Raw genomic sequence first — 144,179 nt, 5'->3', positions numbered from 1 at the left:
TTTAGAAGGACTGAGCATCTGCAGCTGCACTTATCTGAACTTCTCCTCTCCTAAATCCGTTGCCAACTTTGATTGAATGGGTGCTGTGGATGTGATTATATAATACTGCCATTTCCAAGCAGTGTTTTTGGTAGGTTTTAATAAACAGACTTTTCAAAAAGACGGCAATATAGAATTGTTAGATCCGTTGTTGATCTAAAAAAAAATTTGCTTTATATTTTCATTAAATGACTTCTTTTAATATTTTATTCAGAATACCTATGAACTGCTGCAAAACGGTAATTTATTTTTTCCCCAGATCTTGTATTACGTGTTTTTTTCAGACGAGCACAAATCAAAATGAAATGAAAATATGGACAGTTGTTAGGTAATAAGGGTATCTTTTGATGTGATAATTTGATTGTAATTTAATTTGAGTAGTGATTCCGTAAGAGCTGATTGAGAAAATAAATTTGTTAGAATGAAATAGTCTGTGTCTGATGCATAAACATGTCAAAAAAAAAAAAAAAAAAGGTTCTCTGAAGGGATATACTGCTGAAGGGAGAGAAATACCGAGGGTCCGATCTGCCGGCCGCACGGCCCTGTGCTCGCCGGCAGTGCCCCCATCGCACCCCTGCAGCTGCCGGCCCGGCGCGGGGCTCACCCCCTGCCCGCCCCTCCTCCGAGCCCGTGTCCGCGGCCCCTTCCATCAACCCGGGGACCCTGTGTCTCCGGGAAGGACGGCGAGACTAGAGATCACCAAAGGCCACCTTCTCCCACAAAGGGCTGTGTCGGCTCAGTTTAGGCTGGCACTTGGGCGCGGGTGATACCTGAGCGTGTCCTCTGGTCCCGCGTGGCCGGTGCTGAGAGGGATGTTTCGAAAAGTTCAGTCTGGTTTCCTCGTTTTCCAAACTGAGGCTTGGGGGGGCAAAGAAGGGGAAGGGGGGCTAAGCTATAATTTATTTTTATGCATTTTATGTATGTATTAATATTTGTATTTAATTTATCTTTATAATTTAAGGAAAAGGTACGTTCATTTTTTTTTCTGACTGAATATATAGAACAATACTTTCAATATCCTACGTGCTGTCTGCCTAGTTCACCATTTCTGTTGTTGCTGTTGCTGTGGCTGTTGTTGTTGTTTTAGGGTTTTTCTATGGGGTGTGAAGTGGTGTAGCCTAGTTTTCTCCTCCACTCTGCCATAGCGCTGCCATGCCATCTTTGCAAACACACGTGTCAGTAATGTCGGAGATGCCAATAGATGCACTAGCTGACCTCTCATACTTACCCACTATAATTTATTGCAATATAGAGACAAGTGAATGACCGTCTCAACTCTCTTCATTTTGCAACGGGGAGGTTATGGGAAGTAGAGAGCTGCATCTAATGCATCTACCTGCCCCCACTGATAGTCTGCTGGAGAATAAGGTTTTCTTTTATGATCCAGCTCGCCCCTGGGCTCCTTCCTCACCTTCCTCTTCCTCCCCTCCTCCGCACCCCCTCCCTCGCCTTGCTTCTCTGAGTGCTGTTAAGGCCGGGGTTAAACCCCCAGAAAACTGCTGCAGGAACAACAAGCATTTCTTCCTTTCAGATAGGCCTTGTGTCACTCCATAAATCAAAGCCAACCTGAGAGCCGGGCACCGGGATGCGTTATTTTAACACCAGCTCGTAGTAAATATCACCGTCGGTTTGATTTGTGAAATCCAAAAGGCCCTACTGACACGGAGGAAAAAAAGCGGGGTGGGGAGAAGCCAAACCAACAAAGGGAAAGAGAACCCGAAAGGGTAAAGGACGCTCTTTCTTTTGTTCGTTTTAGCAGAAGCTGCTGGCTGATTTTGCTGCTGGGTAGGGAAAAAGGGTCGGGCGGGGGCTGGCGGGCAGGCGGGCCGGCCGGGCCCCCCTCGGGGGGCCGGGTACCACCGACACGTCAGGTGGGATCCTGTTTTCACACACGAAGGGGAGCGATTTTATTAGCCGCGGAGAACGTCTATTTAAATTTCGGAGCGGTATTTGGTTACTCGATTTGGATGGCAACAAAGAGCTAACGTTAGGCTTCACGCTGGTTTCTATTAAAAGGCAACCTTTGCGGGTTGCTGCCTCCGAAAAGCTAGGGGTTAGGCTGGAGGAGTAACGTGTGGTCGAAGGGACTGGCAAAATGTGCCCGTTCCGTGGACTTGTTATGCACAAAAAGTGAAGCCATGGGCGCTACCCCCCCCCCCCCCCCCCCCCCCCCCCCCCCGCCCCCGAGAAACTGAATCCTTTGAATGTATTTAGGAATTTCAGGGTTGTGAGTCTCTGAGATAGCAAGAGGTAGATAATAAATGAGAGGGTTTGCGCTAAGGGTTATATTGTTACACGTGTAAATAATGAAAATATTGTTATATATCGCCAGATCTCTTAATGAATTTAGTAATTGTATTCATTTATAATATCAGTGTTCTGTGCTTGGTAACGGAGTCGGCATCATTTTCCTTAGTCTTTTTTTTTTTCTACCTAAAGGAAAGCCAAATGTTTTACAAAGTTATGTTTGCTCAGACTGGGTAATTCCGAGATGTGATTATTTATAGTTTACATTTTCATATTCTGTGATCCTTTACTACGCCCCAGTCTTCTCACATCCTATCCTTCCCCCGTCGAGTCTGTACACAATAAATCATTTTCAGGTGTATTCAAAATAGTCATCTCACTGCTGTTGGTCTGTGTATTTTCCGAAATTTAGCAAAGACCTCTACTTTGATTTTAAAATGCAGCGGTTCCTATCAGAAAGTGATCTTTACAGAACCCTTTGCTTTACTGTAGTGACTCGTGTTTGCACATTACAATGCTCATAATTTGTTTTGTATGAATGGTTTTAAATGGAACGTTTAGAGAATAATTGGTTCTAATATGAAATGCAGTATATACTATTGATAATTTTATCAATAAGTGTACTATTTTAAATAATTTTAACAATTAAATTTGTTTTTTTAAATTATATATTTGTAAAATATTTATCCTGTTGAAAGCAACAATATATTGTTGTATTTATTCGTTTATTTTTGTAATAAATGATCAACATCTTCAAGCTACAGCAAAATCGATACTTCTATATATTTATACAGGGATACCTTTCTGAGGTGCAGAGATGCTCGTTCCGATTTGGAAGCGAGTGTAAAAATTACCTCTGTAACTGGCAGGCTGCAGGACCAAACTGTAGGCGTGAGCTTCTTCCCCACATGTACTTTAGTTTGCTTGTGTTCCAGGGTAACTAATACAACTCTAAAAGGGATGCAACAAGTCCCGGCCTCGGAGGCAGGCGTGGGGCAAACGCTTGAGGACAGGGACCCATTTTGCTAAAGCCAGGGTCGGCGAGGAGCTTGGTCGCCCGTGGCGAGAGGGATGGATGGATGGATGGAGCAAGTGGAGGAGATGCAGGGAGGTGATTATTGCCCCATCGGTGTTTTCAGTTGCAGTTTGGCACAATGGAGCGGGCGCAGCGCTCAATAGGCGGCGGGAGCGAGAGGAGAGGAGGGCGAGCGGCCCCGCAGTGTCAATGACACAGCAGTAGGGAGTTCTTTGGTTGAGAGGCTTTGGCGACACAAAAAGCTGAGGGGTGAAGGCCGAGCGGGGGAAGGTTCGCCGCCCATCCCGTCCTCCCCGACACCAAAGGAGCAGCCAGGTCCGCGGAGGTGCCCACGTGGCCTCGCCCCCGGGGCCGCGCTGGGACCTGCCTCGTCCCCACCCCTCTCGAACCGGGAGGCTGCGGCCGGGCCCGGGCCGCGCCACGCGCGGGGAAACGCTGGCGCCGCGTTTCCCTACCCGTGGGAGGCCGGTCTGGGGCAGCGCCGACGGGGCGGCCGCCGGTGCTCGACTGCGCTCCCTCCCCGCGGGCCGTCCCGGGGCGGCGGGCGGCCCGGGGGAGCCGGCGGGCGGGCGGCGCGGTGGCGCGGCGGCAGCTGCCGCGGGTCCCACAAGTTGTTTTCCTCGTGGCGACCATTCAGCAAAACGCAGGATCCTTTCTCCAAGATTTAAATTTCGCGGATGAATTACCATACAGCGGTTGCTTAGCAACTAAATTCAAGCCGGGCTAAGAATATGCAAGCTTTTTGTATTCTCATTAATAAAAATGCCACTCTGACACAGCAACCTGACTTTGGATCACTGCAACTTCTGTAAAAGCCATAGGAGAATACAAACGGGCTCCTCCATTTAATTACAGATCAGAGTGGCTTGAAATGTGATGTTTTGTTAATCTATCTTCCTAAAAGCGATGTAAAAAATAACGGCTTTTCAAGAGCAGTGGAAAACTACTTTTTTAATGGAGCTGTCTCCTGGTGCTACTGATGGCTGTAAAGCGAAACCTTTTTTTTTGAGTCACACTTTCAAGTAGCATCCCTCCTTCCGTTTTGAGTTTCCTGAAATCAAAAACATTAAGACATTTGGAGCCACGGGGGAAAAAATAAAATAAATAAGCTGCAGCAAATTAGCGCATTAGAGAGGAGAGCATCGCTCGGGAAAGGGAAGAGGAGATTAAAATTGTCAAGGTGCAGCCCCAGCCAGGCAGAGATCCACGACGCGGGGTGCAGCCTGTCCTTGCTCTGAAGCAGGAGTCCCTTGCTCCGAAATGGCTCTCTTTGGCATAAAGTGCATGGGTACATCGGCTGGGGAGGGCGGGGGAAAAGGCTTCAGGGACACCTTGTTGAATGTTTCTCTCCAAAATTTATTTCCCCTTCTGCTAACATTTACTTTAGATTGCTTTCAGATCGCCAGAGATAAGATCTTGGGAGTTAAATTCTGGCACCATGCACCCAGTCTCGTATATATGGGAGAATGACCTCATCAGGGGAGGACTGTGTGTATAGATAGAATAATTTAAACATAGACTAGACACCTACATATAAATCTATATATAAAGATGTGTGTGTATGATATAGATAGATCTATGTGTATGTGTGTGTATATATGCCTTTAGCAGTACCAAAAACTTCCCTGCCAGCCCCGCAGATCCCAGGAGGGGCTGCCTTCCCCCACAATGTTCGGAGGGAGTGCTGCCCCCTCCGTGGGGCAGGGGGGGGAGCTCCGGGGCTCGGCTGCACCCAAGGTGCTTGGTTGTCAGGGCTGGGGCTGCCTCTCCCTGCCGGCCATCGGCGTTGTGTGGCGGGGAGGGCCGCCTCGGGACCGGGCACCGACTGCCAGTGACGCTGTTCGCTTTTGCTAATGGCTGGGGGTTTGGTTGTGGTGGGGTTTTTAGCAACAAAGAGTTAAATCCAAACTTTCTTTTCCCTTTTTGTTTCTTTTGTTGTTTTTGGTGTTTGTTGGGGTTTTTTTCCCCCCTTTCGAGATTTCTGAAATGGAGCCAGAATTGTATAAACCCCAAGCCACGGTAAAAGTTCAGGCATGGGGTTTTTTCTCCTACGGGACTTGTCTGGCAGAGGCGAAGGGGAACTTGTAGGTCTGTCCGAGCTGTGCAGATCACTGAGGAATCAGGGGTTCCCCCGTCCTCCCCACTCCCACTTCTCTCTTTCTCTTTTAAAGTTTTCTTTTCTGCCCTGAAAAGGGAAGGATGATTTGAAGGGGGGCAGTCAAAAGGGGAAGGCATTTTCCAAACGTGAGTCTGTGGTGGAGGGAGCTCACTCTCTCAGCAGGATTTAGTCTCTACTCACTTTAAAACGTGGAACAGCAGAAAAAAAATCCCACATAACAAATACTAAGGGAAGAAAGGCAGTGAAGTAAGAACCTGTGAAGACTAGAGTCCTCTTGAAAGTCAGGTTCACCCAAAGCTTTAGCAAACTGTTTTGCTTCTCTCTCCAACAGTTATAGGATATGTATCACAAGGCTACAGCATAAATAATCAGATTCCATTCCATTTTGCATCTCTCTCTAACAGAGTTGAGATTAAAAGCCAAAATTTGAGCACAGCCCTTGCAGATCAGTTGAATAGTGCCAGTGCATATGTTTCCAACTCACATGTTGAAAACTGTACCTTCAAACTTAGGCTTGTTTCTGATAGCTTGCATTTCTTCAACTACAAGGAGAAAAAAGATAAACATAACTTTTCTGAACTTTTCCTATTGCTCCCATCTGTGGAGGGAAAAGATGGTATTACATCAGCTCTATACCTTCAACACAAGCAGGGAAGGTTTAGCAAGGAAAGCTCACTGGTATACCACAGTGGAAATCTTTATTTTAGACTTGGGACAGTTCAAACCAATTTGACACCAGCACTGAGCACCACAAAGTATTTGGTTTGGGAACAAACTCCTCTGCGGTAGTGTGAAGTGAATTGTTGCTTGATGCCAGATGCATGGTTACTCCAAATGTCAGCTCGCTGCCTTTCTTGCAAGCCTCATGGTACACAGGAGAGTTTCTACCCACAGAGACAGTGCTTTTATATCAGACCACTGTGCCATGCTCCCCAAAGTCCAGACCTGGGGGCTCAGCAGAACTATTTTTTCTCAAAAGGAAAAGGGGGAAAATGCATTAGAAAAGGGGAACCGGCTGGGGACTGTTACCCTCACTGGTAGTAGGCCTGCTCTTAAAAAACAATGTCAAGGCACTGTAATAGCATGTGAAATGACAAAGATAGATGCTATTTCTTCCTGAGGTCCACACTGAGTGGAGAAAGCCAAAGGGCTGTTGACTGTCTTGAGTATGGGGCCATTCTTTCAAATTGAAATGAATTGATTTAAAAAAGCGGGGACTGGCTAATGGGGAACCTGGTATGGCTGCTATATTTATGTGCATCAAACTGAAATTTAAACAACTTGAGGGAACATGAGCTGTATAAACATTTTATATATAGTAACATTTTGTTAGTAGTTTTGGAAATGCTTGGTGCTACTTCCCTGTCACCGCTCCATATAGCTGACTATACAGCATTCAGTTCATGCTACAGTTGAGCAGGAACTGTTTGCTCAACAACTCCAGGCTCCACTTTCAACTGGAGTACTAATGTACACCCTGAGCTGGCCACAAAAAAACAGGTAACCTGATGTTTTTAGACCACTTCACCAAGCAGGCAGATAAAATACAAAAAGTAAGTACATAGCTGTAAGGGAGCTGTGGATTAGAGGGTCTTCTGAAAGGTTTGTTTGCTTGTTTGGATTTTTCCTGCCTCTGTGTGAGTGCAGTGAGGATCTTCTGAAGCTGAGTTTGGGCTCATCTCTTCACCTCCCCTCCACGTTCAAGACATTGCAAATATTTACTAAGTACAAAAGATATGAGAAGTGCTGGGCATTGATCATTATTATATCCCTTCCCTGACAGGAAATGGACCCAGAATAGCAGAGCTGAAATTAATCTTTCTAAAAAAAACCGAGTTGGTAAAGAATTGTTCTGGAGTAACATACATTTCGTTCATCTCCTGGAACCCTCATTCAAAACAGAGTTCTGTCTGCCCAAGTGGGGCATTTCTCAGAGAACTGTAATAGATATTTGTTCCAGCACCCACACTAAAGCTACAGACCACATGTAAGGTGCAAAGCTCTAGATTTGTTTCTCTCGCACACATATATGCATCCTCACAAACATGCAAATCTACACTCCTTTCTCTTCCTAAAATAACAAAACACCTTCTCTCCAGTTCTGCTCCCCTCTCTATTTTATGCAGATCCATAATCAGATGTGTACCAAAATTTTTAACTCAGTTTGCTGAAATTGCTAGATTGTCGAGGAAATTAAACTAAACAAGGAGATGTGTGAAATGTTGAACTTTAAATACCATCCACTACCTCGAGAAGAAGAAAAATTAGTCAATAAACACTCAGGTTTCTGCTACTTTTAGATAATCATGATTAAAAGAATAATTTTGTTAGATTTTTTTATTTTAATTTTTTTATCATGATGAGAATCCCCTCATGCTGTAATAGTGGGTATTATGCCCTTTCCCTTTTGATTTGGGACTGAAAAACAGGGTTACGGTGTCTCCCCTTGGTGTTAATGATGGATACAGATACGTTTAATCTTTCAAACGGTATGTGTATTTCTGTGAATACTAGGCGAGATGACAATATCATTGTCGGCAGCTCAGAAGAGGCATGTTTTACCTGAAGAACTGGTCTTGGGCTGGATGCTGCTGCTGTTCTGGGTTTGGGGTTTGTTTTTTAATTGCCCTGCCTATTCTCTCAAGTCCATATTAATGCCATACGGCACGGCTGAGGCCAGGGCTGAGTGAGCCCCGTCATTAACAATAGCATAAACAAAGGAAGGGGACCAGTTACCTTGACATTCGATGCCCGCTTTGTTCCCGAGCTTCCAACTGCATCCTGAAGCTCATATAGGGAAGTATCGCCTACGGGAATGCATAATCCACTCCAGCTATTGTCCCAATCTCCTGGAAAACAAAACAACAGAACCAAAACAAAGATGACAACACACCCCCTATCCGCAAGAAGCCTGCGAATGGTTTCATCCCCTCCTGCTTTTCCCTGCGCTTTTCCTGGCCACTCGTGTTACTGACCCGCTCCCCACAAGCGGTGCCCGTTGTAGCCCAGAGGCGTATCCCAGTTTGCGCAAGCACCCCCAGCCTCCTATTCCCCAGTTTCTAGAGGGAATGGGGTTGGAAACACCCCCTCTGTGCTCTGCAGGGGAGTAAGTGGGATGAGCGCTCCTGTGCTTGCGCAGCCCAGCCGTGTCCCTCCAGAGACCGGGCCGCACTCGGGGGACTCCGCGTTAGACAGAGCGGCCCGGCGGGGTGAGCTGCCCTCCGACCGCCCCAGCCCTGCCCGCCCCCCCTGGCCTGTCAGCAGGCGGGAGGGTTTCACCCCCTCCCGGTGGCGCGGCGTGGCCAAGGGGCAGCGCGACATCCCCATGCACCGCCGCGGGGATGCGAGGGAGGCGGAGGGCGAACGTCTCCCTGTGTGTGTGTGTGTGTGTCTGTGTGTCTTCATTGTCCTTCCAGCTTCGCCCTACCGGAACGGTTTTCCCCGCGGAGGGGCCCTCCCGGCCTTGCCCTCCCTGACTAGCAGCTCCTGCTCTGTAGCCCCCTGTTTTGGCAGAAAAGCCCGGAACAGCCCCCTTGCTCACGCGCAGCCGAAGAAGCCTGCCTGGAGCGGGAACATCTCTTTCCTCTGCCAAAATAATTAAGTTCCCCAAACCGAGTTTCATCTTCCCCTTTCTCCTACAGTCCTATGCTGGCCGTCGGAGCAGAGGGACGGAGAGACACCCTCCCTCCCAAGTATGCAGGGGTTGGTTTGGCCCCATCCTTTCCCGCTTCAGGGGCAGCTTTTGCTCCCGCTGCACTCAGAGGGCAAGTTCAAGCCCTGGGAACCCTACACCTTCACCTGTGTCTTCGGGAGAAGATGGAGACCTAGTGGCATAGCCTGAGGTAGAGGGGAGGCCTGAGGAGGCATATCCCAGATGCCGCCAAATCCTCGCAATGTGCCTGTATGTGGGGAGAGGGGAGGCTTACAGGGGTACTGAAGGAGGTAGTTTGAACCTAAAGCCTTTGCTTCAAAGGTTAAGAGCTCCCTCGTCAAAGGCTGCCAAACATTACTGGGCCGAAGAGAGGGGAGAAGGGGGGTGGGGGAAGAACATCGACATTACTGCAATTTTCAAAGCACTGAAAATAGCTCTGGGAAATCCCGAGGATCCGCCACCGATTCTTTTTTTCCCGGGACATATGCATTAGGGAAAAGCTTTTCCCGGATGTGTTTGTGATCAAGGCCAGCGGGAGCTGCGGCTGCCTTTGGGGTGGAGGGGAGGGGAGCTGCGGGTCGGGGCTGCCCCCGACTCCCCCCCATCCCCCGCACCTGCAGCCTCTGGCTGCGCTGGGGACCCTGCTGCTGCCGGCTCTGTGACCACCCCCCAGGCCGTGTTGGGAGCAAACCCACTCCCAAATCCTCCCCTCACCCCGGCCCCCGGCCGTGCTCCCGCCGGGAGCCACGGCGGCCGGGCAGGGGCCAACCCCGGCAGCCCTTTATGCGCAGCGGTCAGCAGCCGGCTTGTGGGTTTGCAGCTGCATGCAAATAAATCCCTGGCAATAATCTAACGTGCGTGTACTGCCCCGACGACAAAGTGCCGACACAAACGCAAGTGCTTTTGTTTGTTTTTGACCATCTAGGTCCCGCAACCAAGAGAAACAAATAAAACTAGGGAGGGAGAGGGAGAAAGTTGATTAATACGTATGTTTCATCCAACGCATCGTGCTTTTGTGATACACGAGAGCCGAGGATTTGTCTCCTGCACCTCTACGAGATCTGCACAAGCACCCATCCCAGCTGAAGGAAACGATTCCACGCGTGATGAGCAGGAACGACGTGTCCTGCCTACCCGACCGCCCATTGCACCTTAGTTACTATGTTCCCACTTGGAAAACACATCTCTTCCCTCAATTTTCAATTAATTACAGCTGTATTCGATACGGGACCGGTGTGTGCGTGTGCGTGTGTCTGAAAATTTGTACCCTCTCTTCTGTTGCAGGTAGAAGTTTTTTGTTTGTTTTAATTCTCTCCAAGAAAGGTCTGTTTGCATGTATAGGGGTTGAGTTGTTTGGTTTTTTCCTTGTCCTTTTGTCTTAAGCGAAAGCTGAGCTTTTGGGATGGGATGAAGGGAGAAAAAAAGAGAGAGAGAAAGGAAGGGCATCTTTGAGAAGGAGTTGGAGTAGGAAAAGAAAAGGAAAAAAAAAATCAAACAGCAAAAAAAATCCCAGCAACCCAACTCCAGAGAGAAAGAGTGGGCATAGAGATTTTCCAATTGCCATTCTGCGGACTGGCATTAAAAACAAACAAAGAAACAAAACAAAATAAAATACACATTGAAGGCTGGATCGGGGGAGAGCTTTACTTTTGTGAAGTGTAAGTTTCTGAGGACAAGAAATCCTTGGTGACGTCTAGTGTCCCCCGGGACAGGCTCGTCCCCCCGGGGCCGCCGGAGACCGAGGGGCAGGCAAGGTGCGAGTGCGGCGCCCAACCTGGGAAGAACTGCTGGCTCTCCCTCTCTTCTGCCCCTAACTTTGTGAAAGAGGATCGTTATCGTTGTGGAAAAGATCGTTTCCCTGGCAAGAGAGGGGCAGCTGGGCTCCAGCCCCTCCCTGCTACCAGCTCCCACTGAGGGTGTGAGCAGTCGGTGCGAGTACCCCAGCTCCGGCGGGTCGACCCCCGTCTTTGCCCGGTCTACCTGAGCCAGTCCCACTCCACTTTCGCATTCCACCCCTCGTGGAGGGGATACTCCCCTGCAGCCGCCGCACTGGGCAAACAGGGGCAGCCCTGCGACCAGCTGGCCAAACGGCGGCCCTGGGGCCTCCCCCCTGCACATTGCCCGCGGGGTCTTTCCCAGACTTTGCCCTACTCTCTCAACTCCTCTCCCTGGCCTTACTTTTCCCCAGCTTTCCCAGCCGCCGCCCCGCTGAGCCCGGCACTCCTACCACCTAGGTCTCGCCGGCGGCGGGGCAGCCGGAGAGTGGCAGGGCAGGAGATGACCATCCCCTTTGGCATCTCTCTCGGCTGCCTGCCTGCCCGTCCTGTTTTTTCCTGCCCTCAGTCTTGCGGCCGCCCCTCTGGCCTCCCTGGCACGCATAGAGCCCGGCCAGCTGCCTCTTGTCCCGTCGGGGGCCTTTTTTCTTCTTTCCCCCCATACTTTCCCGGGCACGGGTTGCAGCCACCCCCCCCCACGAGAGGGCTCTGCGGAGCCCTTCAGCCTCGCTGCCCACCGCTGCCTCCTCGTCTCCGTCGGCAACACAAAAGCCCTGAGCAAAGCGGCCAAGTAAAGATGGTACAGCAAAGCCGGTGCCCTCCCTGCAATGCTAATTCCAAAGAGGAAACTTCCCTCCGGGGCTGCGCTCCTAAGCCCGGGACTCCCTTAACCTTTGCAGTTTTCGGTGGGAGAAGGAGGTGTTTGTCACCCAAGTTTCCTCTCGTACCTTTGTGTCACGCGAGGCGGGACAACGTTGCGCCTGTTTCGCAAGCCAAAAGGAAACTTCAGAGCGATGGGCTCGGTGCCATGGGCTGGGAAGGGTCTCCGGATCACGCCCCTGTCCTACACCCCATACATAGCCTCCTCGCCTCTCTCTTTGAAACTGTGTTTAAAATAACAGCTGAAACACAATTAACTGTAACTGATTAACATGGATTAGTTTGGCCTTCAAAGCACTTTAAGTCAATTCAGCGGCCATAATAATAATTAATTAATTAATAAGTACTATTGGTGCTTCACCACTAACGCCAAGAAAAGTTTCCCTGAGAAGTACAGGTGGCAGAGAGTGCTAAAATGAAAACATTCGCATGCAACTTTTTAACCAGAAGGGAAAGCACTTTGGTTATATTTGGAGACATGTGTCTCACACATTTCCCCCGTTTTTTGTAAACTATGTAAGAATAAACATTACAGCTCTGGGCTTTTAATTTCTCCAGATGGAACCATAAAGTACCTAGTAGATTTTTTTATATATATATACTATACAATTGAGGACACATGTCTGCTTTTCCCGATGAGGACCGAGAAGCAACTTAATTTGAAGGCATAACTGCTGAACCACATTTTGAATAGCACACTCGAACAAGTTCACTTTAAAAGGCAGGAAACCGCTAAGAGCACAGCACTGAAAGTTGCTCCTTCCCACTTGAGCTCGCCCGCCTGACCTTCACATACACTTTGTCGTTTCGCACACACTTACAGAAGTACACACGCGCGGAGGTGGCAGGGTGCCTAGCCATGGAGGGGACTTTTCCAAGGCGGTCGCATCCCCGAGAGGCTCCCCCAGCTCGCTGCAGGCTGAAGAGGCCGCTCGGGATCCCACCTTCGGCGCGACGGAGGAGCCCTCTGATCCTCGGGTGACGTGAGAGGTCTCCTCCTGCCCACCCCGGCTGAAGTAAGGGATTCACTTACCCTCTCGGTGCTCCTCTCCGCTCCTCACACACACACTTGTGCGCCCAGAAAAGCGCTCTCGTGAAGGGCAAAAGGAGGGAGGGAGCCTCGAACCCCCACCGCCCGGCTACCTTAGGGTTACAGGCGTGCTGAGGGGGAGGCAGGAACCCCTAGGCTGGACGACAAATAATAATAATAAAAAAGTATTTAATAAGTCCAAGGATAAGATTTCTTGCTTAATTGTTTATTTTTTGTTTGGTTGGTTTTGGGAGCGGACGTTGGTGATTGGAATGACCAAAATACCTTACACATCTCCCTAAAACTAGACTTAGCCTCCCTCCTCCTTCTCCCAGCCACCCAACCCCCTCCCCCCCATTCTGACTTACAGCAATGGCAAGGAGCTCCCAACTGGAGCCCTGGCAGAGGGTGCGTTTAAACTAGGATGATTTAGTCCCCGAGAGCTCGGGTCCTGACTGTGAGCCTCCAGCCCCGCGTCAGCTGGGCGCTGCAGACAAACAGTCTTAAATATGCATAAGGAACAGTTCGCTTTCTTAAAGGAGAACTTACTCCACCGGAAAGTTCATGGCCTGACGGCAGGCACGGGAGTGGGGTGCGGGGGTGACCTTTGCGCTGGGACAGCCCTAACCCCTTCTTAAGGTGGTCTCCTTACATGCTCAGCGACAGGGCTGAGGGCACCCGGCCGCCTTTCGGTTGGGGACTGGGGGAAGAAGCGTTGGCGGGTCGGTCATGGGCTTAGTGAGTTGCGGACCAGCGGCTTCACACACCGCCCCAGTCCCTCCTGTCCTCTGTGTGCGAGGGGCCGAGCCGCGCATTTGGAGCAGCCCCGCTCCGGCGGACCCCGCAGCAGCCACAGACTGGCTGCCCGAAAACTTGCGGGGGTTCTACAAAGGGGGGAAACGCGGGACTCCAAACAAGAATAAAAAGTGTCTGGGGGGGAAGGAGAGGGACTGATTAAACACCCAGCCAGTAGAGCCCAGGCAGGCTGCGGAGATTCCACGAGCGGCTTTTTGGAAAGGAGAAATAACGCGGGGGAGGGACGAGAGACTGCCTGTGGATTTCGCCCAGCTTCCCCGTTGGAAACCGGCCCGCTCCCTCTCCCCAGCCCTTGCAGGATCTTCTCCCGGCAGGAGGGACGGCTACGCCAGGCCCTCGCTAGCCCACTTGCCCCTGGTTTTGCCCTGGGGGGCCCCCAGGGGCCGAGCCCCGACAGCCGCCGTGAGGGTGCAGGCGGCTCAGGGCGCTACCCACGGGAAAGGGGCATCCGTCTGCGGTGCCGGCTCCCCCCGTTTCGGACAATAAGAGTGGTTTTTTTAAATTACTGTTCTTTTTTCCTCCCCTCCACACACGTGGTTGTAAAGTCTGTAGCGCCATCTAACGGGAGGCGGAGGCCGGGCCGTGCCGCTCCTCCCAGGGCAGGGGAGAGAGGGGCTGGGGCGGGATCGCTCTTGGGAAGTGCCCCTGGCATGAGGAAGGGCACTGATCCCGTGCTTAAAACCTGCCCGAAAGGTGCTTTGTAACCCGACCAGGGCATTATCCTTCAGGAGCTTCCCCCAGCTTCTGCGGTGTTATTTTTATTTATTATGTCGTCGTAGCTGTGAAGAACTGGTAGAGAAACTGGGTTTTTTTGGGAGGGGGGCAGGGTAGGGAGGAGGAATGAATAAATCCCATAAGAGCCTGACAGAGTTGGGGATGGAAAGGAGGAGGCCCTCTCAACCCAGCACATTTGACTCTTTCCCTTTTTTGGGAGGTCAGAGAGGGCCCCAGACAGCTGCTGCATCTTACAGGCCCCAAATTTCTGCTGCTTCTTTAGTATCCCAGAAAGCTTTCTGTTTCCAAAATTTTTGAGCACATGTTAGATTTCATGGTTAAATTATGATGCTGCTCTTTTGGCAGAGCACTTCAGCCATGCCTCTGTCCTTATCCAGATGGGAGGCTTCTGACGTGATCACCCCAGTTTTGTTTAAGCACCGCATTAGTTGCCCAGATAGGAGCCTGCTCACCCCAGGCCCATGGCATGAGCAACCAAAAGAAACAGAGACTCTCCTCGACATTTGGGCTCATATAAGATCACAACTAATCTCTACAGGCGCCTGCCTTGCTACAGCTCTTGCCACTGTAAGGACTCAAGTTAGAATTAGAGAATATAGGTACTTTTGCTGAAGAGAATAGAAATTTTTCTTTAGTTTAGAAATTTTTCTTTAGGTTTGAAATTTTTCTTTATTCTGCTTCTGTAATTCTGTTACAGGTACAGAATACAAGCTAAGTCTTCAAATACACATACCATTTTACTGTATTTACTTAGGTCTTCTGTACATACATGTCGGCAGGGAGTCCCAAAGAAGCACAGAAATCTTTCTGTCCATACTTGAAGTCATGAAATGGTAGTGTAGCCTTCGGCTAGAAACAACTGTATTTTCATGGACCACTCAAACTGGATGTATCTTTCAGCCCAGGTTGTCCAATGCCCTTGGATGTCACTTCTGCATGTGACAAATCCTGTGTGACTTAGATGGCCAGGTTACATCTGCCCAAGGGATTTTGGCAGATTAAATATCTGAGTGCCACTGACATCCATTCACATTATAAAAATTAAACAGAATACCATCAGTGAACTGGTTTTATAGAATAGAAATGCTGATGTGCATATCCACAGAGAGGAACAGACTTTCCTTTTTGAGTCTGGAAATGCTCCTCTTATTCAATGATTGAGAGGAAGGGCAATTTCTGTCTACATTGAAAAGAAAATGCATTTTTGGGTTCATGGGCTGTAGAAAACCTCTAATAGTCAGGCTAGGATATCTCAGAGTAGGCACGAAAAATGAGACACAGTCCAGTTCATTAGCTATCTATGAAGAGTTAGGCTACAGAGGTTTATGGATAGTTCCAGTGAAGGATTTACATGTCTTAAAAGTTAGTTGTCTCAGTACTTAACTTTCAAGTGCCTTTCCCTAAGATTGGCATCCTTGATGTTGTGTTTGGCAATACTGTGAATTGAGAAGGTGCGTATAGACAAATCTTTTGTGCCTTATCCAAAACCATACTGTCCAGCAAAGGACAGGAACAGCAGAGAAGCCCAGGCTTGTGGTTGCATTGGGAAATAGAAATTACTGGTCTTAGCTGAGAGAATTTTTTAAACTAAGAAAGGAAAAGCTTTTTCTCCACTTTTACATGAAGAGTAGTGGAAGGACAGCTGCGCAGCGTCTTTCAGATGGAAGATTCCTCATGCTTGCTCACTCCACAAGGAGTGCAAATCCAGAAGGACAGCAGATGGCACATTTTGCTGTCACTACTTCCAGTTTAGGAAAGATCCTCCTGACATTGGTGAGGGAGACTTACTTTGAGCTCTGCAGTAACAGGTATTAATTTGTTTCTATTGGGATGGGACATAAAGATCGTAATTCAGCCTAAAATATGACACCTATTTTCTCTTACTATATAATCTAGAGTACCTTGGGGTTCTCTTTGTTATTCAAAGGAGTTAAGCTTTGGTTTTGAAATTACTTCAGTGTTGTGAGTTTTCTCAAACTTGAAATATGAGAATAGTTCCTTGAGCTAACTCAAGGCAATGCATTTCTCAGGTCAGCCCCAGGCAGGATCAGCTATGGCATGTCAAAGGTACCTTTCACTGTGCAACTTATGTGGGTGAGCCTATCACAAGCTTTTAATTCTGAACTTGCTGAAGTTGTGGTGGAAGGTTTCTGTTTCTTCAAAATTCTTTTGATGAGCCATTGGTGAATTATGTGATAGGCCTATTTGGTGTTTTTTTCTGTTTGTTTGTTTGTTTGCTGCTTGTTTTTGTTTTGTTTTGTTTTCTAGAGAGTTAGTTCTGATCCAACTGAAAAAACTCTCTGTCAGCATCAAAGGCATCTCTCAGTGTTCTTCCCATCTCAGTGTAGAAAGATAAGGGGCCAAAACCTTTTGAGGTTCTTCTAGTAAAGCAAGTAGCACATGTATTCCTTTGTACAAAATTGGAACATTCATCCACATGAAGGTATTTAATTAAAACTGGAGTAGTTTTCAGAAGTGCTAGGGAATAAGTAGACTCAGTGGGTGCTCAGTCCCTCCGTAATTCACAATCCCTTAATGTAGATGCCAATGTTTTGACTTGGCTGACTATCCTTAATATTTGGGTTTCAAACTTTTGGCCCACATGTTCTGTTTCCTCAGGGCCCTCTAATCTTTAACTTTTACCATAGAAAAATCTTAATGTTTTCAAGGTTCCACCTTGCTAGCAATATGGTTTGAATCAGAAACACTGCACAGAGACTATTTTGATTTTAAAAAAGAATAACCTTCTGGTTTTATTTCTGCAGGTATGAATAAAAATCTGAGAGATCTTGTGTTTCGAGCTTAGAGCTTGCCTTCTCTTGATAGCAGACAGCATGGACACCGTGATAAGGATCAGTGATACAACATGTTTTCCTTCATTAGAAACACAACCCTGACATTAAAAACAGCCTGCTGAAGAATCATATTCATTTAGTAATCATGTTATTTCACAATCAAGGGGTTACTATCCCTCCCCCTGCTCCAGCCCCCCTTTAGAACTGCCCATTTATGGACAACATCTGATATCAATAAGTTTATGATACCTATTTCTAAAAGCAATGCCTGCATTTCAAATGGGGTTTTAGCTGTTGAGTTATCAGATCCAGCACTAACTGCAGATGGGATTTATCTTCACTAACTTTAACCATATACTGGTTAATGCGTAGGCCAAATCTGGGCTCCTTCTGTATTCAGTGGAGAAAGATGGAGAGCTATTCATGCCAGGCAGCTTAGGCACCTATTAAAGCGAGGGATGAGTCACCTTTTGAAGTTGCCTGCATTGTTCAGTCGATTTTAGCAGGCAGACAGGCAGTTAGCTTCGTTATCGCATACCTGACCAGATGGCTGAAGTTAGGGTAGGTGGGTCCTGTCCTACCTCTCTGTAGGCATTGCAGACAAGAACATGCTTCGTTCAGCAGTGGCTCAGGGCTCAGGACTAGTCAAGAGGAGCTGTTATTTCTGAGTGTGAATGTGTTTTGCCCATAATAAACATATATCTCTCAGACAGGTTCAGAAAAACTGCCCCGGGCCTACAGCTCGTTTGATCAATTTACAGTGATGCCGACTGAAATGCATTTTTACTTTTGCACCCCTTTATTGGCTATCCAGACCGGAGCGCTTCTCTGAAGTATGAGGTCTTATAGTTTTTTCATGACAGGATGAATTGAACCTTCCCTTTTTTTTCCAAATACTTTCTACATAACCACATGAGTCTAGGAGACAGGCATTAAACAAAACAAGGACCTCTAAAACTCAAACCAAAACCAGGCAAAAGTCAATATACGAATACCCTTTAAATGTGGTTGCACTGTGCTGAAATACACTCCTTTACCCATGGCTGGCATACACTGCTTGCAGAGAGTTAGATCTACACCATAATAAACTCAATTTTTTTCTCTCACTTTCCAGTTAGTGAGACCCCATGACCTGGGAGGTATGAAGGCAAGGGAGCTGCTGGGCTGGGCAGTTGTGGAAGAGGCATACGTACCCCAAAGCTGGAGCCAGGTGGTGGTGGGATGAGTCACACTTAGCTTCAGGTTAGCTTAGGCTGAGTCAGCCTGCAGCACTGGGATGGAAACCAGCAAGTTGCCAGAGTCATGGTGCAAGATGCAGACCAGACAGGTGAGTCTCAGGAGTAAAAAATGACACAGGGAACGACTGATTAGCAGTGGCAGAAGCAGAAGAATAACCAAGCACCATTTCCTTCAGAAGAACATATCTAGGGGAAAAGAGCAGTGGGGCTGCCACTTTTATTGAAAATGTCACTCCAAGGACCTCACTGGAGAAGCAGCAGAAGCAGATGGACCCTGTGGACAGAGATGAAAATATCCACCTGCTCAGCTATAAGAACTCTTATTTATGATCCCAGTGAAGCCAATGGGTAATATTCTATGGCCTCTTGTAAGAAGTCTTTAGCTCTGCTGGTAGGTTTACCTTCAAACTGGCAAAGAGCAACACCGCATACACGAAATGGGAATAGAGAAATATCCTAGGCCACTTTGCTTTCATTTTTGATGATGTTTGGCTAGCACGTAGATAGTGAATGGGGCTTTATGTCTGTTTAGGACATACAGAGTTTGAATATTTCAGATGGTAAAGTTCAGCTGAGTAGTCAGACAAGTCTGAGAAAAATGCTTTAAATTTTCCATGGAAACCAACGTTCTTCCTTTTACATGACTCGGGCTTCAGAATATTGCTCCAGCTTGAAAAGTTTTTTCAAGATTTGTGTCTTTCTGTTTAATCTCATGTTTTGCAAACTAGCAATAGTTTTGAATTGAGAAGCTGAGAAAAGATTTACCAAACGCTGGAGACCCGCAGTCTTCTTTCACACACAAATCTCTGCTTTTAGCCTCTCCCTCAGATATTCAGCCACAGTTAGGCCCACCAAACTAAAAGAGACTTCTCAGACTAGCAGGAACTCCTCTTATCACAAACACATGGATTTGCTTTCAACAGTGTGTCAGGTTCAATCTTAAGTGCTGTTAGACTCTTTCTGCTCACTTTCCACCACAGCAAGACCGGTGACTCCAACAGCTAGGAAATGTTTTCTGCTTTTGCTGATTTCTTGTGGCTGGCTTGCATCTTCTCAGACTTCCACCTTTTTTTTTTTTTTTTTTTTTTTAATTTTCCCAGCTTAACAAACCAGGTTATTCAGGCCTCTTCTCATTTCCTTTTGGTCAAGTTCCATATTAGGAAAAGGTTTTTCATCAAGAGGGTGACTGGGTACTGGAACAGGCTCCCAAGGGAAGTGGTCACAGCACCAAATCTGACAGAGTTCAAGAAAGATTTGGACAACACTCTCAGGCACATGGTATGATTCTTGGGGCTGTACTGTGCAGGGCCAGGGGTTGGACTTCAATGATCCTTGTGGGTTCCTTCCAACTTAGGATAATCTATGACTCTGTGATGATCATATGATTCTAAGTTATATCATTCACAAAATATTCTGAGTTGGAAGGGACCCACGAGGATCATTGAGTCTAACTCTAACATGAATCTTCCGTATGGGGATCAAACATGCAACCTTGGTATAATCTTGCTTCTGTATAGCTGAAATTGAGCTTTCCATGGGTGCCCAGAGCTGCACACAAGGTTTTATCAGGTTTTGTGCTAAAGTATTAACACTTTCCAATCTCTATCTAACTGGATTTTAGTTACCTGATTTGATATCTGCGTCATACTGTAGCATAACAATCATTTTGCATAACATGATCAGGTATTTCTGCTCACTTATAAGCTTGGACCATCTAGGGGAAATTATACTGTTAGTCCTAACTTTGCATTTACATTTTTTTGTTTAATCTTTACTGGTGTTCAGAGTCCTGATATGCTTTTAGTTGCATTAATGACACCTCTCAATGCTGCATCAAAATTTAGAAGTCTGTACTACTATCATGAACATTTATGAAAATATTAAAGAAGATCTGTCCCAGCACTTAGCTTGATATGCCTTCCTAGTTACTTCTATCCAGTCTTGTAAGGCTTTTTTTTTCAGTGGTGTCTGTAAACTATGAGCCAGATCATTGTTACACACACAGTTTTTCTGCAGAAAGACTCCAGCTGACAAATATCTTCTGCACTCCTGAGCCAAAAACTGTAGTGAAACACAAGTAGAAAATATTACACTGTTGTCTCTGTGTAGGATATGCTCTTGTCCAAGAAAGGTTAGGAAGACTTTGATATGATCTTTCCTGTCACATTTAAGTCCATTCCCCATTTAGGAACTGGTCTTTCTTTTAAAAGACATAAGATAATGAACTAGTATGTCTCTTGATGTGGTTACACAACCAGGTTTTTTCTTTTGACTGGTATGCAGATTCCCTAGACTTTTAGTTGCTCAGACCTGTAGAAGCTCCTGGCCTCTTTCACGTTTTAGTGCCAGGACTCTGCAATCCATCTGACTTTACTAATAAATTCCACAAGTTTACCAATCTTTGCCTTTTTGAAATAAAAAATCTTATCAACTGACTAGTTTATCTGTTCCATTTAATTAGGAAGTGTCAGTCCCTGATCACTTGAGCCAAAGTCCTTTTTTTTTGCTGCAGTCATCAGTTACCAAAACAAAGTCTCGATCAGCATCACTTTTTACTGGTTCTGTGAGAATTTTATTAAGACATTTGCTGACTACTACATCCATAAGTATCTGGATTATTTCATTATTAGTGGTGTTTGTTCTTTTGTTCATATTTGGGAATGTAAAAATTTCCCTGAATCGTACAAACTCAGTAGAACTTGTCTCTCTATTGCCATTACTGACGAACATAACCAGAGAGAAATCAGTGCGATCGCACTGTTCAAGTACTCTCCTTTTCCAGCTTTCCACAAAGTGGTTTTAACTAGAACAAATTCTGCAATTTGCATGCTATCCCTTCTGCACATCCTTCTTTGTATCGTTTTGTATCATTAATGTGAAGTTCTCTGCCACCACCTTCACCTTTATCTCTGCCTTTCTGAATAATACATGTCCTTCGAGACCAGTGTTCCAGCTGTGATTGCTATTCTGTTCTGTTACCAGTGTATACCTGTCCTGCCTAATGCCCTGCCAGCTTAGTTTATGCTCTTCCCTTTTTTGGTGCATGTTTCTGTACCCCATAACCACAGTTTTGTCAGGACCCACACCTGACACAGTGAGTGTCAGGTAAATCACTGGATTTCCATCTTGGAAGCAGTTCTCTTCACAGTTTTCACTTTCTTTCTTCTTATTCCATGCCATTCTCATCACATAAATTTCTTTATCCTTTGGCATACCCTCAATGTACCTAGGCTTTCTCCTCTGGTGTGCTATGGGCATGGGGAGATTATTCAAGTCTTTGACTCTGTACCCTTCATTTCTCAGTTCAAAGCTCTGCTTATCAGTTCTGCCAGATTTGCTTCCAGAAGGCTGTTTCCACAGTTGCTCAGGCAGAGTCTGTCCTTCAAAAAGGGTGTTCTTCCAGTAAATACATTCCAACGGTCAAACATTGCCAGTCCTTTGGCTATGTGTTGATCTTCCTTAAAGCACTCTTTTTTTTTGGGCCTACTTTTTATTTCCTATAGCACCAGTAAATGCCAGACCCTGGTGCTCTCTTTAAATGAGCAATATTAGGAAGTGAAAATTAAAAAATATAATGGCATCTACCCGAAATCTCCAGTAATCAGTTCTAAAAGCAAACTCCTTCATGCAAGAAGCCAGCCCAGAGAGATAACTGAGCTACCACCACAACCAGCAGTGAATATTCTGTTCCACACCCCTCAGGATTTCTTGTCTACACAGAGAGTTTTGCCATCCTTGCTGTGTCAGTCAGAAGCATGAAAACAATTTCCTGAGGTAGACAGAACAATATCAGGGAAAACCAGAAAAGGTCTTTTTTCTGGTTTATGATTTTGTTCATAAAAAAGGTTCCACTGAGGTGCTTCTGTTGGCATTGTATCGGTGTAGGTTTGTTGGAAAACTCTTTCACATGTAGTGGACAAGGTTTAATGGAATAGCAGAGAACAGGGACTATTCCATGTCTGTTCTGCTTTGGAAGGTGATTCAGCGGGGTTGGCTTTAGAACCACATCAGTTTTGTGTAGATATTAATGTGATGTGAGAAAGGGCAGAAACAGCCCCCATAGAATTAAAAAAAGCTACAGGGCATGAATGTCTTCTGCTCACAGAATTTCTTCAGATGTCAGTGTTTTTGAGCCATAGGCTCAACGCAAGCTCAGCAGCCACTTCTGACAAGCTAACATTTTGGTCATGTTAGACTATAAAAAAACCTGCTTAGAATATGACTGATTTCGTAACAATGACAAATATGTAAGAAAACAAAAAACATAATTGTAAGGGAACCTGAAGAAGTAAGATAACCACTTGACTCGGGCAGACAAAACACACCCAAGGTTTGCTTCCCCTTGCCATTCTTCCTTGTCTTCTTTCCTTCTTCCTTTCTACACTTTCCTTTTCCTCGCTGTCCCCCTTTCCCCCTTTCCCCCTTTTCCTTCCCCTCCTCTCCCCTCCCCTAAAAGGTCCATATTTCTGTGCAATGTGAGATTATATGGTTGATCAAAACTCATGGTGAAATTTGATTGAATGAAGTGCAAAAATGTATTGGCACTATAAACAGCTTTGTATTGTAATGAATTTAGAACTGATGTGTGAATTCTGAAAAAAACCAATGTATTTCTGGAAATGCCAGCCCATATTTTTTTTTTTAATGTAACAATTCCTGTTAGTTAAAATGCCACTTAAAGAGTCAAAACAATGTAATATTATAGATGATCACCACCATACACACATACTATAAATATTGAATAAAGTTCTGTGAGTAAACAGGCCTTTTGGTATATGGATCTCTGGGTTATACCTCTAGATGTAACAGCAAATTAGATGAAGGAACATGCTGGCTAGCCATTGAAAAAAGAGTCAGGAGTGAGTAGTCTCTATACCTGGTCCAGTTACCAGTTCACTCTGAACTTCAGACAAGTAATTTCAACTCTGTCTCACTTTTGGTATCTGTAAAATCAGAAAAATGTTAACATTTATATGTCCTTCTACACCTGGAGAGAGCTCCTTGACAAGTCCACAATACACTGGCAAAGGTGTAAAGCAGAGTTGTTGAATAACTCTGATCAGCATGGGAACGCACCTGGAAAGACTTGAAGTAAGTTGGCCATTAACCACATTTGAGTCAACTATGTACTCAGAGACCACCTTGCTTAAAGGTGTTTGAAGACCACATTTCAACCAGGGTGTTGATTCCCAGGGCTACAACTGGGGGGCTGTATGGTCAACCAGGTGATGTGCTGGTCTTCTCTCTTCCCTCTTCCTTCCTGACTGAAGGGAGGCTCTGGACAGCTGCAGTCTTCTTCCATCCCTGTCCCCCACTCTGTTCCACCCCCCTGCTTTCTGCTGCCCAACAACTGTATGGTTAAGCTCAAGAGTGAGCATGAAAAGTTCAAATCAGAGTTTGAGTCTCTCTTCCCTTAACTTAGGCTTAGACATACTCCTGCAGCTTGATGAAGTTCATTTCCTATGGGTGTCTCCAAAAGTTTCCAGCTGTAGGATTTCCCCTTGATAAAACATAATCTACCTATTTCTACCTTTAAATGCTGATGGGGGAGAATCTCAGCAGAAAAAAAATAAATCCATCTGTCTATATTAACTATAAAAATACCACCTCTGGCTCAGTTTGTTCTCTACCTGCTAATCACTAGAAGCTAGGAGGGTGTATTGGAGAACAATGATTGCATTTTTTGGCTTTGTAATTTTTCCTAAACATCTGCTATTAGTCACCATCAGAGGCAGGGGTCTACAGTGATGTTGGTATGATCCAGTATTACAATTCTTACATTTTGATATTTTATTCTGATAATTCAGCCCTACACAGCCTCAGGAAGACAAGGCAGGGTAATGTCTGGGTGAAAGGGCACTGATCAAACATTGCTGTCAAAGCTCCTTCACTAATATTTTGGAATAAGCACATAATAAAAATAATGAAGAATCCACCCTTCAGCTTGGCTGTTTGCAGCAAATATTATAAGAGTATTAAACTAAACAATGGCTCGTACTCATCTGGCTCTCCAGATGTTTTCTATGACTCTTATTTTCTATCAATCAGTTAACCACGGTTTTTGCTTTCCTTAGCAACGTATTTCCAAATCACAATCAAAGAAACTAACGGCAAATAATAAGGGCTAGATTGTATTTGATTGCTGCTAGCTGCTCATGGGAAAGGAAACTGCAAGAAACACTGCCAATCCTTCACACTGGCAGACCAGCTAGGATCACTTCCAGCTCCCCTGACTGCCCCCCCAGCGTGCTCCATGCCAAAGGGGCTGTGCAGCGGTCACGTCTGACAGGGAGACCCTGTGTCTAGAAACGGAGGGAGACATGTGCCTGATTGCTACATGGGACACAAGATACGGAATAATGTATTTCTCTTTCCACTCAGTCCTTTATTACAGCCTCCCCAGCTCACTCAGAGACACATCAGGCTTCAGTCATTTAGAGTATATCAGTGGGTGTTTTTAGCCTGGCTCCACAAGGAAGTGCAGCTCATATAATTGCAGTGTGTGTGAGTGTGTGTGTGTGCATGGGCACAGTTGCCTAAAAACTTTTGTGCTTTTGTACCCATTGGGCAATTAAAGCTGAACCTGGCAGAAAGGTAGAGGTTTCAGAGATAATCAAGTTGGTAAGTTTTTGTGAATATAGAAAGCTGAAGAGTTTTTCTACTGATGGAAAGACTGCAGCCCACGCTCGGTTCTCATTTGACACGGAGAGAATCCACCTGGGAAAGAGACTGGCTGTACGTGAAGGAAAGCTTCAGTTAGAACTTATACCTTATTAGATATAAGGGAATCCACTCCGCAGCCAAGGCTTCTCTCCCTTATGGATTCTCCAGTGTCTGATAAGGGCAGAATTCACACTGCAGTAATAGTATAATTCATTTAAAATGTCAGTCAGCCATGAAACTCTAAGTCCATTGGAAACTAGGCTTCCGGAATAATTCTGATATTCATGGAAATACGTGTTCCCTCACATACTGCAAAGCTCCAGGAGGAATTATGGGTGTTTCTCCATTGCTTCCAGTCTCCAAGCTAGCTCTCTCAGAACTATCTGCCCAACAGTACACTGTGTCTTTCTAGCACCCACAACCTCTGGAGGTTTCAGAGGGGAAAGTTGTACTTCACTTCTTTCCTCGGAGCCGGGCTCATCAGGCATAACTTGTCTGAAGAACCTGATTCACAAAAGAACTCTCCATTCCCTTTTAGGTACTGAATAAAAAAAAATAAAAAAAAGGCCAGCTTTCTGAATGGCTTCCTGGTCAGAAAGAATTGCTAGCTGCTGAGCACTTGTGGAAAAATGCTCTATTGAGAAGTGTAAATGAGAATGGAATCTTTCTGAAAATCTGGATCCAACTGGGGACTATTGGCACTTGAAAATTTGGCCCTCATTTCTTTTGAAATATGTAGTTTTTAAATGAGCAAAATCAGAAGTGACTTTTCAAAAGCCTCCTGCCTTCATTCCCCCTTATTCCCAGGTAGCATTGAAAATACTTGTGGTATTGATATCAGGCATTATGTTCAAACCAGGAAAAAAGAAAAGGACACATTTCAGTTGGCTGAGTGCTCAGGTTTCCTCTAGATACTATTTTAATAACAGACTCATTAGGAAATTTTCAATTATTTGTATTGTCTTCCCATGTTAAAAGACAGAATGTTACTTCTTAATTTCAATATTATTACTGAATAGGGATAGCTATTCCCTGCAGAATGAATAGATTATTCCAGTCCACTTGGGGATCAGCATTATTTCTGGCTGCTACATTTCCCTGGGAATGAATACTAATATCATGACAGGTATTTGACAGTGGTATTAAAAAGGAAAAAAAAAGAGAGAGACATATCAAGTAATTCGATTACTGATAAAGAGGGAGCGGGAGATCAACACATAGAGACACATGTGAATTCTCCTGTCAGAGAGAATCCCATGTAAAACGTAACAATTCTGATTCATGATCTTGGTGGAATTTAAGTCAGTGCTGATTTGCCACAGATCTGAATGGGAGCAGGGCCCCAGTGAAAAAGGAAGCAAAATTTATTTCCCATATAGCTACACAGTGCTATTTGACTTCAATAGGTGTTGCAAATACGCGCTGGGAGTTAGACTCTGGCTCTGTTAAGAGTCAGGGTTGAAGGCGATCACGCTGAGATCGTAGACAGGACAGATCAGATATTACACAAGCAAGAAGGAAATACAAACCTCACAGAATTAACATATATTGTCACATTCTATTAAGGTTTTCTGTAGGGCTAGATCAGATTAAATGCATTGAAACCCAGTCATCTTACAGCATAGCAAAATATTGTCATGGATAGAATTTTTCATTAGTGAATAAAATGCAGAATAATGAACTGTAGACAAAAAAGAGAGAAGATGTAAAGCCAATCAAAGGAAGGGCAGATGTTTAAAAAGTCTTTTGCTATTCAGGATTGTGATCCAACAAAAGCAATTATGTTTCTGCTTTCTCAATTTCAAAACAGCAGAAAAGAGCTTTGAGGTTTTTCCAGTGCTTATGGCCTATCTGCACACCGTTAACTGAACAGAAGGTATCATAATACCAAACATAGCCAAAGGCAACTGATTCCATGCAAAGCTTATAATTTGGGACATCCAGTGAGTTAAAGGGGATTGTAATCAAGAAAGAGATAGATACATATATTCAAAAATTGCCAAAGAAATCTATAAGAAGCCTAATTAAATTCTCCTACAAATCTGGAAAAGGAATCATAAAAAGAAAACTAAATCAGTGCCTACCGGTGGAAATTACACTTGGTAACTGCCCTCTGAACCCATGAAAAAGTAACGTGTGGAATTTTGTCGAGGAATGGCTGGCATGTGACTGCAGAAAAAAATAGTCTCTTTTGACAAAGTAGTGAATATTATTTTTGCTTAAAAATATATTGTGTTATTTTTGAAAGGATAAATATCAGAGCTGTGATTATAAATACAGTCTACCACACTCCTTCTTCAGTATCCCTAGCCATGCACCTAAACAAAAGTCATTGGGGCTAAATATGGGAATATTCAATGAATGTATCATATACATGGCCCAAAACGCAATAGAACAGAGAGGAACATGGTAGAATAGCAAGGGAAAAGATTCAATGCCAGTCAGTCTACATTGTGAGAGAAATACTTTCTTAATAATACAATACGCTTCCTGTATTACCTGATGCCCAAGTTCTGATGTAAAGAGTTGCTGCTTCTACTCAGTTGTGCCATAATAAAAATGGCGAAGGTCACATTCCACCCTTTGTAGTAGTCATACAACTTACTAAGACTGTGCCATTGAAAAGGGTCTGCGGTCAGACACAAGGACATGCAACCATAGAATAGAAGGCTGTTGAATTCAGTGTAATTTTTGCCAGAGACTTCAGTGGGGCTGAGATTTTGCCCACATAGTTTGCCTTCTCTTTCTCTGACTCTTGTTCTGCTGTGCTATTCAGACATAGAGGATACTTCCCTCTTCCACGGTTCCCCCACTGAGGGAGGAGGAGGAGGAGGAGGAGGAGACATAAAGTCTCCTTTTAGCAGGTAAGCAGGCAGAACTTTTTCAAGGCACCATGAGATGGACATGGACATGATCCTAAATTGCCTTTTATGTGCCTAAAATACAACTTAGGCAGAATGTAGGTGCATACTGAAGGTTACACAAAAAATCCCATCAAGCTTGATTAGGCATCTCCCAGGCATATATATTGCTGGATGACACTTCCTTAGCTGCCCAGTACAGTCCTACTATATGTGTCCCACCACTCCCACTCACAACCAGCTCAGGTAAAAAGGAGTGTAGTGTTCCTGCAGGCTGAGGATTTGGAGACTGTTTTGCTGTGCAGCAGAGAGTGCTAAGCTACAGTGAGAGCAAGGACAGAGCCTGGGCCAAGACAAGGAGGTTCAGAAAAGCAAGAGTCTTGGTCCTACCAGAAAAATAAAGAATCAGAGGCATCAGTTGTTTCTCCAAGATGCAGCCTTCTGCCTCATTTTCCTGGTCATTGTCTGAAACAAAGTAGTGCTATTGCTTTCTGATCGGTTTGGTTTGGGCTTGGTATTTTTTTTGCAACATGAGGCAGAAAAAACAACTGGCTACTTGTTTTACATATCGAACTGGCCCTGCCACAGGGCTACATAGCTGAACCATTCCTATTTCCTTCCACAAGCTGGGTACTCCCTACTTCATACCCTGTCAGAAACAAAAAGGTTTGCCCCAAAGGTCTACAGGACCATAACGTAGGACTACTCTGACTTTTGACAGCAATTGAGAGTTCTCCTGCTTGTTTTCTGGCCACATGGTGCTAACTAGAAGCTTTTTAACACTAAGCCATGTAGTTTCATTACTCAGGATCAGCTTACAGTAAAGCAGTTCCCCAGCTGGCTTGGAAAAAGGACAAAACAGGCTCTCACCTCCATCTGCAAAAGACCATGTCAGCCTAGTCTTATACACTCTTGCTTTCAGCATTCTCAGCCACTTCCTTTCAAATGTGACAACTGCTGTCTACCCTTTGTGCAATTACTTGGCAGCTGGAACACTTTGGGAAATTAAAGTTTCCAGCTCTTTTTAAGCTAAGGCATGGGTTTGAAGATCCCTTAAGGAGATTCTCATTGAGAGAGAAGAGTAGTGGAGGAGAGGACCACATCCTACTTTGCACTGAAGCAAGTGCAGTCAAGGAGTCGGGAGTTGCAGAGCTAAATAGAGCAAAGCTGAGGCACTGCTTTTGCGTTGCATGTAGAAAGGCATGAGCCCAACCCCAGGGTTCAGAGCTTCCCATTCTCAGTGAGAATACTCATTACCTGTGCCACTCACGGCACTCCTTTCTGCTACCTCTGGCTCTGTGTTCTGTGCTTTCTGCTGAATACTGACCCAGCTAGCACAGAGAAAACAGAGGCACTCTTTCATCAGTATTCCCACTCTCATTTATATCCTTCCGATAAAACCACATTCTCTACATTATTGTAAGTCTGCTGAGACAGGGCTGGAGTCCCATTTCTGGTGCACATATTCAACTAACTATTTGCTAAAAGCAGTATCACCATGAGCCTCATCCCAAAGGAGAAAAGAGACAAGCCACCAGTTTCCAAATATGCATCTAAGGTAGATAAACACAGGACAGGCCAGTTCAGAAGCTGACATTCAAAGGCACACGCTTAGCTGCAGTTCTGATGGGTGGCAAAACTCCTCTCACTGGGATTTCATATTGGCTTTGGTGGCACACTTACCTTTCTGTACCCATGCTTAGGATATATTTATATGTATGAGTACAGACTGACATGTCTGCTCCATCCATGATCCAGGCCAAATGAATATATGGCATTCTGTTCCAGGAGATAAGTCTTGTGAGCTTAGGTCCAGAGTTGTAGCTGTATGGGTACCCAGAGGAGCAGGCAGAGGTCTCACTTTACCTATCTTTACATGGTTACTTTCTAAGTGCTAGTTTTCCCCCGTCAGTGTCAAGGGAATTTAAGCTTCATCTTATCTGCATGTTGCCTATACCTTAGCCTATGCTTGTGACCTAACTCAGGAATTTACTCACTGCTGATCTCTAAAGCCAGAATGCCACTCACTATGCTGGATCTTCAAACTGCTGGATCAGTGGAGAGGCAGGACGTGTGGAGACATTTGAGCTCTGTTGAGGGCCAGGTGTTAGCACAAGCAAAGTGAGAGCAGTGCCTAGACTGACCTTTGCCTGGGTTATAACGGGCTATTATAATACCATTTGACTGGTGTCCTGTGTCCTTGAAAGCCAGGATGTCTGATGACACAAGTGAGAGGTCAGAGTATGCACTCGGGAACTGGCTGCTCCTCCCAGGATCAGCAGTCATCCCCCCAGTTACCCAGTGACAGCACCATCCATGTATGGTTCTGACACGTTTCACTTCTTCCCCTCCCCTCCTATAGCCTGAGAAGACCTGGGTAGTTGCTCTGCTTTCTCTCCCTTGGGTCATCAAAGCTGCATTCTGGGATGCAGCAAGGCACCCCAGTTTGTCCCATGCACAGTGTGCTATGCTGTTACACTCCAAATGTGCCAGTCACTCAGAAGCTTGCTTTGAGAGACAGAACAATTTATCTGAATGGTGGCAGTAAAAAAAATACAAAGAAACAGCATGTCAAGGCTGCCCCTCAGCACACAGTCACCACCTCATTGCTGAGATGAGTTGACTGTGTGGACTCTGTGGCTGTTTCACTCCAGGCAAGAGGGCACCCCATCAGTCTGTCTGACAGTGTAACAAGCAGCAGCAGTTGAGAAGTTGTTTAAAAAGCCATCCCTTACTGCCTCTAGCTAATAGTTGGTGCCTTCGAGTGGAGAAACCTGCCAGAGTATGTGCCATTTGGATCACAGCATCAGGAGGGTCACAAAGCTCATCAGGACAAATCCATAGGCAAACATCCAGTGTACACAGAGCTTTAGGTGTCTTATTCAGCACTGTGAATTTTGATTCAAGTGCTAAGCACCCCTTTCCAGATATCACACAGCTGGTGTGATAGCACTGAGGACTGCCATTAGGTGAGCTCTTCTGACTTCTGCTGATCAGGGGTAAGATGTGGATGCACTCAGTCATGTCCAGAAGTTTGTCCCCTTTCCCTCTTTCCCCAGTTTTTACTTCCCCATCAGTTTTGCAATTTAACTCTTTGATTGTTTCTTGACTTACAGAAAGTGATTCAGGTTAAAAGAGAAGAGCCTTTGGAGCTGATCTAATTTACATGGCTTCTTGGATTATCCCAGCCAAAATGCACTGGGTACAGCTCAGAGGGAGAGCTGCAGACCTCATTTCCTGGGATTCATGCTGCACTTTAACAGCACATGCCTACATGAGGGTCTTGGAAAGGAGGAGGGAAAATACAGAAATACCTCAATTGCACTCCTGCTCTGCCCTCACTAGGTTCCTCTAAATGGGTTCTGCAGGAACAGATGGCATAGGAATTGGCTCTGTCAGCTTCGTATGAGCTAGGAACTCCCTTGTGCCAAGGGAATCCTCAAATGGGGAGATTCAGTAGCTCCTCAGCTCTTCCGAACTGGGTCGAAATGATTTAAGAATCTGGCCCATTGCAGCCTCGTTTTCCTCTGTAAATCGAACCAAATTGAAGGAATGATGGAGTGGTGAAAAGACAGAGAATAAAATTTCAAAGAGGATCAAAATATACCATTTTAGCTTCTGCATGTCATGGCTAGGCTTCGCGAACAAAGATTTGGAAAAAGCTCTAACCACATTTGTTATAAGCATGCTGGTGGCTAATAAGGCCAATACGAGATAGACACATCTGATTGCAAAAGGCACAGCAGAAAGAGTCCTTAGGTGGTATATTCTGCAAGACACGATTCTTTCTGCGTTGTCTTTTCTCCTTGAGAGTGATCCTGTGTGCGTTCTCAAAGGAAGCTTCTGTATGTATAAACATGCATAATATGACATTTTGTTTAGACAGTTATTTAAAAAGAAACTTGCAATCTTTTTAATTAACATGAATGCAAAGGAATAAGCTATAAAAATATGAACACAGGAAGGTAGGAGTTGACAGCACAGAACCTTTCAGACAATCTTTTTTTCAATTGTTATGGGGTATAATAAAATTTTGTTTTCCTTTGCAATTTTTCCCATAATGTTTATGTTTGTTTTAGGTAACAGATTAACTGTAGGTAACTTTTTTTCCCCCCCCATATATCATGTCATGTGTCAGAAGCCCTCATCTTACAGCTAGAGTGGGAACAGTTAGTGAGACTATAAAAGAAAAGAGAAAGAAAGTAAGATGGTCATGTGGGCAGATTATACCTGAATGATGGATCTGATATACTGTGTTATGCTGCTTGTACACTCATGCTGCTTTGCTGTTAAAACATTGCTAGCTCCAAGTCTCATTACCTTACCTTACCTCTGCCATTCCCCTGCTGCCCACTTTGCTTTACCTCCACTGCCTGTCCGCCTGACTCATGAAATGCTAGACAAGTTTTGATATTTACCTGTTTATGATCAAATTGCAAAATGATCTGCTTAGTTCTGTTCTAAATTAAGGTCTGCATTAAATGTCATAGCATTTATCTTTCATAAAATGAGACAGCGAGGACACTAATTTCCCAGGCACTCAATCACTGCCCAGTGCCACCAGAGAGAGCGGCTGGGGAGGTGCGTGCCCACCGTTCACAGCCGGCTTGACAGCGCCCAGGCGGAATCATAAAAGTCAATTAATCATTAAAAGCTGTTACCAGCCCGTATTGAACCGCTCTGGCACAAAATGTTAATCAGTCCCACATCAATACTATAAATTCCTGCAAATTGGAGTGGTCGATAGTGCCGAGGCCCAGCAGGTCGATGGGAGGGCACAAGACCTCTCCACCAACATGGCGGCTGGGCAGCTGCCACGTCCTGTCCCAGCCTGCTGGGACTGAGTAGACGCTGATGCATCACTGCCCCTGATGGGTCTGTCAATAACACCGAGCAGGGGAGGCAGCCCTCCCAGTTTAATCGCTCGAGGCACCGTGTGCTGCTGCATACGTGGTGGGTTATAAGCAGGGCTGGGTCAGCTGCTGCCCGGGGATGGGACAGGTTGGCTGGCGCCGTGTGCCATTAACCAAGGCACTGCTGTGAGAGGAGTCACCCAGAGCTCCCCGGGTTAGGAAACTGTTCCCTGTCGAGCTGTAATATGTTACTCATGAACAGTTGTGGAGTTGTTCATTAATCCCCTCCAGGCCCAGGACAGTGTTTTGCTGCAGCCTCTGGTGTGTTGCTGCCAGGTACTCAAGAAATGGGGCACTTGGAGTTGGGGGAGAGCGGAAGGTTGCTTCTGCCTTGGCACCTAAGTAATGCTTTTCCCCACAAAACCATTGCTGCCACTGGGAGCATGAGCAGTACAAGTGAGCTGGCACTTAGCACCTTTCCTTCTCACAGTGACCCTATGCTTTTTGGCATCAGCTGTGGCAAGGCCCCAGGTTTCTTCCTTGTCGCCCTCATCCCCAGGGCCAAGGAAGACTTGTGGCCTTCCCACTGAGACGTGCAGGCCAGACTGGGATGAGTGGAAGAGCCTACAGCAGAGAATCAGTGCCACAAGGACTGTGTCCCAAGAGAGAAGTACTAGGCTGTCTTGGCAATGCCCCTGCTGCCTTCTGCTGTTTCTTCTCCCGGGGGGCAGAGATCTCTACCTCCCATCTACAGGGCTGCCGAAGGCTCAGCTGAGCCCAATCCATTTATCTCCTCTTACCGTTATTAAATCTGACCTGCAGCGGGGGAAAAATAGCATTTTTAGGATTGCAGGATATTAAGAAGCCTCTTTAGAGATGAAAGAAATGCCGGATACTGTTACTCTAGGGAAGGTTTGTGTTCTACCGGTTTCATTGTCATTTAACGTTGAACATAAAGGTTAATGCTGAATAAAATAATACCCATGTTGATTATTTTAATAGTCTCAAAGCATAACTTTTTCCCTGGTCTGCAGTTATGTAATCCATGTGCTATACATGCACTGCCAGTATTTTGTACTTTTCCACAGCACTGATATGAAGGTTCCATTAAGTTCAGTGCTGAGGAGCTATTGTGTGTATCTCTAATACAATCGTTCCATACTCTATGGAAAATGGAAAATGTATGGATCTGCAGTCATGCTAATTCCAAAGATTTGTACATTTTTAAAGATTAATATAAAACTCCATCTTATTATTATCCAAGTTACAGGAAACATCAAAATAAATTAGGAATCGTACTGCAAAGAAAGCCCCTATTAAACATATGGAGGCAGGATGATATGAGCCTTCAGACAAAGGTAATACAGTGCCTCTATTTAATTGCCCTGACACCTTGTTCAGTTCCTTCAGCTATACGCTGAGAGCTAAAAAACCCCCTCTCATTGTTATTAATTGTATTCCTTTTTAAATGTAATGTCATATTGCTGCAGGCTGAGCTAATGAAACATATCCATATTACCAAAATAGGCATATTTCTTTTTATACAACACATTCTATCAAAACTGTCTGCTAAAGACATCATGTTAAAGACCTTTCATAGAGTAATATAAAGAATATCTCAGCTACTCCAACATTTCTATTACATGATTATTAAAATGCCCAGGAGAACTAAACAATATAGTGTGGATCCAGTTATCATATAAGACTTTAGAAATATTGTTAATTCTTTCCACTGATATGTTAATACTAATGCTAGATTACATGTTATGGCTACTAAACAGCTACTGCATACCAATTCACACAAAGACTGTCCCCATCCTCTCTATCCAAGCTTCACTCTTCTGTTATAATGAGAACCTGAATTATTTATCTCTCTTTATCCTACAATAGTTCACTTGATCACAATCAATTTTCCCCCCCTGTATCTACTGCACATCAGTGCATGTAAACATGACACAAAAACAACTACTTTCCTTGCCTATTTCAGCCACATGAGATCAGTCAGAGGATGGAAGCAAAAAGTGTTGCACATTCCTGAGCAGGAACGGGATATGAGGTTGCCTAAATGCTGAAATAGCCTTCCCTAAGTTGTCTTCAGTATATTTAAATACAGGTCCAGTGTAAATCACAAACTGAGCAATACAGAAGACTTCCTTGCTGATGGTTTCTGGTGCTGGCAGCTTGTCTCAGGTGCCCACTGCTTTTTGCAGCTTTAGATGGGTGTGAACAGCTCCTCCGCAGCACGTGCACAGATTCTGCTCTCTCTGAATGGGAGTCCAGGAAAAGCCAGCAGCGTGGGTAGGATGAAATACTAGTCCATTTTGGATGTTTATGTAAGAAAGCAATCTTCATTTCTATTTTCTTCCTAATCAAGAACAAGGATGTGGCCAAAGCTCTTCTACATGAAGGGTGATTACTGCATCCAAAATGTTATAGAGGAGTCTGTGGCATGTCTGTGAAAACATTTTTAACCTGTCTATAACACAAGTGCTGCAGTCATTAGTGCTGAGATTATGTATTATTTGTCAGAATGCATTTTGCCCCCTTCGTATGTGGCACATATGAGTTCAATTCCCCATGTGATATTCGTATGCTGCAGTCCCACTGCTTGCTGTCTCACTCTGTACTTTGGCTGGCCTTGGCTCATCCAGAGGGTAGAAATACAGCCCCACCGAATCAGTTCTGACGATCCTGCTAGAGAGGTCCTTGAGGAGGGTCAGTTTTCCTATTTTGAAAATAAAGTTCACACTACATCTAGGACACTATTTGAGCAGTAGGATACCAACACATCTCACCAGTCTTCATGCCTTCTGCAAGGACAGTGAAAAGCAGGATGTTCTTGGTCATGGCAGCAATCCTACAAGTGTCCATGTGGAGGCATGCAGATTCCCACTGCCTACTTACTACTCTGTGACCCAGGCTCTAAACAGAGTTCACAGCTGCATGTGTTTCTTTCTGTAAGGGGTTCCAGAATGACATTTTACCTGGTGGTAGGACAGGTATGAACCTGATTTGAGCTGCTAAGGTCCCATAACGGCAACAGAGAAGCATGTTGTAAGTGGAGGATGATCAGCTATGGAAAGAGATTAAAAAAACCTTCATGGAAATTTGAACCACATCTCAGATGGTGAGGAAGATGACTATCACAATTCTCAGGAAGTGCTGAGGAAAGGTTTGCAAACATTATTTAGAAATTTCCAACCCAATTTAATTTGCTAGACATTTTGAAATGGGAATAATAGAAAACAGAAAGACTGCTCACAAGATGGCATGTGCCATTTGGAAGACTCTGGTGCTCTGCTACCTATAGGTATTGGATGCATAAAGCTTGAACTCTGTCAGGGACACCAGAGGACCTATATCACAGTTTTCTGTATTCTTGACCTCTCGCTTATGAATTAGTTGAAAGGTATATTTTCACACTGTGCTTTTAACTGTTGCTGTTCACCACACCATTTCACTGTCAGTGCCACCCAGCTAACAGGACATCCCATGACAGGTTTATCCACAGCCCTTGCTTGTCCAGGGCTCTGCAGATATCTTAGTTTCCTGGCAGATAAACCTATCAAGGTCAACAGAACCATCATGTTATCCACTACCCATCTTATCTTAATGATCCTTTCACTGCCAATTTCAGCCACCATCTACAGCACTGAAGTTTTTCACCAGAAAAAAGAGCCATAGTGTGTAAAAAGAAGGGTGAGTTTTTTTCAACACCCCTTCCACACTACTTCCTTTAAAAGGATTGAATAGGCAGAATAATTTGTGAGTAAGTATGACTGTGTGGAAGTTTGAAGCCACAAAAATGAGTACATGTGTGCTATTAAAAGCCAGAGTCATTGGAAGGACTTGAATCTCAACAGGAACACTTTTGGTGAGCTCTGAAATGCTTCCTTTGCTGGAAAAATGAGAGGTGAACATGGCCTTTGCTGTTGGGCCACAGGAAAGGGAACCTCAGAGTCCAGCTGTAGAATATGAAGATGAAGACTGTTGGACAGTGCTGCTTACCCACACTATCTTCACTTCTTCCTGCATCTGGTTTGCTTTGTACACATTTACTTGACAAGCTGGTGATGTCTGCTGGCTAATGACCTGCAGACTCCTGAGACTGGAAGGGAGGGGAGCAGGGCATCTCTGACAGAGGAGTAGAAATGAGTGTAGAGGGAAGAGCAGAAGTGGCCCAGGATCAGTGTGGGTACCCCAGGGCCTGTTTGCATGGGGACACCTCGGAAGTGATGCTGACCATGCACTCTGAACAGTGTGGGTACCCCAGGGCCTGTTTGCATGGGGACATCTCAGAAATGATACTGACTATGCACTCTGAACCACCTCTGGTCTGAAGAGGTGATCCAGTTGAATGGTGTGATATTGAGCCACCACACCTGGCCAACAAAAACTCTCTTTTGCTCAACCAAGGAGGCCTAGCCCTGCACTATTCATTGATGTTATTGATATGGTGCCTCAGAGGTCGACCCTGAATTCCAATTAGTTATAATAATTAGTAAAGTTCAGTACCCCAAAGATGGCATTTTAATTCAGGAAAACAGAAGGTCAGATTTTATGAATTATAAATTAATCTAACTCTAAACCCTTCAGTACTACTGTACAATTTCTGTTATTTGACATACTGGTTTTGGTTCCAGTGGTTGTCATGACAAACCATTTTTCTTTTGGGACCAGAAGTCTAGAGGTAGACTTTAACCTTCATTATGTCAGTCTAAACCTATAGTATTTCTGCTGAATTTGAAGGACTTACATCAGGTTGACAGTGTAAGAAATGAGGTCAGAATCAAGTTGTAAAGCAATGCCATTTAGCATCTATCAGAGTTGATTAGTGCTTACCTTGTAATATTTAAAACCATGGGTATTTTAGTCAGATAGGGAAATGCACTTTCAGAGTCCAATTTAACAAAGTCTAATTTCAAAAACTGAAGCTCAGTTCTCCTAATCTGAGTGACTTTAGATACAAATGGGAATATCAAAACATGATTGCCCTGAAACTCAATCTTCTTCTTTTTAATTAAAGAAAGAATCCTATCTTAGTCACCTGAGAATCTGAAAGATAGTCTAAGTGTTTGACACTCAGAAAAACTTTTAACAGATAAATTATGATGACAAGAGACAAAAGCTACCATCAACAGTAAAAGCAAATTTAAAATAAAACTAAAGATGCTCTAAAAATTTAGAAAAAAAAAGCTAGTCAATCCTGATCTTCAAATTCTTCCTTCAAGCCAAAAATAAATGTGTTGCAGGAATTAATTTAAGTTATGAAACATTGTGACTAGATCTTCAACTGTCGTGAATCCCAAAGTTCCACTGATTTCAGTGGAGCTGCACTAAGGTAGTCTAGATGATAATTTGACCCTGAACTGCTTTGTAATTTTTTTCATAATCGATAAACAAAATATTTGTTTTAAGTTAACATAGAATCATGGAGTCATAGAATCGTTTGGGTTGGAAGGGACCCTTGAAGGTCATCTAGTACAACCCCCCTGCAATGAAAATGGACATCTTCAATCAGCTCAGATTGCCCAGAGCCCCGTTCAACCTGACCTTGAATGTTTCCAGGGATGGGACGTCTATAAATCTGTTGCAGTGTTTCACCGCCCATGTCATACAAAATATCTTCCTTATATCTATTCTGAATATACCCTCCTTGTGTTGAAAACCATTACCCTTTGCCCTATTGCAGCAGACCCTGCTAAAAAGTATGTCCTCAGCTCTCTTATAAGCCTGCTTTAAGTACTGAAAGTCTGAAATAAGATCTTCCTGGAGCCTTCTCTTCTCCAGGCTGCACAACCATGGCTCTCATTCTTTCTTCACAGAAGAGGTACTCCAGCCCTCTGTTCATTTTTTGGTGCAGGATCTCATCAGAGCGGAGTAGAGAGGCAGAATCACCTCCCTTGACCTGCTGGTCACATTCCTTTTGATGCAGACCAGGATACAGTTGGTGTTCTGAGGTGCAAGCACCCCTTGCTGGCTCATGTCCAGCTTTCATCTACAAAACATCTGTCTGAAGCCCTTGTTGTTCCTCAGTCATAAGTCAGTGTTTCTTTTGTAATAGTTCTCTCAATTTCTCTGCTCTAACAGTTTTAAAAGTAAAACAAATCATAGAATCACAGAAACTTTTTTGTTAAATCAAGTTGTGCAACCTTGATAAAGTACATGTCTTAAGCTACACACAGCACTACCTTCTCCTGACTTTGGAAGAAGAACTAGACTATGCTAAAGGATTAATCTCCTTCTGGCATAATTTCTCTGGTGTCATTCAGGCTAACACACATAAGAGTGCACGTGCAGTCGCATGTCCTATATTGTTTGACCGGCTTTTGTTGGAAAAGTTTTACTAGGTACATCTTCATTTTCCATTTTTATAGTGTGCTCATCCCCAAGAACATTGTATTGAAAATGTAGAAATAAAATGCAACTGAGATAAATAGATTACACTAACACAACACTCCTCTGATCCTTGCAGGCAAAAGCTGAAAAAGCAGTGCAGGCTGCAGGCTGATGCTGTGAGTGCTGTGCAGAGACTCGTGCTTCCACCGAGCAATGACTGGTGTAGACTGTCGTTCCTCAAGTGGTCCTTTAGTGCTAGGGCTGAAATCCTGGGCAGTGCTGGCACAGCTGCCTCCACAGCCAAACAGTGAACTACGTGGGGGATGCAAGATCTGATTTTCCTACCAGATGAATTCCCTGAACTGTTGTATTTCATGGCCACATAAACACCTGGCTAAGCAAAGTGTTGCGATGATGTGGGGCTGGAAATGAGTAGTCGAGGGGCTGGAGGGTCAAGAGCCACCTAAGGCCATCTAAATAACACCAAATTTGTCACCAAATAAGAAGCCACACAATCTGCTACGCAATCTGCCACACCATACCACACTAAACTTTCAAGAGCCGTTCTACAGCCTGAATTACAGACGAGAAGCAAACAGGAAGTGTAGACAAATGGTGGAGCTCTTGAAGCCTATGCCAAACCAATTAAGCAGTCAGGCCCATCGGTAAAATTGTCTGGAAAGAAAACAGCTTTGTGCCCTTCCTAACTACAGCACAAAGAGAACTGGGAATGTTGTGGGGCTGGAAGGAGACCCAAGCCAACCAGCAAATTGTAGTGTGCTGGTTACACTGAGTTCTGTCCCATCAGTCCTCTTAGTTTTACAGCTGTAGGGGTCCCTGAATCACTTCCTCATAACTTTTCACTGTGTGCTATGAAAATGAAAACCATGTAGTTTTTCTCTTGTTGATATTGAAGCTTTTAAGACTTGGGCATCCAGATATACAATCCTATTTCGGGTTGTATTCTTTTCCACTTGCAAGTCTGGTTTATGGTCGTAGCAATAGTATAAGGATAGAATGTCCCTTATCTTTTAACCATCAGGCTGCCATTATGAGCATTAAATGGCATCCTGACTACTTCAAAATAAAAAGCACCAGCAAATATTTAATGCTATACAATAATTAGAAAAGTCTGGGATTGTCTCTCATTCGTTAACCTTAATCATATCAACCTGTTCGCACACATTAGTGTATCAAATGCCAAAAGCCTGCTGGGAACCTATCCCTTTGCCAGCTGGTATGTACTGTATTCAATCAGGACTCCTTTTTGTATGGGAAACAATAGAAGAACATCTACAGCGGCTTGAAAAAAACATAAAAACTGGCAAACACAACTGGAAGTTTCTGAGAACAAGCATACACACTGTGTGTTCATTTATTTTCCCACAAACAAGGAGATGGACAGGAGGATACAACCTGTGAAAGCCACATTTATCTAGGACAATATCGCTGGGGCATCATATTATATTACTGCAGAAAAAGCACATGTACTTCCAGTTTTTCACCAGGAAGACTGTTAGTTTGAGTACATGGAGTGAGCCACATAGATTGACAAAGAATTTTGCTACCAAATCTTCACCCCTTGAACAAGTTATGTGCTTTGCTGCACAGCGGTATAATTTTTTTTTCCCGCAGAAAGTGGAAAGAAATTCAGTAAAGTAAAGGAACAGATCAGCAAGCAAAGGGCTCAGAGTTATGCCCACAGATGGCCTCTGCGGCCCTTGAGAGGGGAGAGGGAAAGGGGGCCTGTTATTGCTGCCTGGCTCCTTATATATGCTCTGGGTCACCCTGTTGAATACATTTTCTTCCTGTAGCTGAATCATTTTGCGACTGAAAATGGAGTAAATTCTACATTAGAAATTTTCTCACAAAATACAACATTAGTGAAAGACAAGTTGGATGCCACACAATATTATTATTTCCTTTATTCTGGGGTTAAATTTAAACACATGTGCTTACATTTTCTTCTTCTCATCCTACTGGTCCTCCCTCTTTTAGCCTCGCCTGCTGGTTTTGCTCCTGACCAATACACCAGCAGCTATTTCCCTTCTATTGCTTCTTTTCCCTGGGTAGGTGAAGTGAGGTCTCTCTTAGCACTGAATTCTGCACTAAATAAAACTGTCTTTTTAATAATGAATCTTTTGCCTTGTCTCAGGGGCCATGTACACAATTAAGAACAATATGAAATTTAATTAACACAGGATAATAATAAGGGTGTGAATGTCACAGTGAACTCCGAGTGAAACAGACCCCCCACAGCAAATGGTTTGGGAACTAGTCTGAAAGCCAGCTGCTAACACTCGGGTCCCAGGTACCCAAATGTCATTTCAACATCTGACCTCAAGTATCAAGGTACTGGAAGGAGAGGAAAGATGACTGCCAAGCAATGAGGACCCAAGGGCCATGGGTCTTTATAGGGTAATGCTATAACAGGGACTTATACCCGTAAGTGGTGATAGAGGGACTAGAGTCTGGGTGCTAAGTGCTCTGAATGCCTGCAGCCTGCCCAAGGCATCACTTGTAGGGCACTACAGATCACATACAAGGGACATTGCTCAAAGGGCACTACCGTGCTAGTCACTATGTTGGCCAGAAGCATGTCCTGTTAAACTGCAAAACCCACTTCTGGTCACATAAGGCGTCTGTCTTGCCATGTCTGTCTATGTCCAGAGTGTACTCTGCAGTCCTGAAGCATCTTCAGACCTTGTTTGGGAACCCCAAAGGCTACATATTAGGTAGCATCACAAGTATAATTTGTATTACAAAAACAAAAAGGCTACTACAAAATAAAAAAGTAGTAGGCATAGAAAGGAAAGAAAGATCTGACTGCAGACAGCTTTTCCATTAAGGGAAAACACTCACTTGCTAAGATTTAGATAAATCTTCATTACAAAATCCAAGCACAAAGGTAGACATCTGAAGTGTGGATAAAGTATTTCCATCCTCTTGCTTCTCCTGCCTTTTCCCCTCTCCTCAAGGAGCCAACACAGCTCTGGCAGTTCACACTGGCTGAGAAATGGGCTTTTATTCCTTAGACTGCAGTCATGTGCGTGCGTCTTCTCATTTAAGCTCTTCCATTCTGTTTCTTTCAGAGGCTGAGAAATCTGCTTTTGGGGAGAAGAAGAAAAAAAAAGGAGTGGGGAAGCTCATTAGCAATTTGTTTAGAATTTGAATGTCAGCATAGTCACTTACGTCTAAGTGACTAAAAACTGTATGTGAGTACTCTGACTTTCAGCAAGAGATACAGCGTTCTAACATCAGAATGAACAATATAATTACTGTGTGTATGAAGACATATTGGTCTCTGTATAATGAGGTATTCAAATCTGCTCCATTTGAATCAGATCACAGAGATATATTAAACACACATGGCGAAAGAATTCAGTGTAAGGGTAACCATGTGTTCTGCCAAGTCTTTCTATGCATGAATGGGCTGCCAGGGCACCATAGGCTACAGACAAAGTACAGGAGAGCTGTGTTCAGAGGTAGGGAAGTGAGGTTGCAAAGGTATTTCCTCTTCATTCCCTTGAACATCTGAGTGTCTCCCATTTCTCTTCCTCTTTCACAGGCTGGTGCACCTCAAAAGCAATTCCACCAGAATTCACTGTAACATTACTATATCATGGTTCCTTGGTACGGTTTATTACTGTGTATTTATAACACCCAAGAGTGAGCTAGCTGCCTGAGAGGGGTAGCATTGCAAAGGCTATTCTCAGTTTTGGTTTCAGAGTTGTTTTCACAAGTTCACAACATTCTGGAAAACATGCCTCCTCTTCCAGCGTTGCTGCAGCTATTTCCAAATGGAGGTGCTTGAACTTGCTGGCTAGTGGCAGCGTGCGTGCGTGCGTGCCTGATAGGTGCTGAGGATTGATTGACACATCAGGAAGCTGAGGCTTGGGCCTCTTGCTGTGCCTGAGATCATATATTACTGAGTACGATCAGGAGCAACCATTGTCAAAGCATAAGACGTCAATTTTTTGGCAGTGTTATTTCAACATCTAGGTACTATGAAAAACATGGTAAGATGAAAACAGTAGCTGTTTTGCTTACTCCTAGAATTGTTTAAGCGTGGATACCATAGCAGATTGAGTTACACCCAGCTGCCAAAACAGACACAGAGAATGTTTCTGTGGGTCACAGAAAAGTCTGAGCATGCCGTTCCTTGAATGGTTGAGCTGTTGCAGAGACCCAGTGTGATAGATCAGAAAAAAACAAATGGATCAAGGCCATGATTTTAGTCTCTGCCACTCACAAATGAGCTTGCGGTTAGATAGATGGACAAGTCTCTCTGCTGAGAGTGTTGACTGATTTTAAAGGAAATTTTGTCTTGCTTTTTGTTCCCAGGGCATGTGTGATATCCATGATGTACTAAACATGCTTTTCTCTGGGTACAGCTGCTCATATGCCTGTTGGGTACATGGGCATTATCAGAGGATGCTTCTGTTTTCCATATGTCGATGGAGGCAGAATTTCAGGGTGACAGGAGCAAGCTGGGATAGCAGGAGGAGTCCAGTCCTTGTTCCTCTCTTGGCAGACACCGTGGCAGCATTCTGCTGAACACTTATCAAAACGAGGATGGCAACTCACACAGAACATAGATTCTGGGAAGAAAACACCACTTCATGTGGCTGCCAGTGATACAAACCTGGTAAGAGATTTATCAGGAGAAGCCTGGCCATTTTTAGGAAGTGAGAATTCACTGTTTTGAAGCAGAAAAGAGAGTGAGACCTATCTATCTCTTCAGGGAACCACAGCTGCCAGAAGGAAAGGTGTCAGATGTGGTTGCTGAACTCAATCTTTTTTAGAGGCTTCATTGGTAACTAGGGAAGGGGAGAAGGAGTGGAAAAGATTTAATGGGAATAGCATATGCACAACATCTCTTAGAATAGAGCTCAGGTCTTGTATTTTATTTCAATTAGAGATGTACCATAGAGTTATTTATGCAGAATCAGTGAGGTAAAGCTGCAATTTTAGAAAAACCAAACCATGTATGGTTCCTACCCTCTTTTGTTTCATACAACTCTTTGAAGTCTATGTGAGGTTTCAAATACTAAACCAGGATTCAGATGCTGAGCTCAGTTTTTAGTGCACATTTGAATTAATAGTTCAAATATGTAGAGCTAGACTACTGAAAGCTTTTTTTCAGTATATTCAGTATATTCAGATATTCTAATTTCGAGATCAGCTATAACTCTATACTGCAGTTTCAGTGAAATGAAAACCTACACTGTGTTTTAGTCTGAAAAAAGACATGTTCTGTTTTTTCTAAAGCAAATGTATTAACGTTTATTTAGCGTGATGCTAGATTTCTTCTTTCCAGGGCACGAGGTTGCCTTTTAGTTTCACGAATTCTATCATTAAAGGGTATGGAAAATCAAAAAGAGACTAATAAGCAGATAGTCAAGCTGGATGGATATACTGACTTCATCAGACAATGTTTGTCTGGCTAAAAACTCCCTTTCATCATTATGAGAGTCAGTTCATATCCTCACCCTGTGGAAGTGGTTAGCTCTTAATTCATTCAAGAGATGCTATCAAAAAAGAGGGAGGTATTTTTTACAATCCCAACCCCAAAATAATACTGCTAAACAATACAAATTCATATCACTTCAGAATTCTAAATGTGGTCAGAAATAAATAGCAGCACAGGCATTTAAGAGCTATTCTCATTGAAAAATATATTTATTTGGTGTTATGCACAAAATATTTCTTTGAGGGGAGAGCAGCGTTGCTTTAATTACAAGTAATTGTTCTCAAAATCATGCAGCTCATAAGTTTTGGAGACAGTGTTTATGCATCAATACACTAATCTATCACCTTCATTATTTTAGTCATCTGGGTGTGATTATCAAACTTTGGAGTGTAACCCAGACAAGAAACCAGACACATCTCATGCTTAGGTTCTTTCCAAATTGGTTTGTTTTAGGAGTTTGCACTAGTCGTGCAAATTTCAATGCTTTTGTTTCAAATGAAGAGAGTAAAGTAAATTAAATTCCCCTTTGTATATTATTAGATGATGACAATGGAAAGGATATTTTTGTGAGTGCACAATGGCCTGGAGGGCATTCAGGAGATCCCAATATTTCTGCATTCTCTCACAGACTGTCCTTGTAGACAGGAGATTTCGCTTCTTGCATTTTGTTCAGACTGCCCAGTGAGCATACCGGGAATCTGCTACTGGAGAGACCAAGCAGACTAACCAGCTCATTGCTCTCCTCATCTTAGATACCACAGTGGTGTGATCCACTGGCCATCTTTAGGTGCTCTACAGGGAAGAATGATCCAAACCACGTCCCAGCTTGGGAATGGAGGGAAACTTAAACCAGTAGTATTTGTGCAGCTTACTATTTGATCTATTTAAATGAAAGTAGCTACCTAATTGCAAATTACTGTTGTTACTATTACTGTTATTATCATTACTAGATGAATGCAGAGCTGAGTCTGTTATTAATAGAGGCAGCGCTCATCGCAGTCTTTAGTCATCCCTACCCAAGGATACCACATAAGCACCCATGTAAATCAAAGTTAAGTAGAGGATTAAGTGCTGTCCTGCATAAAGATGGTTTAAGTACATGTTTCCCAAATCCGGGCATAAGCTGTTATTTTACTACTGTCTCTGCAGTACCGCTTTTTCTACCTCATTAGAATGAGAGGATGCTTGCATAAATTCCTCATATTGACACACAAGACTATGCCTGTCTCCCTGAGAATTTGGAGATTTCTTTCCTTTTCCCCCAAATTAATAAGTGCTGTCACCTGCATCGCTAAACACCAATTTGCTGCTTACCGCTAACAAGACCTCCACGTAATGTAGCTAACAGTAGTATTTCAAAAATAAAGCTCTCCTGTTCCTTGCATGTCTGACAAGAATACATTAGAGGCACCTGTCCCTGGCACTGGTATTTTGTTTTCTCTTTCTGTAAATGGGAAGAAAGAAATCTAAAGCGCTGAAATTTGCCTTAAAAGCAAAACAAATTTGAGCACTAGAATCTGTTTTCCCATCCTGCTCCTCCTCTTTCTGTCCTGTCCAACCATATGGAAATTTTCAAAAGTAAGTAAACATTAAAATCATATCCATTTGGGTAAAAACCTAAAATTATTTCTTTCTTAATAATTTTCATTTAAAAACCATCAAGTAGCAGGAAATCTTTTAATTATGTTTGAAACTATGAGACTGGCTCTGTGCTCACCAGGTCAAAGACATAAATACTGCCTTATATCGCAAATATACTGCTGATATCATCAATCTTAAACCAAGTCCATCATACCCGTTATTTGTTTGGGTCAAGATCAATAACAGTGGTACAGCAGAAACTCAGGACTAGTAAAATCTAGATATTCCTCACCTCAAATGATGTGAAATGGTACAATATGATTCTGTATCCTTTGAATTGCAAGAGTGGTTCTTGTCCAGGTTTCAGCTGGGATAGAGTTCCTACCTTCCTTCCTTCCTAGTAGCTAGTATGGCAGATCGTGGGATAGGCTCCTTCAATCCTTAGCTTCAGACATGTATCCTGTATACTTTGATATCTCCACATTGTCCTTATGATTTATTTGATATTTCAAGTAGGATCTTTTGTTTAGTGTTTCTTCTTATCCTAACCCTATGTTCAAATAATGACCATTTGTAAAAAGAAGCAGAAAAATATAGCAAACCTTCCAAAAAGACTGTTTAACACTTGGTGCAATTGATTGTTATTTTATTATACAAGTCTCTGCTCAGCTTTCTGGTAGGATTTCCATACCCTGGCTTTCAAGCACCTGGCAGTCCTAAGACACTGCACAAACTTCACAGATGTAGCTCAGATAAATCTTTGTAAGGTAAATGTGTAACAGAATGACTTCAGACTGAAGTCTCCTTCTTGCCTGTTTTCTTGAGCAAGAATCTAAATGCTGTTTGAAAAAGCTGCCTCTTTTTAATGAGGAGTTCACTTTATAAATAATAAGGTTGTATCCATTTTCTTTTACCAAGTTAGTCATCTTTTGACTATTTCATCTGCTCCTAGATCATGTAGTAATAAGGAATAAAGACACTTTATGGACCTGATTTTCCAAACACTTACCTCACTGTGCACCAGAAGTAACTCCCTTGTAGTCATTAGGTCTGATTTCTCTCATACTTCATTCTTGCCTGGCTTCCAAAAAACACGGGGCATGCGAAGGGGGGGACCTGGGCTGGGCAGCTCTACTGTCCCTCTCCTTCTCAAGCTGCTTTAAGCTGTGGCTTACAACAGTGTTGCCATCCTCTGGACTTAGACCAGTGGAAAATGGCACCAAGCATTAAGGAGCCCCAAGCCTTGGAGAATCCCATTTTAAATTTTTATACATGTTTTACGATTTTCTGTAGTCTCATGGGGAAGAAAAGAACCCCGCACATTGAAATTGACACTATTTCTGTCCATAAAAATCTGTGTTCACAGTTGTTAAAGAAAAGAGGTTGAGTCTTCAAATGCTAGTTTGCCGGGAAAAGAAAAAGCCACAGTGAAGTGACACTTTAATTATAATTAAAAACTTTTCAGTTGATTTAACAGTTCACTTTAGGCATTTTTTTGAGCTGTGGAAATTGTAGCGCTTTTAAGATAATGAACATTGTATGATTGTTAATGAAATCCACATATACACACATATATATATACATGTATATAATATATACATGCAATCTTTATGCTATACATTTATCAATCTACTATATATGTGCTCCTCTTAAGTTTACTTAAAAAGAAATCAAATGGGAGGGAAAGCACATTTTTCAAATGTGGTTCTAATTGTCTTTTGTGAATGTTCCGTAGATCATTACAGACTGTTTACAAACCTGGTATGGAATGGCTTTACAGCAATAGAGAGGGTAACATACCTTCATTGTTTATAAAATGACAGCTCCTAATGGACCATATTAGCTTTAACACAAACTATTAAATCCTTTTCATTAAATTATTCTGAGTTCTATTTTGGAATCTTGTTAGCTCTGGAAAGTAGGTGCAAACTCCTAAGGAAACATGAGCACACATTGAGACTATTATAGATAATGTTTATTAAATAAGCCTCTGAGGATGTTTTTCTTGGGTTGCTCTCAAGCATTTTGAAGGAGTCATGTTCCATGTTTGAGGTCCCATGTTTCTTCCTCTTAAACTATGAGCAGCTGTAGCACATGACCTACTTCTGTAGAACCCTGTAATGATTTCCTTCCTTCAGTGGCTTCAGGAGTCCCTCTTCTGCCCTGTGAAAAAAGGGACAAATATTTTAATCCAAGCAAAATGCTAAAGCAGGTTTTGTTGGTTTCAGGGAAGAAACTCAATACAGCTACATCACCGAGCGTAGGCCTCAAATTGGAACCATCTGGCCTGCAGAAGCACCATGAGATCTTTGGGAAAGGCATGGATATTTTTGCCTTGGGCTGTAACACATACACCTGCAGAATGGGTAGACATGTTGGCAGACAAACTGGACTCGTATAGCAATACAAGCCTTCTCTCACAGTGCTGTGGCAGTGATGGAGTTTGGAAATTACCCTGACGCATTTAATAAATGCAATCACTGTACTGCATGCTCTTCAGATAGCAAATATTCAGCTGCACTCACCGTTAAGTTAATTCAGACAAGCCTGCACTCCAAGGCCCATGTCTTTTCACCCTTCTTGCACAAACAGCTTCTTTGAAGGCGAAATAAGGACAAAGGAAGGAAGACGGTAAGCACAAAATCATGCACTACATCTTAAGGCTGCCTCTTGCAGGAGGTAGCCTCATGTGATATTCATGTGAACTGGATTAGATTGAGAAGAGATTCTTGTTGGTAAATATTACAGCTCTTGGGGAACATAGAAAGGTAAAAGAATGCAGGTGTCAGTGTAATTCGTCCCCCTTGGTGGGAGGTTTGTAAAATCTCTAGACTGGATGCAGAAGGAACAAGAAGCCACATGCAGACTCTAAAGGTCACGACTCGAGAAACTGCCAGAAAGAGGCAGTGTCTGAGCCCATTCATAAAATGAAAATGCACATCACGGAAGCAGGAGGACATATGTCCTTTGACTGGAGTGTTATCAAACAATTAGCATCACAGGTTTTACCAGAGTTCTGCACAGTGTCCAGTTTTCTGCCTGCAGCCTAGAGGATAACAGAGCAAAAGACCACAACACGGCATTTGAACCTTTGTGATCTGAAGTTGCAAATGCTATTTCACATATGCAAATTTGTGCCTGGCCCCTATGGGCACTCTTTGGATGAAACTCCCTGTGGTCCCTTGGGGCTAAAAGGTTAAGGCCTGCAATAGCTGGACATCAATATCATGTTATTCTCCTTTCAGCAATATAACATACACAGTATCTGAGGCAGAATTTCTGGTGCTGGCTTAGAAAGCATTGCTGCTCACATTATGCAGTAGATACACAGGTTTACCCCAGCTTTGTCTCTCCACCTAGAAATCACCCTGACTATCAAACTTTCAATGGGGAAAGTTTACACCTTGAATCTCAATCTGTACTTTCCCATACTCCTGAAGAAGTCCAAAAAGAACATTTTGGCTCAGTTCTGCTTTCAGTGTACTCTATATTGCTAGTATCTGGAATCATGTATGTGGGCTATCCCAGCCCTGAGCCAGGGAATAAAAGAGACAGAATGTGTGCAAGATTGCAATCTAGTCCTCTGAGATGCAGTATTCTGAGTATTCTGAGCACTGCTGGCTCCTGTTGTCTTCTCTTTAGGAGACACTGAAATGTTTTCAGAGCCAGATCCTTAAGGCGACTTTTTAATTGTTTCACTGAGATCTAGAATGGAATAAGGATAAAGGAAGACTATGTCCAGTGTGTAAAAATCATATGCAAAGTCTCTCCTGCGTTCCACTGTAAACGTGAAGCAGCTCTACAGAAGCAAAACAGTGCCAGGGTAAAACAGATGATGCAAAGAGCAAAATATTTTTTCTGAGAGCTATGGAGATATTACGGAGATTTTGTGGGCAGTCAATAAAATATAACAGGAATACAGGATAGTGCTCTGAAATGGCTTCCTTAGTTCCCAACTCACTCCTGTCTGATTTTGGAAAGGAAATCTGATGTTAGGTACTGACACATAAGAAAGATGGGATACAGTATGTATTGGCAGAGATAAACTACCTTCTGGAGTCATATTTGATTTCCTTTTGCTTTTCACCATACCTTGGTTCACCTCCCATCACAGCAGCTTCTCACTGCTGTCCAGGCAGCCAAGGCAGCTTTGCCTAATACACGCCTCTGACAGTTTCCAGCACTGTTTCAGCAACAAGATGAGAGTTAATGAGGCTCAACACACTTCCTACCATACTTTATGGGGAAAACCCCTTGAGTGAGAGCAGGAAATCCATCTTGTAAGAATTACAATGTGGTCTCAGTTCCTCAACTAGAAGCTGAAGAGAATATTGACATTTTTCAAAATATCAAACACTAAATGTGGGGGTTCCCCAGCCAAATATCCCTTTGGTTCAATAGAGCAATTTTTCATTTCAGCATCATTTAGATTTCTGAAATAATTTATTATATACTTGAAGAATATTGAAAATTTCTGTAAGCCAGATTCTGCTACCTCTATTTATGCAGGCTGTGTATAGGCAATACCACTGCTGATAGGGAAAAGAGGGGCTGTTTGCTGTGAGGGAGAGTGGCCAGAATAAAACCCTTAAAAGCCTTCTGAAAGACTGGGAAAAGCTAAAGTGTCCAGGTTTCAACAACTGCATTTTGACAGATAACTAAACTGCTTTGTGATCTCAACCAGTAAACTAGGGCACCTTACCACAGCCTTGCTGAATGCCTTTAACAAACAGAAATTCCTCAGTCACATTCTGGGAATAACAACAACAACAAAGGAAATATTTATGAGAGGAAAGCAAATGCAGCTGTGAACTTGGGACAGGTAAAAGGATATGAACATATCCAGGTAAAAGGATATGCAAGAATATAAAGAGAAAAGTACTTTCCCTTAGCAAGTTTTTCAGCCATCTGGCTGTTCCCACTCTCTATGCCCCAGTCCTGGGGGTGATGGTCCTTGCAGCACACTGTTCCAGACACACACCAAACCTGACACATGGGCTGCAGCCGCAAGCCAAATGTCTGCTTCCAGATGTGCCTGCTGGCCCCAGCGGAGCTGCTCCCCCATCATACAAACCACGACCCCAGGCTGGCAGCTAAACTTTCCCGGAGTACCCAGCAAATAAATGACTGCCCAAATCCTGATCCTTCCGTAGCTCTGTGCCTGCTCTGGTTTCAAACAAACATGGGAGAGGTATTCCCTGCCTATCTCCATTATGTTTCAGAGTGCTTACTGTCCCTTCTCTGTCCAGAAGCAGGCATTTTCTTCCTGTGGGAACCACAGTACAGGACAGGAGAAGGAGGATCCATTTTAGAGACAGGTCCCATCCCTGCACACAGCCAGATGTTGCCAAAATGTGCATCTGAATCCAGAATCCAGTGAGCAGTTGTGGGCCCATGATTTAGATTTTGTTCAAGTGCTGTTAGAAGAGTCATGTTTATGTAGTTTACAGAAATGAAGCTTTTTTATGAGATACTTTTCCCTTTCCATCAGTAAAGGCAATAGAGCTCTTTCTCCTATGGAGCTTCAGGCTGTGGAGTTCATTTTGAAATGCACACAGTCTTTCGAGGTTGATAGAGTTTCAGCTATCGATTTTCTTGACTTGTTCATAAGTTAATATTTACTATAAACATCTCATTGAGAAAATTAAAAGAAAAAACACATTTTTGAAACAGCAGAAGCTGGTGAGATAATGAACCAGACACAACTTTAAACAAGATATTTTAAAAAGCATTAAACCTTCCTTCCCTTTTTTTAATTAGTGGAAAAAACTAAAAATGAAAAAAAAGCACCCCCAAACCATAAGGGTGATAAGCAGTTTTTATTGTTGAGTTCATTACTGTGGTTATTTTGGGAGAGAAAACATTTTTCTCTTAATTCATGAGCCAGAAATGAGCTCTTTGGAGGCTATAGTAAAAAGATCTCCTTAAAAATGACTGTGAAAAGATGACTTTGCTAGAAAATTCCAACTGGTTCAGCCATATCCAGATGCCTAAGAAGCTTGATTATAGCTTGACTAACTCTCGCCTACCCTCATCAAAGCACAGCCAAGACCAGGATTTCCCAGGAGCCAGCATCCCACCAGCAGCGGCACAGCAAGTGAAGCATGTGATGGGCTGGGGCAAGCAAAGGCAATGAGTTTGGCTGTGACAAAGGGCTGTGTCGCAGCAGCTCGGCCGGTTCTTAACACGGGGTACTGGCTTGCTCTCCTACAACCTGCAGAAACCAGGGTACAGCTTGCAGCCCCAATGCAGGCTTTGCTAGTCTGATGGTCTGGGGTCCTGCAGTCGTTTGTCACCACACTGCTCTAGAAATGGCAGAAATCCTCACTCTCCCCCTTCCTTTCTCCCCAGTCCCTTGCTGGGGAGAGCTGCCAACAACTTCACCAACAGCGAAGGGCAACGCATGAAAGAAAACACAGAGCCGACAGAAAAACGAAACGCACATGGTGGGGAATAATATTTTATTTGTGCAGTAGTGGCCCTGTTCAAGCAGTGTAAATAAAGCAGGTTACTGAGACGTGAATATACCACTGTTTATAAATACTAGCCCTTCTGCCCGGAGACGTGCGTGAGGAGAGCTGGACACTCGTGAGGTCACCCCGCCACATTTTATGATTTACATAAATCATGTCAACACCGCTAGCAGGAACAGTGGGCAAGTGGGGCCGCATGAAGTGAGCCATTCAGCCTCCTGTCACAGGTCTTAAAACAGGTAGAAGCTGTTAACAGGCCCACCAAATCTCTTAAAATGCAGAGAGGATGAGGGATAATCCAGCCAAGGAAGCAAGGCATGTACCCACCCCATGTCCTTCAGCCAACAGAGGCCTTCCCGAGCTCTGAGGAGCAGAAAGCCAGCCAAAAATAGGGTGCTGGCAAAGCCCAGGAGCTAAACCTGTGATTAATATTCACCTTCACAAAGGATAGTGTGTCCCACCAAGCAACCACTCTTATGAAGAACATGCCTTCGCGCCTGGTGAAAGTGAAGAAAATGCCCCATGTTTTGCTGCGTGTGGGACCCTTCCTCCCCTTATTTACCAAGCACATCAAAAATGTGATTTTTCTGCCAGAGGAATCAATATTCTGTGACTAAACGGAAGCCCCTCAGCAGGTTTGCCTTGCATCCAAGTGCCTGTGGTTTGGGGGCCGGAGGGGAAGGCAGAGCGGGGACAGATGTAGGAAAGCAGTGTGCAGCTTCCCATGAATTTTGTTCAACTCCCTGTGAGCGCTGTGTCTAACTGGGATCACGTGATACAAGGCCAAAGCTGCAGCTAAGGATAAAAGCAGCAGTGACAAACAATTTCCTTTTCCTTGCCATCTTGCAGCCATGTTTCACTATGGGGTAGTCCTAATTTTGGAGGGCAGTAGTCCCTTTTGGTCCAATTTGCCTATCTCAGGAAACAGATGATGCCATCAGGGTGGGTGTCTGAAAAATTGAGGATCTGGCTTGCAGTCTTTAACTCTGCCCAAATTTCAGCTCTAATAACATGTAATTATGTAAAATAATTGTAAAAATTACAATCACACATGAATCATGTATAATTATGCAAAAGAAATGTAAAAAATATAAAAGCAGAACAAAGTCCTTATGATACATTGCTGGTATATGGACATGTGCTATTCACTACTCTTAAATACAAGTTGATTTAAAAATATTACTTTGACCATAAATCAACCGTGTTCTGTTTGATTCCTGCTGATCTACAGCTGTGACACGTTCTAAGAGAAGAACAGATGTAAATATTAGAGAAAACTGGGAAGTGTTCTGGGAAATGTTTTTCACTGGAAAATGTGAATTTGTCAAAATCAAAGCCTTAGGCAGGAGATGGGATTTTTAAAAATGAAAATGCCATATTAAAATACAATTGGAAAATGGTTTTGAAAATTATCAGAATACCCTCTATCTATACTTTCAAAAAAAAAGATGTAATTTTTAGACTGAAAGTAAGCTTCTGATTTAAAAAATAAGTAAGATTACACGAAAAACACCAGGAAAAAGTACTTAAGTCAAAACACTTTAAGGCTTATCAAAGACCAATATTTCAGAAATAAATTCTTTTTGATCTGATCTAATTTTATATTTTATTATTTATATTAATTTTTTTTCAAGATTTGAACTTTTGGAGACAATCTGAGTTCCTGCAGTCATGCAAAAAATGATAAGTACAGAAAACCATTTTCTTTCACCTCTGCAGATTTATAGTAGACCACAGACAGATCACTTAAGCTTTAGTATCTCCTCTAGAGAAGTTTCACCAGACTGGAAGGCAGGAGGGATATCTCAGTCCTTCATCCCTGGGGGACCAGGAAATAATCCTTACTCTGCTTCTCCCATCTTGTTCTGAACTCCAAGGAAGGCTTTCTTCCCTAAGGAGAAATGCAGAGGTGCCTTGCAGCTGGTGCCTTCCACCCCTACATAGAGGTGGCACCTCAGTGGAGTCCTTTCTTGTACAGAGGGTGGGTGACTTCTGCGTCCTAGTCTGGTCAACATCACATCTTGGAGAAGCAGGTACCTGCTACCCAAAATGAAGCCCTCACTGAAAACCTAAAGATTTGGGTTTTGATACTGTGCCTTCCTAACAGTGACTTCTTTTCAGGGGCAATTAAATGCTAAGCATTGGTCCGTTAAATTTAGTGGCAATTTCAGTTGAAGGTAGCATCAAGTCAAGGACAATTTCAATTTCAGGGCAGCTTTTATTTCACGTTTTGAAACTGAGAGTGCTTTCTATTCAAGAACAGCTTTTGTTTGAAATAATATAGCCTAGCTGTTTCTCTGTGATCCTGATCCCACATCTCAGAAAGGACCTCACTTACAGCCAGAATCCTACTGAAAATCAGGTATTTTCAGCAGGAAGACTGAAGTGCTAGGGCCTTTTGCGTATGTCTGTCTTGGTCTGGGGAGGGTTTTAAGATCCGGGGGGTTTCTTTCTCTAAGGCCTCCAACCCAGATCTGATGGGAAGTCCCTTTGGGAAAAGAGTCATCTGCAGGATTCAACTTTGAGTGCAGACCCAGATCAGAGATCCAGCAGTTTGCAAAGGTATTTTATTCAGGTATGTCATTCAGTTCCCTGTGGGAGAGAGTGTGCACACCCTTTCGTTCATGTCTGCATAGCCATATTTTATCTGTCTACTCCCTGAGTTGCCTTCCTTAAGACTCAGGTTTTATATTACCAGGTAAATTTCCTTTCAGTTTTATTTGCGTGGAGCAAGAGTGACATTCTGTGGTGAGTTAGATTTATGGCAGCGTTCTCTCACTCTTTTTCTCCTCCCATAAATACCTCAGGGTATAAACCATCCTCTGACAGTCTTTTGTTTTTTTTGTGGCTTCTATCATGGTTTGTGAGAAACAAAAATAGAGGAATTCTCAAACATATTCTGTGGCATATAATCCTTAGGGACTGCTTTACCAGGGATTCCTGCAAATTCGGATGTCTGTGTACTGATTACTATTTTATGAGAGCAATGCCTGATCATAATGTAAGTATCCAGAAGCATGAAGAGACTATGACATGTTCCTCGGACTCCACTCTAGCTGGCTCAGCCTGTTGTACTTGGAAAGGATGAGGAAACCATGTTCCAAAACCCCATAAAAAAATAAAGCAGAGCACTGTTTAAAACAAAGCAGTGGGCTTTTTTGGCACTTATGTGCTTCAGATAATACACCAATGACACTAAATTGAACTCATTTAGCTGTAAACATGATATTACATTTGACAGTTTCCAGTGGTAAAATACCAGACAGTCCCTGCCGAGGAGAAAAGAAACAATACGGAAGGAGTAAAGCTCATCAAAAAGTAGCCACAAAAGGGCCAACAGGGGAAAAAAAATACCCAATAAAACCCCAGCATTTTTCAGTGGTTTTGAGTCATAACTCAGCACAGACACACATGGTACCAAAAGCAACCTGCCCAGTTTAAACAGCAGAGAGCAGGCACTGGAGTTTATGTTGTTCCCTTGTTTATTAAAAACGGATGGGAGCACTTGACAGAAAAATCAAACTTCTGGTCATGGCTCATTAATCTCTGTTGTATCTGTCAGATATGTGTGTCTAGAGTTTCAACAAGGCTCTAGAATCAAGATTATTGCTGAGCTCTGTTATTTTCTCTAATTTTGAATGAGGGGAAAAGCTGCCAATCACCCTAGATGAGAGAGGAGCACAGGGCCATGGCTGCAACCCTTTGCAGTGGGCATCTCCCTGCCCCGTGGTTTGAGTCTGATTTCAGAGGCTGTGACCCCTCTTTCCCCTCCTCACCAGAACCTGAATTTTGGCTGACTGCCTCTCATCTCTCTCCCCTGAAAACCAGACTCATTGCCTGCCACCAAAGCACATCCCTGTCAGTGTTAAGGGGATGATGAGGTTGATCTATGGCAGTGGTGGATGCTCCTTCATCCCTGGATTTTGGTCTTGCGCACAAAAGTGTTAATCACGTTAATATACTGAAGACAGTGGAACTCCTCCAGTGTAAAACCAGGGTAAGTGATGGGCTCAGCAGGCCTAGAGTGGGCTCAGCAGGACTGAGATGAATATGGTATGAAACAATTAGCTGCAGATGGTATAGGAATCTCGTTTTCTGGAAATACAGATTTTGCCTGGAGATCTTTCTATATATATTGGATTTGTCAAACTGATAATGACTTGAACATTTGGAGAGAGAGGATAACCCACCGCAGGGCCAGATGCAGCTGTGATGGGAAGGATGGAGGATGTATATTAGCCTCAAGATGCGACTGTCTCCCCATCACATTGCCATGCCAATCTACGGCAGTGGAAGGATGGATGAGCCCCTGAGTAGAGCAGGGCAGAGGAGCTCACCTGCTGCCTCCCCTTATGCCATTACTTTCCTTATTTGCTTCGGACATTGCTCATGTCACTCACTTATTCTTTTCTTCCCCCCTTTCTTCTTGTTTTGATTATCAGTGATGCTGTTTCCAGAGCTAGAAAAACTGCCAGGGACTTAGAGGAGGAGGCACAAGATTTAGCTGTTGCTTCACTTAAGTGCAAAACAGAGGCAGCTGAAGGAGGAGGTTTCCAGCTCTGTCTGCTGGAGGGCAGAGCTGGGGACTCCTTTCAATCCTGATGCTGCTAGCAAGGGTTCTTCTTCAAGCAGGAACAGTGGATTCATGCAGCACAAATATAGACACAGACAGAAAAATAACAAAGAAGATCTGATGTTTTACAATTCAGGTACACCACAGGCAGGCAGCTTGACCCTCACTGCTCACCAACTGTAGATGGCAATAGCAAGACTGTGTAAAAAGTGTACTTGCCAGTTCCCTTCTCAATGAAACACATGGAGGTTCCCTCGAGGGGATGTCTCTCCTGCCTGCCAAAGTCTGCCCTCAAGATCAGCCTTGCCTGCTGCGCCAACTGCAGGATTGCAGGCATGGCTGCCGCATGGCACTTCAGATCATATGGAAAGCCATATTCCTGGGGATGTTCAGACAGGCTGCAGAGCTTGCCTGAGTGACAGTCAGCTGGACTGTGAGGGGGCAGTAGGCAAATGGCAAACAGCAGAGCTTACCCTCCTCCATGTTGCAGCTCGCTGTTTCCAAAGACAGGCAGAGCCCTGCGTTTCAGCCCTAGCAGAGCTTGCCCATGCAAAACACTTTCCAAGATCATTTTGAAGACCAGGTTTATAAAGCTTGACCTGTTAAGAAACAGAATGTCCTATTAGATCTTAACGGACAGAGTCAATCCAGCTGCCTGCTAATCTGCCTGCAATGTGATGGACTCTTCTAACCCCAAGAGTAAACTCCCATTGTTATAATATTAGCTCATATCCCTTAAAATATTTTTCCAGTGGGTTTTTAGGAATCTAGATTATTTGGTCTATTGATCTGTTCATTCTTGCAGACATGTGAGTGGCTATACTAATTGGTATAACTTGCTGTTGCTCAGAGAAGACTGCACAGCTATATATACATATTTGCAGTCTTTCTGAAGCTTCCTTGTATTTAAAACTTAATTTTTTTCAATACAGCACAAATGACGTAGGAGCCATTTTCAATAGTCACATCAGCACTTAAGCCTGGATCCTTTAAGCTATTCAAGTACTTAGATATATATACCTCAGTGGAAGTGTGTCAGACACCTCAGCAGGTTAGATGAGTAGCTTCCACTGAAATCTGCCCCCAGTTCCAGCTTCCCCTCAGTTGCTTAAGTTGTTCTTTTGGGATTTAGACATTGAGATGACAGGTACCTAAGATATGCAATAGCAGGATAACATGCATAAGGTAAAGATGGGTGTTTGAACACTGTGTGATGCAGGATCATCCTTAGCTGAGTGACAGCTCAGGAAAAGGCCACATGGCCCTCCTAGGCATCTCCCGGTCATCAATAGCCCTGGATTGTCAGGCAGTAAGTGCTGACAGGTATCTTGTCACACCCTTGAGTGTGCAAAATTTCTTATGAAGATAATTTCTTATGCAGATAAAGAAGCATGGCACAGAGAAAACCTCCATGCTAGTCAGCTTATTGGGAGTACAGTCATAGCAGTGAGCCTCTCTGTTGAGAGCAGTGCAGATCTGCTTGGGTGTAACTGAGAGCAGAGAAGGGATTCATACACCAACCTGGCAGAAATACAGGTTTGTTTATTAAAGTAGAGAGTGGGGGCATTTTTAATGGCAACCTGTCAGGGGGTTGGACTGTATCCTTCAAAAAGCTGATTGCAACTGCTGCCAGGCAGGCAATAGCTGAGCATGTTTGTTGGGCTGTATTTCTTCCTAACTCTCTGCATTGGTTAAACAAAGACACAAACTGTGAACTCAGGCTTTGTTATCTTCTTCCATCCTTTTGGGTGCTCACTTTTTTTCCAGGAGACATAGAGAAACCTGAGTTAACAGACCTGATCCAACCCTACCCCTATTGCCAGGATATAGAAGATACAGGAGACCTTGGTGTCCCCTATTACATGGTGGCAGCATTATTCCTTTTATTCTCAAAAAGATTTTGTGTCTCCTTACACAGAATCACAGAATAATAGAATGGTTTGGGTTGCAAAGGACCTTTAAAGGTCATCTAATCCCACCCCCCTGCAATGAGAAGCCAAGAAGTTCCCTTGGGTGATGTAATTTGGTGCTGCTGTGCCTCAAGAATAATGTTTTTAAGCAGCCACCATGTCCCTTGCCTTCACAGTTTCCTTTCTACTCTCTATTGCTGGTAATTTTTTTGCAGGCATCTGTTATTTGAACAAAATAAAATGCTTTCAAGTGAGTAAGTATATAAAATCATGTTACTTGTAGTTTGCTGGGAAGGTTAGTGGAAAGCAAGTACAATTTATGCTTAGCAAAATATAGCTGAAGATGTTATCTGCTTTGAACTGCAGAACCAGAAAGTGCAAACCCTTTTGTTATTTGAGACAATGTGCCACTATAAAAAGAATCTTTTTATAAAGGGAAAGCTAAGAAACCCAATGATATTATATTCAGTTACTCTGAAAGTGCAACCTTTCCCTCTGCTTCTACCATCAGCCATACAAAGCCCTTCTTACCACAGAATACATCAACTGCAGGTCTCCAGTTAACTCATGTGTGAAATGTGCTTGATACCAAATGAATGGATGATCATAAAAACAGCGTTCCTTTTTCCTGGAAACAAAACACAGTGGTGATACGTATTGCTTCTGTTTTCAGCCAAAGACTATAGTACCAGATGGCTAACACAACCGTAATAGCTAGCTGCATCTGGATTAAAAAGTTTGAAGGGTGTGAGCTATTGTTTAAGAAATGCCAGATAACTTTTACCTCTTTAAATCATGCTACTGCTCACACCATCCTAGGACTGCTCAAACATGCCTTAGTCATGTTCATTAAGCATCACTAAACTGAACAAAAGGCTAGTAACTATCCTTGTCAAGTCAGAGGTCATCTTTTGGAATACGATCCAAGATCCACCGAAGGCAATAGAAGGTGTCTCACTGATTTTTGTGGCCTTTGAACTAGGAGCCTAGTGGTTATTTCCCCCTCGTCCACATTGATTACGGCTGCAGATGAAACTTATACTGGTTAAGATTCTTTTCCTCTCCAACTTGTCTCATTGTATAAAGCGATTTGGGTTTTCATACTCAAATGTACTTTTACCCCTGAAAGTAAAGATATTTGGGCAACAACGTTTGGCTAGCTGTGTAACCTGAATGCTGATCAGCCAGAGAAGAAATATACCTCTTTGCTCTATATGATTGAGGTACCTGAAACAATAATTTGTAGGGAGGCCCTAGGCTTAGCTACAGGTACTTGCTTCTAACAGTCAGGTACCATTTGAAATGACTTTTATTTCAATATCTTTCAGAATCAGCTAGAAATGAAATTCATACACTGTTGGACAGGAGAGTTGTTGGTAAAGGTTTTAAGGAAGAAAGCATTTTTATTTTGTGAACAGCAAGATCAAAATCTGTGGGTGATGGACTACATACAGAGGACACTGTTCTTTTTCTCCAGAGACTGTGCCAGGCTACCAAAGAAGATTCTTGGGTCAGCTTTGCTTTTCTTCCCTCTCCCTTGCTGTAATGGTAGCAGCATAGCTTAAAAATTCTGCAGTTTCCAATCCTAATCTTTGCTATATTGTCAGACACTCAATGGGAAGAGTCTCACAATTATTCAGTGTTTTGCGATGTTAAAATGTCATAAGCATTCAAGTATTTTTCCATGTGAGAACATCTACAAAACTTCATGACTCACCCTACCAGGACAGAAAAGAGAACAGCCTAGCAATACATTATGCTGTTTCTCGAATGTTGGCTATCTTAATGGGGTCAGCAGTGACATTTGTCTTGAAAGCCACACAGTAATAGAGGGAAGTTCTCACACAGTCTTTCTCACAGATGGTGAGACCTGCCAGCAGTTTTATGGCTCGGCTGTGAATGGCTCTGCAGCTGTACGGGTATACCTGCTGGAAGGCTGCCCGAGGGATACAGACAACACGTGTGTCAAAAAAACCCAGCGCTGCTGGTGGCTTCCTTTGTTTAATCTTCCTCCAGCAAACAAAAAGTGACTTGGCTTCAAAACAATGGGAGGGAGGGAGAAAAATAAGGGGAGAGGGTGCTACTGAAAGATTTAGTTAAAGTCTATTCTTCTCTGGTATTTCTCATAGTAGGGGTCAATGGTTTAAGTACAACAGGCTTGATTCACTGCCTGGATGAAGCAGATGGGGCAGATCGCCAGGCAGCGGCTTCCAAAGAAAAGCTGTGGAAGGCAGCTTTAACTCTCCTTCCAGACCAAAGGGCCATTATAACAGTGAGAAAATTGGACCTGACCTGACTTCCATCTGCTCCGGAGAATTCTTTGTAAGGCAGTTTGGGTCAGAAGGGCCACCTGAACCATCCCTCTTCTCCTCCACCAGCATCCTGGAGATCCAGTATAGGAATTGACAGACAATCTTCCTGTACAGGGGAGTACAGTGATTGCTAAGACAATCAGCTCCAGTGTGTTGACTTACACTCTTACCCGGAGCCCACTTTATTCTGCAAGAAAAGGCACTACACCAGCAAATCACAAAAGTCCTCTTGCTTGAAGGACAAGACAGTCTAAGCATGAAACTAGAGACAGCAGTGGGAACACAGACGTTGAGATGGAAACACAAAGAAAGAGTGAGCTGACATTGTTCAGCGTCATGGCCAGCAGCCTGATTGTTGCTATGTGTGTTGCAGGCATCATGATGCTTTCAAGGCAGAAAATGAGGCAAGTTTACAGATATCTGCTGGGAGTTCTTCCTGAAAGAAAGCTTGAGTGAAGGGGTGAAAGTGCTTATTTGGAAGTATAGTAAGTGGGTTGAAACTGTGGTTTCAAGGGACAACTGGATGCAAGAATCAAAATAATGGCAGTGCTAATAGGTCAAGTAGGAATAGGCAGTGAAGATCCAGGAAACTGGAAACCAGTAGTTTATATCAGGAACCAAGGTGGAAACCAGAAGTGAGAAGCAAAAAGATAAAGTCAAGCTGCAGTTTAAAAGAATTATTTTTTCAGTAGAAGTCAAAATATATTTCTGTGGCACTCAGCTTTCCATGATTTGACTGTGATGGTTGTACAGCTATTATCCAAGATTTTTTTTTCCTTTCTCAAATCTGCAACAGACCATAAGAAATCCCTCAGTGGCTTGATAGAGGAGTACCTGGAATTAACACAAACAGACAGCTACTCCTTATTGAGGTTTTTAGCATCAGTGGTGTGAGCACCACTGTCAGTCTACAGAGAAGTCTTATGTTATGTAACTTTTCTACATTTTTAGACACCCTGACTTTGAGCTACTAGCACTCATGTTGTTTACCAAGCTTTTGCAAAGCTTGAGTTATGAGTGTGCATAGTGATAACTACATGCAGTTCTGATGAAAGGGTATTGTACAGATTTCTTCCCCATGTACGGAAAAGTGTGAATAAATTTTTCCATGTCTCTGTCAGCTCATATATTATTATTAGCAGATAGACTGAAAGACAAATAGATAAAATTAAATTGTTCAACACATTTATGTCCAGAATATTCTACTGTCAGGAAAGTTATCCATATTCCTATAGTAACATTTATTTTTTCATTCGCTGATTCATAATTTTTTCAGTTGACACCAACATCAGCTTGTTTCTCAAGTCTCTGAACAAGCACAGCATAACTGCCTTTCATATGTCCAACATCTACCATTGCCTTTGCTTTCAGCCACAAAGTTTCCTAGACATCAAAACAAAGCATTCTTCTGTACATGCTCAAGAGCTTTGGTCTCATACATCACAAATTGGGCAGTCAGTTCCCACATAGTTCAGTGCTCTACTAATCCTGAAGAAAACTACACTTGCTCAAGTCCAAAGGGATCCTAAGCTGGGATTCCTGTTTTCCATGGAAGTTATGTATGGAGCAGAGTACAGATATCCAGCCACAATGTAGGAGAAAAGGTAAAACCTACATTTACAGGGTCAGGAAAAGGGAACAATGATGGAGTTTGAGTCCATGGTCCTGGGACAACAGGGATCCTAGCTAGGTAAAGTCATCATTTCTGCCTTCTGCCCTGCCCCTGCAACTTATCATCAGCGTATAATTCTTCAATTACCCCTAGACTGCAGTGATGAAACCTTGATTTTTTTGACTTCAATTGACTTTGAAGAACTGGGTCAGAATGCATGTATGACAGATAATAACCTTAACTATAAAAGCAATAAAAATGCAGAAAGTGGTAGCTGTGCAATATAGTCCCATTAACATATCACACCAGAAATCTTAATTTTGGAATATCCTGAGGTAATTTTAGCTATGCAGTCTTCACATTACATTAAAAGTCCTCCTTGTATAACACCCAGGGTGGCACAGCAAGTGTAGCAGGAACTGAAATGTGGGCTTCTAAGCTTAGTGACTTTAACCTCTGCTGCCTGAGCTTAAAGATGGCAGTCAGGAGAGACACAGAGTGCCAGCGTGGGTTACAGTAGCATATTCTTTGGTTTTCTGACACTCACACCCTTGTTTTCACAGCAGAAAAGGAAGATCAACAGGCCTGAAGGAAATTTGATGCACGTGTTCCTGGACTCGAAATAAAATAGTAAGACTTATTTTGGGTATTACGACACATATGCATATGTGGGGGTTGGGAGTGAGCAAAAGAAAAATACTCAGCATGGGTGTAAAGGAAAGAAAAACAGTATCTGCTTTGACAGTTAGTATTTGGTGCCCTCTTCTGCACCCATCCATATTTTTAAAGTTCTTTAGAACGAGGAGAAGAGCATCTGTCTGTCGTCCATTTCTACATAGCAGTGCTTTGCTGCTAGGGGCAAGGGGTCATTCTAGCAGATGTCAGCTATCGTGGTGATGGGAAAAGTAGAATCTTTTTTTAGGTGAGAGGAATGAGTGTGTTAATAGAGAATAAAAGGCTGTGAATAGAAATTAAAAAATATTTAACTGAGATTTCAGTTATGACATCTAAATTATGATATTAATAAAAGTAGATTGTATTTTGATTGTGACTGAATAAGAAGCATACCATGTATATAAGGTATATAATCAGTTTAATCACATGCTGATTCCAGGACAATCTCATCCCAACATTTTATGAAATTACAAATATCATATAGCGCACACAATTCTTCATAGTAATTTAAATGTCACTTTGCTAAATGAACTTGAAGACAGATTTGCACTTCCTGAATGCAGAATCATTTCAATATTAATTTCTATTTTTTCCATTACTGAAAGATAATTTTATGCTAGAATTTCAAATACTTAAATCCAAAGGGTTCACTAATTCTGGTCTCAGCTTTTGAGTTTCAGCAGTACTAAATTCAACTGAAAACCTTCCTTACTACCTTTATCTATCTACCTTGAATTTAATTTTATCCTCAGATGCACAATGCATTGCAAACATCTTACAGTAGTTTCCTAGAAGTCTGCCACAGCCTGGGCAGCTCTTGTTTCCTGCAAGATTTTTCATTTATTTTGAAGAGGGATGACACGGAGTTTATCATTGTGCCAGCTCAGAGTTCCTCCACTGAGAACTGAAGAGAGCAGTCTCTAAACCATAGATGTTGTTATGAAAATTACAAGCCTCAGGTTCCTGTACAGCAGTCCACCCGGGCCCCTGACCCTCGGCAGGGTTGCTCAGAAGCATCTTCTAAGCAAGAAACAGAAGACTGAGATCTTGTTTTACCTTTCCTAGTATGTCTCTGTTCCTGTTTATTGCCGATTGAATTCATGAGAAGAAATCCATTTGACATTTTAAGATTTACTTTCTTGGATACATAGGTTTGAGCAGCTGCTGCTAACCTCCCCTACAGTTTTGAAGCCAGTTTGTTTTCAGTCAAGTTAAACCTTAGAGCCAAAACTGTCAAACTTGGGTGACTACATTCCACAGAGAGACATGAAAGCAATTGGACGGATTTTTGAGGATGAAAAACATTTAGAGTTTGGATCAACTCAGCACCTCCAAAACTCAGGCCATTCATTTAAGTGAGCAAATATGTATTTAGACTCCCAAACATAGATTTTTCTTATTTGCAAAGGCTGGTTAGTATTTTCAATTTCCCTCAACAGTGAACCGCCAGTCTCACAAACCTGTCCTGAAAACTGTTACCTTTTTCTTATTTTTTAACTTTGGAGCAAAGAAGACACATCTTTAGTGTAATGACTAAGTTTTATACGTATGTCAGAGCATAGGTAGAATGGGATATATCACAGAACAAGGTTCAGGAAAATACGCAGACTATCACTCCGAGAAGGCACTCGACCTCAAAAGCACACGCAGACACAGCCACCCAGGTGAGCTCATCCCGAATCTGACATATTATTGTCACTAAGCAGATCTGAGCAATATAAGGGATCTTGCTAGACTAGATCTGCGCCTTACTGTGCAGCAGTGCAAATCCCAAATGCAAGAGCATCTCTGCAAAGGTAACTTTAGCTTAAATGTCGTCCAAGTTTAACTCATACATAGGATCTTAACTCTATCGTGGTGAATCCTGTGGTGCTAACTAGCTGGCCCACTAATGGATGCAGTCTAATAATTGATCTCCCTGTAGCAGGGACATATGTTTGCTCCATGGGAAAACTTCAAGGGTATACAGTCCTTCAGTGCCTTCTGCTCATCTAAAGAGGTCAGCCTTTTCTTATAAACAATTAACTGGGAATGTTTTGTTTTGTTTTGTTTTGCAGTTTACTCTAGTAAAGAAATCCATAGGATGCCCATCCACAACTGTTAGTGTTACATACAAACACAGCGTGGACAAAACAAACTCTAGTGTTATTTCACGGTGTGGTTGCTTTCATGGAAGCAGAGCTTATACAAACAGAGTAATTCAAGCACGGATAATGCATGTAAGACACATCCATCAGTGGTGCAGAGGAAGTGATTTTACTCTTGCTTTGTTTTCACTTAGGTCTCTAATTAAGAAAAGTTAAGCTAAACAAGTTTGAACTGGATTCAAAGTGTCAGCTTCAGAGATTTTTTTCTAGTTTACATAGATCAAATAAAATTAATTGATGTAAACTTTTGGAAATTTTCTAGTGAGAACAAGATCATGTGTGTAGTAGCAAATATGAGCACAGACTGCAAAAACAGATTCCAGAGCTTACATCACCTCTTTTTGCGATGTCTTATACTTTTATATCATATGGCCATCTGCAGCTAAGTGGAGCTGGCCATCCAACAAAGGGACTAGTCAGGTCACTGAAATATGGAGTTGCCCTTTGCTTGTATTTGGATAACTCTGATGGATAAAACATTGTTGAACATTATTCAGGAATGACATCAAATGTTTTGCCTCCCTACACAAAAAATAGCAGTCTAGACTGAGAGGAGGCTTTCAGCATTCTTATTTTCTACTCAACTTTGCTAAAAAAACCCTTTTTGAATTAGTTATTAAATGAAGGCATTTAAAAATACTAAACCAAAGCTGCATTTAAATCTCAAATAAGGATGAAGTACCAGTGGAAAGAGGAAGGATATTTCCCCCATTTACCACAGTACCTACTCTTTTTGAAGGTGATTAACTGTTGAATGCTCTAATATTAAAAGGATTCATAAAAGGTATTTTATTGTGAGGATTCCTGATTTAAAGAGGTGCTTTAGGAAATAATCAGCTCTTTTACTATCCTGTTGAGATAACTATCTCTCTGCCACTGTAAGATCAAGTAGTATTCATATCAAAGTAAGCAAGGTTATGGTATACAATCTCAGAATAAACTGTGTGGAAAGCAGCTTCTAACATTGTATCATCGACACAGTAAAAATATATGCCATTAATGGAATGTACTTACAAAGACAACAAACAAATATCACGGGTAGGCTGCTTAGGAGAAATGGGCTTCATCACTATGTCACCATCATATTCTTCTAACTTAATACAACAAAAATAACTTTGATGAGTCAATTAAGAACATGATTGCAGAATAAAAACACTTGGGTCTTCTTTTTCAGTGTCAGTCTGTGCACATTGGATCAATTGCCTCAGTTCTTAAACTGCTTGCCTTTTGTCACACTGTATCAACCAAAATAGGCAGAGGGACTTGTGCTAGATGTCTCTGCTTTAAAAAGGAGGAGTCTTGCAGGGGGTGAATTTCAGAGGAGTCACCCCAAATTTGGAAACCATTCCCTGTAGCAATTGGTTTATCCAGGCTATTTTTGTTTGAACCTGTCCTTAGAGATTTCAAAAGCTAGTTGTTCTACTAGGTCTGACAACAAGGCTCTGAAAAAGACACATTTTAACTCTAAACATCACCTAATAAATCCAGAACCTAAAAACTATAGCAGTATTCTCAGTCCAAAGGTCATGAGGAAAACACTCTGACCTGCTACCTAAGGTGGCTCAGTATGGATCAAAAAACATGGGTTCCTAAGGAGAAACAGCTTAATCGATCTAATTTTAAGTCTATAGTACTCTGCTTACAATATACTGATAAAAGGATTGAACCCAACAGCCAAAGTGTCTCACAGATGTATCCTGAGAAATTAACTTGGATCTCATCTGAATAGGATGAGCTCAGGAATTGTATGGTCCCACTGAGCTCCCCGGAGATCAGGGAAAATGTTACCTTATCTAGCATTAACCATGTCAGCACTCTGAGTGAGACAGTCATCCCCTTCTAAGCCCAGGCTACCCAGCCTGCAGCATGAGGAGAAAATCTCCCAGCAGAGGCCATACCTGTACACAGGGACCTCAGTGTCATCATGAAAGGGAATCTTAAAATCAGTAGAGGTTTTCTCCTATATATCCTGAAGCTGGGGCATAGAAGTCACACTCCTTGGCCTATGTCTATGCGATTCTTGGTACTCTCTTACTCAGCCAGTCTCTAGAGTCATATACGAATAAGTTAAATGAGTCAGAGAAAGTTCCTGGGCAGGGGAAGTCCACCAGCTATACTTTAAAATTACAGTTAGAATAGTTCAGAATAGTTGGAATAGTACCAGGCACAGCTTTGGTCTGTGCCATATAGAACTTTGCCAAACATAGTTCAAGAATTAGTATAACCCTGGCAGCACTTCCAGCAGGCAGTGTGGATGGGGATGTTCTTTGCTGAAGGGTAAGAGCTTTATCAGTGTAGTTGAAAGTCACTCTGTGACAGTTGGCCTCAGTGCCAGAACAGGGCCCCAGGATGCTTTGCTTACCACCAAACATAGTCTAAGTGCCTGCCAACTGAAGACATACTTGGCCTCTCCACAAATTCAGGACCAGATGTGAGACATTCTCCAAAGGTCTGGAGACACTGAGAGAGTGGATGATGAGTCAGACCACTTCATCCACCCTCAGAACTCCAGGGTACTCTCTGACATGCCTCTGGAGATCAATACCTTGTCCATGGGTGCTGCTGTTAGCCTGAGTTACATTTGTTGATGCAAGTGAGGCAATTATTGCTTTCCGTGGCTATCAGAAATGCAAATGGAAGCACCATGGAGCACAGGATTGCTGCTGTTATAGGCAATATGAAAATGAAAAGGGTTATACATCTTCCCACTTAGCTGTTCATTTCCACAGTCATAATTTTCAGATGAAAGGGTATGTCCTACTGCATTCCTAACTTCCAATAAACAGAGATATGTTTTTTAATAAATACATACTGTGGCCCATATAAAGTACAAATCATGCCCCTTGCTACTATGCAATAAACCTCCTGGTTACCTTTTATTTAATTAATCATTGCATAGTGAGATTTTTATTTTAACATCAAGTCACTTCTTAACTATTAGAGCTCACTCCCTGGAGAGAAATGTCCCCAATTATCATAATTATCATATAGTTCAGCTACTGTAATTTTATATTATGCATTTAACTTCTGCCATCATAAAATGTGAAGTGCAAAGTACACATGATGTGCCCTCCTTCACAACTTAACAGTAGCATCACCTACTTCCTAACTTTGCACACCTTTTTTGTACTTTCAACATGGAATTGCATTAACACTAGCCATTCTTCCCTGTTACCAAAATAAGAGAAAGCATTTGTTTGTTTCAAAACCACTTGCTATAAACCATTCCTTCATCATGGCAACCATTCAAAAACTGTGTACTCAATTAGAAAAACTCCCATTATGAAATCATCATAACAGGCTAGTTTGTGAACTTTTCTTTTGGAGTTTACATGTATAAAAACTTCTCAAACAAAAGTCTTCTGTTTATAGAGACATTCAATCAACTTGTGTGACTTTCTCCACTTATCTTTAAGAAGCAGGAGCTGTCTCTGTTACAACAGCACTGACATACCAGGTCTCCTCCCAGCAATAGTAATGTATTAGATGCTTCCTAAGAAAGAATGGTTCCTCTGCAGTGGTAGTCTACTTGCCAGATGAGTTATCGCAGAAATTCACTTTGTGAATATACTTATTCTCCTCTGTTTTCTTCAGAAGTTTTTCTAGATATTTACTTGAGGAAAGATCAGGATAGACCACAGCTAGAAATTCTAAGATAATCTTGCCACTTGAAACGTTGAATTGTATTTTTCATCTGTATTTTGTACTTTTGATATTAGATGCTTCAAATCCTTGTTTAAGCAACCTAAGGATGTACCTAAGAAATTGTTTCTGTGCATTTCTGAATAAGAGTTTTCATTCTCAGTCTTGTTTATTTATGTGTTTTGGACACACACTATAGCTTACTTTCTGCTACAGGCTTCTGTCCCATCACCATCATCTGTTTAGTTTTACTCTTAAATGCATATTTGGAATTGTTACTTAAGAGAGAGTATATTTCGTCAACATCATTTTCTGTTCTACTTTACTCAGTTCTGTTTATTTTCTTTCCATATCTTCACTTCCATTTCTTTAAATATCGACTTAGCAATTCTTTAATTCTTAAGGAAGAAAAAAGACAGACATCTCTACTGATTTGTGGTAGTATTACTCATAATGTACTCTATATCTCCATGCAATAAAATAAATTTAAAAAACAGATTTTATTCTAAATCAAGAAAATCTACCACAAATAAAACAACAACAGCTTGTTAGCAGAGAATGAGAATATTGCTGTGGCACAAAGGTTTCTAGATTTTTCCAAAGGCATGTAAAACAATGAGATAGTGGTGTGAAAAGGAAGAATCTTCAGATATGGAATATGGAGGAAGGCTCAAGAATGTGAATTCACTTGGAGCTACTAAAAATATTATCATATTCCAACAGTAACGTTTTTATAGATTAAAATCCTAAGTACAACTGGCAGTCTAAGGAGAAGTTATTTTGAAAAGATGAGCCATCTTTTTATAAAATTGGTTCCGATTCTTTGAAAACATTTGGCTTCCATCTGCTACAAATTATGAAGGGAGTGCAGAATAGGTACAAAAGAGTGAATATTAATTATTCTTTTAATTCTTTTCATTGATTTATGGATATGATCTTATTTGTTTTAGCATAAACAAACACTATATAGTCTGGTGCAATGAGCATATTTTTAAGTAAAAAGAAGATACTTCCCTGCACACTCTCTTTTACAGCTCCTCTTTTGGGTCAGCTTGTTCAGACATCTTTAGCCAGGTTCAAAAATGCTGTAAGCAGCATATACATAACTTCATATTGTAAATAAACTATTTATTGGCAGCGCCCACAAAACGTAGTTAGGATTTAATATTTAATCACTACTGTGCTTGCCATCCTAACAAAGCACCTGATGAATCTCTGCTGCCCAGGCAGGCATCAGTCATGGGACAACAGGCCGATCTCCAGGGCTCCTGAGGATGGTCCCTCATCATGGTGGAGCTGCCATCTTCTACCTCAAGCTGGAGGTCTGTGGCCTGAAAAAAACCCATTAATTGATCATGGAAATGCTTAGGACCTGGTTTTAAAATCTCTTCTTGTGGTGAATGGTATTGAATAGTGTGTCATTAATGGCAACAACTTTGTTCATCAGATAAGAAGTTCTTTAAAGAAACACTGCAGCACAATCCTGGTCTTGGCTCAGGAGAATGGAATCCTCCCGTTTTCACAAATATGTCCAGGTTCAAAAAATGCAGTGCTATGTACATTCAATTTTCTTATAATCTTCCACTCTACATTTCCATTAATTTTCTTCACTGATCTTAACTTCTGAAGATTCCTAAATTTTACATTTTTCTGAATACCATATTCCCTAACAGTAACAGCAGTGCCATTACTCAGTGAGAGTGATAAGCTGTTCTGTGTATTCTATCAGTAAAAAACCAAAATCATCTAGAACTAAACCTTAACTGAGAGATCTACTGAATATTACAGAGAAGATTTAAGAATTTGGAAAAGTCCCCTAATATTTGAAAGGAGAAGACTCACTCAGATATGTTAATTCATTTTGCTACATTTGTTCTACTACAGGAGTGAAGAAGCAAAATATTTATCATCCAATTTCCAATATGAACATGAGAAGACAAAAATTTGATTTTTCTTAAGAATGTCAAACAATTCCGATTTTGTACGTCAAATATTTGCATTAATCTGAGACAAAATCTGAAGACCATTGTGTGTTTGTGAACATTCTCAAAATAATTAGAAGGTGCTTAAAACCTCTTTCAATATACCTAAATAAACAATTTAAAGTAACAATTAAACTACACATAATTTGCAGAAAATTTTAAACAGAAAAAGAGAACAAAAATTTTGTTTCCCTAAGCCTGTTCCTCATTGCAAGGCCAACTATTTGCAGTCTCCAATAAAGTATTTAAAATGTGAACACTAACCTCAGTATGCTTTACCAAGTAATTTCTCATTTAATTTTATGTAACAGAAGAGTTACAGGTAGTTGACTCCTCTCCCCTTTTTCTTTTAGTGTTTGAAACTGTAGTTTTTATTTTGAATAGTATCACATTTTCCCTGACAACTTCATTTTGAAAAAGACTTTTTTCCTGAAGGCTTATTGCATTGAAAAATGTATTTTTTTTCATATTTGCTCAGAATCTCTAGATTTCAACAGAAACTCTCACTGAAAATCCTGTTTCATTAACTTTTTTTAATGTATCCAGAAGAAAGTAAAAGTAGTAATCACATCCCAGGAGACAGTGAAGTCCTCTCCCAAAAGATATTTTACAAGCTTATGCCTTTTTATTTTTTTTTTTTTTAAGCAAATGGAAATAATGTAATCTGGTTAAATCATATTGTATATCTAAGTATAGATTGACCTTTCCATGTAACTTTATGAATGACTGAGAAGGCTTGGCCAGAGAGACAAAATGTCTGACATCTTTAAAATATGCTGGAGCCTACTTACCTCTGCAAGGTTCAGGATAATTTGCTGCCAGCCAACCGTGTCCAGCTGGATTGTGGCAGCACATTATAAATGACACATGACTTATGTCATCAGTAAGTAAGTAAATCAGTCAGTTTGTGACTCTGCTCACAGAAGTTGGAGATTCCTTTTCTTTTCCGCCTGAAAATCTGCAAACTTTCTCCCCTGTTTCGCCTCCCATTTTGAAACAGAATTATCATAATCTGAGAAATACAGTTGCTTGCTGCAGATGTTTAGATTTAGGCTGACATGCAGTATTAGATTCTCACATGTAAGGAGGTGATGATTCAGACAGTTTCTACTGACACTTATAATAATCTTAATTACATGTGCTATTTCACGAGTTAGCTCCAGACTGCATCATTTGCCCTCTTAAGTGCTTTCTTTGGTGGTTGAAGATGGCAGAGCAAGACATGTCAAAATGGAGACTGCCTTTCTACCTGCAGGTCAAATTGAGAAGAGAAAGTGTTCAAAAATGCTTCCTACTCTTCTCCTCAGGATTATTTCCTGCAGTTGGAACTTGGCCCAAAGCGGTCAGTGGCTGACAGGTTCTCCAGGCAGACATAAAACACTTGTAAGCAAAACTATATTCCAGGTGCAAGCTTAGTTCTCCAAGAGCAGAGTACTATTTCTGCATTTGGATTAGCTCTTGCACTGATGTATGAATGCCAAAGAAGCTTCCCACGCTTACTTCCCTCTCCAACCACACCCACACAAGATTATTGTGGACTAAGTTCTTCTACTTGTCCAGTAGAACAACTTCCAGCCGTCATGCTGACTGAGTCTTCAGTACTGGCACCCACAGGGTAAACCTTAGGTATTGCCTCGTTGCTGTAGTAAGAGAAAAGACAAAAAGAGTGATCAATTCTTTCCTCAGAACATCTGGGTAAGACATCTGTAGTATATTAGATGTGTGGTTTTGCTGGACACTTTATAGCCTTGACACAGATTCAATACAGGCACATGAATTCTGTAAAGTGTTCTACAGCAGAAAACTGCAAATTATTTTCTTTGTTATTTGAATATAATGGCCAGAAAGTAAAAGCAGTGCTTCGTGCCTTTTTTTTTTTGTCTTAATCCAGATCCAATTTGTCATTCTCTTTCCTTGTTATTTCTGGTAAAAAGATGCATTGCATGTATTTCTTTAGACCTTCTGTACAAGCCCTGATGACTCAGAAGCTTCCGCTGCTGCGGATGTTTTAAAACCTGAAATCGTTTAAGTCATAATTTCTTGTACTTCATTCTTTCAGAGACTGGTTCAAAGCCTGTTAAAGTTAAAACTTCCTTTTCAGCTCTGAATTGGCTGGTATTTTGGTCATTATTTTCATTCTGAGGGGAGAAGAAATTTAATTCTGAATAACCACCTTATCCTTTTTAGAGCATCTCCAAAGGAGCATGGAAAAGTGTCCAAAGACACTGAGAGAATCACTTTTATTCTCTAACTTTTCAGCTCCCATCCAGCTCTCAGAAGGTAAATGCAGTCTCCTCTCAGACTAGTTTGTGGCCAAGGTGCCCATGTCCTCAACAACCTGGTCTTCTCAGCAGCATGTCTGGAACCACAGTGCTCAATGGGACAGTGCTTAGTCATTGACCATCATACACCCTGCATGAATTTTAATCCAGCAGGAAAGGCGTGAGGCCACAGGAAGGTGCATGCCAGCCTTAAAAACAAAATGGAGCTTGCAGTCTGACAAACATACGGACAGAGTTCACAACCTCCAGCAGCATCCATAAACTGTACAATGGCAAATCCCTCGTGTTGTCCCAGGAGGGCATGCTCTGAGATGTATTTTCTGGTTATCTGGTGTCTATTCCCTTGCTATAAACAAACCTTGGGAAGCATATACAATCTGAAAAATTACTGTTTTCACCTGTTTACCGAATATATGCATGTATCCAGCCCTTAGAATAATCAATAATGAAAAGTTTATAAATCTGAACAGGTTCAGAAATGGGAATAGCAATAAATTTCCTTCTGCATGATGAAGGGATGAAACTTCTACTTCTCTGTGTCTATTTGCATTTCTGGTTCTATTTTGGGCTGTTTCCAGGGAAGGGAGGCTGTTCCCTAATCAGTGCTGACATGATTCGATCAAGGTCACTGTGTCTAGGCCAGTCCTTAGGGCTCTTTTATTTAGAAGTATAGGCACAATTTCTAGATATAATGCCAGCTCTGACTCAAAGATGCTGCTAGGATCAGTAATAACATTAGTTTAATTATACAAAGACCAAAAAAGTCTGATGCAAACCCTAGTCTAAAGGACAGCTCCAAATGATTCTATTATTGAAATACTGAATCAGCAACAGCAACAGTGATAAACATATGGAGGCAAAGTGTATGGTAGACAAATGACAAAGACACATTACATACTCTAAAAGCACTTGCCAACTAAAAATAGGCCCAGACACTACGTTTGGATCTCTTTGGGTTGATTCTTGCAGGTATGTGGTATAAAACTATCTTCAGATGCCTCCAAATTACATCCATACAAGTACTCTTTCTTTCTGAAAACCGGCTAGAAATTCAGTGGGGTCTACTCAAGCACATAAATTATGGCAGAGCTGGAACATAATACCGCAGAAAAGAATGTTCCCCAAAATGCCTTGCAGTGCTCAATGATACCCATAAGCTGTGGTGGGGGAAAAAACCCAATAAACTAGCAACTCTCAGACTGCGAAGAAAAGATGAAAGAGATGTGATCCATAATACTGTGAAAATCTGTGTAACACCTTCTTTCAAGGAGAAGAAAAGCTGTGGTAAAGAACAAAACAGAAGGCACTGCTTTACAAGCAAAGATCTCTGGCTATTTTTGATTCACCTTTACTAATTTTTTGCTCAATCCAAACCACTTTAACTATAAAACGAAATATGATGCCTCTGTATTGTTGTTATGTAAATTTTCTTTATTTTTATATTTGATAAATAGTGTTGGAATAATGATTCTTGAAATCTCTCTCACAACAGACTTGATTGACAGCCCCCGAAGTGCTGTGCCTTTTATAGTGTAACATAATTGACAACCCTTAGGTAGCTGGTGTATGCAGTCTATGAAATGAAGTGTGCTCGTTCCACATTTGAAGAAAGGTAGGTGCAATGAAATAGTTGTTCTTATTATTAGCCTTTTAAAGTAGAATTTATGTGTTTGCATTAAAGAAAACATGACTTCTGGATATATCAGCCTCAAGCGTTTCAATAGTGATGAAGAAGATCAATGCAAAACAATTTCTGTGTCAAAAAGCACACACATGTCATAAAATATCCGGAAATTACTTAACTGGAACAGAGTTAAAATACTGCTGAATTGTCTGCATTTTTAACATGCATTTTGTTTTTTTTCTAACACATACTGATCAGCTTCTGAAACACAAAGCTTTCTGTCAAGCCATCCTTCTCCAGTGCTCTCCACAGCCAAGAATTCCAATTTTTTGTTCAACGCTGGACCTGGGTGTTCCTAAACTTCCCTGGGTCTAAAGAAAATCCAGAAAGTGCTCCTGGTTAGGCCCTGAGAAACGTTCTTGGCATGTAGATGCTCTTAACATCCTCAGACTCTGCCACCCAACCACTCAGCCCCTAGACAGGCACTGGTGATTGATGTCCCTTTTGGCACATGTGCCCCAGAACTTCAGCCAAAGTACTTACAGCTTAAGATGGGAAAGAGAATAGAAAATAGTTTATAAGAAGAATAACTTTAGTTCAGAATTCCTAAACAAATCTATTCTTTTATTTATGTGTAGAGAAAACTTAAAAAATTTAGGTATTTCTTCAGAAATGGATTTGGATTAGGAATCTTGTGAAGTTTTAACTCTCCTACAACTATTTGCTTTGTCTTCTGATGCATGAAGTCCCACCATCTCTGCTGCAGGTTAGCTTGTTCTGTTGCAAGGCAGAAGATCCTGCTACATCCTCCATCATATTCTGACCTCTTCTCCTGCATGAGTTTCTTTTATATCTAAGCCTAAGATATGGTCTTCAGTTCATTACCAGTCAGGAGACTTTATCAGGGAAGTATCTCTGTGTATCTGCCCTGTCTTTATACTTTTATGTAAGCATGTATCACTGGCAAAGGGAAGCCATCAGGCTCAATGGACCTTTGGTCTGACCCAGTACTGCCATTCTTGCCCTCTCTTCGACTGCACGAGGCAGTAAGCTGGACAGCCACATACCTCCATCACTGTCACAGGGACACCTCTTCCTCAACCAGCTGGTTTTCATGCTACCTATACCAGTAACCTGAACTCATGCTATCTACTGCAAAAGAACACCCTGAATCTCACTTCAGGACTATCTGCATGTAGAATGGTAATGTAAGCAATCAGCAACTTTGGACTGAAGCTCAGCCTTAGGTTTGTGCTCAGGAATCTGCACATACTACAGATGTCCCTCAGGCTCTCCCCTGACCCATGCATGTGACAGGCTCAGCCTGGTTTCCTCATTTCGCATTCAGTGATTTTTCATTTCAGAAACCTCAAGCCCCACACAAAGGCACCATTTTATTAATGTCAGGCCATCCCTCAAAGACAGTACTCCAAAGCTTTTATCATCCCAAATCATATGCTTACCCTCATTACTCAAGTCTAAAAACAAAAGCAGGTAATGTGATGTAGGCAACAGTCCCCAGTTCTGTCATTGCATAGACCATGATTAGCAATCTACATGAGGAAATGGGCAACCAGGTTCACAACTGGAACAGGTATCCAGAGTTGGGCTCAAAAAGGACATCCTGCCACACAAGTGACTAAAGTTCCTCAGAGTGCTTAGCAAAGTATTGGGGTAGTTTACATGGATTAAGTAAGCACCTACAGTCTGTCAACTAAATGCAGAGATAGAAAGAGAAGCCCTTTGGAGTTAATCCTGGAATAAGCAGATTAAACATGGCTTTCTTGCATTTCCCTCTACCTCTGTCTCAACAAACTTTTGACAGAGGGATGGGGTGTAGGTGGCTGAGCATGTAAATAACCTCTGCTCATTTTTATCCTACTTTGGTTTGTGCAAAAAACTGATTTTGAACTGGCGAACCCAGACTCCTGCCATTTGTGCAGAAGTAGCAATCCTTCCATTAGAAGGAATCTTTCTGAAACATACTGGCTGTGGCCACCACAGAAATACATTTCCCTCAAAGCATCCCAACTACATGCACTCCCAATCAGTCTAGAAACTACTCACTCAGGCATCTCTGTACAAGTGTCTTCCAGGGGCAAGCAAGCCCAAGTAAGCTTTTTGGCAGCAGCAGGATTCTTGGGAAATACACCTGAAATCTTTGCAAAAATCTTGCACCTTGAAGGGGTAGCCATTAATTTATAAGGGCTGACAGCTGTAAGGATCAAAGAGAGACATAACATGGCCCCTGTCTTTAATTGCTGGACTCCACATACACCAAGGTCTTCATTCAGCAATATGCAAGAACAATTCTGTAACCTCCAGCTGGACTGTCTGAACCCCAATATCTTTGAAATCATGCTCCAGATTGCAAAAGTATTCAGGATTTTTTTCACAGTGGGCATGCGAGTAGACACATGTAGGAAGTCAAGGGCGTTGAATTTACATCAATTAGCTTCCAAGTACAAGTGGACGATACTTTATAGATGGCCTGCTCCTTAAATTTAATTTACAATTAATTACATGTAGCAAATAAAAAACCTTCACCCAGTGGTGCTCTGCTTCAGCAGAGCTGACGGGTGAGAGTTAACAATTGCTCAGCGCAGTGAGGACCGAGGAGCTCCTCTGCTGCTGAACAAAGCCAAGCTGCAGGGCGACAGATGGCAGATGAGATTCACCACGGGCCTTGAAAAGGCTGTACCCATTGCTGGCATTCTCCACCCCTTCAGCTCTGCTGGTTGCTTCAGGAGATGGGTCAGTGGGACCGTGACCGTGACCCAACCCCCTTTTCCTCTTTTGGAGAAACAGCTGGTAACCAAATCCCATCCCTACATATGCTGTGAACGAGAGCACGACTGCAGTTCCCAGTGCTTGGCCAGGTGTGCACAGGAGACACGTCACTGCTCTCCTTTGGTGCAATGTTCATTGCAATCATTTGAGTGTATCCCTGTCAGTGAAACCACTGACATTTTCATTTTCACAGTTGGTAATTCCAAGAATAAATGCACCTTTCTAGGCAGCTTCTTCTTGACCTCTCTGCATGGATGACTTCCCTTGTCTATGGCCAGTTTTCTTATAACCTCTTTTATATCCCAGGGGGAAATTATACTTTTGTCTGTGTGGGGGGAAGCAAGGACCACTGTGAAAAACTAAACAGAAAAATAAACCTGGAAAAGCAGAGATTCACTTCCAGAATTTCCTCCTAAATAGTAACTGCTTCTAAAAAGATCCCAGTAAGTCTAAAGTAGAACTTTTTAAAACTCAGTTTTTAATTAATTTTCACTTTTCCTGTGGTAGAAAACACAATTGACAAAATCCGTTCACCTGTAAGGGTGTATCCTATGTAACTTGGGGAAACGAGGAACACTCTCAGGCTCTCAAGGTTCAGTGTTTAGATTAACATCACTCTGGGAGGTGACAGTAATAACACTGACCTCCCCTCAGCAAGACCAACTGCTGCATCTCTAAATGTTATCCAGAGAAGGGCAATGGAGCTGGTGAAAGGTCTGGAGCACAAGTCCTGTGAGAAGCACCTGATGCAGCTGGGGTTGTTCTCCCCCTAGAGAAAAGGAGACTCAGGTGTGGCCTTATCACTCTCTACAAGTCCCTGACAGGAGGCTGTAGCCAGGTGGCGGTTGGCCTCTTCTCCCACGCAACGACCAACAGGACAAGAGGACATAAGTCTTCAACAGCGCCAGCAGAGGTTTAGGTTGAACATTAGGAGGAATTTCTTCACAGAAAGGGTGATGAGACATTGTAATGGGCTGCCTAGGGAGGTGGTGGAGTCACCGTCCCAGGAGGTGTTTAAGGAAAGACTGGACGTGGCACTGAGTGCCATGGTTTGTTTGACACGGTGGTGTTCAGTCATCGGTTGGACTCGATGATCTCGGAGGTGTTTTCCAACCTAACTGATTTTCTGATTCTGTGATTTTTTTTTTCCATGGGGAAAAAAAAAAACAAACACCTGAAACATCCAAATAAACAGTGCTGGAGTGAAATCAGTAACTCCGACGCGATTTTACAGCACCGACGCGCAACCCCAAACCCTCCCATGGTCGCAGCCGCGGCCCGGGTGCGTGCGCGGAGGGGCAACGCGCAGGCGCAGCTCTGGCCCCGCCCGCCAATGGGAGGGCGGAGCGGCGCGGTCATGGCGGCGGCCGCGGGGCGCGTGTTCCGACTGTGCCGGCGGTGGGGCGCGGGGCCGCGCGCTCAGGTGAGAGCAGGGCGCACGCGGGAGGGGTCGGCGGGGGTCACGGGTTCGCGTCCCCGGCCCGGCTGTCCCTGCCGGGCTGTCCCTGCCGCCGTGACATCGCATGGGAGGCCCCGGTTGGGCCCCACTGTGGTGCTGCCTCTGCCCCCGGGGCTGCGGCAGCGCCAGGGCGGGGAGTGTTGGGTGCCGAACTTGTTTTCCTTGATGTGAAGCAGAAGCAGCGTGGTTAAGCCGTGATTTATTATGTGTATCTCACTAAAATTAATAGAGGCGTGTATAGAGCGAAGGAAGCACTGAAGTACTTTTAAGATGGCAATTTTTAGGTTGATAATTTTGAATGACAAATTAAAACACAAGAAGTTCCACCTGAACGTGAGAAAGAGCTTTCTTACCTTGAGAGTGGCAGAGTGGCACTGGAACAGCCTGCCCAGGAGGTCGTGGGATCTCCCTCCCTGGAGACATTCCAAACCCACCTGGACTCATTCCTGTGTCACCTGCTTCAGGTGACCCTGCTTTGACAGGGAAGTTGGACCAGATGATCTCCATAGGTCCCTTCCAATCCTAACTATTCTGTGAATGATGTTCGGGCAGCATGTGAGTAGGTAATGAGTCATAGAACCACATAAAGGTTTGGGTTGGAAGGGACCTTAAAGACCATCTAGTTCCAACCCCCCAGGCATGGACAGGGACATCTCCCGTTAGAGAGGTTGCTCAGGGCACGTCTCTGAATATCTGCAGTGGAGAGACAAATGTGCTCCACAAGTGCGGTAACTTCTGATTAAACAGGATCACTTTGTTTTCAGAGGTACCGCTGTTCAGCTGATTGCCATTTAATTAAAAAGCTTAGCTGCTGTCAGTATTGTTTGTGCAGGGGTATTTGATACACCTGTATATATATTTAATCAGTGACCAGCAAGTAGATAAAAAGGGCTGCTGGTAACACTTTCAAGTTACAAAGTAATTTAGGATAATAAGGGCTGAAGAACTGTTCGTGACTGAACTAAACCAAACTATGCAGTAACAGAAGATAGATGCAGTAAGGAAATGAAAGGTAATACAGGAAGGAGCAATTTGAACTGTTTATATTGGTTACTTCTAGATTAACTTTACCCATTGGGGGGGTGAAGGCCTGGTGCCCGTGTGGGTAGTTCTTTATGCAGCAGTCAGGACTACATGCGCTTAAGGTGTGGAGGGAAGGTCAAAGAGAATAAGTTTGAAAATACTCTAATGCTCAATTTCATTCTCAGTTTGAATAGTTTGTGTTACTTTAGTTATCCTATATCAAAGGTATGATTATGACAGTAACTTGGTTTTCCTGGCCAGGCACATGCCTGAGTTTGAGCTGAAAACGATTTGTGTTGTAAATGAGGAAATGATCTCAAAGGAGGAGTCACTGTAGAAGGTAGGGCTGGAAGGGACCTTGAGGGATCATTTGTCTGCTCCTCTTGCCACCAGAGATGGGATCAGTACACGATAGCCTATAGCTATATACAGATTTTCTAGCTGTCTGTGAACCAAAGGACATGAAGGGAACTAATGGGAGACAGGGTCCAGAAAACTTAGACACTCTTCTTTCCATTGGGTGTAGTTAACTTGTGAAACTGTTTGGTGAGGATATTCAGGATATTAAGCATTGATGTGAATACAAAAAGCAAGTTGAGAAACTCAGAAGAAAATTCCACTGAGGATCATTAAAAACAAGATATCAGCATGTCTGAACTGCAGATTGCTGGAAACTAGGCAAGTGCCTTGGGAAAATTATCACTGCCTGTTTATCCTGTCTTTGTGCTCTGATACAGACTGCTGTTGAGGACAGGGTAGTAAGTTGATGTATCCTTGTTCTGACCTTCTGTAACAATTTCTTACATCAAAAACTTATCTGTCCTTACTGTTCAGAAACTTTTTTGTGGTGCTTGCCCTGAAAATCCCTCACAGTAGTTTTAGTTCATTACTTCTTGTCTCTCTTAGTGGGGGGGGGAAATTCAATTTCTTGTGGGTTTTTTTTTTTTTTAAATTTTAAAGTGTCTTGCACTGAGAGAAGAAATGGGAGAGAAACTTTGTAATTCCAGTTCCCTTAGCCTTGACTGAGCAACCCGTTTAGTTTTCTACTTTTCCAATAAGCAAACTGCAGAGATTTAGTACAATTTATAAAGAAAAAAGGGATCTAGCTTAGTTACTATCAGTCAATTCTGAAGTAATTGAATATTTGTTGTCAGCAGAAGAGTTCAGAGTACCATACATCCTGTTGAATTTGATTAGGTTGAGTACTTTATCTAAATCACTGTGGATGGTATATGTGCTGATATCAGAAGGAGATATTTCTTTGATGGCAGTCTTTCAGAACTGCATGCTTGAAATGGAGAAGCCTTTTTTGCAGTTGTTAACTAAGCTAGAGTTGAAAAGCCTGTTACTACTTGAAAACTTGTGCCTCAAAACAATCAGATATAAATTCTCTTCCCCATTATGCACATCCGATACTTGCCATATATCTATACATTTACAGCTATTTTGTTTCCCCAGTGTACCAGAAAACTTAATATGTAGGTTTGGTCTGACATGCACAGAAAATAAGTCTTCTGGAGGGGTGAGATACAGTTTTATAGTTGCCTGTCAAAGGGCTTAATTTTGAAAAAAAAGTTTCTTCTGATGAAATACTTTGTAAAATTTGATATAAAAAGTAATACAAAATCACTTATGCATATGTGCATACTTGTGATACTTTCTAATGTGTTTTGCAAAATGCTTCTGAAACATAAACTTGATACTGGTCCAAATAATTAGTTTGTAGGCCAACTGAAATCTGAGATTATATAAATGTTTTTTTTTTAAGTAAAGCAATTAAAACACATTTTTGTGAAACAGCACACTAGAAATGCAACACTTGCCTATTGAGCAAAAAGCAATTTTTTAGAAACTGGGATGGCTCTGAGCATTTATATTCTGTATGATTGCTACATAATATGTTTTTCTTGTACGAGTGATCAGAGGACTGTTGTTGGTGTCTTGCATGTCTACTGGGTTCAGTAACACTGACTGTGCCAGTAATTGGAACATTGGACAGCTTTAGACCAATTGGAACAACTTTAGTCCTGCGTGCTGATGTGGTTATACAGCTCCACATCTCTTACTGAAGTCCTATCCTGGAGATAACTTTTTAGTGTGAATTTGTTTGTGCACTGTGTGGTTTTGGAAAAGGAGGTGGTTGAAGTCTGCCAGCTTAGAGCATGGAAGAATCACGAAAATGGTGTGACCATGTGTCTGCCATATCACGGAGCGTTGTCTTCTATCTCTGTAACTGTGTCTTCTTGTAAAACAGACAACTTTGGCTCTTGAATTTAAATCTCCTGACTTTGATTCACTTCTCATTCTTAAAGTACGGGAAGCTTGTTTCCTCTGTTAGTGATACGTATGGGTTTTATATCCATACAGCTCTGGTGAAGCAAAATTAACAGAATGAGTAAACAGACAGAACCTGATTATTTCTCTTCTTCGAAAAAAAAAAAATAGACCAGAGAAGTTGAAATTTCTGAAAATGCTATTTTTTTTTCCTAAGGCAGATTCAACATAAGCTTATTTTCTATAAATTTATGGTGTCCTTGGAAAATGAGGATTTGCCAAACTATTTCAATACTAGGTTGCTCAGAAGGGAGTCAGGAAGGGAGAGTTAATCTCAACGAGTTGTGTCTAGAACTAAAGACTTTCTCTACTCCTGCGTTCTGGTGGAAGAGCATATTATTTCAGGAGTACTGTTAATAAGCATTATTATTATTATTATTATTTTAAAAATGGTGAGGCTGCTGTCTGCAGTAATGCTTTATGAAATGTGTAAGAAGTGAATGCAAACCTCTGTGATTTCCTCTACGAAGTAGAGGAGCACGCTTTCTTGTATAACTGAAATGCCAGAAGCATTTAACTGTGCTTTGCAGTTCCTTCCTGTGCCACCCATGAAATAGTGCTCTTATCCCAGAAGAGGTACCCAATACAATAGATATTAATTTGCATAAGAGGCTGTTTTCTAATTATGAACAGTTTGTGTGTCCAGGGATTTTCGATTAGTGACGAATTGAAACTAGTGAAGAATATGAATAGCTTGAGGGAAGGAGGACAAAAATGAGAAAATTACAATAGAAATTGACAGGAATAAGATGAACGCAATCTTTTTTAAAGTATTCTGTTTAAAGCATGCCAAGAAAGCTATTTTGGGCCAAGTAATAAGGAATCATATGTTCATTAACAAGAATTACAAATAATTAGTTACTATTTAGACAAGTAAGACAGAAGATGAATTGAATTCTTTCCTGAGGAGTGACTAGGAGAGAAGAATAGGGAATATGTGGAGATACCTCTGCTTTTTTTTATTGCTTTATAAGGAAATCATCACAACCTTGCCTGTGGAAAATGTGTATATTTAAAATTTTGATTATTTTTCTTTTAATTCTGCATATGTCAGTGTAACCTCACAGAAAACATGAGTATTAAAAAGAAAAGAAAAAGGGACAAACTAGGATTAGCATTACATATGATATATATATATATATATAAGCTGTGGAGATAATGAAGCAGCAGCAGGTTCTTCAGCATCAAATTCTACCTTGGACCTGTTCTTAAATCTTCTGTGGCAGAAGTTCTGGTTAGTTTCCTGAGGTGCATACCTTGGGGGACAAATCTTTATCTCTGTCAGATTGTGAAAGCATAGAGGGTCAGTTCTTTCTGACTTATGTGACCTTATTCAAAGATTAGTTTACCTTCTGTATCAAACCTGACTGAATTCATAGGACCCATCCTGCAGCCCAGGAATGTGTTATATACAGGTTTAAGGCAGGATATTGTAGTCTTAATTTCAAATTGAAATTTCAAGTGGGGTTGTTAGATTTTGTTTATTGAAGACTGAGACAGTCATAGATGGGTAAATTGATCATGAATAGCTTTACATATGTGCAGCAAATTGGATGAGTTGGATCAGTCCGTCCTGGGTTGCCAGATGTTCAAAATACCAACTGGGCTCTGTGAAAGTACAGAGAAGAGCTGTGTTTCATTTCCTGTTCTTGTAGGACTTGACCATGTAATGCATAACACCAAAAGCTTCTTGTCACAGGAAAAGTTCCTGTAACCTGACTGCATTACTAACAGAAGGTGGAAGTTTGATCTGCATTTGTGTTTGTCTTTCAAATATATCCATGTAATCTTGTTTTGATGAGACTTGTGGTTATAAGTGGGTTTTGAGATTACTGTCATATTTGTGTTTGTTACAGGAAGGTAGCAAGTATTTTATTCTATTCTTATTAGCTTAACTCAGAATCCATCAAAATGCTCAGCATGTCTAAATTGTGATCTGGAGAAGACAATTCTCATGACTTGGAGGACATTTAATAATTTCAAATACTACGTTTATTTTATTCCCTGTAATCAGAACCCTAACTAGTTCACTTTGCTGTGTGTTTGGGTTTTAATGTTTGGCTGAAGGTATCACGGAATTACAGAATATGCCGAATTGGAAGGGACCCACAAGGATTATCAAGTCCAACTCCTGGCCCCGCACAGGACCATCCCCAAGAGTAAAGCCATGTGTCTGAGAGTATCATCCAAATGCTCCTTGAACTCTCTCAGCCTTGGTGCTGTGACCACTTCCCTGGGGAGCCTGTTCCAGTACCCAACCAACCTCTGGGTGAAAAACTTCCTTCTAATATCCAATCTAAACCTCCCCTGACACAGCTTCAGGCCATTCCCTCAGGTCCTGTCACTGGTCACCACAGAAGAGAGATCAGTGCCTACCCCTCTTCTTCCCCTCACAAGGAAGTTGTAGACTGCGATGAGGTCTCCCCTCAGTCTCCTCTTCTCCAGGCTGAACAGACTGAGTGACCTCAGCCACTCCTCATACGGCTTCCCCTCAAGGCACTTGGCAGGAAGACTGAGGTGGCAGCTCCAGGAGCAGCAGGGGCAGTTGAATAATTTACTCAAAGAAATTAAGGTAAAGAGAGGGCTCCCCTCTACTTTCTTGCTCCCAGTTGTGTGTTTCAGCCACCTTCTTGTGCCAACTTTGACAATTGTCAGAGCCCTCTCTGAACTGCTCAGACTTACCAGCTCGGCTGAGAGCTGCCCACTTCTTGGGATGAAGCAGAAGTTAGTGTTCTGCCACATGTAGGGAGCTGAGTTGGCTTGTAGAGGAGTCCAAGTGCCAGAGCTCGCACAGGGCAAGTGAAGGGAGTGGAGGAAAGAATGCTGGCAGAGGTGGACTGTGAGATGGGCTCTCTCTGCCTTATGAAACTGTACTGTCTGCTCACAAAGCAGATTTTGAAAGGGTGGGAGTGAAGCATTTCAGGGTACTATCTGATGAACAGAACTGGGCATTTTTCTGAATCAGAAGTGATTCTTTTTCTGTCTCTGCTTTTCTGTCCCACGCTGCCTTCTTTCTTGTGATTCCCTCCCTCCCCTGCCTACAGAAGACCACACAAATAATCAGTTCTCATTCAGTTTGTGAAATAATTAAGCTGTAGAGGACTTTAATACTAATGTTGGCGAGCCAAAATAGTGCATAATATTGGCACTCGGCCAGAATTGGGACATTACAGCTCTGTCAGTGAAGCTCCTGTTTTCTGACAGAGAGCTTGATTGAAATTAGTCATCTTAACTACTGATTGTCTTGGTAGAAGTAAGACCAAACCTGCATCCTGCGAAGATCTGAAGATAACTGTTCCCTGAGTTTTGGCCTCTGAGCTGGTAGAGTGCTCGGTAGTATTTGCTGGTGAGAACTGCCCTACTAGTTTTTCTAATTGTTCTACTTGAGACAGTGAAGTAGTTTAAGAACCATTCTGGCATTGCCAATAGGAAAGGAGCACTCCATGGCCTTTCCAGAGCCTTTAGCAGTATTTGGTGAGTGGCTTCTGAAATACCACTAGGGAGCTGCCCCACATATTCTTTTCATACTTTGTTGTGGGAGGCCTTTAGGTGAAAGCAAAACCTGCATATTTGCTGATGGATTTTTGTTTTCTTTTAAGACTGGATCTGTTGATCAGTGCTGTCCTTTGCTTTTGTGAATGTTCCTGACATTGGATACTACATTTGTTTCCATCAGAAAAATCTGAACTAATTGTAATGTGTGAAAATGTGCAATTTTTAGAATATTTTTATCTGTTTATGGACATTAAACTGGTGGAAGAAAATGGTTTAATGAGTAACGCTGCTTTTCCTCACTTATTACTGTAATGTGTTGAATCTTGTTATAGGTATGAATAGCTTGTTATATTCATTTATTCATTTTATTTAGAGCTCACTATACCAGAAATGTAAAATAAGTCTCACTGTTGTTTTATTTATTTTTTCAGATGTTAAGGCTGATCTATACCACTACAGCAGTGCAGAGAAAAAATGTAGGAGCCTCAGGACCTGAAAAGTACACAGAGGCATTTATTAAAAAACAGATTGAAGAGTTCAACCTAGGAAAGAGACATTTAGCCAACATGATGGGAGAAGATCCAGAAACTTTTACCCAAGAGGATATTGATGTAAGTACAGTTGCTCTGTTGGAGAAGTAATTTACTGTAGAGTTTCAGATATTGAAAGCACTTCACTTCAGCATGAGCCCCTCAGCTCTCCGTGAATTTTAATCAAACTGTCAGAATAAGGAAGAATGCTACTATACATTGCAACTGTGACTGTGAATAGAAATTCTACCGCTGCTACCATGTGAGGTCAGACATCACAGTATAGAACTGTATGCTATATCTTGCTAAAGCACATGAGGTTCTTTTTAAAAGTACTAATGGATAATCCCTTTGATCTGAGGTTATAAGAGGCACTGTAGAGGTTTATGTAGCAGTTCAAAACGTTTACCCACAATTTGACCTGCTGTGTATATTTAGAGTTTTCTTGTGTGATATGGTGGGTGCTGCTAATGTAAATTAAGTTTTATAGGGTATTTCACAACCAACACACTGTTTAAGCTTAAGGATTTGAATATAGACATGAATTTAAGCTCATATCAGTATCTACAAACATACTATTTTATTGTCATTCCCTCTCATGACTGGCAGATGGGTGGCCTCCTCTTTCTCTCTGTCATTTAGCTGCATGTAAAGGTATGCTCCCTATCACTCAGAAAAATGTTTTGTTGCATAGATTTTTTTCTTTCATGTCCTACCTGGTCTTCACTTCTGTCATTTCTGTCTTATTTTATCACACATCAGAGGTAGGGAAGAGAAATGTAATTTGGTGACATTCACTCTTAGGTGAAGCTGCATGAAGTCTTGTGGCTGAAGTTTTCTTTGCACAGCAACAATACCACTAGTATTAGCCATGGCAACTCAGTGTATCAGCGGGGCCCTTAGGACAAGTGTAGTATTGTGGCGAGTGCAAAGAGAGAGGTGTCCATGGTTTAGTTCTTTTCAGGGTGAGGAGGCCGTTTGTTACCTCTCTCAGTGGCAAAAATCTATCTCTACAGCTGTGTCCATGTAAGAGGTCTTGACAGTGTACTTATTCCCAGAAAGAACTACATCTGTACATGGTGAGACAGGCTGATTTCAAACGTGTTTGAGTGGCTTCAACACTAAGTTCTGAAAACTACTCTGAAAATAGGCAGCAAGGCAGAGAGACACACAGTTAATGGCTTGTTGAGAAAAAGGCTGAAAAGAGACTTGAGTTTTATCAGGTATCTGAAAATCCATAAAGGAAGCTTGATTTCAAGTCACAAATCCATAGGAAATTAAGCTTAATGAGTACAAAGCTATGCGCTAATACTGTGTCTACTTTCGTTCAGAGTTGTAGGTATTGTTCTGCTCTTCTTCAAACAAGTGCCAGGGCAGAGACCCTGCCAGTCTCAGTGCAGAGTGGATAAGGTCAACAGTCAAAATATTCATCGAGGTCAGCAGTAATAGCAGGCTGTTTCCTTCACTGGGTTTTTTATTTCTGTACAAACTATAGAATTTTTCTTCTCATGTATTTTTCAGATGTGTTTTCTTACCTTTAATGACCTTTATCTTTTTGAGTTACTTTCTTGTAAAGTGAGCATGCACAGACCTATCACCAGAATACCTCCCATGTTAATACAGTACAGTGATGATGCTGATAATTCAATTTGTCTGAAAGGTTAATGGTAGGAGAATGCATTAGTCTGTAATCTGGCATCCTTCCTTGATAGGGTCTAGGGAGAAGGCTTATAGAAAGCAAGACTGCAAAAAATGCCGAATGGCCATATCTAAGTGGTGGTTTCTCCTTTGTGAGTGCATAGCACTATGATCATTTGCACAAAATTAACGGAACTCCACCATTAATAAAAGCAGAATCACTCTGGAAATTAGATTTTACAAATGCAGTGAAGGTGACAAATGTGGGACTGCTTTGCAGACTGTTACTGAAACGATGGAGAAGTGGAGCCAAAAGAGTAGTGTTTTGTTTGGTGATACCAAGTGTCTGCCCTACATGTTTGATTTCTCCATATTCTGTCAGGTGTTGGGAAATAATTAGTGTGTAATAGTGTCTGCTATGCATAATTAAATTTCTGTTATAAAAATATAAAAGCTCCTTAAGCACTGGCAGGAGAATTATCAAGCTTTACATTTTGAGCAGCCATAATTCTTTCTGATGAGTGCTTATATACCTCCATGTCTTCTGTTAATCAGTCTTTGCAGTGTATTTCAAAAGTAGACATCATAGGATTCTGTCCTTCACTGGAGTTTTAGGTATTGTGAAAGTTTTAAATGGGAAAATAAGTTGACTTACTTGCTAATCCTCTGGATGTTGCGGAAGCAGAATTGCCTCTTACTGATGCTTTTATTTAGGAATGAAAAGTTAAGCTGTGTATTACAACAGTATTTCTGGAGGAGAAAAAAAAAATCCAGCAAATTGATATATAACTCTGCACAAGTCTACCAATTGCTTTTTAATTGGTATTATAGACCTCACTCTGAAGCTAGGATGTTTTATTCTCCTATGTGTGAATATGTGCTATGAAGTTTTTCTAATTGATTTGCTTTGCCCATTCCATTTGATGTATCATTTTTCACAATATTTCATAATTTGTGCTCATTTCTAATGAACAGAGTCGTTAGGACAGGCATGTCTAAGTACAACTGACAGCTAACATTAGGTGCCAGATGCAGTTTATAAAGCTATGTAGAACTGCAGAGAACAGTTTAAATAAATTAGCACCTGTACATTAGTCTCACTTGCTGGTAATTTATAAGCGAATCAGTAGAGATGACATTTAGGTAAGTCATTGATCAAGTTAACAGCTGCATACCCACTGTCCAGCTGGGATACCTAATTAATAGAGATTGCAGTCCTGACCTAGTGCTTTTCCCTGTTTGAGTCTGTAATCCTTTTATTTTGTGATTTAACTTTAACTTACAGTTGTAGTAAACAGCCCACAGTCATTTTCCGCTGTCAGTTCTGTGATATTCCACTTTAAAGCCCAGAAATCTAAGTAAGATTAATACCAGAAGAGCATCTTAAGCTTCATGACCTATTTATATGCCAGTATTTTTATTATTCATTTTTATGCAGTCACTAAATGCTCTCCCAGATATGAGCTCATCATAAAGCAATACTCTTTCCCCATAAGAGTTAGTAAAACTCAAAAGCTAAAGAGCTATGTTCATTTTCTCTTGTTGTCTTGTGACCTAATAGATTGTTGTCAAGCAGATGGAATAATTTGAATAAAAAATAAAGGTTTTCTCCACTAGCATATATACTGTTGGAAAAGTACCAGTAAGATTGTTAACTATGACAGTGTTACATATGGAAAGACTTAATTCCTCATAAGGTGTAGTTTCTTTCAAAACATTAAGACTTCTTTAATGAAAAATAAGTTCAATTGCTTTTACAAGTGGCTCAGCACATCTCATTTCTAAATAATGTTCAAATTTTAGCAATGCAGAATGCTAGAAATGAGTCAATATTGGCATATGTGAAATGTCAGAAATGTTATTCAGAACAAAATGCATTTCTGAACTTCCTGTTGTCTGCAAGAAGAGTATCTTGTCCAGCATTGTCCTTACAAGAAATAATTTATTTTGTATTGTTTTTTAAATAGTTGAAGATACAATGCTTTTTTCAACTCTTTTTTTATTTTTTCCCCCAGTGGAATCAAACTCTGCATCAGTATTTTCTTACTTCTGCATCAATCTGAGATGATGACTGCTGTACTTTTTTTAAAATTCTTTGTAATAATGTTCTGTGTTTTGAAAAGTTGAAATGAAGATGGAAATAATGTCTGTTTCTTTCAGCAGGCTTTTGGCTTTTTTTTTTTTTTTGCTCTGCAAACTAGACAAGACAATTTTGTTTTGAAAATTATTAGATCGTATAAAAATAATGTAATATTAAAAGAAGGTGGGTTTTTCGTATAAGGCTAGTGGATTGCTTTGTTCGTTTCTTTTTTTTCCCCAGAAGATGCAGCTAAAATGGTATGTCACTTTGAACTTGAAACTTCTTTCTGTCCAAGCTAAAATTCAGCTTTAGATAAAGTGACAATGATTAGGTTGGTTTCAATAAATTTTAATAGTTAGTTGTTAGAGGAAGATTTTATTTTACAGTACGAACTTAGGTGTGTCACTGATTCTTTTGTTGTTGTTGTTAACCTTTTCTGTCTTGTTAAATAAAACACTCCCTATTTCAGAGGTAGCATTTTGTGTGCCATTATTGTTTCATTGATTCCTGGGTTTACCCCAAATATTCTGAATTTTGGATGCTGAAAACTGTTGAAGAATGCTGCTAGCATGGTTTGAAGGAAAACAGCTGTTCCAGAAAATATCTTGGTCTGAGAAATGATGAAGTACAGTGACTAAATGATGTGATTCAAGAGGCACGGTTTCAGAAGGGAAGTGGCTCTCATGATCAAGTTGAGGAGTAGAAGAAGCTGAAACAGCTTTTGCTCAGGTGTTTCATTAAAATGTTACGGCATAAAGTGTCACTTCTCTCTTCAGTGTTTTGATGATTAAAGTTTTGTATGTATTTAGAAAGGAATGAGCTGAGTTCTTGAACCCTCTGCCAAAAAGGATGCTGCTGCAAAGGAGCCCCAGGGTGGAGGTTTTTATTTTTTTCGTGTTTTTTTTTATTTTTTAAATTTTCCCCCCCTTATTGTTTCTTTGTTTTCTATAAAATACTTCTCCTCAATGGGTGTTACTTAGATGACTATCTTTGCACATGACTTGAGCAGTGAGAATTGGTGGGATGATTTGTGTTTGAGTTGTAGCTTCAACAAAAGTGTGGAAAGACCCCTGGGCAAGATCAATTTAAGAACTGAACTGCGGTCTGTTTTCTCTAACCCAGTATGACAGAGTCAATTCTCTTTGACTCAGTCAACTCTATTGAATTTTTAGTTTCTCAAGACATTATGAAAAAAGGGAACAGTAACTCTTACCTAGCTGAACTTGTTTGATACAGAGTTAGTCTCTGACGTTTGAGAAAGTGAGTGAACAAAATTTCTTGGCTTGTAGGTTGGTAGGAGGGGAAGGAGGATCAGGCATCAGCATGTGCACAAGCACAGGGAAGAGGGAAGGTGAAGGTGTGGCAGTTAACACTGAATTTGCACAAAATGTCACATGCAGTGCTAGACAGATTACTTAATAATATGGTTTGCATGTTTGAAGGACTGCCAGATATGCTTTTTGTTTTGTTTTCCTTTTTTAATAGGAATGGAAGATTGTTCTCATTATTGCAAGTGAAAGACATTTTGGTGCTGTGGGCAGTATATTGGCTCATCTGGTCCCTCAACCACTGATGATACAACAGAATTCCTTTTAATTTGCTACAGGAGTTTTAAGTAGCAGCAGACTGTACCCATTCCACCTTTTTCAAGTAATTTATGTAATTATTTTTGGAAACAGCATTATGTTACTAGGTACCAGGATTTTTAATTGTGATTCTGCTGAAAATAATTATGGATGTTTCATTTTTAGAAAGCTCTGGTTTATTTAGCTGTGAAATAGCAATCCAGAACCTCTGGAGTCTAGAATGGGGTGAATGTGTCTTACATAGCTGACATGATGCCCTGAAGAAAGTAGTTCTTGGTCATCATATTCAGCACAAGAGTTTCTTTAATCTAGAGTTCAAGTCTATATAAACCCTAGAAAGAAGGGTATCGACCAGGACCCTTAAGCTGAAAACCACTTCTGAAATGGAAAACTGCAGTTAGATCTAAAAGGTTTCTTGGGACCTTTACTGCTAGCATTTACACTTTGATTATAAAGTTTTAAGAGGGACATTTCACCTGCTTTTTGTGTTCAGGAAAATGCAGAATGTACGGCTAATTCTCTGCGCAGTTTTGGTTTGTGACATGAAGATTCCTTGGAACGAAACCTGAGTTCCAAATCTGAAGACACTGTCAAAAGATTTCAGGGAAATAATTTCGTGGTTATATGCTTCAGCTGCAGTTTGGAGAGACTAATTCTAATGTAATTCCTAAGACTGATCCACCATCTTTTTCATTGCTAGTACACATGGGTGTTAAGAATTACAGGGGTTTTTTTTTAATACTTTTCTACAAAACTAAAACATTTACATAGATAAAAACAGCTTCAGTAGATAAAGTTCCCAGGAGGCAGCCTGACTTGCTATGTAGGTGCTAAAAATACAGTCTGAGGAGCCAGCTATGTAAAATTAAGAAGAAACTTCTGAGTAAAGTGGAATTGGAGTCTGTTACATCCCAGGATCCTTGATTACATTTCCATAAAAGGGAAAAGGCGGGAAGACTCTATTTCTTAACATTTTGGAACAACAAAAAGCAAACTTATAAAATGAACTATTATTCTTTGGTTAATTATTTTGTGTAGAGTTGAAAGTAGATGTTAGGATTTCTTAATGCAGGGTGTGCTTATGCCTCTAGTGTGAAAGACATGAGTATATACATATAAAATAATAAAATAAAATAATAAAATGAACTTTCCAGAAATAGATAAAATAAAATAAATATAAAATAGAAATATATAAAGTAGATAATATAAAGTAGATAAAATAAAACAAATATAAAATAAACTTTCTAGAAGTAGAAGGTCTCAGTTGGCAGCCACTTTCTTCATTATAGATGTCAAATTGTTATATTTGGCATTTATTAAGGTGTCATAGTTACAGTAAGTGTTTTGACTGAGATTCTGGAAGTGCTTATATAAAGATTATGTCTTAAGTACACACACAGTCAGTCTCAGTATCCTGTAATGATTTCTTTTAATATATTATATAAGGTGTTTGTTTAACATCATTTGGCTCACAGCAGATTTCTCTATTGTCATCATGATTAATCCCCATTTGTTCGTAAATAGGTGTTCACCTACTGTGTGTATACATAAAATGCCCATTGACTAACAAATGGGAATACAGTAGTCACTAAGAGAAACAAAATCACCATTTTGTAAAATCAAGTTAAGCCTTTTGTTTGCTTCAGAATTCTCAAAATTTCTGTTCAGAATGCCAGTAGGGGATTAATGAAAGTAATAGGTTAGGTCTTTTTACACTCCATGCATATTAAATCAGTTGAAGCACTGACAAACCATTCCAAGTCAATGGAAAAAATTGGCAGCAAGTAAAAGCCCTAAGGTAGCCTAGCTAACAAAGAACCATTCTTCTTGAGAGAAGATTTTAAACTCAGATTTTATTGTAATTCTACTTTTCTGTACTGTTTAATGGAAATATAAATGAGACCATTGCCAGAGGGGTTTATTTGGTTAGTCCATTTTACTGAACAAGCACAAGATTTCTATCTGAAGCTCTACTACCCACTGTCTGAAGTTGGCTACACTTGCCATACCCCTACATCTGGGGTTTTTTGATGGCTAGTTTTTTCTAGTTTTTAAAAACAAATGAAAATAAACAGCCTCAGAAGTGCATATTTTTGCATTATTAAATTCTGGTTTAGTTATATTGAAGAGGGAGACTAAGATTATGTTGAACAGAAAAGTGTGTCATTGGGCTTAACCTTGTAAGGTGGTTTGCCCTACATTTTGCAAGAATGATTTGTATTATTGGTATGCTAACTTTATTTGCTGGAGGCAAATAATGTTCACTTTATACATCACATAAATGGTGGTAAATGTTGGTTTAGTAAAGGCAAAGTATATACCTTGTACATAGCAAAAACAATGGTAAACAATGAGCATGTAATGAATGTCATACATTTTTCTAAATTATTTTGCCAAACCTTTAGGTATCTAAGGAAAAGATAGATGTCGTTTTAAGAGTCTTTCTTCTTTTAGTGATTCACAGTTGTTTCCAAATGCAGTGATCAATGAAATGCTTATTTAGGCTATGTGAAATATCTTCTACTGCCACAGCAAACACAGCTTTTTAAACTTGAGGAAAGTATGTCTGGAAACTGTAGAAACTGGGATTTTAAATGGGTAAAATTTGGCTTTTTCATCTTGCTTTAAATAAAACTTCTATGCTTGGTCTGTCAGTAGGCACTGTTAACAAGCACTGATATTTTCAGAAAGATAAATAGATAAATGTTGCAACTTCCTCTAGGAGTCACAGCATTTGATATTTTAGAGGAAAATAACTGTGTATAAAGGTGGTCTTTGCACTTGAGTAGTTCTGATAAGTTACGATAAATGCATTCTGTAAAAACTAAACTTTGCAGAAGAAAGTTTACTCATTCTGATGCAGTAGAGTACAGCCTTCAGAATGAGGTTTTACTTTTATGACGGTTCCAGAGGAAATTATCTGCTTTTCTTTTCAGCACAGCACATATGTGGCATTATTTCTTACCTATTTGGTTACCTTTAGCTTTAACTGTACAAAGTTAACGCTATTTTTTCTTCCTAAGAAAGTACCTAAGAAATGTTTTGATGATGATTTTGTGGAGAAAAAATATCACATAGAAGATCTCTCTTCTTATTTTCAGAGAGCTATTGCCTATCTCTTTCCTTCTGGCTTATTCGATGAACAAGCCAGACCCATGATGAAGGTAGGATTTTTTGTTGCTTTTCTGAATAACAGTAGCATGATATTTTGAGTAATGTTTTACTTTTCCTGATATTTGTTTATTTATTTATTTATTGACAGCATCCTAGGGAAATTTTTCCAGAGCAGAGAAGTAAGTGTTCCTAGATAATTTTTTTTATTATTTCTAAGTATTAGAATTGTTGCATATATAGAATTTCTTATTTTTATGGATTTATTCTTTTCCCTGTTTTCTAATGACTGCCAAGACAAGAGCAGTAAAAGTCTAATCTAATATTCTGTGTTTTAGGATAAAAATTATTGCTGGATTCTGAAATACCAGTGGTCTTCTCAGAAATCGTGTTAACTGACTAAGATAAATAGTTTTCATTGTTTAAAAATAAACAATAAGTAGGATGATGTTGAAGTCATGGGAAAACCTTTTCTTGGATTCAGTAGCTTTTTGTCAGAGCTGTCTATCACATCCATAAAATATTCATTAATACTATTTTAAACTTCATTAATACTATTTTAAACTAAAAGTTTTCCTAGTAACTTTGTTGCTCTGAAAGATTAGAAATGCAGCTTTGAAATTGCTAGTTGAGAGAATAGGAAGAGTGGAAACTCCCAATCTGGCCTTTGACCTGAAAGTCCTAACTCTGCATTTCTGTCCATACAGTCTTTGGTCTTGCTCCTGAGACACTGTATGAAGTACCAGTTGTCAGTGATATGCCAGTATGTTGGTCAGTTCACTAAAATTGACAAATTATTTTTACATAAAACATTTAAAAGATAATGTCAAAACCTGTTGTCCATTTTTAGCATTTAGTATTAACTAGTAGCACAGGTGGGAAATTCTATATTCACTGAGCTATAAACTGAAATTTATACTTCAAAATGTTCCCTGAACAATAATTTCAACGAAATGTGCTTTCACAGTTGCATACATGGAAATTCACACAGTTCACTAGCAGTACATGTGGGTAAAAGTTCCCTGTATTCCTTCTGTTCTAGTAAGTTTAGCATCTTTACATTCAACTTCTGCTGTATTGTATCTTAACATTCCAATCCAATACATATCGTGCTTATCAGACAGGTTCTTAGAGTCTTACCTTTGCCTATAGCTTATAGCTGGCTTCATTTGAACTTCACTGGATAAAATGGCTGGGAGTTTCTTTACAGTTCAATTTGTAAAAAGCTCTCCGGTTTTTATTTTTGTCATTTTTCTTTATTTGGAAGAGATCTTTGTCATGTAATGTAAGTCTGATTTTTTTTTTTTTCTTCCTAAGTTGAAATTTATTTGTCCTTAAATAACAGTTTATAATGAATGCAAGTGGATGTGCTGAATTATATGGAATGTTTGTTTTCTTGCTGAACTAGTTATGCAGACTATAGGATAGGTGTTTGTATTTAAATATCCCAAATATAATTATCCCAAATAACATGAGCAAGTTCTAAAACCACCCAAGTTCTGCATATGGTGGTTGCCCACAAAAGACAATTATACTTAGTTTAGCTTAGAGATATTATGCTAATAAAAAACTTACTCTTTTTCAGAGCTGCTAATCTTTCACAATTATTATGTAGATTTCAGTTATCTCTTCCTGTGTACTTCTTTCTACTCTAAAATGTATACTTCTATTTGTAATACCACCTATACAGTCTTTGAAAGTTTAAACTGTACATGAGATATTCCCTTGTGTAAAACGATATTTAGAAATGTTATGTTAAATATTTGGTTATAATTACAGATGGAGATTAGCTTGACTAAATCATTAGATTTTCAGACAGATTGAACACCCGTAAAATGTCTTTGTTCTCTGATATTTAAAAAGGTAATCAGTATTATGAAAGAGGTTTATAACTGCAGTTAAATATAAGGGATTTTTTTTAAGTGATTGTGTATTGCTTCCTTGTCTGATCTTGCTTTCCATTAGAAATACAGTGGGGAGAAGATGGCCGACCATTTCACTTTCTCTTTTATACTGGCAAGCAGTCATATTATTCATTAATGCATGTAAGTATGTTATCTGTAATAAATAATGTCAGTTCCCAGTCAAGTATATGTTATTCTAGAGATGCCTGTCAGGAGCTCCTTAGTTTAGTTATGTTTTCACAGTAGGTCATAATATCACCACTGAAGTTAAATGCAATGTATATTTTTGTGTCACAGTATCCATTATTATGAGCATTTTTATGTCACATTTAAGAGAACACACTGCATAATAGTTCTTGCTTTAATTTTTGGTTTATTTTACAGTTTTGGCGATGGGCTGGGTTTGAATAGTCTGAACACTTTCTTGTAGGCTCTATCTGGTTGGTAGCATAAGCTTAGTAGTGAAGAATGTATATACAATAAAAATGACTAGTTCTAGCAAAGTTCATTGTAGAATAAAAAATAGGATTTTCTTTCCTTGAAGGGCAAAACTATAGGAAATGTTATTTGTGCTGACATTTAGTGTGAAGAAAATTTGCATTTAAACTGCTTAATTGATTTTTCTAAGATGATTCCATTCATGCAAACTTAAGGCTTTTTCTGATTAGCGTGGTTCCAGGAGTAAAGGATCTGCATCTTTTACCTTTAGGAAAAAAACTGTATCTAATAGAACATCGCTATACCCTGAGTCTTAACATGGGTTATGAACAGTTGTTTCATATCTGTGACCATCAGTGGCACAAGCATTATCTACGTCTTTAGGAGAGTTTATGGAAAGACGTTCATGTTTTTTACACATACTTACAGAAGACAAAAGCATTAATAATGTATGCAGATATATTTAATTGGAAATTCATGTCAGATTTTGTTTCCTTGCTAGATAGTCTTAAAAAGTTAGTTCTGTGGTTAGTCAGTTGTCAAAAAAACAAACTTCCTGCTCTCACATTAGGTGCACAGCTTTACTGAGTGTAGTGCTTTTATTAGAATTATCTGATACTTGTTTGCGTTCTGTGTACTCGAAGGACAAAATCCCCACTTGTCAGGTACATTTGTTTCTTTGGGAGAATAAAAATAAAAAACACTTCCCCCTCTTTTTTTTTTCCTTTTTTTTTTTTTGTTGTTGACCTTGGGCAAATGAGCTTCTTGCCCTGGCAGAAATGAAATGAATGATAAATGTAGAGTGTGTCTTTGCTGAGTAATGGAGCTGCAGCATAGGCTTTCCACAGAGGTTTTCTCCTGCACAGCCCGAGGCAGCCCGAGGACCCCTGCTGTTCATTTAAATAGGTATGTCAAATCTGCCTCGAAACGCCGCTGGTTTGATCTGTGGTAATATTTGTGAAGGTTCCATATGGACTTGAGCCCCCTGCAGTGCTAAGAAATAATGTACAACGCTTCATGGTGCAGACGCAAATTTTCTCTGAAAAGGGATGCAATGCTGCGTTTTAGCTGTCGGAGAGGATGATGGAGCTGACGCGCTAGGCCTGTCAACTTGTTACACGGATGGGTTGCACGCAGCAAGGCTGTGGAAAATCTGTGCCTTTTAACTTTTCTACTTAATCACGGTTGTAGCATTGCCTTTAGACTGTATGCTACATTAATTCTCTTCCTGCCTTCTGCCTTTCATCCCAAGTTTCACGGAAAAAAGTAAAGCATGCAGGTCTTGTAGAGGAGCCTTATCAAACAGCTGTCATCTGACAAGCCATTTGCATTTGTTTTGGCTGAAACAGAGCAACCCAAGGGCAAGATGTTTGTTGCATTCCATCATAATGAAGAAATTACAAATTTTACAAGGAGCACAAGTTTATTTTTAGCTCTTCTTAGCAGTTAGAAAGACTATGTAAGCTTGCCTTGGAAGTCTCTGGAAGTATAGTTTGCATTTTGTTTCTAAGAGTGTGGCAACCACCTTCAAACAAATGAGCTTGACAAATGCATTTTTCATTAGTATACGATACTTGAATGTTCTTCAACTGTTTCAGAATATTTTCATTAAATAGACTTCTATAAACCTAAATCCATTAAGTGAGGTTTAACAGGGTTTTCTTAGTTGGCCAAACAAAAGCCAAAATCTGCATGAAATTCCCAACATTATTAGAATAATGTGTATTTAACAAAATGTATTTTTAAGTCTCAAAGCTAATTAATTTGGCTAGGAAAAAGAGTTGTATGTTAATACAGCCTAGTGTAAGTAATCAGTCCCATTGGAGGATGTCCTTTAAATCGCTATGTTAAATCTAATAAACCAGATGAATGTAATACTTAGCTTAAACTTGTATGCCATTAATTACTACATACACCCACTTGAAACTTGAATTTATTAATTATTAGTCATAGCATTATTGTTTAGTTAATGTTAATAAAAATACTATCTACTGAAAATAAACTATATATTCACGTGTATTATAACTGCCAATATACATGTTGTTATGCCTTCAATATGAAATGGACTTTCATACGGGATATTTGTTATATGCATTATTGTCTTTGTTCCACTTGTTGAACAAAGTCTAACTGTGGGGAAAAGAACAATTTATTTTTCTTCTAATACACAGAAGAATGTTTGTTGGATGAAACACCATTTCACAAACATTTGATAGTATACTTGATCATCATTTAACTTAAAAGTTTTTTAGAGTAATATGTTTTTGTAATGTGCAGAAAAAGACAAAATGGTCTTTTCGTACAATTGTGTATAGCAAAATAGTAATTCCATGTAGTCATGCTTTTTGTACCTTTTGAGACATATCAGTGGTTGTGGATTGAAATAAATGCTTAAAAATTGAGCATTTTAACTCTTAAGTGAACCAAAACCTAAAAACTGTTAAAGTATGTGCTGAACTCAAAAACAGAAGAAACAAAAGTGCAAACTGAGGTAGAACGTGGGCTTCGCAGCATATTTTAACCAAAATATTAATATAATCCTTTTCCCCCATAAAAATCTCTCCCTCCAAGGTTTCATTTGCTAATTTCTTCCCTATTTTTTTATACAGAGTAAAATAATTGTTTATTATTTAACAAGAGAGTGTCCTTGAAGAGATCTGAAATTTGATCTCTCTATTAGAAATGGAAGCATTTCAGTACATAGCCAATCTTGTAAAATCAGCTATTTTGATTGTGTAATAGCTGAGTTTACAAGACACACAGATGTGTACAGTCATGAATTGGACTATTGAATCCTCAAGTGATTAGTAAAATCTTCACCTGCCAGCTTTGAAAAAGCAAGTGTGTCTCCAGAAGCTTTCTTTAGATGTTGGGGAGTGAAGATTTGTCAGATAAATTATTGGGCATTACATGTGATTCCTGATTTTGCAAAGGCTCATCCACATACTTTACTTCACACGTGAGTGGTTCTTTCAGTCTATTGGCTTCATCTCTATACAGAGATTAGATACATGCATTAATTTTTTTTTTTTAGTACTTCAGACCAAAATTTTATTTCATAAGAGATGCAAGTCCATTTCATTGCCAGAAATATGTAGGAAATTATATTTAGTGTTTCTCTTACACTTGGAATTATTTTAAAATGCTGCTTTTTAATGTTGTTTGACTTCATCTCCTGTGTAAAGGGTTCTTTGTCTGAATAGACATGATTGCTGTAATTTAACCAGAACAACTTAAAGAGATCATTTTAATTCTTAAAATTGCACATTCTTAAGAACTTAAATGCGCTATGGAGTGTCGGTGTTCTTTGGGAACCTAGGGAGGGTCTTCAGGAAAGTCTTACTGTTCCAGCTGTTGTAAAGGTTTATTTGTCATTGTAACTATGAATTTCTGAGGCTAAAAAGTAGTTGCTGGCAACCCACATCTCGTTTTATTTGCCTGTGTTTATCAGTAGTTTCCAAATATGACAAAATCTTTAAGTCTTCTTTTAACTTGAGTCATGTTACCTGAAAGTACTTCAGTTGCTGTTTGGAAGGAATTCTGACTGTAGTTAGTCTGTCCTAAGATGGTAACTGTGATTACCTCCCTGTGTCCTTTTTTAAAGAACTGTGATGTAATTGCATTTTAGTTTTTTGCTGACCATTCCAGTACATCAGTCTATATGCCAGAATGTGTTGGAGATGAGTGTTTGTGAGGAGGCAGACAGGAAACTGCTTGTGCCAGGTAGGATGGTGACACCCTTTGCCTTATAGAGGGCAAGAGGTAAGCCAAGAGGCTAACAATAAAGTGAAAAACCTCCTTACACATTTATATGACCTAGTACCCCAGTACCTCTTCTGACACCAAAATGTCATCTTCATACCTGGTTTGACTTCTTCCGAATGTGGAAATGCATGGAGCTCACAGGAATGAATCTCTAAGACTGTTCCAACTGAACTCTGCCCAGATAGCTGAGGGGCAGACACAGCTGTCCTTCCCCTTTTCTTCCCTTCCTTTACAGCCTCAAGCAGAAGTTCCATACTCATTCTCTTCCATATCTCAACTACAGATGCCTAAAAATTGCTTGGTGCAGACACACCTCATGCCCTCAACACAAACCATGTCTGTGCCATGTGTAGGCAATAATTTTTGCAGCCTAATAGTCAGCTCTGATTATTAGTGACATGGCATAAATCCTGCCCACAGTAGTGATACCATATCTTGTTATCTTCGAGAACTACAGTTATATTTGTGAGGTTTGGAAGTATTGAAAATATGATTTGTGCTCTTTTATGTGGTGTTTCCTGCATTTGAGGATAAGAAGACTGTTTTAAAGTTGAAAAATTTTCCTGTCTGATATTATCTCATGGAAAATAAAGGGTGTCTGAAAGACATAGTACTGTAATATATGAGTTCTCATGCTGTTTCAAAAGTGAATTTTGTACTTCAAGATTTCTGACCGTGGAATTATTTAAAAAATACTTGTCATTAAAAATGTCACCAGTGACCTGCATCAAAAACTTCAGTGAATTGTCTCTATTTAAGTGCTTTCAGTGCAACTCAGATAACAATCTGTTATTTGTTCATACACTTTAAGTACAAATATTTTTAGTGTACGTGCAGGTGTATTTCATAGTAACAAATCAACTTGAACAATAGAAATTTATAGCTAAGCAAGGGGCTTCTGTTTTGAGTGGGGTTTTTTTAAGCTGTTGCAGAAATTTCACTGCATCCTGTTGCAAATCCCAGTATTATGTTAAGAATTAGTATTTTGTTAGTTAATTCCTGACAATACAGAGCTGTCTCACATTTCTTCTTTTACTGTTTTGTCCTAAATAATACAAAGGAAAAAAAAACCCCAACCATTCTTCCTTGTCCCCACCAATTCTTACACTAGTTTCTCTCTGGTATTTGCTAAGACTCATATTAATGCAGTATAGGAAAGCAGCTATAAGCTTTCTATTTTCACTTGTAAAATGAAGTAAATTATTTGGTATATAAGTACTCAATTGTAGTACAACCACCCTATTGCTTTAATATAATTTATAATTATTTCTTCAAGTACTTCTATTTAACTTGGGATTTGAACCATTGTTGTAATTCAGAGTTTTAGATCTTATACTGAAAAAAAAACCCCTGAAAATACTTTATGTAAAACATGTTTCTTCTGTAATCCTTTTACTGCGACTTTTTGGGATATTTTCTTTTTGTTTTGTTTTGCTTTTGTTTTTGTTTTTTCCCTGAAGTTATAAATTGCTGTCACAGTATTGTTTGAAAATAATAACACAGCTAAGAATCTTGAGCAAACTGCTTAAAAGTACTGAAAATTCAGGATAAGTATATCTGTACATTTGAAAGAACAGAAATTCTGTGATAAATTCTGTGATAAATGTGCAACTTTGTTTCCCTATGGACATGCCAGGGATGCCAGGAGCTTTGACTACGGACCACCAGTAAAGCTGACACTCAAAATGTACAAAAATCTTAAATAAATGAAATTAATTAAGGTCTTAAACCTTGTCAGTATTTTGAGTAAGTCATACTAAAATGTGGATGCACTGATGAAATTATCGTGCAGTATGTTTTGGAGTTGCATCTGTTATACAAATGTAGTTGCCTTTCTGTATACAGTTGAGAACCTTTTTTTATTTTTTTCTTACAAGCATATGTAAGAAGGCAAAAAACACTTTTGCAAAATTCAAAATTAATTACTTTGAACTGCATATGAGATTTTTTTCCTTTTTTTTTTTCTGTTTTGGTCAGAGCTCTGCTTGTTTTCTGACCTCTGTATTTGAAGTGTTTGGAGAGTAAAACCACATAAACATGTGTTTTAAATAACAAAATTTTAGTATTAAGTGGAAAAATTACATTTAAATACTTTTTCCATATACACTTAAGGAAACCTATGAAAAATTGCTGAATGTTGAGAAATACCAAGACCAGCTGATAGCTCAAGACCTTCCTCTTCAGAAGGAAAAAAGGTAATCCTCCAGTTAGAATGAATATTGATAGTAGTTATCTTAATGTGCTTTAATATGTTGTATTAGCATTTCTTGTAGTTTCCCCAACATACCTGCCTTTTATTCCACAAACCCATTTTCAGACTTTAGCTCTGCGTAATATTTTGTGTGGTAATTTCAGGTTGAAAAGTCTTACCAGGTATGTGTGGAACACTCACTTCTCATTGCTAGAGTAGGGAAACCCCACCTATTTCTCTTATTCTTTAATCTCTCCCTGCTCTTTTCAATATTCTTCCCTTTATAAAGTTTCTGAAATGTGATTTGAAAATATCCAGAATTCTGCTTCTGTATGCAATTTTTTTTTCCAAATTATTTCTAAGGATTTTGAAAAAGGAGCTAGAGTTTTTATGAGAAAACAAGGGCTTTTAAAATGCCAAATAAGTTTTTTCTGATGAAAAAATCCTAAGACCTAAAGCTGAACTCTTCAATAGTCTTTAATTACTTTTCTTGAATATTTTAACTTACCAGTATTTAAGTTGAAGAGTATCAAAATACTTAATGTCACAGTTTTTCTTCTAATGGCTTTGAAAAGATAAGTCATCAAAAACTAGTAATTTCAGAAAAGCTTATTTTGTTGAATTTATTTAATTATCACTAGTATTAGTAATTGAATTTAGTTTTGTTTCTTTTTTTCTATGTAACTTCTCTGGTATGCACAACAAGCTCTTCAGCTAGTTAACCACTGGACAGAAAAGATCCAACTCAACCAGAGCAAGCTGGGGGAGGTCTAGAGGTGTTAGTTTCTTAGTACATACAGTCAGGATTGTCTTTGAAAAGAGTATATGCTTTAAGAACTGTTTTTCCTCTTAGGCTGTATTCTTGATTTTCCATTTTGAGATTTCTTGCAAGGATTTTATACTAGAATGGTAAATTAAACAAGTCTTTAAAAGAAATAAATACAGCAAGGAAGTTTTGATTTTGGCATTTACTGCTTTTCTGTATGGTTAGTTTTTTCACTCTCCCAAGTTGGTTTTATCTGTTCTTGCCATGGTTCTTCTAGCTAGATTTATGCACAGCTCCAGTTGCACATCATGTTGGTTTGTCACTTCTTAATTTCAGCCATTTGTTATTTATGTTAGGAAGAGAAAGGATTAATTTGCTGAGATAATTTCAATTTCTTAAATAACGGAAGTTCATGTTTCTTCATGATGTAAATAGTGTCCTGTGACCCACAAAATGTTTTATCAGAGATTCATGTTAGCTTCTGAGCAGACAGGAGAACAAATGGATGTAGTTTCTTGGTGTGTGCTGCTGAAAAATAACCTGACTCCTTACAGAGCTCAGCCAGTGGATTTACTGATGTGAAAAATGACCTAAAGCTAGTCAGAGATGAAAGGTTTTTTTCTGTGTTAGGTTTTTAAAACCTCAGAGAATTTAAAGGATTTTTGAGACTTATCTTCCACACTGGATATGGTTTTTCCTCTGAGATTAGTAAGTGTAGGTAGAGGGTCAGTGGGAAGGGCTGTTTTTTTGATTTTTTTTTTTTTTTTTTTTGGTTTTGCTTTGTTTTTTCCCCAGAAAATAATCTGGTTTAGATGTATTTTGTAACATTAACTGTAGGGTTGGGACCTAATCTTGAACTATTTCAGGTTTATAGTTTTTCACATGAGTATTTCATTGACTTCATTGGAAGTAGCAAGTAGCAATATATAAATGTAAGGATATACTTGAGTCGGTCAGGATTGGAAAGTTTTTAAAATTGCTATTAAAATCAGCATTGTTTCTAAATAAACATCTCTCATGTCCTGACTCAGAAAAGCATTAAAATACACGCTTAAGAAGTAGTACTACTTAAAATCCCCTCAGAAGGAGTGTTTTACTGAATCATAGCTTCCTTAATGCTACTGAAAACATTGTTTCTAAAAATGTTTCTTACATGAAGAGGTAAGAAACTGGTTACATCTTTGCCTTAAATCTATCTGATAATGTTGGTGTGTATATTTGTGGTGGCATTCTGTGTAGTTGGTCACTTCATATCATATATATTTCAAAGATTTATTTCAAGTATTGTTTTGTTTTGTTAGCATTTCTGTATGAGGCTGTTTTCTGAGTAGTTTCTGTTTTTGTTATCATCAGTGTAGTTTCTGTGCTGAGCAGCTCAAGATTGCACAGTAGATAAAGGGTGTCATTGCTGCATTAGTACTTTGACTGTGCTTACTGCTAGTGCAGTTCTTTGTATTGATCAGAAAAGTAAAGACCAGAGGCAAAAGAATTTGATTTTAAAATTCTACCTTTGATTTTGTTCTTTGCTGCTGGTAAACCAAATTTTTCCTGGCAGCAGGCTTTTAAAAGTAAGTACTGAGTTGTGGGGAAGATCACTTACTATTACGATATTACTCTAGCTCATTCCCTGACTTCAATCATATGAATAATGCATAACTGATACTCATAATATTCATGTGGTTAATTCAATAGATGAAGTTACCATCCCTTTCAAAAGGCAGATCTTTTAAAATCAACGTAGGCCTTCTCATGTTTACTATAGGAATGTGAGCCATATTCATTTGTAATGGAAAATGTATTTCTGAACGAAGACTGACTGTATGTGTGGTCTTTTGTGATGTAACTCTAATTGCATGGTTAATTAAAGGGAGCATATATATGTGGTATTTTAAACAGAAACCTGGCTGGCAGCAGATGGCTGACTAAGATTGAATTGGAAGAAATGTTGTTAGAAAAACTGTCAGATGATGATGTAAGTAATTAATCTTTCTAATCTTAAGGAAGCTTGTGTCTTAAAAATACGGACTCTGGGTGCATTTTTGGATACTGAAAAGGTACCATGTAGAAACAGGTGTGCTTCAAAAGACTTTGCTGAATTCTGATAAACTCTGCATATGTTCGTAGCACTGTCACATTCAGGTTGGCCTAAAGTGACCTGTGTTGGTTTTTTTTTTTTATTCAGCACAGTACAGAACTATTAAGAGCTTTCCATTGTTACTAACATAATTTATTTTTTCTCCTAGTGGTAACACTGTGAGGCCTAAAGCACCTGTTCCTTGTCATCTAATTATTTAGTCAGGAATGGGGTATAGTGACACTTTAGTAGAAATAATTAGTCATTTATTGTAGTTACAGATGAAAAATGGACAGGGCTAGAGCTTCTGTCACTTATTGTAGAGAAGGGGTAATTATTCAAGATGGGAAGTCCTTTTTCTTAGTGATCAGAAACAAAAATCAAATCAGAAACAAGATACGAAGCTAAATAGATCTGTGGTTTGATATAGATATCTCTTCATTGTTATGAATATGGTGTGAGAAAGGAGGATTTTGCAGTTTCCTCTGCAAACTATCATTCTCTAAGTTTGGAGTCCTTTTTTACATCTATCTCTGTGAATAAGACTATTCAACCTAATAGTCATACACCTCTTTCTCGTTCAGAGCTTTTCCCTACAGTCCCTTGAAGAGCGTCAGATTTTGTAACAGCAGGTTCAGTCTATGTGGCCAGCTTAGTTTTCTTTTGGAATATGACAGTACCAGAGAATATAACTCTATGTCTTCTCACCTAGAAGTACTGTTCCTCAATCTCTTCTGTCCTGTAGACAGCTTCATTGCAAAAATTGCATAACAGTGGCAAACGAGCCCTTTGCTCACTTGTCATCTGGAACAGTAGCATGTGATGGCTTCCTTGCCTGTGGGGGACGTGAAAAGGTCTCAAGCAGTTTGTGGTCCATAAGCATAAGTTAGAAGTAGCTGTTGTAAATTATCCATCCTGGTAATACCCAGGAGACTTTCTCTATCTTACTCACAGTAGAAGCCATTATGACTTCATTGTTTTTAGTAGCTCCTGGCTGTTTTTCCTCTCAGAGTGCCAGGTCTAGTTGTACAACTAAACAGTTTGGTGTTCTTTGTTGCTTGCTTGTAGTACATTCTACATCTGTAAAAGTAGATTGCAGTTAACTTTAAAAAATCTCAACCAACCAACCAAAACCCAGTATCAAACCTTTTTACATACTGGCCTCTCATACGTAAAACCACAAAGCCTCAGGCTATTGGAACAAAGATTGCTTAAATGTATTTGAAATGTCTCAGTATAAGTTGCCAGTCTTACCTGCTCAAATTCGTATATTTTGCCACTGCATTGAAATTTTCTGTGGTGTTTGCATTATGAAAATCAGAGCTATTGATTTTTTTTTCCTTTTCACTCTCCAAAAACTTTACCACATCTGTATTATATAGTTAGACAGAAGTAGTTTTCAAGAGATGTCAGAGTTCCAAGGCCTATTGTTAAGTTACAAGAAAAGTAGTAATTTTGTACAGGAGACTCTGGTAACAGAGGAAGAAAAAATACTTTTAATAATCACTTGTAAGTAGAAAAACCTTCAAAAATCAGGTTATGATATCTATATGAAAAATCCATTTTAGATGGTATCATACCTTTATACCAGACAGCTGTCTGGTGCTCCTGCCAGTAACACTTCAAAACAGGACATCCCAGCTTTTAGCACAAATGGGTTAACACAGAGGTGTGTACTCTTTTAATCACATGTTGAAGAACTTTGGAGGGAGGTGTAAGGGGGAAGGAGAACCACACAGTAGCAAAAGATAATTTATTTCAAGAGGTTGCCCTTTAAGTCAAGTATCTCTTGAATTTTTAAATAGCTTGATTGTTGAGTTTTAAAGGAAATCATAAACATTACAGTAACTCAGCTTGAGCAGCCAAAGATAGATAGATAGGCATTTTCTATATATGTTATGAAATATAATCATTTATGAGGTTCAGTTTAGTGAAATAAAATTATTTCCAAGTCAGTGAATATGCTGACTTACTGAAAATCAGGTGAAGATCTTTTCATTTTGCCATTTTAATAAAACAATAATAAAATAATTGACTCCCCTAATGTTTTCTTTTTAAAAGTCAGATGAACTTCATTCTAATACAAAATCCTTTATTACAGAGGTGTTGGTTATGCTTTCAATTAAAGTTTCACTTTTACCTGAAGAAAGAGCTAGGTGTCTTTAGTTACGCAGAAAATGATGCAACTGCATACTGTTCTTAAATCAGTATGTAGGTGCAGAAGTGTCATCTTGTCACAAATCATCAATAAAAGTGAAGTAGGAAAGATCCATTATATAAAAATAGAAAGTTTTAGCAAATGCAATTACATTTGCATCTTTTAATGAAGTCTTGTTGTCCTACAGTATTCAAGATTTATTCAACTCTTACAAAAATTGACGGATTTGCCGTGTAGTGACATCGAGGAGAAGTACATACAGAAGTTTTCCAAAGAACTTCCTGTGCAGATGCAAAAGGTAGTTATTGAGCCTTTGCAGTATGATGAGCAAGGAGTGACCTTCAGCACCGGTGAAGGTAATAATTTCAAGTTTACTGGTAACAATGCAGAATTTTTTTCCTCTTCATGTTGCTTCTTTTCTAGTATGTACAACATTGCTGAAAGAGTCACTACTTCATTTTATATGGTTATGTGTATACTGCATGTGTAGTTGTTAATGATGTTATGGCATACCATGTTATGACATGGTCTAGTAACAAAGTGGAACTTTTTAACCCAGATTCTATCAATTGGTTTTACCACTATTTTTGTACAGTGGTAGCTGTGTAGAGAGGACTCTGTTGTGATACATGCTGTAGGATACAAAAATACTTTCATTTTTGGCAGGAGTTGACTGTTGAACATAGAGGGCGGAGGACTGAGGGAACACAAACACATACGAAGAATTCCATGGATATAACAGTGTTGTTGCTTAGTATAAAAATGGTGTGCTTGGACCACTGAATGGAGAATTTTGAAGATGCAAAGAATGAATGACAAGTCATTTGAATATTTACAAACAGCATAGGAAAAGGCAAAGAGGGAATTCCTAAACATTGTGGGACAGAGATGGATGTTGGTCATTGGTACTGAGATGGAGGGGATGTTAGAGAAAAGCCATGAAGGCCTCCATGTCTTCTAAACACAGTCTGCTTATGCTTTCAGTGGAGGGACATATAGTTGAAGAAGGATGTGATATATGAGTGATTGCATAGAAAAATTATATAGCAACAGCATGTATAGGAAAGACTGATGACTTTCTGGGCAAAGCATGTGTGCACACACACTTTATGCTGTTCATTTAAGAGGAATCTTAGAGATGACACATATTCTTAAGCAGCAGATGATACTAAGAACAAAGGTCACAGAGAATTTGAGGAGCAAAATGGCAAGAGAGCTTTGCTCTAGCTGACTTGTCTTCAAGATTACATGACAACAAAGAGATGTGAGATCACCAAACTGTGGTTTAATTCACACTGGTTTTCAGTAGTATCTTCAGAACAGTAACTGAAATTTGATAAGCGTGCGACCCATGTTATTTAAGAGAAGCCACCAGGTATAATAAGTTCAAAACCAGTCATTTGTATCCCATAAGCCCCAACATGAAGAAAAATGTCATTTGTTTCATCATTCGTTTATCAGAATGATTGCTTCCTGTGAGCTAAAGGAATTTCGTCTCAGACTTCAACACAGAGAGTTTGTCATGTTTTAGCTTGAAACTATTCCACTTAAAGAGAAGTAACAGTAAGTAGCAATTTCTGAGGAACTGTATTAATGCTGTGTATTATTGCTTATACCAGTGTAATTAAAGTGTTAGTCTTTACCAAGTGAATATTCTTGAACTTCTGTACATTTTTATGATTTTATAAAGTATTTTAATATTACTAGAAATTGCACTTAATGGTAAATGTAGTAGTTCAACAAACTGTGTATTTTCATCTACCGTGGCATCACCAGGTCAAGAAAGTGTCCTGAACCACTGAAGTTATGGGAGGTAGAGCATTATCTCTACTTCCTCCCAACACACACTTCTCCCCCAGTTAATAAACATTGGTTAAAATATATTGAAAGATAGTTGTTCTTTATTTGCTTTTTTTTCTTACCTCAACCTACAAAAACAAACAACTGACACTGTATGAAAGTGTTGTGGTTTGCTAACTACTTAATCAGTTGAAGTTCTGTAGAATATTGAAACCTCATAATAGTCTGGGTTTAATTCCTTTAAGGTAGAAGAAAAACTGCAAGAGCTACTGCAGTAGTTTATGACAATGGGACCGGGAAAATGACAGTGAATGGAAAAGACATTTTGCATTACTTCCCAGTGCTGCAGGACAGGTGAGAATGCTATGAAATGCTGTATTCTTACTGTACTTAAATCGTTCCAGCAAAAGTAATGCCATGCAATAATATGCTGGTGTTGTGTTCCATGAAGTTGATTCTCTGTTCTTGTTTCTGTATAACTATCTGTTTTATGAAAAGCTGTCTTGCATTTTTCTTCTAATTTTCAGGAGTTTAAGAACTGATAGGTAAACCTTGCTCTGTGTTTGTTGTCTCTCACTTTCTGAAGAGATGCAAAAACCAAGAGCGCAGGCTGTTTGAATAGTTCAAATATTAGTCCCTCTAGAAAGGGCTTGCAGTTTATTTTAAAAATAAATAATAAATATTACCTTTAAATGTAGAGATTTGCAAATTGTATGCATGTGTAATTGCTCTGGCATACAGTAACATAGTGGAAGTAGACAAGGGGAGACACTTCATGCACATGGAGGATGTGCACAGTCTGATATAGAAAAGTCTTGTCATAAGGCTGACGTAAGGTTTCTATCCTTTATGTGATTTTGATTTTTATTTTATGTTGTAGTTTTTAAGCTCAAGGATAGAGGGGAGAGGTTGTTCAGTTTCAATATCCAGAGTGGACAGATCTTGGCATCTATAGATAAGCAGTGGAACTAAAATACTTACCATTGGCAGTCAAAATATGCTCCTAGCTGCTGATTTCTTATTGATTTGAATGAGATATGAAAGTCTTTCTGGATCTCTGCCTGAAAGTTAACTTTTTTTGTATATACTATGATAAGTGCCTAGCATGTAACTTTATGCATGTGAATATATTGCATTATTTCATTTATTTATTTTCGTTCTTCTTTTTTTTTTTTTTTTTTTTTTTTTTTTTTAGGGAACAGTTGTTGTTCCCTTTCCAGTTTCTTGGCAGAATTGGAAAACATGATGCAGTTTGCACAGTCTCTGGTGGAGGAAGATCTGCACAGGCTGGAGCAATACGTTTAGCCTGTGCAAAAGCCTTAAGGAGTTTTGTGACAGAAAAGGAGGTGGAATTCATGAGGCAAGGTAGGAATTGAAATGATTTCAGTGTTTCTTAATGCATTTCTGGTAATTAACAGAATTAATACAAGGATCATTAAGGATCAGATTTGAGTAAATAATCCCAATGAAACCTTGTATATTGCATAAAGGGGATCTGCATTTATTTTTAGATTGTTTTCACTTGTTTCCTAACATCCTTTGTGTACATTTTGGATGACTTCTCAAGTCTTTCCATCTGTTCATGACCTCTTTTAGGTCTATTAACCAGCTCGTATTGCCTCAACATAGAATCACAAAACACGAATGTGTATTCAGTAGTAAATAAATCTGGATCAGGCATTAGTGAGCTGTAAGGTACTAAGACGGTGTTTTGTTTTACTTGGCTAGTTGCATCTTGTTCATGTTTAAAAAAGTTTTCTTCTTGAATGTAAATGCTGGAGGGTTAGTTTTGAAGAGAGAGTAATGAGCATAAACACATTGCATGCAACTAGCCAGAGTGAGGGAGCTTCTTTCCACTCTTACATTATTTAGTGTTTACAAGTTACTTAGGATAACATAGAATTTATTTAGATAACTGCAGTATTTGATACTTCTCTGTGATAAGATGCCATACTGTTTCAGCAAATACGGAGTTATTAATAGTGAGCTTTTAACTACACTTTTTCTGGACTAGTAGCAAGAATACCTGCCTGTGTTACTGGCAGAACAGCTGTGATTTTTTTTTTAAACTCTATTGTCATCCATGGAACCAAAGCTGTTTTCATGCTACTATCTTCACAACAAGTTTCCTTGACTGTACCTTTTCAGTACTGACAAGTATGACTTGCTAGGAATACCCTTGTAAACAGACATTGTAATGAGTTTGGTATCTGCACTGAGATCAGCATAATTCCGAACATGTTTTGGACATTGCCAAATATACTTTTGGAAGCACCAAAGCAGTGGTATCTGAAATGGAGTATGTGCACCCTAGCTGATCTATGGGGATTCAGTAAAAAAATTTTAGACTTTGTAAGGCATATAATTTACAAATGAATAAATATACATGTATTGGAAGTGCATGTTCAAAAATATTTTACTGATAGGACTAAATGATCAAAAAGAGTTTGGAGACCACTGCTTTAAAGGATCTAGCAATATGAATAGATATAAAACACTGTTTTATAGATTTATTTCTTTTAGTGGTTTGTAAAGAAAAATGTGAAGAAAGTTTGGTTAATAAAGAAAAGTTAAAATGCTAGAGGATATGATGACAGTCTTTTCAGTATGTTTTTATACTGTACCTTTATCCTTCTAGATGTTACAATTCATATTGTTAGTGAAAGTCAGAGTTATGGGCTGCCTTGAACCTACTGCATCACATGAAGTATACCTGTAATATTAACTAGTGACAGTAAATAAATGGGTGCTTTTCTGTGTTTTGTAGCTGGATTACTAACAGTTGACCCACGTGTGAAGGAACGAAAAAAGCCTGGTCAAGAGGGAGCCAGACGGAAATTCACCTGGAAAAAGCGATAAGTCTGGCTGTTTAAAGAATGACAAGTGCTACCAAAACTTCAAAACATACTGATTTATCATTTAAAACTGTTGTATAAATATATTTAGTAATAAAGACTTTTTTTCCCCCCGTTATGTTTTTTCTGTTTAAAAAGCAACAAACAGCTTTCTTTGAATTTATTTAAAATTGTGGAAAATCATGGTGTGATTTGCCAGAATGCTAAATCTAAAATAGCAGCTTGAGTGCCAACTTCGCATCATAGCTTCACTGAAGTCGATTTATGGAACTGTTGGTGAATTACAACTTCTAAAAATCAGTGTATTTGTTTAATGACTTACCAATCTAAATTCTGACATTAGGCAGTTCCTAACCAGGTATTTGGACATCTTTGACGTGCCTCTCTCTCTGCCTCGCAGGTATCTGAGGATAAGTGACAACTTCCCACCTAAATTATGCTGGAGCTGAGAAGCTAGTGAGAATGGTACTGACAATTGAGGGGACGTTGAGAGAGGAACAGTCACAGAGGATAACCTTTGCCTGTAGAATCAGTTGTCTCTAGGATGCTTCACTAGGTTAAGTAGGGAGTGATTCAGAGCAAGTGCCTAAATTTAGTTGCTCTGAATCACCCTCTGGAGGAGTAATTTTTTCGGTTCTTCCCCCAAATGCAGAAAGAGCTGGAGGGATTAGGCTGAAGTTAATCTTTTAGAATACTCTTCTCCACCCCTTAAATCTCAAGGGGCCTGATCAAGGATGCGTGTTCTGAATATGGCTAGTGCACAAAGATAGCATTGGACTCTTTGCCAAATACAGTCATAACTTTTCTTTTTTAAAATCAGAAGCAGGAGGTGATGACAGTGCTGCCCACCTCCTGTCTATAATTGTAGCCTTCCAAAATAGATTAGTGGTTACAGCACTCATCCAAAAGCTTAAGGTTTTGGTTTATTGCCAAGTTCCTTCCTGGGACAGCAGTCAAATACTTTCAAGAAAGAGCACATCCTTCATCTGTCCTGTAGGAACTGGGCTACAGAAAAAATGGGGATAAAATTCATCTCATCAGGAGAAAGCAGAAAAAAAATGGAACTCAGTAGTTTTAACAACATGACACCTTCAAATTTACTTTTAGTTTAGAAGACTTCAGTACTTTGAATTCTTCCTCCCCAACCAGATTTTTTTAAGTGCTAGAGTACTACTTCTGCTGCTTATTTGCTGTAGAACATACCAAAAACTTAAAACCTCAGAGGTCACAAAAGGTACCAGGAGGTCACTGCGGGTGATAAGCAACTCTGAGTGATCTGTATGGGTCGTTATTTTCCCAAGCAGCATTCAGGAGGGTGCAGCAAGTAAATAGACCTCATGAGCTAAGACAGAGAAGGTCAGAAACTGAGTATGCATCCTTGACTGATGTGTTTGTGATTCCTTACTCTCTAAAGCCACTCTGTGCTTCTTTAACTCCTGTTTCATGAGAATACTCTGTAAACTTGGACAAGATTTCTCATTGCAAAGGTAGTTCATCTCAATCAAAATACATGACTCTCAAATTACCTGAAAGAATTCTGCAGCAAGATGGGTGTCACTCTTTTCCAAAGTAGCAAGTGATAGGATGAGAGGAAATGGCCAAAGGGTTGTGCCAGGTGAGGTTTAGATTGGCTACTAGGAAAAATTTCTTCACCGAAAGGATTCTCAAGCAGTGGAACAGGCTGCCCGGAGAAGGGTGGAGTCTCTATCTCTGGAGGTATTTATAAGACACGTGGATGTGGCATTTGGGGACATGGTTTAGTGCCGGACTTGGCAGTGCTGGGTTAATGGCTGGACTCCGATTTTTAGAATCTTTTCCAACCCAAAAGATTCTCTGACTTGTTAAATTGAATTCAACAGCTGAGGCATTTCACCTGTACCTTTGAAAAACAAATGGGTGTTGCATGAGGCATTTTTTACACTAAGGCAAATACAGAATTGCTTAATTAGCATTTCTGTTAATTTAAATATGATTTGCTTATGTGTAGCAAAATAATTATGTATTAGTAGAAGTTGTGACTTGTAATAAAAACACTTATCCGTTCTGGGACAGGTACCTAAGGATTCTTTTGACATGCTCAATAATAAAATATACATAAGGACATGGACTTGAAGATGCTAACTGAAGAAGGTTCTGGCAGAGATTAAATAGTAGAATTTTTATCTTAATATCTTCTCAAATGAGAATTGATCAGTTAATTTTCCTACCTCATTATTAGGCAAAAAGCTACAAGTGCAACAGCAGATCTGCACTTACAACACACCAAGTCTTTTATCACGTTTTAAAGGAATTATTAATGTTTTACCTTCCAAAAAAGAATGGGCATAGTCTTTGATGTTTGGACCCAGCAAAAAAATTGAGACAAAGTTTCAGAATTTATCACAACATTTCAGGAAGTTCCCCAGAAATACTAGTTAATGCTGTGCAGCCAGGTCACTTACTCAGACTTCCAACTAATTCTGAAACTGAGTCAAAAGAGAAAAACATTTTAAAAAGAAAAAAAAAAAACACAAAAAACCAAAACAGAATTGTATGTTGGGTTTGTTTGTTTTTTTTTATTTTCATTTGTATGAAATTCCTCTCAAGCATCTGTAATATATGTCAACATTTAGGAGACAGGAAATTAAATAGTTTTTTTAGGAAGGACTATTTCTGTAGTGTTAAAGCTGATAAAAAGGTGAGACTACCATTTTTTTCACTGGTTTTTACAGATTCATCAGAAAAGAATTGTATGGGAGAGCCAAATAAGGAGATGTGGTGGGGTTGTTAGTTGTTGTTTGTGACAGCAGCACAGTAATAGAATCCATTCATCGGTTTGAATAATGTGTTTTAACTTCCTATTGCTCTCACTCCTTTGCATTCTCAAGGTTATGAGAGAAGCGGTCCTGAACACCTGCCTTCTGTGTTGGAGCCAGGCTTCTCAGGTCTCAGTTTTGAACACTTGAACAGTGTGGACCAACTTACCTTGCCAGAAAGATTTCAGAATTTAGTGTCCTGAATGTGACAGGTGCTTATACCCTAAACATGAAAATGTTTTCTGAATGCAGTCAAAAAGAACTAAGTCTTCCATGCTTTCTTGGCAACGTATGTTGTGATTCATCCAGGCTCTTCTTTGGTTTTTGTTTTTTTTTATTCCACCACATTGATGTTTCTTCTTTGAGTTAAGATACAAAAATTCCTCTAAGATAAATGGAGTGTATCTATGCCATCTATTTCTGGTGCTTTTGGTCCCGTTTCTTTGGTGTGGAGCCCCAGTGAGCGAGGAGGTGAAGCTCAAGCGTGTCCCTGGTGTGTGTTAAAGTGGCTGCGTTGCCACAAGATGGCGCAGTTCGCAACCGAATGCAAGGAGCCGTTGCCAGAAGTGGGAAAAGAGACTATGACGAATCTTCCGTATAAATAGTGATTTGATAACAACAGATTCACCTGAAGATAAATGTAATTGGTTTCAAAAGGGTAGAATCAGATTGTCTTTCCAGGATTTTTTTTTTCTCCTGATAAGAGAAAGAAGTTTTTGTGAGAAATAATAAATGTCAGTTACTACTAGTTTTCAGCAGTCTAATTTCAGTGTATAAGTAATACTTTCAAATTAATATTACAGTGTGATGCTAAGAAATGTCAGCTGATGTTCGAAACTTGGAAATGCTACTGTAGCATAGTGCCAGTCATCAAAAATTGCAGAATCACAGAATGGTGTGTGGTGGAAGGGACCTTCAAAGATCATCTAGTTCCACTCCCCCTGCAATGGGCAGGGACACCTTCCACTAGACCAGATTGCTGAAAGCCCCCTCCAACCTGTCCTTGAACACTTCTAGGTATGAGGCAGCCACAGCTTTTTGGGGCAACATGTTCCAGTGTCTCACCACCTGCACTATAAAGAATTTCTGCCTTATGTCCAACCTAAACCCACCCTTAGCAATCTCATACTAAATATATACATACATAATAAATTATTTAGATAAAATGCCAGAAATCAGCTTTGGCTACGGGGAGGGTGATTTGTTATTAAAACTGCATTTTTATCTGTACAGGTTCATAAAATCCTTGTAAATATTGAAATTAATTTTTCCAGTATTTTGTGCTATTTTGTACAGATAAAAATTTGTGGGCCAGAATTGGAAGCAAATGTATTTTTATGCTGTGTTAGCACCCAGTGGATAGAGGTTTCAGTAGGTTACTACATTCCAGACAAACATGTAAATATAAATTACTGCCCATGTACCTGCCCACATAAACAAAGCAGTGTGGGAGCAGAACAAAATGCGCAAATAAACAGGCAATAATGGCTTTAGACTTCACAATGCTTAGCACCCACTGTCAACCACTGTGTCAGAAATCACCTTCACTTTTAGTTTTCAGTATTAAATAACTGAATGTTGAAGTCTTGCTGGTGGGCAACTCCAGTCCACCTGCCATTTCTCTTTTAGTTACCAGCCACGTCAGCAGTAATGGATACTCCTCTGCTCTGCTGGAACTTGCGCATTTTGAAGGAAAAAAGCCTTGGGTGCTCCACAGGGGAGGTCTGTATTTCAACACCCTGAATCTTTAAAGCATTCAAGATGTGTCCTGACTATTTCTTCATTATTTCAATAAATGTCATATTCAGATACTGATGATACTGACATAATAAATAATGTAAGCAGAGTGATGTGTGCTTGCCACAAGTCCTGAGCAGACTAGTACATCACAGAAACAATTTCAGACTGACAGATGATTAGCAGAATAGTAGCACTGATACTTTCTTCTGAAAGTGCTGGTTTGTCTCTGATATCAACAAAAGCAAATTCTCCTTGGTTCCAGGAGTGGTCCCAATACCTTCCTGCTTGCCTGCTTACATTTTACCTTAGTAACCGCTCTGTCTCCTAAGACACGGGAGTGTTAAGATTAAAGTGATTACACTAGTGGTACCAGGGCAGAGATTATTAAAAAAAAATTCCAACATGTTTGGGACAATCCTTATTTCAAGTCCCAGAGCAGCCCTCTAGGATCTGAGTTGGTGGTGCCTCTAAAACTTTGACCATATATACCTTATTCCTTGAGAGTTGGATCATATAGGGGCAGTAGCAGCTGTAACGCTTTTGAGCTGGTGGAGATATCAACAGGATTTTTTTGTTTGTTTAAAGTTGTGTTCATATAATGTAATAGAAGCTTTAGAAGAAAATACTTTACAAAGCAAGAGTGATTAGATATCATCGTTAACAATGAAATTGTAAGAATATTGTTACAGACTGCATAACAGAGAAAGAAGACATCAGTGATTTGTAAAGCACCTTGGGTCCCTGTCTTACAAACCCCTTTTTACACTTAGTCTGAGCACCACATGCCCATCTCTGCAGGTGTGAGGTTAGCCAGCAAAATCCTCACTGAGGGCTCTTGGGCAGGAACAGCAATACCTGAGAAGGCTGTGATGTGAATAGTGACAGTTCCATGAGACAAAACTTCTGCTTCCTTCAACCTCATTGCAAAAGGAGAATGGAAGCAGAGAGTAGCACAGCATCCTCCTGGCTCAGCTCACCGACAAAATCATAGAGCAGCTGGGCTGTTGGGATATTCTGCCTTTCTCTGAGTGTCACCTTTGATGCTCAACCCGGGTTGGACATTCCCATCTCACTAAGCAACTTGGGGGCAGCTAAGGAAACCTCCCAGGCTGCTGTGGTGCATTGTAGTGCAAGGCTTGGTGCTGGAGTGTTTACTGCGAGAGGGAAGTGAGACTCAGAAAGATTTCATTGAGGTTGTTGCCTTCGGGTGGGGAGGGACCCCAGCACTGCTGAAGCAAGGGCTGCCCCTGCTCATAATAGACATCTAGGATCTGTTATTTAGCAAAAGTTCACCCCTGGATTGTATCACCTGCAAGGTAGAGAGGGATTTGGTTTTCTGCTCTCTCAGCTGCAGTTAAATTCTTAGGAATTAAAAACATGTTCTTTAGTGAGATCTTGACATGAGCGCTGACATCTCTTGGATGTTTTTGAGCCAAGGCCATTGGGGTCCCTCCCACATCTTTCACCTGAGACAGCTCTCTGGTCACTATTGCTTCTGGTAGGAGAGCTGATGAGACATACAGGTTTAACAGTCAGCTTCCCTCATAGTTTCTTTCCCTGTGAGAAAGTCACTTTTGAGATCTATTCTAAACCCCCCCAAAATTACCTCTGAACTCCATTTAATTTCAGAGGTTAAGCAAACAGGCAGATTATTTTCTTCTCTAAGTCCATGCTTCCAAGGCTGAAGGACTTATTTGTACCTAAGTTGCAAAGAATCCTTAACGATTTTATTTGACTAAAGCAAAATGAGAAAGGAAAACAATATTTAGAAAATTTCATTAGAAAGGCATTTCTTCTCTGTTTCCTTAACAGCCAGATTTCTGGGTAATCTCTGCCTTAACTCATCAGGGATAGCTGTTTGCATCAGGTATGCTGATGGATCTGATATTGACAGGCTGAGGATGCAAAGCATACACATTACCCTTTGGAATACTCATGCCTCAGACCAGGAATGCGGAGAGCGTCTGCCCCGTGAAGATATCCCAAGGTACAAAACAAAAACCAGAGGTAGAAGAACTCAGAGCAGCAGCAGAGAGTCAAGGGCAACTGAATTTCCAAGAGCACCAAGCCAACCCTGCTGTCTGCTGAAGACTGGGGAAAGCCCTGGGAGAGGAGCCAGCTCAGGTGGTGAATTGCTGTTCAGTGTGGAAACTGTGGCAGCAAGGGGTGCAGTGATTATGTCTAGTGTTTCAACCATTTGGGATGTCACCCTTCATTCATGAGGGATGGGGTTCCAAATCTCCCCCACCAACACACCTGGCAGCAGGTGAGTAGGAGGCAGGCAGCTGGGCTGCCCTCAGGTTGGTAGGACAAAGTTTGGGAAGGGCTTCTCTGTGGGAAGGAGGAACCACTGGCCAGAACTCTAATTGTGCATGGGCAGAAGATTTGGCCTTTCCTACAGCAATGCAGTTGATTTTATTTACCAATAAAAGGGGGACCCTGGCTGTGTTTCATCATCCACCGTGAGTTTGTTTTTACCTTAAGGAACTTAAAATTTACAAATAAAGCACTTTACATTAGCATAAAGTTTATCAGATATTTAGCATCAAAAGTCGAGACTTCATCCACTGCCTGAATTTGGCATAAATCTGATTGGTTTCTTTTGTAGAAAGCCACTTTAGGAATCAATTATATATTGTGATGGGTGTGAAAACAGCTCCTCTTTGGTCATTGTAGTAGATTGCAGCTTGTAGTCTGACATCACTTAACTGTGTAGCAAATTGTCTGAAAATGAAAACTCCTATTAGGACACTTAAAAAATGTCTGTTTCAAAATTACTACTTAACAACCATTAAAGCGTCTCTATAGAAATGTCACTACCCTCGTTACATCTGTACCTTTGGTTAGTTTCTTTCCCCCTTTCCAATTTTCTCCCAGCATCTTGCAGCTTGCCTATTATTTGGATGTATAATTAGAAATCCATTATTATGTTTTATGGAGATGTAAAGAGTAGGAAGAAAGCTGCGTAACTACTTTTTACATGCAGCATGCAAATTATCCACCTTGTGTATTTTGGCTCTGAGTGTTCTGCAGATGTATTTTCATTTCCCTTGGATCTCTATTTACCCATTTTTATTGCTAGTCATCAAGTATAGGAGTGGAAAAATCAAAGTAGCAGGGGAGGAGGGACCTTCCCATAGAAGCAGCTTCACATGCCCCCATCGCAGAACGGTGTCAACATTAATGTGCTTCACCTACACAGTTCTGTACATGGCCATTATTTATAATAGATGGTCATGGAAATGGTAGGTGTAATCAACATGTCATGGAAAATGGTCACTGCCAAAGCTGAACAGTTGGGAAAGTGCTTTGAAGGATTCAATTTAAAATATTCTATCCAGATGCTATGTGTATGGAGGAAGGATCCAGGATAGGGCTTCAGCTGTACCTCACAGCTCAGGATGAGCAAACGCCTCTTTCCTCAGCCTGACTCTTCCAGATGGCATTTGTTCTGGCCTTACCTAAGGATATCCTGCTGTGTGCTACACTCAGGACCCGACCCAAAGTCAGTGGAAACCTTATGGACTTCATGGCCCTGAACATCAGGCCCTTATGTTTTTAAGGATTTAAGATCCAATCTTTATCCTCCCATCAATGCACATGGCACAGTGCAGTTTATGGGTTGCACTCCTGCCATGGCTTCTTCAGAGCAAATGGGGTGGAGGTTTGTCCTTTCTCCCTCTCCTACCAGATAGAATTGTCCTAAGCCAAGAAGCTCCTCCACTCTCTGCAGCTGTTAATCAGAAAGGTCTGGTGAGGCCAAAAGCTGGCAAAACCTCTAGAATTGTAAATACTCATTACAATGCAGCACTAAATGCTGAACACTCTGAAAGAGCTGTAAGCTTTGCCAGGCCTTTTAGATGTTCCTTGTTGGATCCCTGCTGGTGTTTCCCCAAATGGGAGGATGCCTCCAAGTGGGGCGGTGCAATGGCCTTAAAGCAAAGATTACTTAAAAGTGGTGTTGGGTGTGATATCAGTGCACCGAAGTGGCTCTTGGAGAAAGTATAAAAGCACATCATCTTTTTTGGGGGGGAGAAAGGAGGAGGCTGCCAGTGTCTGAGGAGGAGCTGGCCTCACAGGAGAGAAGGAACCTCCTCAATGGGGGTCTGGTAGAACTGTGATGTGGGAATTATGACTGCACATAATGCATGGTGTTATATGGTTTAGTGGGTCAGTGTAACTTTTGAATATTAAATTTTAAAAAGAAAAAAGGGTAAAATGCATTTTAGGTTTTTATAATTGAATATCATCTAATTCATTTAGTCACTGACTGGACAAAACAAGATATAACATCTCTACAATATACAGATTTTTCCCTATTCTGAATAGCTGCTAGTGTTACTGAGCTTTTAATTTCATATAACTGGCAAAATAATACATTGCCCTAGAGTTTCAGTCTCTTTTAGTGATCGTAAAAGTAGGACACAGATTGTGGTCAACCAGACATTAACACTTCATTATAAAATAGTATTTGATCAGTGTATTATATGCAGGTACATACACACACACTCTCATATACATCTAGGTATTATACACATATGTTATATGTATTAGAACTAGGGAAGAGAGTTTATTCTTTCTGGTCAAAGAAAAAAAAGTATTCCATGAGCTAATTTGATGACTATGCTATAGTTATGGCCTAGGGAAGCCATATAGCTATAAAGACTAGAACAGTTTAGAATAAAATTGCAGTTAAGGAGCTGTTATGGTGCCGGGCTAGCACATAGTTCAGCTCCTGCTCCTTTCCAGAGTTTGTATGGGACTACAGAGAAATTTCTTACTGCCTGACCATGAGCTGTAGGAATTTGGTAACACTTGAACACTGGGAATGGCACTGGAGATCTGTTTGGCTCATGAGGGAGTCCAAGCTTTGAGCAGAGAATCCAAATAAGAGCGTGCTAATGCCAGTTGCCCTGATCCTGTCTGTCTGTCCTCAGCAGCTTGCAGCTCATGCTGCAGCCCCTCTGCTGTGTCCTGAGTCAAATTGTGTCTGATGGCACCAGAGATGCTGCTCTCAGAGAAGAACAGTGCTACCTCTTTACATGCTCCAAGTTGGCCACCAGACCCCCAAGGGCTCAGTTCAACAGGCTATTGGGACTTTTTGAACCTAATATGGCTGCACAATTTTTATCTGGTGTTCAAAACTAGCCTATGGCTTTTTGGAACTGTAGATGAAACAGGGTTGTGTTTCTAGGATGTGAAGCTGGGTACAGAAAGGAGGAAAGGAGAGGCAGGAGGGTGCATCAGACCTTTTGTTTCTGCTGCCACTAGCAGTGCTGGAGAGGTACCATGAATGACCACTGCTTTCTCTGTGTCTTCACCTCCTCTGTGATGGCAGCAGCAGTGGCTGAGCTGGCTCTTGTGTATGTGCATGAAAGAGGCAATAATATTGCTGTTGCCAGTTTGTTGCAGCAAGAAGTTTCCTTCCATAGATGATGCACTTGCTGTGCCTAAGCCTCAGTTGACCTGCTCACCCGGTGGGTAAAGGAAGTTTTGTCCCAACTAGACATCTGCCACATTTATTCCCAAGGGTAACTCATCTGCATTTGTGAAAACTTACATATGTTTTTCATTTTAGGTTTGCTGTGACATTTTAACCTTACATGCAGGAGAGGATGGGATTTCTAGACATTGGGGTTGTTGCTTGCAGTGTCAATACAGTGATGCAGTTTGGTCGCATCTGGACCAGAAAGTCTCCAGCTCAGTCCTGTTCCATTTATGGGTTGTATCTTGCAGGTCAAACAGCTGTAGAAACTTTTTTTAATCACTAGTTTAAGAAGATATATCTCTGGATACATCCACAGAGTAGATCTGTTGAGGAAGCAGGTGCCAGTTTTCCATAGTTACTTTTAAGAGCCAAATTGTGCCTTAGTGCTGATTTTTAGTTTTAAGGCAATACTGAGTATTTAAAAACCCTTCTTTCTTTTTTATTATTTTTTATTTGATCCAGCTGGAGCTCATACTTCCTCTTTAACTTTTTCTTTTATTATTTAAAATCCTTAATTATCTGAGACAAAATTGGTAAGAAAATCTGCAGAATCTAGGGATTCCACAGAGCTCTCTCTATAAACACTCAGGCTATTCACTGTTGCCAAATAGACATGTGCCAACTCTGAAACACCCACCCACTCCCTCCTTCTGCTGCAACAAACTAATAAGCACATTGATTACATTCATTTAAGGAAAAACACTGCTCTTTTAATCTTTACATCCCGCATGCTTTAGATTTCTGATTACGAGAGATATCCTGTTTATCACACATCATGTGGTGAAAAAGCTACTTGACACACCTCAACGCATTAGATATTTTAAAAGAATATTTTATAGTGTACCAGCAAGTGGTAGTAGGAGATAATTATCATTTCCTGCAAGCTCTTCTACTATTTGCAAGATGAACGAGAGGTCTCTTAAATGTGATTTTTGTAAAGGTCCCTTAAATGCCTTCAATCCCCTCAAACAAAAATGTTCACACGCAGTTTCTCTCTTCTTCCCTCTCCTCTCACCACTTTCTCCCCTCCCCAAATCTGGAAGAACTTTGTTACAATGATATGAGACAACACATAATGCCTATTTTACTGCCCTGTAGGAATCAGTCATTAAGAATGATAATTATATAGTTACATGTAGGTGCGTATCTGTATATATACATATAAAAGAGAATACAAAATCATACATATGTGTTGAACATGCCAATATATATTATATATTATATTATATATGAACATATATTGATAAGATATATAGTGCACATTTAAGTGCAAAAGTTGAAACCCACCTTTTTTAAGAGCAACTTTTTTGATTTGAGGACTGGCAGGAATGTCCCAAGCCAGGTGCATAATCCTTTTCAAATGTCCTGTGCAGGTATGTGTAGTTATATACACAGACAGGCTTCCTTTCCTCCAGCAGACCATTGTGGAAGAAACCCAACAAACCCCATGGCCATGGAGCTGGCCAGTGGCCAGGGTCTGGTCCTGGTCAGGTTCCTTGGAAGTGTTGGTGCAGGGAGGGGAGACAGGTCCCTCTTGGGGGCAGCTGGTGCTGGTTACGACCTCTGAGCAGCTCAGAAATGAGCAACAACTCATTGAAAAGCTGTGGAAAACCTTTCTTGAAATCCTCCTCTGGGCCTGTTTGAGTTTACTGTGGTAAATGTTTGTCACAAATGAGTGATTTGGCCACTTAAGGTATTAAAGTCAAAGGTATTGGCAAAAGCAGGGTTTTATATGATTTTGTGAAAATATGACTTAGAAGAGTTTGACGGCATGGTTTAATCTATTACTTACTACACAGCTTAAAGCATCCAAAGGAAGATCAAAGCTGGAAGAAATTTGAAATGATTTGCATGGAAGGTAGGAATGCAAAAGGGGTAAGGGTGCAAAGGATATGGATGCAAAGACAAGGTTGCAAAAGTGTTTAGCAGCACTTAATCATTGAGTAGGTTAACATTTACAAAAGGATTCAATAGGGTTCACTACAATTATAAAAATGACTTAGCTATAGATTTTAGATAGTAACATTCATACCATAATCTATTCAGAAGCACACAGGTAAACAGGTGTGTGCACCTATTTATTTGTGTGTAAAGGAACCTACCAAAAATCCCCCTCAGGTTCAGTAAAATACATCAAATCCCTTAGTGTTTCCCAAGAGGCGAGTGTTGCACCTTGAGGAGCATGGAGATATGGGGGGGGGGGGAAAATCAACATGGACCTTATCATCCGTGATGGTTCTTTGCATATCACAAGCTTGAGGGTTTGTGAGCTCTAGGGGAGGTGCTAGCACATCCTGCTGCAGCTTAGGAGAGCTCAAAGGGCCTCCCCTGGGGTCACTGTTTACAGGGTCACAAGATGATTGACTTTGGTCATCAGTAAGTTTCCATCCTGGCCATAACCCAAGTCAGTAACCACTGGGCTGTTTTCCTGGAGTGCAGTAATGCCGGTACCATTCTGCTAAGGCTGCGATTCACAAATGGTACTACTCCACTGGCCCTGCAATTCAGGTAAATGGTTTACCAAGCCTACAAAGGATACCTGTTTATCCTTTGTTTCCCACCTTGTTTGGGCAGCTGATGTTTCTGGTTGTTCCCACCTCTACCATGCAAGGGCTCCTGGTATGACCATGGAATGCCTCATAGTCCAACTGATATGGTCAAGGGATCTTTCCCTGCTCAGTCCCTTCAGTCAGAGCTTATCAGGAGTTTCTGAGACTGTAGAGCAAGTCTGAGGATGAAGGTGGGTGTTGTGCACACCAAAATTTTGGATACTGGCATTCAGCACACAGGATCTGCAGAGATACCCTGGCTACAGCACTGCCTGTGCCCCTAAAGGGAATTGGCATTTGCAGTTCTGATTTCTAAAGCTTCTGAGGCTCCCAATCATACTGAGAGGCTTCTACAGCCTCTTGAAAAACTCCTCAAATTCAATAACTTGGACCAGATTCTTGAGGTATTTACGTTCAATGAGTTTGGGTGTCCAAGCATGACCCCTGTTTGGGATATAACGTTCCACTTGTTGTTGCTTCAGGCCACTCTCCCACTCATACCGAGAGGGAGCAGCTTCCTGTTCTACCAGCAGCCCAGTCAGTCCCCAACTGAGACTGAGGGAAGAAGAGCCACAGGAGCTAAAATTTGCTGATAATCAATTCAAGTCTGTATTGTTTACTTCTGAAGAGAAAGGTTGGCCTTGCTCTCCTCGTTTCATTGCAGTATGCTCTTTCCCACTGCATCACCAGTGATGCAGTTATAGCACCAACATTTAAAGCATCAGTTGATAATAATTGCTATAGTGTAATACCAGCCTGCAGTTTTCAACAGGAGTTTCAGAAGGGAGCTGGGAAGGGCTGGACAGAGAGTTTCCATGGATATTAAGCTCAGTGCCTGAACTGGTTCTCAGGAGCAACATTCAATGCAGGCTGCATGCCAAGTACAGTGGGAAGGGGAACAATACAGAGCTGTGGATTAAGTAAGAGGAGATAAAAGGAGGCCCTTCTGCAAGTGGTATACATGAACATGAGTTTGTAAGAGAAATGATACTCTGCCAGTTGGTGAGAAAAGTAACTGTGCAGCTGCCAGTGAACTTTAAAAACTTTATTTTGGAGACTCTAAGGGAGACATGGAGGGAAGGTGGCTCTACTCCACAGAGAAAGGCAGAGTGTGAAGGGAAGCACCGCAGAGTTACAGTCTCCTCCTTGCTCTTGCATTAAACCAACAGATTTGGATGTGTGTGGGTATGTATGAGGTTGGGGAGGGTGTTGGTTTGTTAAATGGGAAAAACACCCAGAACCTAAGTAATAAACCAGAATTCTGATTCATTCACTTCACTTGAAATAACCTGAGTGAAAAGGGTTGATGTTAGGACACCAGCCATATTTGCTAACCAGCAACATCCCACAACACTGGGACAGCGCTCTGCCATGACAGTGCTGTGTGTAGATTCCAAGTCTCAGTATTTCACACCCATGAAGATCTTGACCACAGTTCAACCTTGAGCCTGGCAGTGCTCTCTGAGAGCTTGACAAGGCATTATAATGCAGAGGACAGTATCTGTAGATTCCCTGGCATTTTACCCTGCAACATATCTACAAGCAAGAACCATCCTGTGCTGGCTCTGACAGTAGAGCTTTGCTTTTCTTTCTCTAGGAAGGAGAGGATATCTGCAGGTATGGGAGAAATCTGTTTGGATCTGATGTGTCTTTGCTACTCAACTTCAATATTTGTGATTCTGAATTCAATGCCATGTGCTATGATAATAGGGAACAGAAATTTGTGCATCTGTAAAACCAGTCACCATAACCCAAATAACTAGTGGGCATGAGGCAGTGTGAGTGATTAAAACTGACTGTTCCCGTTTGTCACCTGGAGTAAAACCTGTGGGATTAACATTTGTTTCAGGTCCTGCTTGTGTAGTCATGCAATGGCTATGGCTGAAGTCAGATTGACGTTTCCACAGCTTCTCATTGTGAGTCTGGGGCCTGCTCGTATTTCTCAGTATAAGCAGGTATCCTCAGTTATGGATTCATTTTGTAGTTACCTTTAACACTATATATTGTTGTCCAAGTCCCTAAATATTTCTAAAAAGATGTATCTTTTCCTCCCTTGGCTCTGTTCGCCTATGCAGTACTAATGCAGATTGAATCTTTCAGTTAAACCCAGGTATAGACAGATATTAGAATAAAACTATCTGGAGTTGTTTTTTTTTTTTTTTTCATTCCATATATGTACAGTCTCCATAGCTATTCTGGTAGACTTTTAAAGGTGTCATTTACTAAGAATTCTTCCTAATATTTTGACTACTAACCAGGGTTTTTTCCCCTTAGAATAGCATTTCTAATGGAACAATTCAGAAAAAGCACTATCATCATATCATAATGTACTGTGACAAGAACTGTTCAGCTTTATGTTTTGGCATTTAATGTATTCTCAGCTCTTCACTGTATCTGGCAAGATACTGTAGAGAAGTAGTTTAGAAAAATTTTCATAGTAATAAATATAGGACACATTGTAGCAGATCTTCTCTTGATGTCTTCCAAAATGTGTGTGTTTCTGGTGTCTTCCAGCACAAGTAGAAGACACGAACTGAAGACTTCTATGATTCACAACCACAAAGTTTCTGTAGACTTTCCAAGATTTCCAACTAGAACTTGTCTCTGTCCTTGCAAAGAAGAGAGCAACTAGCTCACACAGAAACCCAGAATATATAGAAATCATGGCTTACAGTAGAGGGATTTAGTTGTAAAACTTGTCACTTCCAGAAACTTCATTGGGTTGCTGTTTGAATATGAATTATTTTACTTTGTTATGGGTTTGGATATAGGTCACAAATAAAGAACTTGTAAAGCTAAAGAATCACCTGAATTTTCAAGTACTGATGAGAAGCCGTCTATAGAGAGCTCAGTAGAAATTGTAAAAACATTTCTCCAAGTCTAAAGGACTTGGAAATAATTGAAAGTATAAATTTATGCTGCAGAAGCTTGTTCCTCTGGCCACATATTTCTGTTGCTCTTCCTGTTGAGATTCTGCTGCGGTGATCCTTACAGGGAGGATTCCCAGAAGGCCTGATACCTTTCAAATCTTATTGCTTATATGTTTTCTTTTCTTGACAGAACAATATGAAATAGCTGACCTTGCCCAGAGCGATATCATTAAAGCTAAACAAGATGACACTTGCACTATGTCTTGGTCAGGAGCTGTCTAAAGCACTTTCTTAGTTCTTGTGAAACAATAAAAAAAATTTCAAGCAATTGAAATACATGTGATGACAGACAAATAATGTTTCTCATTTTAAGACAAATTATTATGATATTAATAATATTATATGTATATTGATGTATATGTTTAAAACAAATAAATGGAACATTTTATAGCTCAGAAGCTCATCTTGAAATTTTTATTTAATGGTACAATAAATGAAATTCAGACTTTGGTATTTTGAAGAACCTTTGTTTGAAGGTCTACTAATGTGCTTTGGGCTAACGTCAGGTGACCAGCAGAGGTCTTTCAGGATGTTTTTTATACATCATATGAAACATAGGAAAACATATGGAGCCCAGCTGACATTATCTACCAACTATCAACTGCATTTCAGTCAAGGTGAATGGGGAGCCAGTAAGGGCTAGCAAAGGCCACCAGCTAGGGGGAGTACACAGCAATTTTCTGCATTGAACACGAGAAGACAAAAGTGAATTTTCGACAGACAGTAAATCCAGTCTTCCTTTTTTTCCTTTACGTGTGAAGGAATTCAACACAAGTTGCATATAGGTCCCATTTCATGACGCCTTTGTGTCCACATGCTTAACCGGCCAAATATTTTAAAGTCATTATTCTCTTCAGCTTTTTCTCCCCAGTGCCCCTGAATCAATGCTTCAGGGGTTTATGCAAGTACTGCTTCTGATACTATGCTTGTGCCATCCAGTGAGCTGGTGAGTGGCAGCTGCCAGTTAAAGGAGTGAGATGATGAAACCTGTTCCTGAAGCCCTTCAGACAGTACAGGTAATACCCTACTTTGGGCAGAGCTTTCCTTGCCTGCCCACGAGCTAGGTGGAGCTTCTTTATTTCAGTTTGTGCTTGCACAGGATGGATAGCACTGAGGAGGGCATATAGCCCCATAAAGAGGATTATTCTCCTTTCTGTATCACCTTTTCCCATTAGGTAATGACTGTTGTGTATTTTTCCCTGTACGCCAGAGCTTTACTAGGCTGGAGTGCCATTCACAGCACACTTCCCATCCTGGAGATTGTAGTTGACACAGATGGCTCTTTGTCGCTGAGTATATGTGAGAGCTAAATTGAATGTGAGCTCTTGTCTAATATTTAACAAAGCACATATTGAGTTAATGACTAATGTGTCATTATTGCAGGAAGCTTTTAGTTCCGAAAGGTCAAGTGGTTCATTTGAATATTGCCCAAGTATCTTTGCCCTGTCAGGTTTTTTTTCCCTAAAGTTAATTTGCTATTGTTGTGATCATGTCTGACAAGTGGTGACTAAAAGCAAGGGCAGGTTATTGGAGTCTGTTTCCATGACATTATTTTACTGGTATTTAGCAAGTTGGATTTACTTAGCTGAGCATCTCATTTGCATGGGCCCTTATTCAGGGATGAAAATCCAGTTTTGAGCGTAGGTCATCTTCCATGGGAATTATTTGCAGCAGAATGAAAGGACTTCGGGGAAGTGATAGAAAAGTGGACAAAGTTAATGGAGCTAGAAGAGGTTACTAGAGCTACCAGAAGAGGTTTGCTGTGCATTCACAGGTAGAGGAGTAGGCTTAGGAATTATTGTGGAATATAAATGTGTAGTGGCTGAGTACTAGTAAAGCACCATGGAAACAAGTTTCTGTTGCACTGACATTAATCACATAAACTTATGACATGCAATCCTGAAAATGGAAAAAAAATACTTCTCTGTGTTACTTTGTTTATGCTGAAATTTCAGTTATTTGAATGAGTTTTTCAGTGAAAAAGCAGATTCCTCTTAAACTACTTCACCATATATTTTTCTGTTAGTTTGTTAAGAAAGGGAACACACACACAGATGAAACCCACACTGTCCTACTTTCCTGCTTTCCAGTACAGGAACAGTTTATTAAGCTGGCATCTGAACCATGCAGGAAAAACACAGCTGTTGCAATTAATCAGCCCTTTTTTGCCACAGTCATTGTAGCGGCTTTGCCACCCTACAGCAGAGTGTAACGCCAAATGTTCACCTGTGGCTTTGTAACATGGGCATTTTTAGCATAGCTGCTTCTCAGGTCTGTATGCTTCAGTTTTATTTTGAATAGATTATAGATACTTTTTATTCTGAATCTTCAATTCAAAATGTTTTTTAGCGTAAACCCCTATAGCTCCAATTCTCTGGAAAAGAGATCCGACTTAGTACAGCAATGCTAATACCAAGAAAAAAACAATCAGGGAAGCTTTGCTTTCAAGGTAGTGGGTGTGGTTTGGTTTTTTTCTTTTTTCTTTTTCATTTCATTATTACAATTTCTTTATCAACTGCTTAAATTAGGGAAATTTCTTTGTTCTAAACCATCTCAATTATTTTTTTCTAAATCATTTTTCTAAGGCCATCTAAATTAAGATGGCTGTTTAATTAAGACTTGCTTGTGAATGAACCAGAAAGGTGGATAAAATGAGGCACCTCCTGGTTACATATTGTTGTACAATTTGTAAAATAGAAATGAAGCTTCTTTTCAGCTCTCAGTTCAATGATCTGCTCTGCCTTAAGCATTAGCAGGGAGAATATCCAGGAGCTAGACTGAGAACAAATATGTCAGTGTGCTAGTAGGGGGATCTAAATTAACAGTCATCAATTAATTTGACACATTTGCAGACTTCTTAGTCCAATCACCAAAGTGTCTTTGAAAAGGTATCTTTAAAAGCTTTTAAAGAGACTTCTGTGGGCCTTCAAGTAGCCTGTTAGGTGTTCTTGCAGTGGAGTGATTCTTCTGTTCAGGAACACATCTCTGCAGTGTTAGAGTTAAGGCAGAGCTACTAAACTCCTTGCCTCAGAAGTAAACCAATTTTCTCTTTGTTTACTTTGTAGTCTAAAGCTGAAAATATTTCTTCAAATGGTTCTCAATGGCTCCCTGTGCATCTTTTGAGAACAATAACAAACATGAAAATCAGCTTCACCTTTTTCATATTTAAAGATTCCAGAGAATATTGAGGGAAAAAAATTAAAATATATTAAAATATATTAAAATATATTAAAATATATAATCTTACATTCCTACTCAAAGGAACTACTCTCTTCAGGAGAAAACACTGACTGCTCTTGTGCCAAAGACTTTCCCTTCCCAAGTCCAGATCTTTACCTTCTTTAGAGCAAAATCTCCATAATTCTTATCTGTAATGCCATATTGCTTCTCCATGTAAGAAACCTTTGCTAAACGAGGGTTCTCTGTGCATCTCAGCATTGAGATCCAATAAAAGGATCAGCCCCTTTATTATGAGTTTACACCAAAAATAGGTATGAGGAAGTATTTTTGTAAATATGCTCTAATTCTTCCAAAGGCATTATTCTCTGAGACCTAGAGAACAACATCTTACAGGATTGACCTGATTTCACTCCTAGTTTGATATCATCCTTTTTCTTTTTTTTTTTAACATTTTTTTCTGCCTTATTGTATCCATAGATCCCTTCTGGTGGTATCTCTCACCTCTGACATTTAAAACACATTTGCAAACCTCCTCAGAACAGGGCGTTTCGCAGTGGGTTAGGCTGCCAGGCAAAGCATATGAACTCAGACTGCAGTGAGTGTCATAGCAAGAGCAGACCTTGACCCAAGACACTGCATTCTATTTAAATGACCAGGGAGAACCGCTTCAGGAGAGCCACCAAGGAAGGGTGACCAAAAAATACACCCACAGTGGAAAAGACACCTCCTCTACTTCAGGAAAACGTAAAATAGAATGGTTCATTTCAATAGACACCTCTCATTTCAAAAGACTGCCCCAACAGACAAATAATCTTGGAGGTTATCACTCAGGGATGCAGTGGTGCAGGCACCAGGGCAGCAGCTGTTCCCAGCTCTTCCCAGCAGGAAGTGAGGTGTGAGGGAGCTTCTTTCATTATGCCCATCACTGCCTGTGTGGAGGGGTCAGACAATGCTGTGCTGAAGCCTGAAGCAGCACTGGAGTCTGTTTATTCCATGGATCTGAAAATGTTTGACCATTGGCACTGTTCTGCACAAGTTGACAGGGAAGGAGAACTAAAAGCATTTTGATCATTAATTGGCCCTACAGATTTAAAACTCAAATGTATCCAAGGTAAATGCAGCAAGCTGACCGCAGCTGCTAACCTGTGTGAAGACAACATCCTTCTTTTTCATGCACATCAGTGCCCTGCAGATTGTTTTTGAAAGAAGGAAACAGAAAATAGTGAATGGCAAAGTGAAGGTGCCGTGTCAGTGGTTACAAGGCTGGCTAACACTCCTTAGCCTGCAGCTTTTGCCATTGCAGTCATGCTTGATTTTCCACAAGCATCTGTCTAGCCACAGCCTGCTGAGTTCTGCCTCTTACCATATGCTTCTCCCCTTCAAGCACTGCATTTCCCATAGGAACAGTTTCTAGTGCCTGTTTCTAATTACTCTGTTTCTTTCCTACTGGCAGGCAATGGCTGCTGTAGGCAGAGGTGCCACCTTTGCTCAAGGAGCAGGGCTGGCCATGCTGGCTGTGGCCAGGCATCACCTCTGCTGCTCCGCAGCCCAACCAGCATCCTGCTCACTCAGTCACTTCAGCAGCTGTGCATGATTAATGGATTATTTACCTTTTGCCGTCTGATTATTATTTTTCTGCCTCTAACCTTTTCACTTTTACAAATATATTTTGACTTTGAAATTCTGGGGATTTCACTTATAACCTTTATGTTTATTGGTGAAGTAGCTATTATTAGACTGTTTTTCCCCTTCTTTCTAATTCTGGAGTTTAATTATACTTTTCCTTCTGCCTTTTGGTACAGGTGCAATGATTACATGGCATTAAGTCTGTTTCATGATCATTAAGTAGGCTTGTTATTGTCCTTTTGTATATATTTTAAAGTTGTAAATAAGTCAGCTTTCTAATGAATCTGCCTGGTAAAACTTTGCTGCATTACTGAGGGCCACTATGGTTTTATGAAAAAAAAAAGGCCTTTAGTCAGGTACAGTCCCTGTCCCTTTCCAGCCACCAGCACAGAGAGGTCAAAGTGATGAGAGAATTGCTGCACCTGAGAGTGTGGCCAAAGACTTGCAGGTGGGACAAGTCAAGGGGAAGAGGGTAGGTAAGGAGGGGAACAGCAGGACAGAGATTTTGTTTGACTCATCATTCCCAACACCCCAGGAGCAGCCAGGAAGGTAGTCCTAAAAACTGGGTGGGCACTGGGGGATAATCTTATTTTTCCTCTGCCTTTCCTTTTCTTTCACCTTGAATTTGACTCATTTTGCCATTCTGCTATCCTTCTCCAGCCTTATCTCTGGATTTCTTAGTCTGTTTTCATAAGTCATCTGCTAAGGGACATTGTGCTGATTCCTTCCTTAGTTTTCCTTTGGAGTGTTTCTCCCTCTCCCTGCCTTTCTGATTGCTTGTGTGCACTGACCCGGCACAGATGCTCTTGGGTCTCTTGCTCTGTTGTAGCTGTTCTCCTGCATCTCTGTAAAAAACAATCTGAATTGTGCTGAACCTTAAATATAAACATAACTACTTAAAACTGGCATTATTCAGGTACAAGTTTGTTTTTAAACTCAGGCTTGTGAGCTCAGGGCACTTGGATGAGATCCCTGACATTTTCTGTGTATGAGGGTTTTTTTCAGTGTTTCTAAAGTACAATTGATGGGATAATGTAATGTGGCCTTTTTTACAACACTATTTAAGAGGTGAAACACTAGATAGCATATTGATGCAGTGTGCATAATTTCAGAAAGGGTGAATTAATCAGCTTTATGTGTTGAGTGCGCAGGAATGGAGTTTACGTGATTACAGACAATCCACTTTAAAATAGGGTAGTGAGAGATAGCAAAAGGAATAGAAATGTCCTGAAGGTGTCTAGGGCAAGGAGCAGGGAGGAGGAAGAGAAGCATAACTCTGTAGTGTTAGTGCTCTTTTCCAGCTAAGGCTGGAAATTTATTCTCCATGATTACATGAGAGGAAAAATGTACTCATCTTTTGGGGCTCATACTCAGGTTTTAATATTTTCTTGTAAGAAACCACATTGAGTGACAAGCATGGACCTGAATAAATATCACCCCTGTGCGGTATGCACCTCTTTATGCTGTGAAAGACAGAACTGCCAGTCTTTTTTAGATCGTGTGGATTTGTTCAATGACCTTTACTGGTACCATCAGAACAAGTAGAAACATGTTGCTCCTGAGGCCAGGCTGGGTAATTCGATTGAGGAAACAACTCTAGTCAAGAATAATTGTCTGGGGCATCACCGAGTAGGCTGGATGCTGCAAATCAATCTTTGTTTTTCTTATAATACTGTTATTGTTCTGCTGTAGGGTGAGTGAGACTAAAGTTGGTACTAGTCTCCGGTGCATCTCTTTGTTAGTGCGCTTTTAGAAGAGCAGTGTAGGTATTGAATAGGTTTTCCCTTGGGTGCCCAGCCTCCCACCTACTGCTGGATGTGGCTGAAAGAAAGCTTTCATGGGAAAAGGCCAAATGAAGGACAGCCTTGTAACCAGCTTTGCTGCACAGCTGAGTATGTGGTACATTTGCCTCCAACTTATGTGCTCACCACAGTGCTGGAGCTGGTTCTCTCTCTCTGCAGCACCAGGCAGCACCTGTAGCGGGCAAAGTTGTACTGGCAAGTACAGGTTATACTAGAGAGGACTCAAACTTGTACCAGTGCTTTGTGCTTTCTTTACATTGTCGTTATATTACCTACTGGAAAGTACAGTCAGCATGAGCACAGTTTTAGCACCGCCACTATCACTTCGCAGGTAGAGCATGACAGTAATTGAGAAGAAATATAAGATCCTTTTCTACCTTGGGTACACATTTCTTCAGCTCAAATGTTACAACGGATGGGAAAAAAAGCTCTTTGTGTGTTAGAGCATTCCCAGTGCTCCAACAGCAGGGGGACAGTTCTGCAAAGCAATGGCAGGTGATGAGGCATAAAATAAGCATATCAAAGCTGCTAGGTTTTTGTATGATTTCCACCACTGGGACTACTTCAACAAGACATCTTATCAGTTTTCTGCAATGGGTCTGACCCCATGCTGCAGGTAGCATGCCAGATCTCAAGTATCTAGATAAGACATGATGAATAAATATCTTTTCCTCCACCTCCCTCAGTTTACCTCCACCAGAGACAGAGGTCAGTCTGAATAGGCCCAAAAATGAAGAGAACTTGAAGAGAACTGCCCAAAAAGGCTGGGTAGCTTTAGTGTTCTGATGTTATCTTGATGGCATAAAAGAAATAAAGTTCAGATGTAGTTGTCTGTTACTCTGTTAGCAAATGCTACTGACTATTCTGTTACGCTGCTGCCAGGGTCTCAGGCTAGATCCAGAGGGACTTGGACATAAGAACTGAGGAACAGCCAAGGTCCCTGCACATTTGCCAAATATCCATCATGCCCTGGCAGGAAGGGGTCATTGGTTTGGTGTTTTGGAGATGAGAAAGAATGAAAATGAAGTCAAAGGCATCTCACAAATATTGTAAATAATTGTTTAGACATTAAGCACTGTCAGTCCTCATCCTATTCCTCTCAGGCCCAAATCTTGCTGCTAGAGGGTAAAATGAAGAAAACTGCACAATGTTTGCTACAAGTCTGGAGGGGAAAAGTGGTCAAACCCAGAGAGGCAGAGTTAGCCCCTCAGGTGGGACACAGCCTGCACTGCCCTGAAAGCCACATGGCTCTTCAGCTGGGAAGACACAAAAGAACAAGGTGCAGCCAAGTAAGGGAAGGGGGCCAGGGACCAACAGAAGCCTGTAGGCAGAGCAGAGATTGGTGGCCCCTGTTTTGCAGCAGCGTGGCTCATTCCCAAGGGAGTGTGAAGGGGCTGAGTGGAGGGGGCTTTACAATTTATAAAGTCACTGAAGTTTGTTCTGACACAAAGTCAAAACTTGACCCGACAAGACACAAGGTGGGGAATTTGCTTGCAAACCTTTAAAACTTTCTCCCCACACAACCCAGGAGCTTTTTCCATTTTAAAATTGTTCTAGCTCACAGTTTCCTGAGGCCTGGCTTCTGCATTCAGAGCCCTCTTGCTGCGTTTAGGAGCATTTGTTTTGAAAAAAGTCCCTGGCAGGTCTTCTTTTTAGCTGCCTTTGAATCCTGCCATGACATGGCTTCAGTCAAGAAAATCTCTCCATTCTGCCTTCCACAGGGAGGAAAGTTATCAGTGCAAGTGATTATTTGTATGAAACACTGCACACTCTTGTGATTTGATATGAGGCAGATGGGAAAAGCAAAAGTGTAGGGTATTGAGGCATCGATAATTAACAGCAGCTCAACAAGAGACTCCTCCCTCCTCTGGGATTGAGATTTATTTGGTTTGTAGTTTTTAGTTTTGACCATCTGTGCTGGATTTGGCTTGGATAGTGGTAATTTTCTTCCCAGTGGCTAGTATAGGGCTGTGTTTTGGATTTGTGCTGAACACAGGGTTGAAAATATAGATATGTTTTTGTTATTGCTGAGCAGAGTTTACACAGAGCCAAGGCCTTTCTTTTCTGCTTTTCATACTACCATGCTGGTGAGAAGACTGGAGGTGCATGGGAAATTGGGAGGAGACACAGTTGGGACAGCTAACCCCAACTGACCAAATGGATAGTCCAGATCAATGACGCCAGTATATAAAGCGAGGTTAAGAAGGAGGAAGGGGGAGGAACATTTGAAGTGATGGCATTTGTCTTCCCAAGTCACCGTTAGGTGTGATGGGACCCTGCTGTCCTGGAGAAGTCTGAACACTTGCCTGCCATGGGAAACAGTGAATTAACTCCTTGTTTTGCTTTACTTCTGTGTGCACCTTTTGCTTTCCATATTAAACTGCCTTTGTCTGAACCCATGAGATTTATGGCTTTTGCCCCTCTGATTCTCTCTCCGATCCCACTGGTGAAGAAGTGAATGAGTGGCCGAGAGGGGCTTGGTTGTTTGCTGGGGTTAAACTACAATACCATCACAGTCATGTGGCCATTCAGCATTACAGAATGAGCAACTGCTGTCAGAAGTACTCCTGGCATGCTGATGCTGACTGGAGTATCTAGAGGGGATGTACTGAGTGGCTGCTGTCCAGAACAAGACCTTTTGGGAAGGTTTTGAAGCAAGAACACTAAAGCTTCTGTTTGACAAATCGGTGTGTCACAAAAGGCCACAGAGATGCTTTGAAATAAGATATGACAAGTTAAAACCTAAAGATGGATCAAACAAGTACAGAAATAAAAACCTCCCTTTGCTTTGCAAATGTAAATCCCTGGTGAATAACATCTTTTCAAAAAGCAGATACAAACCCATGCTGTGCTCCTCCCTCACCATCTTCAACTGCCTGTGACTCAAGTAGAAAAACCCATACTTCTGTCAAATTCTGGGAGGTTTCTGGCATGACACTGCATAGTAACCTTGTATGTTACAGGGACTAAAGGGATTGAAACATCTTTTCATGCTGTCTGTGACTTTCAGATATAAAGAACTTGCATTTTATTTGAATATACTTCCAGGTCAGAGAAACACGAAGTGCGTAATCTTGAAGCTGTCACCACTTACTTGCTATTTTTTATAAATTCCCTGTTTATGCAGTCTTTACATAATATTCAGAAAAAAAAAAACAACAACCAAACAAAAACCCCAACAAAGCAAATGATTTATTCAAGACATATGTACCTTTTAGCCATTTACCTCTCTCTACCAGAGTATTGTGGATGCTTAAGCAATACATTGATCTGGCAAAGGGAAGAACAGAAGACATTTGGACCCTTCCCAATCTGGTTTCAAGCTTGTCCGCACTGGTCTAAACCACGAAAACTAACTTAAGTTGACCCTGCTTCAAGTTGGGCTTGGACAACACCATCTCCAGAAAAACCAGCCAGCCTAAATTTTTCTAGGATTTTTAACATGCATTGGGATGGTTAGGCCTCACTCCAAGCAAATTATGTTGACAAGGGGGTTATGGGACAATATCTTTAGGGGGTTATTGGCAATTATGGGCATTATAGGCATTGGTGATGCTGTTCATGGCTGCTATTGGATTTTTAGGAACTAATATCAGCCTTGTTACCTACTGAAAACCTGACATGCGTTCAGCCATCAGCCTTCTGTTGGCAGCCCTAGCCTCTGACCTTACGTTGTCCTGCAGCTACAGTTGGTGCAGTGAACTGGACCTTTGGGACTCATTTCTACCTAAACTCAGCTATACTCTATTGATTACTTGTCTTAGAAGGAGTTGCCATCTGGATGATTTAGCATGGACCATTTTCTAACCACTGTCTAGAGGCAAAACTAGCTGAAATCCCACTGTGCCAGTCACAACTCATTTTGGGAGGTTTTTTTTAATGCTTTTTGCATTACCTTTCCTCCACTGACTGGATGGATGGATAGATGGTTGGGGAAATGCAAACCAGGGCTCTCCAGGGTGTATTTCCTGCTGGCTAATAAAGTCATGCTTATTGAGGCAGTTTTCCATTCCTTTCAGCATCGTGCTGCACTCCAACATTTGCATCTCAAACACCCTCTGTAAGAGCATCCTAAGCACCCATCAATGTTCCCACAGCCTTCACTTCAGCCAAAGGAACAAATTTGACCTGATAGGTCTGTAGAAACATAGTCAAAAGAACACAGACCTGAACTTCAAAACAAGAGCTCTTCCCTGTAGCTCTCACTCTGTTGGATTTTTGTCCCACTTGATCCTCATCTACACTGCCCACGCAACCTGTGTTTGGCATCCAGCAGATGCCTGAAGCATTGCTAGTGCCTGCCTTGCCTGGTAGAGTGGGGTTGGAAAGCAGTCATGTCCTAAACACTTCTTTTCTGTACTTGTCCTTTGTACTCCTCTCTCACAACCTCCCCTTGGAGTCAACACGAGTTTCTGTGGTTTATCACAGACTACTTACCAGCCCTTACCACCCTTCCTTTTCCAGGGTTTCCTCATGAGCAGGTCCTACAGTACCACTGTGATGGCTCTGGCCCCTCCTGCTGGAAATGGGGAACACGTGGTCCTTTGGCCCTGAAGCCAGGGCCATTAACCCTGAGCAGTGAGGAGCAAGATGAGGAACACTGGCTGCCTTCTGCAGAGTATGCCAGCCTCACTTCCATTTTGCAGGGATATAATAATTCCCTTTTCCTGGGAACATGGGCTCTGGCAGTAACTTTGCTACTGGCATCCTAAGGGTGAGTTAGGAAGCTCCAGTAATAAAAATTACCACCGTAAAATCTTGGTGGCACTTGCATCTTTGTTTCCCTAATTTTTATTTTTTTTTAAATTAAGCTCCCTTTCTACCTCTTTCCAGAGATGCCTCTGCGAACAGCACCCACTTCTACTGTTCAACTACCAGCTTATGCTCCCAGACCAACACCAGCTCTGTTTCAAGGTCTTTTCCTCAAAATGGTTTAGTAGTTCAGTTCATATTGCTCCAGGATGTCCATGCACCTGGCACTGACCAGACTTCCTCTGCAACTGCCTGATTAATCACAGAAGGGATTACTTTGACTACACAGAGGCAGACGAAGATCTTCCAAAGCTGTAATGGCAGTGGTCGCTTTCATCTGAATCTGTGAAAACCCAGATTCAGTCAAGGAAGAGGTAAGAGGCAAAACCAAAGTAAAATTCCCTGGTTTTTAAGAACATCTGCTTATTTCCATTAACATCCTGCACTTGTGTAATTTAGCCTCTTCACCTGACCCTTTGTGTCAGTCACCCTGATGAATCCTCTATTTACCACTAGAAAACCTTTCCCCTTCACTTGGCCATTCACATTCCAGGGTCTACAGATCTATGAATCAACAACAAACATAATTAAAAGATTTTTTTATTAAAAATCAACGTATATATACATTTGTACATTCCACATACCGCTGTATATGTTCACCAAATAACCACTAAGTCTGAAAGCCTTAACAGTACAGATTTCCACCTGAACGAATTTACTGCAGGGGAACTTCATTTTTGCAATCAATCAGACACTACAGAATGTCATTAACTTCTTTTCTTCTTTTCCCTTAAAAAGTAGCAGCACATTTAATTACCAGTGTTCACAAGGCATAAGCCCCAAAGTGTTGTACAACAAGAGAAAAATTAATTAGCAAATATAGGCAATAGGAAGAGAGCTCACAATGAAAATTTATTAGTTGCTGCCTATTATGAACAGCAGGATGTTAATAAAACACTTAGAGCCATGCTGAATAGAGGGAAGAGTTATAAAATAAAAAGTTACTTCTTGATAGAACTGTATAACGCAAAATACTTTTCAATGTCATTCAGGACAGGAGTCCTGCAAAGAACAGATGTTATAAAGACTCAGCAGAGTCAGGATAATGTTTGTGTGTTTAAACATGTAATAAAGTTCTCAGAAAACACACACATACTCCACCCCTACCACCACCTTTCCACAGCTCAGGTTAGTAGGGTTTCATGGTGTTGATGTAAAAAAGAGACATTTTACTGAAGACAAATGTGCTCAAGAGTCCCCCAGACTTCTCAAGATTTATACCCATGTCAATTAAGTGCCAGAAAAGATAACAAAGGCTGGAAAGTTGCTGGAGACTAGGAGCAGGGGGAGCAAAGAGAGAAGTTATCATTGTAACCTGAACTCCTGAGCACACCCAAGTCACCAAGTATGGGCTGCCTGAGGAAGGCAGTTCATAGGTACCTGTGGTGTGCTCTGTGTAACGAATCCCAAATGCTTATTTTCTCCAGACTTTGACAATATTACAAGAATACTGATCTCAATGTGACAACTTATCCATGTAAACAGAAGAAATGAAGATGTAATTGAATTCTTTCTCATGAATGTACAGCGTGAATCTTATTTTGAGCAGAGTGCCAGATTCTGAGCAATTTTTTCTCATCAGGATTTTTCCTCTTTTTGGCTTAAAGAAGGAAAAACTGCATATGACGACATAACCATATCATAGGTAATTTTTACGTGAGGAAGCACGGAGATATGAAAGGGTAGAAGAAGGTTTAACAAGTGCTTTTTGTAGGTACCATGAACTGTAACGGTGGATGGCTAAAAAAGTCAGAGCTGCAATATTTCACTAAGTAGAAGCTACATGTTAGGCAAACACGTCTCAGTATTTGCAGAGGCATCTGTATGAGAGACTAATCTTAGTTACTATGTCCTGAATCACAGACACACTATTACATTAAAAAAAAATAAATCTATCTGCACTTCTGTTTTGGTTTTCACACATAAAAGTTGCAGGAGACTCACTGGAAAAAGGGGCAGAGATGAATTACAAACAATTTAGCAACAACTAAATTAAGAAGAAATATTCTGACAGAATCTCCTCTCTCCAAGGGCAGGTCTAAGACACCACATTTCCTGACTGTAGATAAAAAGATTGCATCAAGTTTAAAGTCCCAGAAAGCATTTAACATCCTAACTAGAAGGATGGTCAGAGAAATATTCTTCTTTCCTGCCTCTCCTCCTTCACATATCCAGTCAGCAATTAATAGCTAGATTACCAGTCAACGCAGAAAGAATCGTGCCTTGCAGAATATACCGCATCTAAGGAGTCTTTCTGTTGTGCCTTTTGCAACTGGACGTGCCTGTCTCATATTGGCCTTTTTAGCCACCAACGCGCTTGTAACAAATGTGGGTAGAGCCCTTCCCAAATGTTCGTTCGCAAAGCCCAGCCATGATGATCACCAGTCATTCCCTCCACACTGCTGCAGCCATAACCAGAACTTAACACAGTAGCAATGCTGTCCCAGGACTTCACGTACATAAACCAAGAATGAACAAATTGACAGTGCCAAAATAAAAAGAGAAATGAACTCATTCGCCAGCATGAAGTTCTCACCCAAGGGGTGTTGCAGTTGTCCTACCTAAGGAAATTTGAATGCAGACCTTTCACAAATTTCCTGGTGACAAAGTATGGAATACCACATACCACTCTGACATAGGGCAACATCTCCGCTCATCCAGTAGTATCCCAACTGCACACACAGTGGAACAGCGTTGTCCTGCTGCCACCTCCCTGCTGAGCTCTTGCTCTGCCTCAGCCTCACTTTTTTTTTTCTTTTTCCTTATTTATTACCTAGGGATTTCCATATTAATTCATCCAAATGAGCTCCAGTATAAAATTCAAAAAAGAAACATGTAACAATGTATGAATGAAATGTCAATACTTCTCAAGTCCACATTTCGGGGGAGGGGGAAGACCTAAAAGAATTAGATGCCCCCAATTTAAATATTAATCACACTTTCAAACACCTATGCTTGCAAATATGCTACCTAGCATTATTCTGATTTCTGTATTTGTTCTGTATGTCAGAACAATTACTATTTCTGCTGCATTTTAGCCAAAACACACATCTGCAAAAAAATATTAAGAAAAGATTGTTTAATCTTTTGCAGACATACCTTTTCATGTAATAAAAATTAAGAATTTTCCTGTGGTCTGGAATGATATGATCTTTATTCCATTGCAACAGCAGTTGACAAGACTAAGTTCATCACTACCTGGTGACTAGAATTAGTCTAAATCACAGAGAAGGGTCTTTGTTTTAATATTCCTTATTAAACAGAACAAAGAGCACACTGAGGACGTTGGCAGCAAATGAAAGTACTTCTTATGAAATGCAGGCTACTGCACACAAGTCTTACAATCTTTGTAAAAACCACTTCTTCTCTATCAGTAAATATTTTGAGGACCAAGGACTAAAAATTTGTCTATGTCATCATTGCCAGTTGTATACACAATATTCAAAACCCACGAATACAAGATAGTCTGCTCATACCAGTGCCACAGCAGAATCACTCAAGCCTGAAATTGAGCCAGAAATGCCCATACCTGACTTCTTTGTAAGTGCCTCTCACTAAATATGGCTTACATATCTTAGTAGAAAGCACTACAAAATTCCTTACTTGGGTTTTTAAAAATAAATAAAATTCAACACAAGAGTTATACTTTCCTAATTTCAAAATCAGGAAAGATTCAAAGGTCTTTTGCTTTAAAGTAAAGTACTCCCCATCCCAAGCGCTCTGTACAGCTCTGGGGCCTAAACACAAGAAAGATGTTGACCTGTTGGAATGAGGCCAGAGCAGGGCCACTAAGATGATCAGAGGGCTGGAGCACCTCTCCTATGAAGACAGCCTGAGCACTGGAGTTGTTCAGCCTGGAGAAGAGAAGGCTCTGGGAAGACCTTATAGTACCTCCCA

The 144,179-nt window shown here is 40.7% G+C and overlaps 3 protein-coding genes and 1 long non-coding RNA gene across 8 annotated transcripts in view; 2 read left to right on the top strand and 2 right to left on the bottom strand.

Annotated features, from left to right (window-relative positions):
* The window catches only part of POU3F3 (POU class 3 homeobox 3), a 12,967-nt gene extending 2,410 nt beyond the window's left edge, over window positions 1-10,557 (top strand). Inside the window, exon 2 of one of the 2 annotated variants that reach the window (XM_027641011.1) lies at window positions 10,019-10,557. In XM_027641011.1, coding sequence (XP_027496812.1) covers window positions 10,019-10,072 — 54 coding nt within the window. In that variant the 3' untranslated portion in view covers window positions 10,073-10,557. Of the gene's footprint in view, window positions 467-10,018 lie in introns of those variants that run through there. The other variant, XM_027641021.1, reaches the window with a different exon arrangement.
* On the bottom strand, window positions 3,902-13,014 carry LOC113946104. 3 transcript variants are annotated; one of them, XR_003527292.1, is made up of 3 exons: window positions 9,240-10,003; window positions 8,178-8,290; window positions 3,902-4,373 (listed from the first exon to the last, which is right to left on the bottom strand). XR_003527292.1 is itself a non-coding variant. In XM_027641035.1 (3 exons), exons 2-3 carry the CDS (start codon window positions 8,231-8,233, stop codon window positions 4,862-4,864), a joined length of 702 nt encoding a protein of 233 aa, XP_027496836.1. In that variant the 5' UTR covers window positions 8,234-8,290; window positions 12,781-13,014; the 3' UTR covers window positions 4,408-4,861. The 3 variants fall into 3 exon arrangements, 2 of the variants coding, with proteins under 2 accessions (XP_027496836.1, XP_027496846.1); XM_027641035.1 differs by lacking the exons at window positions 3,902-4,373; window positions 9,240-10,003 and adding exons at window positions 4,408-5,507; window positions 12,781-13,014; XM_027641045.1 differs by lacking the exons at window positions 3,902-4,373; window positions 9,240-10,003 and adding exons at window positions 4,408-5,507; window positions 12,569-12,686.
* Window positions 13,015-48,125: 35,111 nt separating this feature from the next.
* On the bottom strand, window positions 48,126-73,096 carry LOC113950331. The gene is made up of 3 exons (XR_003528715.1): window positions 72,249-73,096; window positions 69,288-70,806; window positions 48,126-48,294 (listed from the first exon to the last, which is right to left on the bottom strand). It is a non-coding gene; the product is annotated as an uncharacterized LOC113950331 (long non-coding RNA).
* Window positions 73,097-79,510: 6,414 nt separating this feature from the next.
* MRPS9 (mitochondrial ribosomal protein S9) lies at window positions 79,511-113,479 on the top strand. 2 transcript variants are annotated; one of them, XM_027640989.1, is made up of 11 exons: window positions 79,511-79,576; window positions 86,896-87,075; window positions 95,400-95,462; window positions 95,561-95,591; window positions 97,375-97,454; window positions 103,629-103,711; window positions 106,370-106,445; window positions 108,893-109,061; window positions 110,751-110,859; window positions 111,701-111,870; window positions 113,273-113,479. In XM_027640989.1, the coding sequence occupies exons 1-11, from the start codon at window positions 79,511-79,513 to the stop codon at window positions 113,362-113,364; spliced, it is 1,119 nt and encodes a 372-aa protein (XP_027496790.1). In that variant the 3' UTR covers window positions 113,365-113,479. The 2 variants fall into 2 exon arrangements, with proteins under 2 accessions (XP_027496790.1, XP_027496801.1); XM_027641000.1 differs by lacking the exon at window positions 79,511-79,576 and adding an exon at window positions 81,203-81,313.
* Window positions 113,480-144,179: the final 30,700 nt, after the last annotated feature.

This window comes from Corapipo altera, unplaced genomic scaffold, assembly GCF_003945725.1.
Source record: "Corapipo altera isolate COAL_440 unplaced genomic scaffold, ASM394572v1 0, whole genome shotgun sequence".
Taxonomy (NCBI): Eukaryota; Metazoa; Chordata; class Aves; order Passeriformes; family Pipridae; genus Corapipo; species Corapipo altera.
The sequence above is the reverse complement of the archived record's forward strand: the minus strand, read 5'-3'. Positions and strand labels throughout refer to the sequence as shown.

Coding starts and splice junctions, on each gene's coding strand:
- LOC113946104 (XM_027641035.1), bottom strand. CDS start 8,233: ATGAGCTTCAGGATGCAGTTGGAAGCTCGGGAACAAAGCGGGCATCGA. Junction 5,508..8,177: donor AGCGGGCATCGAATGTCAAG/GTAACTGGTCCC, acceptor TTCCCTTTTCAG/GGCAGAAAAGAAAACTTTAA.
- MRPS9 (XM_027640989.1), top strand. CDS start 79,511: ATGGCGGCGGCCGCGGGGCGCGTGTTCCGACTGTGCCGGCGGTGGGGC. Junction 95,592..97,374: donor AATTTTTCCAGAGCAGAGAA/GTAAGTGTTCCT, acceptor GCTTTCCATTAG/AAATACAGTGGGGAGAAGAT. Junction 111,871..113,272: donor GGTGGAATTCATGAGGCAAG/GTAGGAATTGAA, acceptor TGTGTTTTGTAG/CTGGATTACTAACAGTTGAC.